This window comes from Onychomys torridus, chromosome X (assembly GCF_903995425.1).
Source record: "Onychomys torridus chromosome X, mOncTor1.1, whole genome shotgun sequence".
NCBI lineage: Eukaryota > Metazoa > Chordata > Mammalia > Rodentia > Cricetidae > Onychomys > Onychomys torridus.
Window position 1 is genome coordinate 52202712 of NC_050466.1, and position 127088 is coordinate 52329799.

Genomic DNA, 127088 nt, shown 5'->3' on the forward strand with positions numbered 1-127088 from the left:
GGCTCCAAATAGAATTTTTTGACTGCTTGTTGCAAACTCTGGCTCAGGCTAGGCCAAGCCAACCGAGCCTAGAGTTCTTAGCCATATGAGCCAACATTGACTACACAAGGATTAAGGGTAGTCATTCTCAGATACCCACATCTGTCCTTTGTGGGGCCTCCAACACAGTTATAAAACTCTGAGGTGTATCATTTCCAAGTATACATAGTTCACATGAAAGCATGCTTAGGGCTAGAGTCTTGCAGGACCAGGTTTCTCTTTCCACTGCTATGGATGAAAGAGAATGCACTATAGGCCAGATCCCGCTGTACACTGTACAAGGATACCTTACTTGGGAATGTGGGAACCCAAATATTTTTTTAAACCATTTTATTTTATGTGTGTGGGTGTTTTGCCTGTGTACGTCTAAATGCCACACAAGTACCTGGTGCCAGAGGAGGCCAGAAGAGAGGTTGGATCCCCTGGGACTAAAATTAGAATGTGAGCCACTATGTGGGTGCTGGGAATTGGACCTCGGTACTCAACAAGAGCAGCCAGTGCTCTTAACAACTGAGTCATCTCTCTAACTCTACCCTAAATCATGCCTCCACCTGGACTCTTTTGCTCAGAAGGCAGAATATGTCTTTAGCTAATTTATATGTATGCTTACAGGGACTCATGGGGACTCCTGAATCCTACACATGTCCCAGAAACGTTGCAGTCCCAGACAATGAAGAAAGGGGACTATCCTCCCCTCCCCCCCCCTGGCTGTCCTGGAATTCACTCTGTAGACCAGACTGGCCTCAAGCTCAGAGATCTACCTGCCTCTGCTTCTATCCTATTCCCACATCTGCTGGCTCTGCTTCTAAGGAAGACTGGCTCCTCTCTTTCCCATGCCTAGCTAAGAATCACCCTTGAATCTTTCCAATAAATGTCCCTTTCGACAAAAGTTAAGTCTTAATTAAGGTTTCTATTGCTGTGAAGAGACACCATGACCACAGAAATTCTTATAAAGAAAAGCATTTAATTGGGGCTGGCTTACAGTTCAGAGGTTTAGTCCATTATTGTTATAGTGGGAAGCATGTCAGCATGCAAGCAGGCATGGTGCTGAAGAGGTAACAGAATTCTACATCTGGATTTGCAGGCAGCAGGAAGAGACACTGGGCCTGGTTTGAGGTTTTGAAATATTAAAGCTCACCTCAGTGACATACTTCCTCCAACAAGACTGTAGAGGCCCATAAGTGCTCCCTAGTAAGACCTTACTCAGAGAATCTGGGCTTGCTTTACCCAGCAGGGCTGCATAATGGGGTGATTTGGCCATGGGCATGGTTACCAGGTGTTTTGAAGTCTCTACACTTGGCTATATGTTGTGCTTTGATCTTGAAAGGGGGAGGTCTTTTGCCTTGCCCCTTGGCATTGTATAAAAACCCTTTGCAATAACCCTGGAGGTGACTGGGTATTGACCCAGGGCCCTCCTGAAGCTACTCTGAGTCTCTGTCTTTCTTATCTCTTTCTATCTTTGTATCATTTCCTCATTCCTGTCTCCTCCTGCCAAGAATCCTTTGACAGGTTGGAGCTGGACTCCAACAGACTCCCACACAAGACTACACCTACTCTAACAAGGCCACAACTTCTAATAGTGCCACTCCATGTGACCCTATGGGGGCCATTTTCATTCAAACCACCACAAGATGTAAGTGGAGTTTTCCATTGTCACTCTCCTCATCTGAAATCCATGATTATCAACCGAGACCTGGTCGACAGCCCCACCCATAGCCACTATACTGGAAGGAGGAGCTCGATGATATCTCAACCTCAGAAACAACCTCCTAGAGGCAAGAAGCTATAACTACTGATGCTCTGAATAATCCATGAGGAGGGGAAGTGGAAGAGGCCACACTCTTCCCATCTCAACGACATCCAAGGTCTTCAGGAACAGAGCAATGCTGTGAGTACACCTCTTTTCACATTGTCACAGTCAAAGAGGCAAGGGATATAGGTGTCTCATGGCCTTAGTCAAGCTGATGTAGAAGATCACTTAAAAAAGAAAATTCCCAAGGATGACAGAAACCATCTGTAAGGTCATCTGGTAAGGGAACAGCATGTATGCTGGGTGTGAGAAGATACCCAGTGCATCCCACTGCAAGTGTTCTCTGAAGGTGGGTGGGGAAACTTCCCCATGAATAAGTGGAAATTTAGTGTGAATATGGCTGCTACAATAGTTGGGGGAGAGGATGTTGGGGAATATTAGTTTAACTATCGTTATATTTGTTTATACTAGAGAATATTTCTTTAACAGTGTAAAGGTGTGTTACTTTTGTTTATGCTGCATCTGTTTAATGATGTAAGGATGTGTGTTTAACTATGTAAATCTGTTTCTCCTTGCCTGCCTAAGGCACCTGATTGGTCTAATAAAAAGCTGAATGGCCAATAGCTAGGCAGGAGAGAGATAAGGCGGGGCTGCCAGGCACAGAGAATAAATAGGAGGAGAAATCTAGGCTCGAAAAGAGAGAAACAAGAGAAGGAGGAGAGAATGAGGAAGATGCCCTGGGCCAGAAGCCAGGCAGCCACCACCAGCCAGACATAGAGAAACAGTGAGAGTAAGATAGATAGATAGATAGGTAGGTAGATAGATGAAAGAAAGAAAGAAAGAAAGAAAGAAAGAAAGAAAGAAAGAAAGAAAGAAAGAAAGAAAGAAAGAAAGAAAGAAAAGGTAAAAAGCCCTGAGGCAAAAGGTAGATAAAAAGAAACAGGTTAATTTAAGTTAAAAAGAGCTAGCCAGAAATGAGCCTAAGCTAGGAGCGTTCATAACTAAGAAGTCTCCATTTCATGATTTGAGAGCTAGTTGGTGGCCCAAAAGAAAAAGCCTGGTACAGAAGGGCCTGGCTTATAAAACAAAGAATCAGAAGTCTGAGCATATAGGTCCATGACAGAGCTTCTACCTCCTACATGTAAGGCCCTGGATTTCATCCCCAACTCTTTAGCTCTTTAGTAGGAATGAAGTATAATAAATGTAATGAAGGGAACTGACTTGTGGAAAATAAGTGAGAGCCTATATTAGCCATTTTCATTAAGGCCAGCTGCTGAAATCCATGGATCTTGTGATCCCATTGATCTAGTCACAGGCAGAATTCACCAGTGGTTTTCTTCTAAGCCATTATTTCATGAGACGATTCAAGATTCAGACCACTTTGTGGCTCAGCTATCTAGAACCAAGGCCTTTCCTGAGGCTAGGAAAAAAAAGAGATGGGTGATCTTCAATGTGTTTAGAAAGTACCAAGTAACTTCCAGGAAACTTCTTTATGTGAAATAAAATCAAAATAGTGATACCTGGAGAGATGGCTCAGCTGTCAAGAGCATATACCAGAGGATTCCAATTTATTTTCCAGTATCTACATCAGGTAGCTCACCACTTCCTGTAACTCCAGCTCCAAGAAATCTGATGCTCTCTTCTGGCCTCTTTTTTTTTTTTTTTTTTTTTTTTGAGACAGGGTTTCTCTGTGTATCTTTGGAGCCTGTCCTGGAACTCACTCTGTAGACCAGGCTGGCCTCGAACTCATAGAGATCCACCTGCCTCTGCCTCCCCAGTGCTGGGATCACAGGCGTGCACCACCACCACCTGGCTCTCTTCTGGCCTCTTACAAGCACTTGTACTTATATGTACATGCCCACATGCAGACCCACAGAAACACAAACTCACATACATAATTAAAAATAAATTAAGTCTTTTAAAACATTTTTGAATTAAAAAAAAAAAAACGGTGAAACAGAGTTGAGTATAATCCCAGCACCTGAAAAGTAGGGGGAGGAGAATCAGAAATTCAAGGTCAGCATCAGCTACAAGGCTATTTTTAAGCCAGCCTGAGCTACATGAAACTTTGCCTCAAAAAAACAAAAAACAAACAAAAAAACCCAAAACAGAACCTGATAGGATGGTGTACATATGTAATTCCCACACTGTGGAAGCACAGAGATTGAGAGCTTGAGCCTAGCTTGGACTACATTGTGAGACCTGTCTCAAAAGTAAATAAATGAACAAACAAAAAGTAAAATTGTGAAAAGCAGAATCAAAACTCAGAAAATAATAGAAGAAAATGTAGAGACTCTTACTTCCAATCCCAAAAAGCTAAGTTTGATCCTCACAATCCAGATGATGAAAGGAGAGAAACAACTCTCATAGGTTGTCCTCTGACCTCTACATGGACATTGTGGCACACATGTACAAAATAAATGTTAAAAAGTAAAACAATATAGAATAGTGTGATGATATTTTGTGCTCTAACAAATGAAGCTTACCTGGAGGTCAGAGGGCAGAGCTAGCCACTAGTTAACCATAGATGCCAGGCAGTGGTAGCACACACCTTTAATCCCAGTACTTGGGAGGCACATGCCTTTAATCCTAACACTAGGGAGGAGGAAACAGGAAGTGCTATGGCTGGGCAGAGAGAGGAATATAAGGCAGGCAGAGAAAGGAGCCTTTTCACTTTTTCAGGCTGAGGAGTTGGTGAGGTGAGGGTTGGCTGTGGCTTGTTCCTTTGTCTCTCTGGTCTTTCAGGATTTACAACTATATCTGACTCTGGGTGTTTATTATTAAGACCAATTAGAATTCGAGCTACAGAACAGTGTCATAATGTGTGGTAGCACTATGATAAGATACATGACTCAGAAATCACACAACAATGATTTAGCAAATGTCTATATAAGACTGTATAACTTCTCAGGAGCTAAAAATAGCAGATTCATCTAGAAAAACAAAACAAGAAAAGATACAAGCAATGTTACACACCAGGATGAATAGCCATAGTGTACAGCAAACTTCCTCAGGGTGCAGCAGGTCTCAGATCCAGAAGCCCAAATGGCCAGATAAATTTAGGAGGAGGTCAGGGTGGAGAAGAGGAATGCAAAACCAAACAAACTGTAGTAGTATCTTACATTCTCCAAAACAGCAAAACTCAAAAACTGGACAACAGCAAGAGAAATTCTCCCCTGTTGCTGAGGCAGCAATGACTGTCATGTGGTTTATAAGCAGCCCAGGAGCTGAAGCAGTAAGAGTGTATAACACAGAATAGAAACAATCAAATGTGCCAGGTATATGTTACAAACAACTACAGCAACAAAAATTCAAGTAATTATGCCATTAGGGCCAGGGGAAAGAATTCAGAAACTGTTGATTAAGAAAAGCCTTGAGCAGATTGTGAATACAGCACACTAACATTTGGGGATAGAGAAAAACCATGCACACAAGGAAGAAAAAAGTCAATCTCCAAATTCCAAAAAGAATACACATACCTAAGGACAGAGGAAATCAGCACAGAACCTTTGGAAAGAAAGGGAGTGGGAGCAGGAACGCAGGAAGAAGGCAAACATATAAAGCTGTTCTCCAATCCTCCATTAAAGCCAGTTCTTTGCTGTTTCCCCACTGAGCAGAGGCAGCCTCCTTCCCTCCTATGTCTTTCCCAATAAATCTCTTGTGTGAGATTTGTTGTGCAATGTGACTTTGTTGTATTCCTTGGCTCCCAACTGCCAGGATACCTTTCCCTTCAGAACTGTAACACTTAACAGTCCAGTTCCCTGGAAACTCAAGTTACAGGCAGTGATGAGAGGCTATATGCTTTTAACCACCTAATCCATCATCCTAGCCCCTATTATTTAGTTTTTGAGATAGGATCTCAGAGCTCAGACTGGCCTAAAACTCACTATGTATCCGAGGCTGGCCTTGAACTCTTGATCCTCCAACTTTACATTCTGAGGGTTGAGATTACAGGCATGCAACACCACACCCATTTTAAATGTGCAGGTTTCCCCTGCTAATTCTGCTTAGAGCTAATTATTCCAGAGAGGTAGATACACCTTCAAGGCTGTCAATGCTGTTAGTTGTAATAAATAAGTTGTAATAGTAAATAATAGTGAAAAGGATATCATTTGAGGATTGTAAATTATAATTCAGGTATCCTACCAAACACCTTAAGACCAGAGGAAGCCGGGCAGTGGTGGCACACACCTGTAATCCCAGTACTCGGGAGGCAGAGGCAGGTGGATCTTTGTGAGTTTGAGGCCAGCCTGGTCTACAAAGCAAGTTCCAGGACAGGCTCCAAAGCTACAGAGAAACCCTGTCTTGAAAAACAAAAAACAAAAAAAAAAGACCAGAGGAAAATGAAAATGAATTAGGTGGTTTCTGTAGACATGGAAGATGCCAGTGATTTATTGCTGCACAGGAGGATCACAACAAAAATGAAATGGCATCTGTGTCGCTTTAAAGCTGTGTGAATACTATGTTCATAATCCCAAGCAAAAACAGAAGATAGAGAAAACACAATCTTTCTTAAAATATCCGTGTCTGCCAAATTTTTCAATGATTTGATCTAAAAATATGTATGCTGCTATGTAGGCAACTTGACAATTTCTATTCACATCCACTCCCACATGAAATAGCAACCACTGTCTTAAGCTTTAATTTAAGGAAGAAATGGAAATATGATTCTGCAAAAACCTATAGGTGAATGTTTAATCAAAGATTTTGTGTAATAGTTTAAAAGTGGGAATGAAGGGTTACAGATGTAGCTTAGTAGAGTGCTTGTCTAGCATGCATGAAACTCCTAGTTCAATCCTCTGCCCTGCATAAATAAGGTATGGTGGCCAGGCAAGTTCGTAAAATCCCAGCACTCCAGAGATGGATGAAGAAGGATCAGATGTTCTAGACCATGTTCAGTTCTATAGTGAGTTCTAGGCCAGACTTGGATACTTGATATCTTGTCTCAAAAATTTTGAAATACAAAACTCTGGTGATGTTTTAGCTTCAGCACAGTTGCTGTGCCTTAATTTACTGCTATTTCAGCCAGCAATTGCAACTCTGAAGTTACTTTCCTGGCAGAGACCTGTCTCCTCAGGCTGCAGACTGGCAAGAATTCTGTTCCCAAAGGCACCAGCTCTGTGGCTGTCAGTAAAGATAGCTTTAACTAAATCTCTATCGTTCTGTTTATAAATAAGACTCGAGATTCATGGAGGCAGAGCCAGGCAGATCAAGGCTAGCCTGGGCTACCAAGTAAGTTCCAGGAAAGGCACAAAGCTACACAAAGAAACCTTGTCTCGAAAAACTAAAAAACTAAAAAAAAAAAAAAGACTCAAGATTCAAAGGCTGGAGTGAAAACCTGCTAGCTCAGATAGGTTGGGTCACAACTAGCTAACCTCTTCTTGCCAGTGTCTCCGAAAGACACAAGCTTCTGCTTCTCCAAACCAGAAAAACCCGTGCCACTCAAAACCCCTCCCTACTACTTCCACTACATCTCTTTATCTCTTCTAGATGCCCTCTGAGGCTCCAAGATTACTTTCCTTTCAGCTAGTTGCTAACTCAGCCTCCTGACCCAAGGTCAATTTTATTTAATTAATGCAAATGCAAACTCAGAGTTCACAGTATGATCAAATATCCCCCAACACTCTGGTCCTTTAACTGGTCACTGCTCAAACAAACTGTAGTTCATCCAAATGTGATGTATTGTACAGCAGCGAAAATGAGAATTATTGGCAAAACTCAATGGTCTCTTTAAAGCATCAGACTGAATAAAAACAAGACTACTGTTAAAGGTTGCAGGCTAGTGGGTACACTAATGGCAACAGTCTTCCAGTGACCAAATTCAAGACCCTGAACAGGAAGCAGCTTACACAATAGGTTCTATAAATTTCCACCAAGAAGAGAATCTATAAAAAAAAAAATCATCAGGAGAGACCCTTGTGCTAAGGAGACCTATGTCCTGGCTGAGGGAGTGAAAAGGACCCATGTAGTTAATAAGCCCAGCACAAGCACAACAGTTGTTTTCTTTTTTTCTTCTTAAATTTTTAGAGACAGGGTTTCTCTGTGTAGCCCTGGAACTCACTCTGTAGACCAGGCTGGCCTCAAACTCACAACAGATCTGCCTGCCTCTGCCTCCTGTGTGCTGGGACTAAAGACTTCCACCACTACAGACCAACTAGGGTTGTTTTCAAAGGGATTGTTTTTTAAATTGCTATGGTTGGAACCCAAGATATTGTTAATACTATGCAAGTGCTCTAAAACTGACTACATCCCCAGTCTTTCTTAGAAAGTCTGAAGCTGCATTAAGGTCAGCTAAGAAGCCCAGAGCCAGGCCAATGCCAGAAGGAGCCACAGGTCTCTTAGATGCCTCCGGGAAACTTCCAGTTAGTCTGTGGCTTATACATGCAATCACCGCTACGTGAGTGGCTGAGGCATGAGAAATGCAAGTTTGGGACCTGCCTGATATAAACGACATGTTCAAGATGAGTCATGGGCAGGACCCTATCCAAAAATGGTGCTTGGGTGAAATTTGGGAGTTTTTGTTTTGTTGGTTTTAGCAGGGGATATAAACAGCACACTTGTATGCATCCCAGGTGCAACCCCCAGCACTAAACAAAATGGATGGGGAATATACTGAAGCCTCAGATGTGCAGAAAGCCACATCTGACTACTCAAACCTCAAACCATCAAAGGAAAGAAAACATTGATGATGGGAAGACAGCCACAGAAAATACAAGCAATGGGAGGGGCGGGACCTCCTTGGTGGTTGTGATTTCTCTTTGGCAGATTTGGTCATCCTCTGAGAAAGGCAGAGAACTTCCAGTACAAAGCACAACCACTGAGGTAAAGGTAGGGTGGTAGCAGGGTCTCTTTTGACAATGTCTTCTGTGTCACGAGATGTGGGCTTTTCCCTTTTTGGGGTATTCCTTCCCCAGCGAAAATACCAAGGGGAAACCTCTGTCGAGAGCCAAGACACAGGCAACCTTGTGGGTTGTGAGTTTGCCCATTCTCTTTCCCCACAAAACTCATTCTGAGAGACAGAGAGGCCTTAAAAGTCACAGAAAGAGTCATGCTTGCCAGGAAGTTTGGCCACATACCAAATCCAGGTAACCATGGAATACCATCACAATGCCTCAGGCCACAACCATAAACTGATCTCCAAACTCTCTTGCACCAACTCCCGTGCATCTCATATTCACTTGGCCCCTCGCCTTCCCATTGTATCCTGTTCTCCAAGTGTCCCTGAGCTTGAGTGGGAAAATTAACCAACATGAACCACTCTCCCAGGGAGAAGTAGGCACAGTTAGCTAGCCACCATGTTACAGCACTGGAGGCTGTTGTTAGAGGTGTTATTACATTCTTCTGGGGGAGGGGAGGAGTGAAGCAACAAAAGCCTAATAACATCATGAGAAGTGTGGCTCACTGGAAGGGTAATCCTGTTCTGCCCCTAGACCACTTGTAACTTGGCCTCATTCAGCTGGGGTTCTTTCAGTTCCTGACTCTAGTGTTTCCTGGGGCAGTCGAGGGAAGTCCTGTAGAGAAAGCTTGTGACTTTGTACGGGGTCTCATACACCAGGGTCTCCAGAAGCTGATTCCAGTATGTCCCTGCCCACAAGTAGGACCCTAGGGCCTTTTGTAGACAGTGTGGCCACTCTTGGCACCTACACGCAGAGCCTCTCCAGCTGTCTCAAATCAAGGGCTCTGCTTTGGCTACAAATCAAGTTCTACTGTCTGCACTTAATTTGGCCTGGAACTGCCTGTTGTGGGCTAGTGTTCTGCCCCTTGAGCCCTTCTCACTGACCGTGGCAGCTGGGCCTTGGCGTCCTCTCTAATCTGGGTGTGTGGAGAAAGGACACACACTGGTCCTCCACTGGGGGATGAGGAGAGGGCATGGAGGGTCACTGTCATACACTCCCTTGTCTGGTAGTCCTTGAGAGGTACCATGACTCAAACTGGTGCCCTCTGCCTGCCTTCACCTACCAGTCTTGGGACCCTGGTTGATCCCTCCTGCCGCCTACCTGAGTCTCCCTGCCTCTCTTTCAGGCCATGGCTGCCTGGCATATGCATGGGCATCTGCTCCTCCAGGGATGTCTGCAGCCCTCGCCCCCAGCCCCAACTGTCTGTGGCCTCTGTGGGGTAATTCCCATGATTACCTGCTGCTTGTCCCCTCTGCTCTATTCCCACCCTGCCACCTTGGCCTGGGCCAGCCCTCTAGAAGCCCATGGGATTACTGGTCAGTTCCTGGTGGGGTATGAGTGCTGTGGCCCCCCACTGCTGAGGGAAACCCTACTGAAGGCGTTGTCTCCCTTTCCTTATGGGGGTGGGGGGTTTGAGCAGAGTGTCTAGGCTGTCAGGCTAAGGGAAGAGGAATGGTCGGCTGGGCCTGCCCCGCGCCTCCCCCTGCCCTGAGTCCAGCCTGAAATTGCAGTCTCTGGACCCTGCTTTCGGCTGGAGCCAATCAGTCCCTGGTCCCCTTCTTGGTATCACTGAGTGGGAGGGAGGTCAGGCTGGGGAAGGCGTATGGCCATGTGGCCTTGACCTCTTGACTTCTGGTACCTGTTGGCCAATAGAGCCAGGGCATGGACTCTGTTGTGGTTGGGCATCTCCACCCCACTGCAGATTCTAGGCCATGTGGCCTGGCTGACTTGCAGAGTCAGTCAGCTGAGGTGGCCACAACTGTGTACCCTGCCTGCCTCTTGCTGCTAGCTTGTGGGACCTCCTGTATTTCCTGTGTGGCTGGGTCTGTCCAGAATGGTAGGCATGGGACTGGAGAGATGACTCAGCTGTTAAGAGAACTTGCTCCTCTTCCACAAGACCCAGAATCGATCGATTCCCAGCATCCATATTATAGTGGCTCACAACCATCTCTAACTCCAGACCAGGCAACAAAATGCTCTCTTCTGGCTTCTGTGGGCACCAGGCATGGATGTGGTACACAGACATACATGTAGGAAGACACTTATACACATAAAATAGTTAATCCTTTTTAAAAGGCTCCATTAAGGATGATAGGCATACTTGCTGGTATCATATGCCTGGCTCCTGGCCAGTATAGGACACCCATCTCTTTTCCTTTTGCCTCCCTTACCAGACATCTTCCAGTTCACTGCCTGAAGGGTCTCACCAGGTTTCCTCAGAAGCCTGTCCCATCCCCAATCAGGCATCTTCTGCCCTATCTACAGCCCCGGTGTCTCAGTCTCCTGTGTATGATGTAGAGGCAAGGAGACAGGGACCCCTGCTTAACCCAACTCAGCCCTGGGTGGGCAGTGGCTCCCTTGAGTAACTTTGTCAGGCCTTGGCTTGAGAAGAGGGTGTGAAGGTGGGCCTGTGTGGGCAGAACTGGTGCCAGGACTGGGTAAGAGGCTCTGGGTGATTAGGGAGCAGGGATTGTCCCAGGATACAGTCTTAGCTATGTAGAGGGGGAAGCTGCCTCATCTGCCTCTGTTAATGCTGTACCTCCTGGGACTTGCCTTTGATACTTTTTACCCCCTGTCCAGGTGGGAAGCTTCTGGAGGCTCCCAGAGTGTTGGGCCCTTCTCTCTATCCTGGCTGTTCAACAATAATACCAATGGGCCAAGGGAGGGATTTTTTGTTGTTGTTGTTTTTATTTTTTCAAGACAGGGTTTCTTTTGCGCCTTTCCTGGAACTTGCTCTGTAGACCAGGCTGGCCTCGAACTCACAGAGATCTGCCTGCCTCTGCCTCCTGAGTGCTGGGATTAAAGGTGTGTGCCACTACCACCCTGCGAGGGATTTTATCTAGTTGTGTCTACCTGTCCCTTGGGCAGTGTCTTCTGGGACTGGGCAGCCTCAGATGCACAAAAATGAGGATCCCAGGTATACCTGCTTCTACCTAGTGCCAGTGTAGAAATGGGGTGCAGAACCTTCCAGAGTCATGGGACTGTTTTGGCTCAGCAGTTCAGTCCTTTATCCCCTTTATGTTTCTTCTTGAATGACTAGCCTTTGGCCAAGTGCTCTGAAGTCCTGCCTGATGGGGTTCCAGGAGAGGTCATGCCAATGAGTCAAGTGCTAGGAGCTTAGAGAGGATATGATATGCAGTTTTCACTGGGAGCTAGGACTTAAGACGTTGTTTAATTTTAGTTCTAGGACACACAGGACAGCATCTACAGACAAAAGATGCAGAAAAGGGTTATGGAGCAGAGGGCAAAGAGATTTCCCCACTGTACTTGTGGCAAGGAGGCTCTATGACAGGTCCCATTTGAGGATTGATGAGAGAACCATCAAGAATACTTAGGACCAGAGCACTGTGCTTCCCTATCAATGGACAACCCCTTCCTTTAACTGATGGACAAGATACACACCCTGTTGTAGGAAGGAGACTCTTTATAATGATACCTTATTTAAAGGGTTCATAATAAGCTAAGCATGGTGGCTTACCCCTTTAATCCCAGCACTTGAGAGGACAGAGACCAGAGGATCTCTGTGAGTTTGAGGCCAGCCTAGTCTACATAATGAGTTCCAGGACAGCTAAGGTTACATAGTGAGACCCTATCTCCAAAAAATCAAAATAAGCCAGGCAGTGGTAGTACACACCTTTAATCCCAGCACTCAGGAGGCAGAGGCAGATGGATCTCTGAGTTGGAGGTCAGCTTGGTCTACAGAGTGAGTTCAGGACAGCCAAAGCTATACAAAGAAACCTGACTCAAAAAAAAAAACAAAAACAAAAACAAAAATAAAGAGCTGGTATTATTCTGTTCATGGTGTTTAAGAGATGGCTAGGCCCTGATGCTATTTCAAAGACTCTTTACCTGATCATCACTGCTAGGGATCACCAACTAGCTAGCAATGAATCTTAATGCCCCACATTTTGCCTACTTGATCCTATATGCCATTCTAGGTGCACCATATACCCATCTCCGTGAAGCAAGGAGCAAGTACAGACTGTGCTACCTAGAGATCCCACACACAATGCTTCTGCCTTCTTGGGCCCTTGCCAGTTTGGCCTTCATCACTCTTTCCATGAAAGCTACAGGCACTCACAGGACAATGAAAGCAAAATTTTATTCCTCCTGGCTGGAAAAGACAACTAGCAAGTGGTTGTACATAGAACTCCCACTCTCCCAGAACCAAAGGAGACAGGCACTGCCACCAAATGGCTCCCTCTGCCCAAGTGAAAGCCCAAAGAGGCAGGTGAGCACAGTGCAGGGCAGGGGTGACTGCAGTGACAGAGTGGCCAGAGTGATCTAGGGGAGGGAGGTCCCAGGGCTCAGGAAAGGAAAATGGGGCTTCTTGAGGGTGGGACAGGTGTAAGGATGCTCTTTGCCATGGGAGCTTCTGGCTGGCATAGGCACCAGGATCAGGGCACCATAATGCGGTACGGGCTGCCTGGGATATGCTCATCACCCCACTTGACCACCAGTGTGTACTCCCCTTTGTCTTTGAGCAGGTAGGAGACACTGTAGATGCGGCTGCCAATGTGTTTCACCAGGATCTCTTCACAGGGTGTCCTTGGGCCGTGCACTCCCACCAGCAGCATGTTGTTACCTGAGGTAGGAATAGGCCTCAATGACCAGCCTTAACCCCTTCCTTCAGCTGTTAATTGCTCTGAACCCTGTTCCTATTCCACATCCTGTCCCTTGTTTAGAACAGGCCACAAGCTTCTCATACCCCACCTAGGCTACCAGATGATAAATTCCAGGTACGTACACACACACACACACACACACACACACACACACACACACACACACACACATATTGAGGGGGTTTCAAGATGGGGTTTCATTGTATAACAGCCTTGGCTGTCCTGAAACTAGCTTTGGAGACCAGGCTGGCCTCAAACTCACAGAGATCTGCCTGCCTCTGCCTCCCATCACCACCACCCAGCAATTTATTTTATTTTATGTGCATTAGTGTTTTGCCTGCATGTATGTCTGTGTGAGGATGTTAGATCCCCTGGAACTGGAGTTACAGATAGTTATAAACTGCCATATGGGTACTGGGACTTGAACCCAGGTCCTCTGGAAGAATACCCAGTGTTCTTAACTGCTAAGCCACCTCTCCAAGAAGCCCAAATAAAAGGTAGCCCCATAAGCAACAACCATACTCATAAAGGCAGTTCCTGCACTTCCTACATGCTGACTGTCCCGTTTTTTCTGACTTTGTACTTCCAGAAGCTAGAAACAGGGCTACTTACCTGCTTTGCTGCAGTCTACTGTGAAGCTGCTCTTCTGGCCTACATAAGCCTTGCTCAGCCCCAGGCCTTTGGCTACTACTTTGCTGACATCAGCAGGACTTGGGCCTGAGGTTGCGAGCTGGGGAACAGTGGTAACTTTTGTCAGGGAGTCCACAAACACAGATGATGTCTCATGGAGGCTGTGGTTGCTAACAAGACGGGGACCTGCAGGACAGAATGGGTAAGGCTAAGAAGTAGCTGGAGTATCAACGAATTGAGTGGGCAACAACAGCTTAGCCTGAAGCTCACCTGTGACCTTGGCTTTGAAGGGGCTTCCCCCAATGTGATAGGGCCCACCATACTTGATAGAGATGAGGTAGCTGCCAGGTGCCATGGGGGTATAGGTGACACGGTAGCCCTCGGGGCACTCCTGGCAATCCATCTTCACCTTGGAGGGGCCGTCAATGGTAACCGAAAGGGCACCAGCTCCCGCATTGCTTGTGTTCACGATAAACTCAGCTGGGCTCCCTGGGAGCATGGAAGGTCAGGTAGAGTCTACCTTACTGGCTTCCCTGTCTTCAGCCACCTAGAACAACCTTGATACTTCCACATGCCTCCTATTGCTAAGAGCTGGGATGCAAGGCCCCGATAACTGCATCCACGTTCAGAGCTGTACCCATGAACCTACCTGTGACACCACCCTCTAGGCCTGCTCCATAGGCGGACACCAAGCCTGGGTCACCTCCATGCCCAGGCTCCCCAACTCGGATCTTGAAGGGACTTCCAGGGATGTGAGTACCATTGAACTTGACATCAATCAAGTAGATGCCATTCTCCCGTGGGATGAAACGTACAGCATACTTATCTGAGATGCAGAAGGACATATTATGAACTTGGGGTACTTTTCAGTATGTAACAAACAAATGGTATCTGAAAGGAATAGCCTTAGTACTAAGCATCACTTTCATTTCTCTTGCCACCAGCAAGAACCCAATTACTCCATGGAGACTCCTCTGCTTCCAGAACTGTGCTAGGTACCCACCCCAACAACATATACATCCTGAGGACTAAGGCTATAGATACCTAAGATGTCTACTGATGAGTCCTTTGGACTGGCAAGCAAAATGCCCACATAGCTGCCTCCTTAGACAATGTACTGTTAAAACCATACTGTCTACAGATTAGCAGGCTTAGCAAGGAATCTGCTTCAGGTCATGGGGGGAGGGGAAAACTAGCGTGCTTCAATAGAACAGCTATTCCTCTGGTCACAGGGATAGAGTGTCTCTCTTGCTCTCTGTGTCTGTCTTTGTCTCTCTCATGTATGGCATTGCTAAGGTTTTCTCCCTAGTAGCTATGCTGGAAAGCCTTATCTTCAATGGGTGCTTATCAATCTGGGAAGCTGAGGAGCCCAATTTTGATTGCTTATAGAATCATTACTTTCCTTGTGTACACTCATCCTGGTTCTCTCGGCAGATGGCTGGATGACTAGACAGGGATAGAGCCTTACCTTGGTCAATCTCTGTGACATAACACTCCTCCAGAGCTCCTGAGGGGCTGTGCACCTTGGCATCAATTGCCCCCTTGGCTCCATTCAGGCTGACTGCAAAAGAGGCTGGCTGGTTGACCTTTAACCCTGACTCCTGGAAGCATAGCAGATGTGGTTAGACAGGATGGCTAGAGCCAGGGCAAATGGAAGAACAGGAGACCCACAGGGTCACTTACCCATCTGGTGTCCAGTATGGTTTAAAGAGGGAGAGCCATTGATTTGTGAGGGCAGCAAGCCACAAGCACACCCCCAGCCTCCTATCCCCTAGACGTGTGCTCCACAATCACACACCCAGGCAGCAGAAAGGGAAGGTGGCCCCACCCTGTGGGCAGCACTCAGCTCTAGCAGGCTGTCCCTCTTTAAACCTTAGCCCTAGTGCTCAATGGGCACAGGCTTCTGTTCAAAGCCTTTAGACCTGAGACACGAGAAAAACGCCACGCAGTGGGCAGGGCACTTCCTGCCAACCCCAAGTGTGGGCTGTACCCGGCCAGAGCAAAAGCCTAGCACCCAGAGTTGTTTCTGGGTAGGCCACTCAGCTCAGGGCTGAGGCCTGCTCGCCAAGGTGACTATGGTCTGGCCGGGCCCAGGAGCCCCAGGTGGGCAGTTTCTCTCAGTGCCTCACCTGAAGACTAGAAACAGTAAGGCGGCAGGCATCACCAGACGGAGAAGCCACAGGTACCACGAAGGGGCTATCAGGTATGTGCTCCTCGTTGAACTTGACTGAGACCTCATAGTCACCTGGACAGGAAGAGAACATAAGGCTATATTGGGGATGCCACATATCTCCAAGGGCTAGCCTAGGAAAGGCCTATTGCCTTCCATAGCCAGCTTGGGTGTCCCTGGAACCTCAAGATGGAGAATAAGAGCCAAGTGGAGATTATGTAACACCTGGGGTCAACACACCCACACTCAGGTCCTACCTCCCCCTGCCCCAGCCAATTCCATTCCCAGTACCTGGCTCCTGAACTACATAGGCCACACCACAGGAGCCATCCTTGCGGTCCTCAAAGGAGATCTCAGCCTTGCTGGGGCCCTCAACAGCAATGGCCAGGCCTCCAGCACCAGCTTCCCTGGTCCAGATGCTGAACTCCGCTGTGGAAAAGCAGCATGTGCTCATGGAGCAGAGAATTGGTTCCCACCCTCAGCCAACTCCAAGCAAAGTCAAGATCAACATGACTGCTAGCTACTTCCTCCAAACACCCATCTAGGCCCACCTAGGATAGCAAGAATTAGAGAAGCACACCTACCTGGCACTCCAGCTTCAGCCCTCTCAAGGCCAGGGCCTCCAGCACGGACCTTGTGGGCGCCCCCTTCCCCCAGAGGCCCCACAGTGAACTGGAAGGGGCTCCCAGGCACATGCTGGCCCTTGTACTTGACGCTGACTGTATGCATTCCCATCTCAGCAGGCACAAATCGGATACAGTAAGTATGGTTCTCTCCTTCTACAATCTCTGCCTCGTGGGTCTTGCCTGATGGACTGGTCACCTGGGCTGTCATATCTTGGATGCTAATTTCTACAATTAGAAGACAGCTTACTGAGCAGGGCCCAGTCTCTACTTGTGCTTAGGGTTACCCTAGGAACCCTCCTGATCTTTCCCCTACCAGGAATCTTCAGGCTGAGGTCACAATGACTGCCAACATTGGCTACTGAAGGGGCGCGTCGCCTGCGTGTAATACTTTCTTTCACTCGGCCTTCACCTGTCACCTTCACAGAGAAGGGACTGCCTGTAGGAAAAAAAGTACAGTCCATGCCCTGCACAGATTACAGGTGGGCACTGGAGTGTCTAGGAAGGCTGTCAAACTACAAGGGTATGGCTGCCACACTCACCAGGCACATGCTGGTCAGCAAACTTGATGTTTATGATGTAATTTCCAGGCTCTGTGGGACAGTAAGTGACCCTGCATGTGCCATCCTCCAGGTCCTCTGTGTTGATGTCTACCTTGCTAGGGCCCTCAATGGACAGACTGAGCCCACCATAGCCTGGGAGATAGATAACAGCTATAAGCCAGAATGCCAAGTGAAGCTGTATTGCTCCATCTGGCAAGCCACGACTGCCTACCTGCATCTCTGGTGTCAATAATAAACTCTGCAGGCTCAAAGGTATGACCTTCATGGAGGCCTTGACCAGAGACCCGCACACGGCTGGCATCACCAATCTCCGACTGGCTGATCACTACTGGGATGGGACTGCTTGCCACATGCTGGCCATTCTTCTTCACATGTACCAGGTGCTCCCCTGTCTCCTTGGGCACGAAGGAAATCCCTGGGCACAGGGTAGGGCCATCAACAGGGTGTAGGCCCACAGCCTACCTCCTTCCCTCTTTTTTCCCCAACAGACCAGGATGGCTTTAACTCACTATGTGGCCAGCGACTGGTTCCCCTGATTGATTCTCCTGCCTCCACCTCCCAAGTATTGGGATTGTAGTTAATTACCACACCTGGCTCTCCCTTCTTCCCAAAAATGATTGTCCCCTCTTAACCTCTTACCCACATGGCCATTGCGCAACCGCTTCAGCAGACAGGGCTCCTCTCGGCCTGAGGGTGGCACCACAGTGGCTGTGAGTAGACTGAGGTCTGTTTCTGAGATATTGATGGGGATATCAGCAGCAGAACCCACCTTTAGGTGGGACATACGCATGGAATCGTCACCTGGTAAGAATGCAAGCCATCAGTCACTATGGGTCCAGCCCCAAGACACTGTGCCCACCCTGCCACCTATTTCTGTCATTATTCCTGATGCTCCCCACCTGTGACTCTGGCAGTGAAGGGGCTGCCTGGGATGTGCTGGTCATTGTACTTGACTAGGATGCTATAGTCACCAGGCAGCACAGGCAGGTAAGAAACACTGCATGTTCCATCCTGGTTGTCAGTGCAGCTGATTTCTGCTTTAGATGGACCCTCGATGGCCAAAGACAAGCCCCCTGAAAAGCATCACAGGTAAGAGTGGGAACTGTGCCCAGTAATGTGTTGCTGGGCCTTTGTGGATGAGTTGACTTGATAGCTCAGTAGAGGCATGAAGACAAGGTACAGAAATCCATTCAGGATCATCTCTCATATCCAGCCCTCAGCCAAGGGAGGACAACTTGGGCAGGTTAAGTCTAGAGCTTCTCCTTACCCTCTCCTGCATCCTTGGTGTTGACAGTGAAGGTGGCGGGTTTGTTGACCACTCCGTGGGTAAGGCCAGGGCCATAGGCAGTAACGTGGCCACAGTTAACATAATCCACATAGAATTGCAGAGGGCTTCCTGAGGCAGGAATAGAAGCCACATGGAATACCAGATTCATTCATGCACTAGTCTTTTTTTGTTTTTTGAAACAGGGTCTCATGTATCTGTGGATGGCTTTGAACTCACTATTAAGCTGAGAATGATCTTGACCTCCTGATCCTCCTGCCTCTACCCCCAGTACTAGGATTCTCAGGCATGTGCCATGATATCTAGTTTAGTCAGAGCCTCAAGCATGCTAGGCAAGCAGTCTACCAACTGATCTGTAACACCACTCCAGCCCTTTCTTTCTGAGATGGTAGTAATAGGGGCCAGGGATGGGGTGGGCAAGAGGCAGTGAGCCCACCTGGGATGTGCATATTGTCATAGCGGATATCCATCTCATGCAGGCCAGCTTCACTGGGTGAGTAGCGGACAGTAACAGTGCCATCTTTATTGTCAGTGATGGAAGGCTGGGCCACCTTGCCTGAGGGCATTCGAACTTCCCCTATAGGGCAGTAGTTTTAAGGTCAGGACAGGCAATTGGCACACCCTGGCATCATTGGTTTCCCAAGTTCCTTCCCAGCCCTTACTCACCTGTGATCTCTCCCTTCTTGATGGTAAAGGGGATGACAAGATCAAAGGGCCTCAGGCTGGTCACATCCAGCCCATTAACACCCACCATGGACCTGTCTGGAACCTGTAGTGGAGACAGAAGAATCAGGTGAGGGGCTACAAGAAGACCTGAGGTTTCTATGTACATATGGTAGAACAGGGCCACATGAGACACCCAGATGGCCAGCTCCAAGTGTCCCTATGGGTCAGGCAAATTGAATAATAAACCAGGCCAGGCCATACCCAGGTTTGCTGGCTACCCTGAGGATAGTTATACTGTGGAGCCAGCTGCTGAGGCCGTAGTGGGTTCTGTACTGTGGGTTGGTCTCCAGCCAAAGCCTGCAAGGCAAAGTGAGAGAGCTAGACACAGTTGTCACAGAGGAAAGATAAACTAGGACTTTCCCAGATCTCCCTGCCCACCCATCCTTGGCCCATTCTCACTGTAACTTGGAAAGGGCTGTTGGGCACATGTTCGCCACCGAAGCGCACACAGATGACGTATTTGCCTGGCTGGGGGGCTGTGTAGAAGATGTCAAAGGTGCCATCCTCATTCTCCACCACGTCCACATCTACCTCTGAGCCATCAGGTGTGCACACTGTGCAAGTCACCTTGCCTTTGCCTGCTGCTTTCGTGTCCACAGTAATCACTGTCTCTTCCCCAATCTGGATGGTGGGGCCAATGCCAGCACCTGGGAGGGCAGATTGGATCCCCAGAGGGGGAGCCAGCAGGTGAGCCAGGCATTTGGGATACTCCAATCAGCCTGACACCCATCCAGGTCTCTTAATGCTATGACCAAGCACAGCCAGCCCCAACCCCTAGCCCAACCCATACCCGAAGCTAGGATGGTGAGTGGTTTCTCAGAAGGCAGGAAGGATTCTCCTGACCACCTCAAGCCTCTTTATAAAAGAGGCCCAACAGGTGGTACCGAGATACCTGGGAGGAAAAGGGACCATCCCATCCCAGCACAAGCATTTACTGCCACCTCCTCTGCCAACTCAGCCTCAGCTGTACCACGGTCTATGCTGATAAATACCAGCACTCTGACTAGGCCCATGGCTACTTGTACCCCTGTGGCCTGGCCCCGGGCTCCAGTGCTATGTGTGGATGCAGTGAGGCAGAGTCCTGCTGCAGTGTGGGGAGTGTGACACTTTCCTCCCTACCCACCCCCAGGCCTGAAGGTGAAACTGGAGTTTCCTGACAACTGAGAACGCTTGCTCAACCACAGGCTTGTAGTGAGAAGCAGCCCAGCACAGACAAGAGCAAGTAGCAGGGAGGCAGCAGGATTAGCACCCATGCAATGCATCACAGCAGGCTTGGCAAAGCAGTGGCAGCACCCAAGGAACAGGGGATAAAAGGCCCAAGCCACCACTGCAGGGTTGCAAGGATAAAGCATCTAAGCAGCCTCTAGGGCCCCATAGTGGCCGAGGAAAGGGAAAGGACAGTGACGTTATGATCTGGGGCTTAGCTGTGGAGGCTTGGGAGCTGTGGGTTGTAAGGCCTGGCAGCAAGAGCATCCCTGCAGCCCAGCCTCCCAACAAGGAAAGCAGCTAGGAGCACCAAATCTACTTGGGGACCAAGTTTAAGCACTCCTCCCCCACTTACCAGCCTGCCATCAAGCCCCTCTATTGACCTTGGTCTCACACTGGCAACATGAGACTCAGAGAGCATGTTTAGCTATATCCCTGGCTACCTGCTACCCATGCTAACCTATAAGCTTCCTGCATGCCTGCCATCTATTATCTAGCTAATGATTTGGGCCCTCTCCTGACAGCTACTTGATTTGATTACTCATGTCTGTACCCAGGCTCAAGGTGATCAGCAGGTCTTAACCATAGCATCCTCAAAGTACACCTGTTAATCAGGCTACTGGTTAATGTCCCAACAGCCACTGACCTGGCCCAAGCCAACCTTCTGGCTTGCCCAAAGGTGATTAAGTTCCCTTAATGGAACTTAATCCATTCCATACATAATGGTCAGAAAAATTGAGGCCACTCCAAATCTCTAGCCTATTCTCCCCGCTCTTGCTTGCCCAATCTAGCCTATGTCACAAAAACCTAGCTATCTTATAATCCTGTCCTTGGCCACCTACCCAAGTGCCAGGCCTACAGCCTTTAGAGGCATGTAAATAATTGTAGCCTTGTATCAGTACCCCTGTGGTGTTTCTGTCTTGGGGCAGACAAACCTGTCTGATAGGAACTGTCTAATTAACGTCACTGCTGAGGGAATAGGAGGAGAGAAGGAAAGAAGGAGATGGGATGCAGAATGCACTTTGGGGCTCTGAGGCTGGGCCAGCCACCGCCATGCTGGCCACCCAAGCAATTGACACTGGCACTACTGCACCACCAGCCAGCCCCACCCACTCATGCACCTCCCTCAGCCCAGGACACAGATGCCCCTGGGAGGCAGGGATAGAAGTCTGTGGATCTGACAAGAGGGCTAAAGACTCCCACTGGGTGGAGGAAACCACCTTGTACCCTGAGCCCACACAGGAGCCCTTGTGAGAAGGAAGCACCTGCTGTCCATCCCCAGGGGTGCCAAGATCCCCAGACCCCAAAGTCCCCAGTAGGGTGCCTCCTAGGATACACTTCACCCCAAAGCTCTCAGCTGCAACCCAAGTTCTCAGATGGGGAAATGGAGGCCCAGAGAGGGGAGGACTAGAGCACTCATGCTTAGCTCCAGAAACCTCCCTGGGCCCTGACCCTCCAGCCCATGGCCTTGTCTACACAGCCTCCCCCATTCTGTCCTTGCCTAGAGCTGCAGCTGGAACTGTCCTGGGAATGAATTAGCAATGGAGAGGAAAGGAAACTGCCTCTCTGGGCAGCAGGGGCATTGGGAGTGGCCCCAGCAAGCAGCTTACCTAGCCCGTGACCTCCGATTGACACTGAGGTGAGAGGGCAGAGAGCAAGGAGAAAGGTCAGGTGAGTCACTCAAGGGGGTGGCCCCCAATCCCACACGCCGCCCCAAGCAGCGAGCCCTTGCACACAGGCACACCCAAGCCCCGTGCCGAGCGCCATGGTGGCTGATGGTGGGCTGGCTCACCTGTAACTGTGCACTTGCTGGCATCCCCAGTGGGCACAGCCCGGACACGGTATGGGGAGAAGGGGATCTCATCACCACCATACTTGATGAGGATTGTGTACCGGCCTGTCACATCTGGCACATAAGCCACTGTGTATGTGCCATCATGGTTGTCTTGGATGTGTGTTTTCTTGGGCTTGCCTTCAGGGTCCTGTGTAGCAAAGCACAGGGGAGGAGTCCTAGCAAGGCCTGGACTATCTCAGGCCTTCCAGAGAAACACCAAATACAGCTATAACAGTGAGAGTTTCTGGGTTCCTCTACCCCTATGGCCCCAATGGCTACATGTCTGTGGCAGAGTCAAGAACAGAAGCCATCAAACATCCAGCATTCCCTGACATGACAAGAGCACAGCTTGGTGCTCAGCCTCAGTCTTGGGCCTGTCATAGGGGCACTAGGAGCTTACATGAAAGATCTCAATGTTGTTAACATTATACCTGTGAGAATATTACATGTGAAGAAGCTGAAGCACTGTAGGCTTTTAGTACCATGCTCAATAACATGTGTATTTGAGGAAGCTTGTCCCTTTCAACAAAACTGCTACACATCCTAATGTAGTTTTATTAGCAAACCAGAAGCAGAGGCCCTTCCCTTACAGTACAGCTCCAAGCAGACTAGTTATCTAGACTGGGCTTCCTGCTCACCTGCAGCCCTACACTGCACCTGCCCAGGTCTTGTTCCTCGCCGCTCCTCCCTATGCCTGGAGTTGAAGTACAGCCCAGGAAGCCAGAAAGCTCACCGTAATCTGGACAGCCAACAGACCCTCCCCAGCATCCTTGGCATCAATGGTGAACTCCACAGGCAGGCTGGCAGGCACACCAGTGGTGTTGAGTCCAGGTCCACTGGCCTTCACCTTACTGGCATCATGTGTGGGCAGCACCTTGACCTTGAAGGGGCTGTGGGATCATGGTGTTATGAACCATCAGAAAATTTTCAGTACCCAGACTGTCCCCAGCATGCACAGTGAACCCTGCTTCTTACCTCCGTGGCACCTCTTCTTCCCCATATAGCACAGAAATGCTATAGGACCCTTCTCGGCTGGGCACGTAGTTGACAGTCTGAGTACCATCAGCATTGTCCACTACATCAACTGGCTCCACCAAACCTAGCCCCAGTCCCAAGGACAGATCTTTAGGTTGGCTCCTTGTACCCATTCCCAACCCCATCTCACTGGAGGACTAGGACTGGGCCCAAAGCCTGTCCTTAACTTCCCAATTCCAGGAATGACTCAAGACCTTGTAGTATAAAACATATATCTAAGTGCCTCCTTAGGCCCTCTCTCTTGCCACATCTATTCAGTGGCCAAGTCTTGTCCATTATAACTTCTCTAGAGTTCTGCCTGGTTCTGTGGTTGCCTGAAGCCCTTCCACCATCTGCCCTAGCCCCCACATGCTTGGTCTAAAAAGATGATACCTTCATAACTCCCTACTCCCAGATATGTAAACTCTCACCTTTAGGCCCCTGCACTTTGACTTGCAGTGGGGCAACTCCAGCCTTGCTTGTGTCCACCTTAAAGGACTGAGGAAGGTTGGCACGGACCATTCCTGGGCTTAGGCCAGGCCCAGAACACTTGACTTTAGATGCATCTGTCACATCATGCACAGGGACCTTGAAGGGACTACCTGGAGTTTAATGTAAAAGGATGGTAGCTATGTAAGAGACTGTGGATATTAGCAGACAGTCCTAGTTCCATACACATCATCATCTCCTCACCTGGCACTTGGTGACCACCATAAGTGACGTTAAGGCTATAGGTGCCAGCTTCATATGGTATGTATTCTACCGAGCAGCTGCCATCTTTATTATCCATGCAAGACATCTTGGCCTCGGAGGGGCCCTCAACAGCCAAGCCCAAGCCACCTGTGCCAGCTCCCCTAGTCCAAACAGATAGTCTGTCATTACCTGTGGTTCCCAAGCCCATTGGCTGCCCTTTCCTCTTCAGTGGCTCACTCACCTAGTTTCCACTGTGAACTTGTTGGGTTTGTTAGTAGTACCACTTTGGATGCCTGGCCCATGGACACGTACCCGGGAGGGGTCACAGCCCTCTGTTACAGGCACCTTGAAGGGGCTGCTAGGCACAGGGCTGCCATCATAAGTCACATCCACAGAGTGTACTCCTGGAAGGCAGGGCAGGTCAGTAAGTCCACTTACTCCCTGCCCTGCCTAAGGTACCGCCCAGCGTATTCATACCTTCCTCATAGGGAGTGTATTCCACTTTGTATGTGCCATCACCACAGTCTTGCACATAGGTTTCTGTCAGGTTGCCTGAGGGGTTGGCCACACGGGCCTTGACATGTGGCCCTCCTGTCTGTGTAAGGGCCCGGGCATCCACACTAAACTCAGTGGTTGCTTCTCGGAAGATACCTGGAAAAGGCCACAGTGAGGGGGCTATGGCTGTAGAACTCTTTGCACCCGGTAACTGCTACTCCCCTACAGTAGGCCTCCTTACCTTGACCCTCAATCCCAGGTCCATAGCACTGCACACCCGAGGTGTCCACAGCAGGCTCCACCTGCAGCTTGCTGGGGAAGTTGGGCACTGGCTGGCCACCATACTTGATTGTAACAGTGTAAGCCCCAGGACAGAGAGGAATGTAGGTGATTGTGTGTGTGCCATCACCATGGTCCTGAATGTATACTTCAGCTGGCAGTCCCGCCTCAGAGCAGATCTCAATAGTCAACTCAGCACTGCCAGCACTTGAGCAGTCCACTTGGAACTGCCCTACCTCACCAGCAGTAGCCCGCTCCAACCCAGGGCCTGAGCATTTCACCTTAGATGCATCAAAGCAAGGAACCACATGGGCCTTGAATGGGGATCCAGGAATGTGGGTGTCAGCAAAAAGGATGTTGATGTTGTAGTCCCCAGGCTCAGTGGGCACATAAGACACAGAGCATGTGCCATCCCCATTGTCCAGGCACTCAAGCTGTGCTTCGCAGGGGCCTTCCACTGTCAGGCCCAGGCCACCAGTGCCAGCTCCCTTTGTATCAATGGTGAAGCGGGCAGGGGAGCCTGCATTGCCTCCCTGTAGCCCTGGTCCAAATGCCTTCACCTGAGGAAAGGAGGAGGTCAGAAGCAGCTACCAGCCTAACATTTCATCTGCTTCCTTTTGCCATAGCTTTCCTCCCACCCAGAGACATGAAAGGCATAGGCTGCCTAATAGGTCATCTACCCACCAATCATAAAGGCAAAAATGACAAAGGGTCAAGACAAATCTAGAGAAGAAAGGGTGCTCTCAGAAAGGAAGATGGGAGCTGGGAGTGGTGGCACATGCCTTTAATCCCAGTACTCAGAAGGCAGAGGCAGGCGGATCTCTGAGTTTGAGGTCAGCCTGGTCTACAGATCCAGTTCCACGACAGCCAGGGCTATTACAGAGAGAAACCCTGTCTTGAAACCCTCCCCGATGAAAAAAGGAAGGAAGGAAGGGAGAAAGAAAAAGAAGAAAGAAAGGAAAAGAAAGGAAAGGAAAGGAAAGGAAAAGAAAGGGAAAGAAAGGGAAAGAAAGGGAAAGAAAGGGAAAGAAAGGGAAAGAAAGGGAAAGAAAGGGAAAGAAAGGGAAAGAAAGGGAAAGAAAGGGAAAGAAAGGGAAAGAAAGGGAAAGAAAGGGAAAGAAAGGGAAAGAAAGGGAAAGAAAGGGAAAGAAAGGGAAAGAAAGGGAAAGAAAGGGAAAGAAAGGGAAAGAAAGGGAAAGGCGGGCCCTCTCCCCATAGGCTCCCAAACCCAATTACCTTGCTAGGTTTGGTGGGAGCCACAGCTTCCAGTGGAAAGGGACTGCCAGGCACAGGCACACCATCATAGGTCACCTCCACCTCATAAGGCCCCTCTTCTCTGGGCACAAAACGTACCACACTGTTGTCAGCTCCTAGGCCTGGCTCCACCTTGCAGGGCACTGCTGTACCTGAGGGACTCACAATCTTGGATGCTACTTTTCCTTGACCACCTGCACCCTTTGACTTCACTGTGAACTCCTGATCTTTGCCAACATCCATTTCTGTTGCAATGATGAAAGTAGAAAGAAAAAAAAAATCAACCATTTATTTTTGCAGCCCCAGGCAAGACTCAGCTGGATAGGGTTGAGTGGTCCTCCATGGCAATGGCAAGTATAGCAACTACTTACTGTCACCAAGACCAGACACTTTGATCTTGCTGAGGTCCAAGCTTGGAGATACTCCCACTGAAAATGGACTCTTGGGGATGTGATCTCCTCCATAAGTGACACTGATACCTACTGGGCCCTGAAATAGGTACAGAAGGGCAGGGGTCACTTATCAGTCAGTACTCCAGTGTCTGGCCTACAGCTGCCCAGCTTGAGCAGGTGTAAAACACACAAGCTTTGCTTTCAGCCCCCTTCCCAGGTGAGAAATTAGAAACTTCTTGCAACAGCCAACCTAGCCCACCATATAAGAAATGGTATGGCTGCAGCAGGTGGAGATAGCTACCTGCTGCACAGGAGTGTACTTGACTGTGTAGGTATTATCATGGTGGTCAATGATGTCCACATCTCGCACTACATCTCCCTTAGCCATCCCTGAGAACTGGACATCCAGCTTGCCTTTGCCAGCAGTTTTAGCATTGACTGTGAAATGGGTAGGTTTGCCGAGCTCAACACCTGAGGAGACATAACAAAATTGAGGCACCCTACTGAGTTCCCTACCCTTGGTTCCACTCAAACTTCTACAGAATACTCATCCTTACCAGTGCGACTAAGGCCAGGACCTTCAGCCTTCACCTTGCTGGCATCATGAGAAGACTCCACTTTGACTCTGATGGGGCTGGTGGGTGTGGCCTACAAGTGATGGAAGGAAAACAGCTGAGGACAGCAGTACCCCAACACTTAGCAATCTAGGGACTAGGAGCAGTAACACCTACCTGGTCAGCAAAAAGGACCATGATGGTATAGCTGCCAGCCCCACGGGGTGTGTATTTCACAGTGAAGGTATCATTGTCATTGCGGATGATATCAAAGTCGATATCAGCCTCAGTGGGACCCACCACTCCAGGGGCACACTTGATACCAATGCTGACATCTCCTGTGGTTGACAAGTAGGGTAAGAAGAGGCTGGAACATTGTGGAGACAGCCTGTCCTCCCATTCAAGACTAGGTCTTACTTACCCTGGCCAGCCTCTGTACAATCCACAGTAAAGTAGGTGGGTTCATGTGCCTTGAGCCCAGTCTTGGCCACTCCTGGACCATATACTTTGACTTTGTTTGGGTGGCTGCCAGCTCCCACATTCACCTGTAGAGTACAGGGGCAAGTGAAAAACATGACAAGTCTATGGCAGGAGAGCTGAGAGGCTCCCTCAGCTATTGCTGGTAGACAGGTCAAATATTGCTGCTGCTTTGGGACAACTGGAATTTGCTCAAACAGGTAAAAGTGACCACATGATACTGTGATTCTACTCCTAGTGAAATAAACACCTAGGTCCACACACTTAACCAGATGTCCCTACCAGAGCTATTCACATAGCCCAAAAGTAACACATATCTACCAAATAGTGTTTCCCATCTATAGAATGTGATGTAAAAAGTATTTAGCCATAAAAAGATATGAAACACTGAAATGCTACAATGTGGAAAAACCTTCTGATGACACTTAGTGAAAGAAACCCAACAAAAAGTCACAGAGCAAATATGATGGCGCACGCCTTCAATCCCAGCACTTGGGAGGCAAAAGCAGGTGGATCTCTGTGAGTTCAAGGCCAGCCTGGTCTACAGAGCAAGTTCTAGGACTGCTTGGTCTTCACGGTGAAATCTAGTCTCAAAAAGAAAACACACATACACACCAAAAAAGTCACACTGTGTGTATAATATATGTAATTATAATGTTTATGTAATTGCATCTATATGAAAGGTCCAGAAAAGGCAAATCCATAGATCAGTGGTTGCCAAGGGCTAAAGAAAGGGATAGGAGTTTCTTAGGGGATGAAAGGATAAGAATGTCTTTGGGGATGATGAAAATGTCCTAAACTAGACTGTGGTGATGGCTCTAAAAGTCAAGTCCACTGAAAATGGGAAAACTGTGTTGGTATGCAAGCCTGATCTAGTTAAAAATTGCTATAGGAACAAAGGGATTCTGGGGAGATGGACTAATGGCCCATGGGCTGGCTTACCCGGAAGGGACTATTGGGGATGCTGACACCTCCCCAAGAAACCATGGCTGTGTGCTTCACTGGCTTTCTGGGCACGTAAGAACAGCTGTAAGTGCCATTGCCATTGTCCTTGACTGTCGCCTCCACAGGGCAGCCCTCATTGTCCTGTAAGGCAAGCAAAAGCAAACAGCCTGCTGGTCAGTACCCAGGCCTAGGGGCCTACCAATCCTGCCCCCAACATGGGTAGGCATCCCACCTGGACTTGAACTCGGAGAGGGGCCTTCCCAGCATGCTTGGCATCAACTATGAACTCTGCTGGCTTGTTGACAGCCACACCAGTCTTTTCCAATCCAGGCCCACGTGCCTTCACCTGGTAAGAAACTAATCTCAGACCAAGGTAAAGCCACCAAAGTCAGGCAGGGCAGTAAGTAACACACAGAGTGGCAGGACATGATTCTGGGAATACCAAGCCAGGGTCTGAGCTCTTGACCCCAGACTCACTGACAAGATGGGATAATGCCCACCCCCAGAAGCCTTTGCAAGCAAAAGTAGAAAGCCAAGGCTCAGGTCAGTATTGTGTGCCCTTTACCCTGTCTGGGTAAAAATCCTGGGGTGCCTCTCGGATGTCAGCCATGAAAGGACTGAGACGGATGTCCTCGCTGTTACATAGCACATGAACAGCATACTCGCCAACCTCCTGGGGCCAATAGCGCACGTCACAGGAGCCATCACCCTTGTCATCACATTCGATCTTGGCCTGTGATGGACCTTCCACAGAGAAACCTGACAACAGCCATCAGTCCTATTGGTACCCTGGAGCCTTGGGGTAGGCTGCCCTTGTTACCCTCTGCTTCGAATGCCCACCCTGAAGCCTCCAACTTACCCAAGGTGCCCACATCATCACCAATGGCCTCTACTACGAAGTCTGCTGACTTGCCAACAACGCCGCCCTCCAGCCCAGGACCCCAGGCCCGCACCTTCTGATTGCCACACTCAGTGCCCACCTTCACCTCGAAGGGACTGCAAGCAAGAGCACCATATAGGTAAGCACCAAGAGGCACTGCCCTGTGCCCAACAACTGTGAGCCAGGCAGAAAGATGCCACTGGTCCCTCACCAGGCAGGGAGATGGAAGGGCTCAGAAATAGTGAGTAGTGGAGGGAGCTCACCTGCGGCCAATGTTCTGGCCACCCCACGTGATAGTGACAGTGTGTGTGCCAGGTATTGTGGGGTAATATTCAAAGCCATACACGCCATCCCCTAGGTCCTTCTGCTTTACACGCTCCTCGCCCTCTGCAAAGACAAGGAAAAACTCAGGCCTGTCTATGACCTGAGGTCCATCACCCACCACCCCACCAGACAAACTTACTGGGGCCCTTTACAGTGACCTTTAGATCCCCACTGCCAGCACCCTTTGTGTACACCTTGAAGTCAGCTGTCTCCTTCACTCGAACACCTTTAGGCTGGAGGCCTCGACCAACAGCCCGGCAGGCAGCAGGGTTACAGGCTGTGGGCAAATAAGCCAGCTGAGTTGCTGGAAAACTGGGGTTGATTGTCCCTTCCCTTGCTACACACAGGGCCAGGCCATTGGGATTAGAGTTCCTTAGAGTTTGGCCCAACAAGATGGTAAAGCACATGCAAGAAAGAACTGAAATGGGCCATGACCCTGGAACCTGCACCCCAAGCAGGAACATGGCAGGCTTTCTCCCAACTATTTGACACCAGCCCCAATACCTCCACCCAGCCCTCCCCAACAAGAGGAAGATGGATCCAAGTACCGTTGACCTGTGGGCAGAGCAGAGAGCAGCAGGTTTCTAGACAGCTGGAGCGTGCTCTTCCGAAGGTAAAAGCATGGAAAGGAAAGACGAGAGGGGCAAGGAGAGGAAGAGGAACAAGAAGGGCCCCAGTATGGGAAAGGAAAGATAGTGCTTGTCCAGACAGTAGAAGCTCAGAGACTGGGGCTCCCAAACAGGGGATTCATTGGAACAGCCCCAATGGCCTACTCCTCCCTTGGGAGGCCCAGACCACAGCAACACCACAGTAGAGGAGCATCCATGGCCAGGCCTACCTTGGCCAACAGTGACAGTGTAGGGGCTGCGAGGGATGGGAACACCAGCGAAGGTGACGTGCACTGTGTGGACCCCCTCCATGGTGGGCTGGTAGTTACAGCGATAGGTGCTGTCACCCCTGTCCTCCAGCTGAGGCTCCACTGTGCCTTTCTGTCCTGTAGGGTCCTGGATGACAACTTCCACCTCACCTGTGCCAGCTCCTGTCCCAAGACACAGACTCAGCTCTGGGACTCCAGCACAGCTCTCCCCCACGGCTGGCTGGGCCACGGCTGCCTCCCCTCACCTGCAGTGAAGATCTCAAAGTAGGTAGTCTTGTTAGCGATGTTGCCGCTGGGCTCCAGACCAGGGCCCTGGGCAGTCACTTTGCTGGCATCACCCTGTGACTTGTCCACATATACCTCAAAGGGGCTCTTGGCAATATGTTGACCAGCAAAGAGTACAGTCACCTGTTCCCAGGAGGGGCAGGCTGTGAGGGTGAGATAAGGGGCCCTCTGCCAACTACCCATGGCCACCAGCCTCCTTCTCAGCCAAGGACTCACCTTATGAGTTCCTGTTACTTCAGGGACATACCAGACAGAGAAAGTACGGTTCTTGTCATTATTGGCAGTCACTTTTGCCTGTAGTGGGAAGGAGCCTATGAGTGTTAAGAACAGCCAACCTAAAAGAAGACACAGCAGGATCCTTCCCTGCCAATGGATAACCCTACCTCTTCCTGGTGTCCAGCTGGGTCCTCCACATATACCAGCACCTCTCCCTGGCCAGCACTTCGGGTCTCCACAGTGAATTCTGCTCTCTTCTTTACCATATTGCCCGTAGGCTCAATGCCTGCCAGGAGAGGGTGAGGAAGCCATGGACTAGCTGGTAGGGCCATACCCTCACCTCTATACCCTGGTTCCTAGACACTAAAGCAGTAACAGGGACACAGCATTAAAGACTCTATCCTTCTGCAGGTTCAGTGCCCCTCCCCAAGCTAGGCACAATCCAATCAGGCAGGCTTGTTCAATATAAGCCCAGTATATTGAGCCTGGCCTCAGAAACTAGCTGTGTGTGTTCTTGCCACCAGGTTAGGCCCATGCCCATTTGGTCTGATTTGCTGCACTGGTTTCCCAAACCCTTGCACTTGCATGATCCTGACTGCTTCATCTCCAATTATAGAATAGTAACACACTGGGTCCTCCCTCAACCAAGAAAATTCCCACAAGCCAGTATGACTTAAGGAACCTATTAGTATTCCCTTGTCAGGGCACCATTTCTGACCAACCCTGACCATTCATCCCCCTCAAGAGTGATCTGACCAGCTGCCATGACCCTAAACCTCTTAGGACCCAACGTGAGAGAGAATACTGTCCCCATGGCCAGATATAGGTGCTCAACCCCCTGGAATATCACTGACCAGGCCCCCTCACCTGGCCCATAGGCTCGGGCTTTCTTTGGGTTCAGTTTAGGCCGAAGAGGAGCCCCTGGCTTCAGCTTGGCCTTGGGGAACTGAGACAGGTAGGTCATGACAGAATGTTCATCTACGTTGGGGTCCACAATTTCCTCTGGGGTGATCACCTGTCACAGATAGAAGATAAGAGCCACTGGTCCTCTCCTCACCATGACCAAGCACCCTTTAGCTGCTGGGGCCATTCAGGGAGCATACCTGAGGAATGCCTAACCAGTCGTCAGCCTGCTGCATGGCTTCTCGTGCATTGTTCACAGGCTTACTAGCATCCCAGGAGTCCCAGTCAGGACATAAGCCTACAACACAGAAAAGGTCATGTTGTGAGTCTAGAGGCTATAGGACCAGACAGCCTTAGCCCAAGATTTCCCATCTCTGTGCCCCTCACCTGGGGCACAGCTATCAACAAGAGCACCCAGGGCCCGGCCACTCTGCCAGTCCCGACTGAAGTTGGTAATGGGCAGCTGTGGCAGCTTGTTCTGAATCCAGCCTAGGAGCCTCTGTTTGGGTGTTTGCTTCTTGGCCTCCTCATCTTCCTCCTCATCCCACATGGGCATCGAGATGGAATAGTGTAGGATCAGGGTCCAGATGAGCCCTAAGATCAGCTTCAGATTCCCATCCACAATGGCCTTGCTGTCTGTGGGAAGAAGGGTGGCAACACTGGGAAGTTAGGAATTTCTCTCACCAAGGCCAGCAAGGAGGGAACTGGGTGGACAGGCACAGCAAGTCAATTAGGTGACAGAGGCCCCTTCCAGCTAAGGGTGGAATGTGGATCAGGCACCCTCTCTGCCCAGGGCCTCTGAAGGGGTGCAAGGAAATATTTTTCGGGGGGAGGAATAGACCCATAGACACATGATGACAATACAATGCAATAAGGGGACATTGCCAAAAACCCCAAGGCCCAGAAGGAGGGTGGGAGAGCAAGTGAGATAAATGCTTTGTAACTGCTGAGATCAAGGCCTGCCCCCTACTTCTTGGGATATATGGGAACAGAGAGAAGTGACCTAACCCTAACTGGCCTAGAAACAGGGCCCCTGACCTCAAGCTGGGCTGGGACCAAAGAAGAGGAAGGCTAGGTTGGCAAAGAGTAGTTAGGAAATACAACTGCTGTTCCAGGGTGGGGGATAAGGCAAGGGAAGTGGAGGTGTTGGCAAGGATCCTTGTGTGAAGGGGCGTGAGCCCCACCCTTTGCTACTTCCTTGTTCCCCTCCCCCCCCAGCTAGGAGCCAGGAGGTGGCACAAGAGGACTGGTTTGGGGGAGGGGCTATAAGACATTTGGTCCTGACTCATTGAAGCCTATAGGGAACTTCTGGGGAAACAGCCCCCATTGCCCAATTGAAGGAGGAAGAAGATGAAGAGTAGGGAGGGGCTGGCTTTAGCCTGCCTCTGTTGACAAGGACCACTTGGGAGTCCCTGTAGCAGATGTCTTGGGTGGGGTCCTCAGGTCCTGCTGCTTCAGCATAATCTGCTTAACTATTATTACTCACCACCCATCCTACTTGCCACCTAACGGGCTAGGTCTGGGCAGCCACCAGGCTTACCACAAGGGAAGTGGTTAGGGCAGGCACACTGAACACCCATCACCATGGTAACCCCTCTGAGCCCCACCCAAAGCCACCTCTGACTCTTAACCTCCTCAAGGGTGTATGGCTTATGGTGGGTAGGGTTTTCTACAGCTCATCTTTGGAAACCTTACAGGCCTTTCCTGTAATCAGAGAATGTTTATCTAGTGAGTCAATGGGAGTGGGTCATGAAAACTAGAAGAACACCACTGGGAGGGCCATCTACAGCAGGTGGCATCCCAGTCCAGTGGGACAGCACCTGGAGCACTTGAGCCTCTCAAAGCAAAGTGATCTTTCCTATTCCCTAACAGGTTGGTTCTCGCCTCTTGTGGATGTTTTTCATTCTCCCAAAATGGTGAGAGGATGGGGAAAGGAAGTTTAAAGAAGATCAAAGACACAATGACCCTACCCCAAGTCACAGGTCCAGCACAAGAGCCCCCAAGGAAACCATAAGTCCTTAGTGGCCTCTAAGGGGAGGAGCAAAGACAGACCCACCGTCCCAGGAAGGACCCTCCCCTGGTCCAATTAGGCTGGCTATGACAGCTACTTCCCCCTCCTAAGAGAAGGAGAAGACCAGGGCCCAGGGTTGGGAGGCAGCCTAGTTAGATGGCCCCGCCCCATCCCACCCCCAGCCCCTGGGCCAGCCAGCCCCCTCCCTCTCCTAATCACTGCTGCTTTCCAACATTTTTTTGCCTTATATGGCAAAGCTCTGGGAACTAGGCCTGCTCCAGCCAGCTCACAAGAAGGAGGGAAGAAGGGAGGAGGGAGGAGACCCCCCCAAAGAGCTGGGGTGTGGCCTGACTCCCCACATCCGGTTCCCCCCCCCAAGACTCAGAAATGACTCAGCTGGCTAGACTGAGGCTGGGACTAGGGGTGGGCCTCCATACATCCACTGGCATGCCTCTACGGACATTCCAAGGAAAAAACTCAGCATTTGAAACCTGCTCTCTGAGGGGCCAGGAGAATCTTGGTCCCTCACTGATTTAGCATGTACCATCCCAAAGTCCTAAGTATAACAGAAAGCCCTTTCTATTATGAAGAAAAGGCCCATTCTCCTACTCTCCCTGTTCCACATTCCCAAGTTACCAATTCTGGTGCCTGTCCATAAGCAGCCCCTACTTTGAGAAAAGCATGGGATCCTTCAAAAGGCAATACCAATGCCAATCTCTCCAGTTCAGTGACATGGGCACTGAGCTGGCAGTAAACCCAGTGCACACTGGAGCACCTTTCAATCAATCTCTGCATTCTAGATGCAGAAAACCAAGGTTTACGTGGAAGTAAGAGTTTGATTTGTGATAGTAAAGCTGGCAACCAAGCACACTATGGCCAGATGCCCAGGTGCCTTCAGTCAACCACACCCAACACACCTGTGGTGCAGTTTTGCCAGCAATACATCTCTTTGCCCTCCTCCAAGTTCGCCAGAAAAGATATAAGCTGGAGATTTGAACCACCTCCGATGGGGGAGTAGGTTTCAGAGCAAGAAGTTGAGGGCATCCTACATAATAGGAGCCACGAGCTGCACCCTCCACTTTAGAACTACAAAGGCACCTAAAGGCTAGAAGGGTCCTTTCAAAATTGCTGTTGTAGAGGAAAAGCCTGGACATCCCACTGCCCAAGGATGGGGTGTGGCTCTCAGGGGCAGAAACCTAGTCTGTGCCTGTCCCACAACGGGTACAGCGTTGGGGGTGCGGCCTACAGAGGATGTGAGCTCAGCCTGGGAGTAGGCCAGAAGGGCGCAGCGGGCGGGGGCGCGTAGCGGTTCACATGCTCCACAGGCCAGCCTGCGTGCCTTTGTTCTCAAGGATCTCGAGGAGCTAGTCGGCTAAAAGGCCTAGGGGGTACTCTTGGTCGCGGGGCACCTAGGGAGGGGAACCGGGAGGGGGCCTGTAGGGGGAAGGGAGGGAGAATTGCGGTGACCCCGCCCGCGCAGTGCCCCAGTGTGGCCCGCGCCCTCACCTATGGACACGAGCTTGATGCTCTCACGGTCCAGGAACTCAAGCGCCACCGACACATTTTCGAGCTGCATCTGGCGGAAAGTGGGTCGTTGGTTGTGCTTTCGGTGCATCTTCTTCTGGCTGAGTACCTCGAGCAGCGCAATGAGCCGCAATCCATCGCTGAGGTCTGTCTGCAGATTGGCGATGCGCTTGCTCACACACTTAAGGTGCTCATTGCACCAGCGGGTGAATGTGTTCTGCTGGATCTTCTTCCATGGTGCATCCTCCGCTAGGTCTTTTTCGGTAGCCGGCATCTCCGCGTCGCGCGTATCGGTACCGCCTCCCGGAGCCGCGCCCGCTGCGCTCTGACTAGAGCGGGAGTGAGAGCTACTCATTTTGAGGCGCGAGGAGCAGAGGGGCGGTGCTGCAGCCTCAGCGAGGGGCCGGCCCTTTAATTAAAGCCGAAGGCACTTCCGCGCTCAAAAGTCAAGGCACAGAACAGAGGTTGCGCTGCGGAAAGAAGGAGCCCTTTAAATGCGGGCGAAGGGTGGAGCCAAAAGCAAGGTTTCCTAGGGGCGGGGACTCCGGGTGGGGTTTCTGGGCTGTGACCGCCCCTCCTCGCCCCGCCCGTTGGAATGCTCCCACAAAGCACCCCTCCCCTGCTGTGCCCAAGGCGACCAAGTTCTGCTTCAGGGAGGGTCATTGAGCCCCAAAGAGCACAAGGAGGTCTGGCAACATCTGCTTACAGTAATACAAGAAACGACTCCAGAGCTAGGAAAGGCTGAGCAATTCGGATTGCTCAACTCCAGCCGGCACACCCTTACAAGGGACTCTTTCGGCAGGGGGTGGAGCTAATAGGATCCCTGAATCCTTTGGACTCCGCCCCGATCCTGCATTCTCCTCCTCTATCTTCACTTCCCCCTTCTTCCTGAGCTAAGGGTCTTCAGCTGCAGTCTGTTCCACAGCAATGCAGAGTCCAGTCCTGAGAGCGAACCCTTCCAGAACGCCTGGTGCTGCTGCGAGCTCTTAGTGCGCACTAACGGCTGCCATTCAGGGCTCTCATCACTTGACATAGCCACCCACAGACCCTTGCCCACCCCACTCACCTCCGCTGGTCTTCCCAGTCTCCATGGCCCTGTTCACCTGCACTAGCCCATTCCCACCGTCTTCTCTGCCCGCTAAGTTCCATCCGGGAGGAAATGGGGCGAGCAACTGGGCCAGGAGGCTGCCAGCACTCCAGGACCAAGCAGTCTTCCAAAGGCCCAAGGCATGCCAATGGGCATAATCAGAGGGCGCCCACCTTGTGATGCATGTAGACGGGTACACCTTGTGCCTGCCAACTCACAGTTCCACCCACCTGGGGCCCTGAGGAATTCTGGGAGAGAGTTCTCACCTGGCTTTATGTGACCAAAGTTTGGTGTGGCCCTAGAGGTGTGGAGGGGCTCAGGGATAGGATCCCAGATTGCTGGAGGAGAATCACCAGATTACTAAGGAGCCTGGGTCGTGTTCCCCAAGCAGTGTGAAGCTATTCACTAATGGTTAATTTTATGATAGATAATTCTGGGGATAATGATGAGGATGCTGTATTGAGGCAGAGATGAGCAAAAGCAGAGACAAGAAACTGTAGCGGACACTCACTACCACCCTCTAGTGAAGGGAATTCAGCTTACCTTTCCCATGGTAGACTCTTTCCATCTACATTCTCTGTACTCCAAGCCTCTCCAAAATGTTCCTTTCTCATGTTTTTCCAGAAAGGCAGGCCTTTATCCCTACTTCTCAAATTCTAGCAATGATTTATCTTCTAAAAGACCCATGGCTGAAGGAGACCCTGGGTTGGCCAACATGGCATGCCCAAATATGGTTGGCTCTCCTATGGCCTGGGGTGTCTATATTGCCTGTGGTGGGGCTATGGTAAGGCTATGATCACAATGGGCACCACTTCTGTCTCAGCATGTTCATCTTGGGACTGTCTAGAATCTCACCAGTCAAATAACATTTTCAGTATAGAACTCCCCTATCCCCCCTCCAGTCACCTGCATATCCTCTCCTCTTCTGTTTTCATATACACAAGTAAGCCAAAGAGAATTGGGGGACAGGATGGCAGAACTGTAGCCAAAATGGTAACTCAAACAGAAACTTCCATAGGTGTCGTTCAAGACACGATTTGAGTTATCTTTCTGCCCTCCCCCACTTGCTGGAGAGCAAATCCCCAGGTATGGAATTGCATCAATAATTGATTTTCCACTAACTGCCATTTGTCTGGATCACTTGAGTCCATTAATTTGCAGAGAACAAGGAAAATAGAATCGTGGTAACAGACCACACAGAATTTGGGTGTCCCAGCTTCCAGCCCTATGGTTTGTCTTTTGAGGGAAAAAGAGGAATTGGAAAGAGGGGTGGAGACTTCTTGGCCTTAGAATGGACACAGTGCCACCACCAGATGTCGCTCCATCCCAGAGACCCAGATGGGGCAGCCCAGGAAGCCAAAATCCAGCTCTTTCATATTTTCCCTTATTTGGAGTAGATTCTTGGATGTTAGACACACCCCGCCCACCTCCACCACCCCCACCATCAGACCCCAATCCCACAGGCCCTCCCACAGGGAAACTATAGGCCCAAGCCCACCAGCTATACTAGGATCCTGACGAGCTGTTTCTAGACCTCTGTAGCCAGGGGGCGCCAGGAGGGAAGGAAGCAGAAAATCCCCGAAGTAAAACAGTGCCCATAAGGCAAATCCAGGTGTGACAGGAGAGAACGTTGATTTCCTGAACTCTCACCTTGGCCAGACTGCTTGGAGCTGCAAGATACTGCGGGTGGATTTCACCCACTTTTTCTGGCCCAGGTCTGGCATTGGGTTCTGGGAACGTTGGTGCTTATGTTCTGGCTGGCAATGACCATCATATTCAGAACCAATATGAGAGAGGACCCCAAGATCCAGGCTGGAAATCTAGCTGGCTAAACCTTGCCACAGCCCCAGGATCCGCTCCTTGTGCCCAAACCAGCAGGGAACTCATCATCTCTCATATCCACCCTTGGCATTGGCTAGAAAGCGTTTTTTCCAAGTTGCCACTCACCCTTATCTCAATCAAGGTACTAATCTCAAAAGACCGTTCTTTCCCAGATAGGCACGCAATCACCAGTTTATGGGTACCCACGCCTGTACCCATCCCCTGCCAAACGCTCAGATACCATCCCCTCTTTCAGGGACCCCCATGGTCTTGAGCTCCCAGATTCCTGAGCACAAACATAAGTTTGTGGTAAACTATGCAAGGCTACCTTTGGACACTAAGGCGATGCCTGGGACCTGAATCCACACCCAAGCTGCACCTGGCCTCGACCTCTCTGCCTGCTTTCCAGACGTCTACACAGCTCACAAGCGGCACACTCACTATCCAACCACTATCCGGCCTGGAGCTGGCCACGGAGCCCTCACCTGCTGTCCCTGCAACCGCGGGGTGGCGCCCAGCTCTCCACGATAGAGCCAGAAGCCTCAGAGTTCCGCTGGTGTCCACTGCGCGCGGCGCGCCTCCACGCGAATGTGCCGCTGCCGCCCGCCTTCTTGTTGGATGCATCCCCGCCCCACGTCCGCCCCGCGCGGGGCCGGCCAAGCCTGGCCCGGCAAGAAAGCCTTAATTGGTAAAATCGCCCGGGAGCGGGGGGGGGGGGGGGGGCGGTGGTGCGGGGGCGCGCCAGGAGCTCAAGTGCCCCTGCTGACTGGCGACGCCGCCCCCTAGAATGAGCTCACAGCTCCATGAGGGCCACCAGGCTTCCGTGACGGGGATTTACCTCCAGAACAGGGTCTGCAAAACCCATGTTTAGGCCCAACCTTAATAGGCTAGAGTATATGAGTACAGAGGAGCCAAGTGCTTACTGGCTGGAAAGGAGGCTCTAATCTAAGGCCACCTATTTTGGGGAGTTACCTACAGTCACAGCCTTCTGCCTTTGCCCAAGCCAGGGTTGGCCACACAGGTCAGGTCTTGTTCCATGGGAAGAGATGCAACAGGTAATTGTAGCGAGCACCAGCCATTCCTAAGGCCTTAATGGGTCCCTGAGCCCTGTAATGAACAAGCTCCCCTAGTTAAACTAACATTTGGTCCCTACTGGGTGCAGCTGTTGCCTGGGAGCAAACAGCAGAAATATGCTAAATTCTCAACGCAATCTGGTGCACTCTCAAAGCCTGGGAGTGTGCAGTGTGGTACAACGTGCCAAGTATCTATGAACTTGGTGGGCACAGCCATTACCTAATATTGTCAAGCTTTTTCTTCCTCTTCTATGTGCCCATTTCCTGGTAGCTTCATATTCAACTCAAATGTCACTTCCTAGGGAAAGGACACATAAAGCAATCCATTTTAACATTTTGGTGTTTTATCATTTTGCCTGCAAACCCAATATGAGCTACATTTGCATCATGCCAGTGCACACATACACACAAAACTGAAATAGATATTGCAAATGAGATTTTCCTTACCACCTACAATGTATTCTGGGGTGTTTGTGTGTATGTAGAGTAGATCTCACTCTGTAGCTTGGCTGATCTGGAAATCACTATGTAGCACCGAGACTGCACTTTGAAGTGGCAACCCCCCCCCCCAATTCTGCCTCCCAAGTGCTGGAATAACAGACCTATTTGATTTGTTTTCCTACTCTATATTATCAAAAAGAGAAGGTGGCACATGCTACATAGTAAAAGGGAGGAAGGGAAAAGTAGAAGGGAAGAAAGAAGGGGAGGAAGGAAGGAATAGGAAAAAACAGTGAGGGAGAGTTTGATCACATCTGCAGAGTCAATTCAGTAATCCATACTTTAACTTGAATAGCAAAGTGCTGGGCCCTCCTCCAGGCACTATGCTTCCATTGCTACCTTTGTTGGCTCTGCTGGCAATGGCACTTCACATTCTGGTTTCCCAATTAGGATCAAGGTCTCTCACTGTTCTGTCCAGCTGGAGACCTCTACTAGGGAAGCCAATGAATTCATCATTTACTAAATTAGTGGCTTGACTTAAGGTTCATGAGGTGGCTGAACTAGAGTTCATGGAAATGATTGTCTTTTCAGAGGAGAAACCCATTTACCCACAGGCAGGGTAATCAGATCAACAAGTAGGCAGATGGAAGGAGTATGGAGGAGGTAGTGTAGCTACATTTCACACACACACACTGCATTTGAACTCTATTGCTCCTCCCAGTACACACATACTCAAGAAGCACAAGAAGTTAAGGCCTCCAACTTCTTTCAGATCTATCAACTATTAAGATTAGTTAATTCAGGACTAATTGTGCTTTGGTAAAAAAGCATAATAAGTTAAAAAAAATTTTCTTGCCAGTCGGTGGTGGGACATGCCTTTAATCCCAGCACTTGGGAGGCAGAGCCAGGTGGATCTTTGTGAGTTTGAGGCCAGCCTGGTCTATAGAGTGAGTTCCCGGACAGTCAGGGCTACATAGAGAAACCCTGTCTCAAAAAACAAAAACAAAGAATTTTCTTCTTGTGTTGAATAAATGTTTTCATATAGTTTTTCCTTACAACTGGGGAGGGGGAGTTCTGGATTGAATCCAGAATTTAATACTTGTTGGCCAAGTACTTTACCACCAAGATAATTTTATCCCATGCCCCCATTTTTCTTTTGCTTTTGAGATTTTGAGACAGGGTCTCACTATGTTACCCAAGTGGCCTTGAATTCACCTTGTAGCTCATGCAGGCCTTGAACTTTCAATTCTTCTGCCTTAAAATCCTAAATGCTGAGTAGGGTTACAGGATCAACAATTTTTTTTATTCTTACAATGGGTCACTTCCAAGATTTTTCCCCATTAGCCATACCTGCCAAGGGCTACTCCTTCCAAGGAAGAACTTTCCAGAGACCCACAGAATGCCCTGAACACATCCTCCTAGCCCCTCTGACAAATACTGTCTGAGGTATAAATCCATACTTTTGCAGCACCTAGGTGACCAGGTACTTCCTGGGGAGACTATTTCCATGAATCATTCAACTTGGGGCTATTGCAAAAGCCTCTTTCGACTCTGGGATCTTGATTTGTCTGCTGAATGATAGAGAAGGAAGCTACACTGCAATGGGGCTAGACTTAAGCTCCAGGTATGTGCAAGAAAATCACAGTTCAGCTTCCTGGTAACAACTATGATAGAATTTTATAGTGAGATAGTGGGAGGATTAAGAGGCAGAGTGCTGAGGCAGGTGCAGAGGGTGCTCCTTAGGGAGAAGGCAAACCTAAAATTCCTTGACCTCATAAGGAAGCAGCTTGGTTCTGTATGGGGGGGGGCATAGGGGAGTACTGAGCAATCACTCTGTATGCAGAAGCCTCTGGGAGAGGGGCCAGCACAGGGGGAGGGGGATGCTTTTGCCAAAACTAAAAACATTTCATGAAGCAGCCTCTGAATGGGCAGAATGTCTCTCTGCCCTACCCTGTCTCTCACATACACTCCTGGCCAAGGTTTTCCTGTCTTTCCGTAAGACAGTATCTTTTCCAGGGATTCATACAACTCCATTTCCAGGGACAAATGAGGGCACTGTCTTTGAAATCCATCCAACAGCAACTCTTCATTAACGACTTTGTATGTGGTCAAAATGGGGCTCCATCTCCTCACCATTGCCTACTTTAAACTTCCATAGGGAATTGGCCTGTGACCTTCACCAAAGTACCATCAGGCCAGTCTAGAACTGACCAGAGTATTTGCTATCGCTAACATTTAAGACAGTGGTTCTCAACCTGTGGGTCTCGACCGCTGTGACAGTCTTTTTTTTCCAAAAATATTTACATTAAGGTTCATAACAATTGAAAACTTATAGTTGTGAAATAGCAACGAAAATAATTTTATAGTTGTGGGAGGTCATCACAACCCGAAGAACTGTCACAGCATTAGAAAGGTTGAGAACCACTGATTTAAGGAATCAGGCATCCCGGGCATCTTTTCTGCATGTACCCCTCCTTCTAGGTCTGTCCAATAAGGGGAAGCCTAGTCCCAGATGACTTTGTGTAGAATATAATGGTTATGGTCACTCTTCCAGAAATCCTTTGTCTGATACAGATGCTTAGTAAGCCTCAGCGATTCCCACAGGGGCTATTCTATTCTGCCAAGTGAGAACTCTCTCCCAGAATTCCTCAGGGCCCCAGGTGGATGGAACTGTGAGTTGGCAGGCACAAGGTGTACCCGTCTACATGCATCACAAGGTGGGCGCCCTCTGATTATGCCCATTGGCATGCCTTGGGCCTTTGGAAGACTGCTTGGTCCTGGAGTGCTGGCAGCCTCCTGGCCCAGTTGCTCGCCCCATTTCCTCCCGGATGGAACTTAGCGGGCAGAGAAGACGGTGGGAATGGGCTAGTGCAGGTGAACAGGGCCATGGAGACTGGGAAGACCAGCGGAGGTGAGTGGGGTGGGCAAGGGTCTGTGGGTGGCTATGTCAAGTGATGAGAGCCCTGAATGGCAGCCGTTAGTGCGCACTAAGAGCTCGCAGCAGCACCAGGCGTTCTGGAAGGGTTCGCTCTCAGGACTGGACTCTTTGCATTGCTGTGGAACAGACTGCGGCTGAAGACCCTAGGCGCTAGAGCACTAGGGAATAAAATCAATGTGAAGCCAGTGACAAAGGTATGTGAGATCTTACAGTCTCCCAACCACAGGCCGGTTTTAGCCAGCTGAGAACGAGCACTTCCCCGCCCCTCTAGTACGTTTAGCTCTAACACACCCTCTGGTAATGTCTAGCTAACTCCGCCCCTCACCAACCGGGCTCTCAGAGATAGTCTCCTTGCCTGCCCCTCGGCTCTCCTGCAGGCCCTGCCCTCTTCCTGTTCTAGCCAATACCACACAAGTGTGACATTTCCGTTCGCCAGCCCCGCCTGTTGCCACTGCCAGACCGGTTTGCACCGGCCGTTCAGGCAGGTTTGAGCCTGCCCTGAGGAGCGCGCGCAACCCACGTAGCCGCGGCTGTGACGCAAACATGACAGAGGCGTGACGCGACCACAGCAGCTTCTGAGGCGCTGGCACTTCCTCTGCCACGCTCGGAGCTGTCCGTTTCTTGGGCTGTGTCCATAAACCCGGGCTGCCCCTTACTTTCAACACCGCTTCCCGGTGCCGGACGTCTCTGACATGGACGACTATGCGATTTTGTCCGACACTGAGCTGGCCGCTGTGCTACGCCAGTACAACATACCTCATGGGCCTATCGTGGGTACGCCGCAGCCGGTGGCGCGCAGAATCTCTCTCGGGCCCCGCTTTCCCGCGCTCCTCCCTGAGCGTTCTCCCCACCTCTTCCTCCCCTCCCCGTGTATCCCGGCGCTCTTGGGGTGCTTAGCTGGCACCCCCTGACTGCCTCGCACCCTGTGTCTGGCCAGGCTCCACTCGCAAGCTCTACGAAAAGAAAATCTTCGAGTATGAGACCCAGAGACGGAGGCTCTCACCCCCCAACTCATCATCCTCTTCATTCTCTTATCGGTTCTCAGGTGAGGCCTCCGCCGCAGAGCCCGGCTGAGCTGCTTGGGGGCACAAGGCTTGGGGAGGGAGGGTGTGGCTGAAGCAACTGAGGGAGAAGGGGGAAGCCTGGAGAGCTAATGGTCTGTACCTTCCCCACTTAAATGCAGACTTGGATTCAGCCTCTGTGGATTCAGACATGTACGATCTGCCAAAAAAAGAGGACGCCTTACTTTACCAGAGCAAGGGTAAGACAGGTGTGGGGTGGGCACTGATATCTTTACCCCATGCTTCAGGGATTTGGGCACAGGGAAACCTCAGACCCCCCCCCCCCCATACCAGTTCCTCAGTGGCTCTAGAGTGGTGAAACTGGCACAGAATTTGGGGCCATGAAGCCAGGTAAGGGACACCACTGTCTCCTCTACCACTGTTTTCCTTCCCAAGACTATAATGACGACTACTATGAGGAGAGCTATTTAACTACCAGGACATATGGGGAGCCCGAGTCTGTGGGCATGTCCAAGAGCTTCCGCCAGCCGGGGATCTCACTTGCAGATACTCACACCTTTCATCACCAGGTGAGTTGGCTGGCAGGCATAGTGTAGTCTAGGGGGATCCTAGCTAGGTCTGGATAAGTGTAAGGAGATATTAGGAGCAGAGAGTGGTCCTTAGGCCTTCAAACAGGGTTAGGGTTGGCATACGGCTGTTGAATCAAAATTCTACTTTGGGGCCTCCAAAACTATTAGATTTGCAGGTGGACATGTAGCTCTGTAGAGTAACACTTACCTGTGGTTCCATCTCCAGCAGCACACAAAATGTTTTTAGGTTTTGGGCTTTTTTTTTTTTTTAAGATTTAATTACTTTGCTGGGTGGTGGTGGCACACATCTTTAATCCCAGCACTTGAGAGGCAGAGGTAGGCAGATCTCTGAGCTTGAGGCCAGCTTGGTCTACAGAGTAAGTTCTAGGACAGCCAGGGTTACAAAGAGAAACCCTGTGTCGAAAAACCAAAAAAATTCTAACTACTTTAATTATATGTATGTGTGTGTGGTAGTATGCATGAGTGCTGGCGCATGCAGAGGCCAAAGGTGTCAGATTCCCTTAGAACTGGAGCTACAGGCAGTTGTGAACTGCCCGATGAGTGCTGGACATTGAACTTAAGTACCCAGCCATCTCTCCAACCCACAAACTTTTGATCAGGGCACATGTAGCATTGCCTGCACTCTAGTCTGAGATCTAGGTTTAAGCCTTCTGAGAATACTGGGGGATAAAAGGATGCTGGGACAGAGTCAACAGGCATAGTCCCTGAGTGGCAAGGCCCCTCAGAAAAGAAAAGGCCATAGACCCAGAATGGTTCTGGAGGGAGAGGGCAATGGTCTGGCCTCTAGAATGTGATTAGAGTAGGCTGGCCAGAGACATTTGTAGGGAAACACCCTTCCCCAAGTACCTAACCCCTACTGTCCTGCAGGTGCGTGATGATATTTTCTCTTCTTCAGAAGAGGAGGGCAAGGATAGGTGAGTAGTGAACACACATAAGGACAGGGACAGATTTTGGGCTCAGGCTCTCCTGCCCACCTGTTCACTTCTTTTGCCACAGGGAACGCTCCATCTATGGCCGAGACAGTGCCTACCAGAGCATCGCACACTACCGCCCCATTTCCAATGTCTCCAGGAGCTCCCTGGGCTTATCCTATTATCCTACATCCTCCACCTCTTCTGTGTCCTCCTCTTCTTCTTCTCCCTCTTCCTGGCTTACCCGACGGGCCATCAGGCCAGAAAAGCAGGCCCCTGTTGCTGCTCTGGGCCAGGATCGACAGGTCCCACTCTGGGGCCAGCTATTGCTCTTCCTTGTCTTTGCTGCCTTTCTGCTCTTTGTTTACTATTCCATACAAGCTGAAGAAGGCAACCCTTTCTGGATGGATCCCTGAGGGTATTGGTTTCAGAGCAGCTCTTAACAGGAGTTTTGGCTGATTGCCTTAGCAGTGTTTGCTGGGGGTAGGGTGGGTGGGGGCTTTTTGTGTGTTCTAGTTAAAGGGGTTCAGGGCCTAGCCTAGGGCAGTGCTTATTTCCCACTTCCTCCTGCCAAGAAGGCAGCAAATGCTGGCCTTCCACAGCCCAGTGGGCCCACACTACCTTCCTCTGCAGCCTCCTAGCCCTATTGCCTCTGACCCTTAGGGCTCCAGGAGATAAGACCTCACTTCTTTAGAGGAAAACTTCGTGGTGGCAGTGGCAGTGGTAGTTGGTAGTTGTCATGCATGCCTGTTTGTTGTTACCTTTTCAAGGTGTATTAACCAAAGGCCACCCTGGCTTTGTTTTTGTGGACACAATAAAAAAAAAAAACTTGTTTATTTTTACTTTGTTGGCTTTTCCTACCTGGGTGGGAGTTGGGCTGCCATGGCATAGGTCTTGGGTCTCAAAAATCACTGTGGCTTTTTCCTTTGGTTGTGCATTTTACTTTGATCTTGGGGAAGGGATCAAATGCTACTCAAATATAAGTCTGATTTGGTTGTAGGTTTTATTTCTGGACTTGCTCCCTGAAGCACTTACAACTACTTACAAAAAGTAACTACCATGTAACCAAATGTGCCTATGGGAAATGCAGGCAAAACTGCTTGTATGATGACACATGCAGACACCTTAGCCAGGAGAGGCTCATGCCAACATCTGAGGTTACAAGGTCAGAAAAATGAGGCATCTTGCCAGTGGATTGTTGTTCAGCTCCTGAGATTAATGGTCATTTGAAGGCATGAAGGTAGATTTAAAAAATACAGTGTTCCCATGAGTATCCTAATTCTTTGCCTATTTATTCTTGCTCCGTTTCCAGGTTTTCTGTCCTGGATATATATTACATAATATTAAAAATGTTTTATCCAGGCATAGTGGTGCACACCTTTAATCCCAGCATTTGGGAGTCAGAAACAGGAGGATCTCTTTGAATTCGAGGCTGCCATGATCTATATATCACAGTTCCAGGACAGCATCTGGAATCTTTAAAAAAACAAGCTGGGCAGTGGTGGCACACGCCTTTAATCCCAGCACTCGGGAGGCAGAGGCAGGCGGATCTCTGAGTTCAAGGCCAGCCTGGTCTACAGGGCGAGATCCAGGAAAGGTGCAGAGCTCTACAGAAACCCTGTCTTGAAAAACCAAAAAAAAAAAAAACAAAAAACAAAAAACCCAAGATAAAGTTGCATGACATTTTAAAAAGTCCATTTGTCCCGTCATCCTTAATACAATTCTTATTTTATTTAATTTTTTACTGTTTTGCAAGATAGAGTTTGTGCAGCCCTATCTTGGAACGCTCACACTGTAGATCCAGCTGGTCTCAAAACTCAGAGACCCATCTGCCTCTGCCTCCTGAGTGTTGGGATTTAAAGCTGTGCACCATCACTGCCTGGCTTAACATAATATTTTTATTAATTGAGAATTTTTGTACACTTGTAGAACATTTTTATTATTTTCTCCCCAGGTAACCCTATTGAGTCCATTTAGAGTTGTTTGTATTTCATGTGTTTAGGGCTGACCAAGCTGATTTTGTGTATGTCAACTTGACACAAGCTAAAGTCATTAGAGAGGAAGGAGCCTCAGTTGAGGAAGTGCCTCCATGAGATCCAGCTGTAAGGCATTTTCTCAGTTAGTGACTGTAGCCTGAAGTTTCTCTATCCTGCCTGGGCAGCAGCTGTTTTTATAAAATAATCTCAGAGGCTTAATTACAAACTGTTTGGTCTATGGCTCAGGCTTATTGCTAGCTAGCTATTACATCTTAAATTAACCCATTTCTATTAATCTATATATTGCCTAGTGGCCATGGCATTACTGGTCTGCTGACAGCTTGCTCCTTGGGCGGCCGGCCGGATGACCTCTCTCTGATGCCACCCTTCTTCATCTCTGTCTTCAGTTTGAATGTACTGCCTAACCTTACTCTGCCTCACCATTAGCCAAACAGCTTTATTTATTAACCAATGAGAGCAACACATAGCATACAGCAAGACATCCCACAGCCAATGATACCAATGAGGGAGGGCCCGGCCCATGATAGGTGGTTCCATCCCTGGACTGGTAGTCATGGGTTCTATAAGAAAGGCTTAACAAGCCAGAGGAAGCAAGCCAGTAAGCAGCACCCCTCCATAGCCTCTGCATCAATCAGCCCCTGCTTCCAGGATCCTGCTCCTGAGTTCCAGTCCTGACTTCTTTGGTGATAAACAGCAATGCTGAAGTGTAAGACAAATAAACCCTTTCCTCCTCAACATGCTTTTTCTTCATGGTGTTTTGTTGTAGCAATAGAAACACTAAGACACCACTTGTGATTGAAAAACCTAATGCTTGTACCTAGAGAAAACTGATTTTTCCCTCTTGGCAGACATTGTTTGCCTATAGTTGTTTACCTATGGATGGGACCTAGTGAATTTTCCCTCATCCACATTGGTATGTCAAATGGAGTTGTCATTATACAGGTCTTATTTAAGCAACCATGTCTTTTATTTTTCTTCTTTCAGTTTTGTGCTTCATGTGTGTTTTGTTCATATTCTCTCCCTTTCCTCCAACTCTTCTCATACCCCCTTCCTGACCCACCCAACTTTATGTCTTTTAAAAAAAAAAGTTCGGGTTGGGGATTTAGCTCAGTGGTAGAGTGCTTGCCTAGCAAGCACAACAAGGCCCTGGGTTCGATCCTCAGCTCCAAAAAAAAAAGTTCCAGGCCAATTTATGCTGCTCAAATATTCTTGGATGTCTTCCATTGGAGCATGATCAGCTTAGGGAAAACTTAGAAAAATCTCTCCTAGAAGATAATTCCTATTCAATCCATGGCTAGGGGTGGGATTGTATGGCCAAATCCCCTCCATGCTGAGATTTGTTTTGTTCTTGGTTTTTGGTTTTGGTTTTACAAGACAGGGTTTCTCTGTATGGCCTTAGCTGTCCTGGAACTCTCTCAGTAGACCAGGTGGGCCTGGAACTCAGAGACCTGCCTGCCTCTGCCTCCCAAATGCTGGGGTTAAAGGTATGTGCCACCATCACCATGCTGAGATTTGGAAGGTGAAGACAGCATAAGGAGTTCAAGGCCAGCCTGGGCTACATGAAACCCTCTTCAAAAAAGGGGGGGGGGTGACTATCAGTTAAGAGCATTAGCTGCTTTTCCAGAGGACCCAGGTTCAATCCCCAGCACTCACATGGCAGCTCACAACTGTCTGTAACTCCAGTTCCCAGTGATCCGTACCTCACACAGACATAAATGCAAGCAAAACACCAAAGCACATAAAAATAAATTATTTAAGAAAAAAGGTGGACAAGATAGCTCAGAGGGTAAAAGTGCATTCAGTGAAAGCCAGACAACCTCAGTAAACACACAATAAAATTTAAATTAAAAAAAAAAAAAAACAGGGGCTGGAGAGATGGCTCAGCAGTTAAGAGCACTGGCTGTTCTTCCAGAGGTCCTGAGTTAAATTCCCAGCAACCACTTGTTGGCTCACAACCATCTGTAATGAGATCTTGTGCCCTCTTCTGGCCTGCAAGCATGAATGTAGGCAGAACACTGTATACATAATAAAAATAAATTAAATAAATAAAACAGCCAGAGGGTGGTAGTGCATACCTCCAGAACTCGGGAGGCAGAGTCAGGCAAATCTCTCTGAGTTCAAAACCAACCTGGTCTACAAAGCAAGTTCTAGACAGCAGGGCTACAAGGAAAAACTGTATCTAGAAAAAAAAAATCCAGAGTGGAACGCCATATACTGTCCTGCATGCCTGGCTCCATGCTGCCAACAGGGAAGAAAGGTGAATTGGCAGGCACACATTCCCCATAGGAAGCAGAAGCCCAGCCAAGGGTGGGGAAGTGGCTTCAGTTCTTGCCCAGCTTGTTCCTTGCTACAGGTAGTGGGAATTAGCCCAGCTTCTCATCTTGCATAGCAACCACACAGTATTTGTACTTTCATCCTGGGCTCCTGAGCACTCAGTCTCTTGGCTGTCTTGGGCCACAGGATGACCCTCACCACTTGTTCCTGGCAATTTCTTGGTTTGATCCTACATTTGTGTGATCTTAAAAATAATACATGGAGGGCTAGAGAGATTTCTCAGCATTTAAGAGCACTGGCTGCTTTTCCAGAAGACTCAAGTTCATATTTCCAGCATCTACATGATGGCTCACAGCTGACTGTAAGTCCAGTTTCAGGGACTCCAGCACTCTCTTTTGGTTTCTTTCAGCACCAGGCAGGCATGTGGTATACAAACAGAAATGAAGTCAAACCACTCTTAGCCATATTTTTTTTCTATTTATTTATTATGTATAGAGTGTTCTGTCTGCAACATGCCCGCAGGCCAGAAGAGGGCACCAGATCTCATTATAGATGGTTGTGAGCCACCATGTGGTTGTGGGAATTGAACTCAGGACCTCTGGAAGAGCAGCCAGTGCTCTTAACCTCTGAGCCATCTCTCCAGCCCCCATAATTTTTTTTATTAAAAAAATACTACATGAGGATGTCTCAGTATGTAAGGATAGTTGCCACCAATCCTAACAATGAGAATCAACTCCGCAAATTGTCCAACTCCTGCAAATTGTCCTCTGACCTCCACACACAAAAGCTTGACACACATGTGTGTCCATACACATGCATAAATAAATATTTTTTAGCCATGCAGTGGTAGTGCATGGCTTTAATCTCAGGACTCCGAAGGAAGAGGCAGGCAGATCTCTGAATTCAAGGCCACACAGTAAAACACTGCCTCAAAAAAAAAATAATAATAATAACATGGATTCTAGAGAAATGATTCAGAAGTTAAGAGCACTTGATCTTCCAGAAGACAGATTTAGTTCCCAACATCCATGTCTTACAGCTCCCAAATACTTATAACTCCAGTACCAGGGTATCTGTCACTCTTTTCTGGCCTCCATAGGTATCTGCATGCATGTGATGTGAATACACACAAACTATATAGGCTGGGTTGTTGTGGTGGCACATCTTTAAATCCCAGCACTCGGGAGGCAGAGGCAGGCAGATTTCTGTGAGTTCAAAGCCAGTCTGGTCTACAAAGCAAGTTCTAGGACAGCCAGAACTGTTAAACAGAAATCCTGTCTCAAAAAAAACAAAAACACAAAACAAAACAAACAAAAAAAGACAAGGTTAGTCTGAAGTATATAATGAGCTCCAGGCCAGCCAGAACTACAAAGCAAGACTACCTAAAAAATAACTTAAAAACTGGATAATGGTGCACAATTTTAATCCCAGCATTCCCAAGGGGACTAGACATCCTCTTCTGACCTCCTTGATCACTTAGTGCACATACATCCATGCAGGCAAAACAAACACATAAAACAAAAATAAATCTTTTAAAAAAAATAATTATTTTATGTGGATTGGTATTTTACCTGTGTGTACATCTGTGTGAGGGTGTAACATATTTGTGAGCTGCTATGTGGGTGCTAGAAACTGAACTGCTAAGCCAGCTCTCCAGCCCTAAATCTTTTCTATTTTAATGTGTTTATATTAAAAAAAAAATGGCAGGCTGGAGAGATGGCTCAGAGGTTAAGAGCGCCGCTTGCTCTTTCTAAAGGTCCTGAGTTCAATTCCCAGCAACCACATGGTGTCTCACAACCTTCTGTAATGAGATCTGGTGCCTTCTTCTGGCCTGTGGGGATATGTGCAGACAAAACACTGTGTACATAATAAATAAATAAATCTTTAATTCCACGTGCATGCCTTTAATCCTAGCACTTGGGAGGCAGAGGCAAGCAGATCTCTGTGAGTTCAAGGCCAGCCTGGTCTACAGATTGAGTTCCAAGACAGGCTCCAAAGAGAAACCCTGTTTCAAAGCCCTGTCCAAAGCTACACAGAGAAACTCTGTTCTGAAAAACAAAACAAAACAAAATGGCATGATGGCACATGCCTTTAATCCCAGCCAGCACTTGGGAGGCAGAGGCAGGCAGATCTCCGAGTTCCTTATCAGCCTGGTCAACAGAGTGAGTTCCAGAACAGCCAGAGCTACATAGGGAGACCCTCTTTCAAAAAGATTGTGTTTATGTATCTTTTATATGAGTGCTCTATATGCATGTATGTCAGCATACCATGAGAGAGTATCAGATCCCATTATAAATGGTGGTGAGTCACCATTCAGGTGCTGGGAATTGAACTCAGGACCTCTGGAAGAGAACCAGTGCTCTTAACCAAGGAGCCATCTCTCTTTAAAACAACAATTAAGTATGGGGCTAGGGATTTAGCTCAGTGGAAGAGCAGTTACCTAGCAAAGCACAAGGACCTGAGTTTGGTCCTCAGCTATGAATAAAAAAGTAGGATGGGGATGTAGTTGGTACAGGGCTTGCCTAGTATGCATGAAGCCCTAGTTTGGATCCCCAGCACTACATTAGCTGGGTGTAGTGGTTCACAGGGTAATCATAACACTCCAGAGATGAAAGCAGAAGAATCAGAAATGCAAAGTCATTCTTGGGTATATTAGTGAGTTCTAAGCCAGCCTGGGGAGTTCAGGAGACAGTCTCAAAAAAAGGCCAGGCGTTGGTGGCTCACACCTTTAATCCCAGCACTCAAGAGGCAGAGGCAGGCGGATCTCTGTGAGTTCGAGGCCAGCCTGGTCTACAGAGCAAGTTCCAGGAAAGGCGCAAAAGAAACCCTGTCTTGAAAAAATAAAAACAACAACAACAAAAAATCCCTCCCTTGGCCCATTGGTATTATTGTTGAACAGCCAGGATAGAGAGAAGGGCCCAACACTCTGGGAGCCTCCAGAAGCTTCCCACCTGGACAGGGGGTAAAAAGTATCAAAGGCAAGTCCCAGGAGGTACAGCATTAACAGAGGCAGATGAGGCAGCTTCCCCCTCTACATAGCTAAGACTGTATCCTGGGACAATCCCTGCTCCCTAATCACCCAGAGCCTCTTACCCAGTCCTGGCACCAGTTCTGCCCACACAGGCTCACCTTCACACCCTCTTCTCAAGCCAAGGCCTGACAAAGTTACTCAAGGGAGCCACTGCCCACCCAGGGCTGAGTTGGGTTAAGCAGGGGTCCCTGTCTCCTTGCCTCTACATCATACACAGGAGACTGAGACACCGGGGCTGTAGATAGGGCAGAAGATGCCTGATTGGGGATGGGACAGGCTTCTGAGGAAACCTGGTGAGACCCTTCAGGCAGTGAACTGGAAGATGTCTGGTAAGGGAGGCAAAAGGAAAAGAGATGGGTGTCCTATACTGGCCAGGAGCCAGGCATATGATACCAGCAAGTATGCCTATCATCCTTAATGGAGCCTTTTAAAAAGGATTAACTATTTTATGTGTATAAGTGTCTTCCTACATGTATGTCTGTGTACCACATCCATGCCTGGTGCCCACAGAAGCCAGAAGAGAGCATTTTGTTGCCTGGTCTGGAGTTAGAGATGGTTGTGAGCCACTATAATATGGATGCTGGGAATCGATCGATTCTGGGTCTTGTGGAAGAGGAGCAAGTTCTCTTAACAGCTGAGTCATCTCTCCAGTCCCATGCCTACCATTCTGGACAGACCCAGCCACACAGGAAATACAGGAGGTCCCACAAGCTAGCAGCAAGAGGCAGGCAGGGTACACAGTTGTGGCCACCTCAGCTGACTGACTCTGCAAGTCAGCCAGGCCACATGGCCTAGAATCTGCAGTGGGGTGGAGATGCCCAACCACAACAGAGTCCATGCCCTGGCTCTGTTGGCCAACAGGTACCAGAAGTCAAGAGGTCAAGGCCACATGGCCATACGCCTTCCCCAGCCTGACCTCCCTCCCACTCAGTGATACCAAGAAGGGGACCAGGGACTGATTGGCTCCAGCCGAAAGCAGGGTCCAGAGACTGCAATTTCAGGCTGGACTCAGGGCAGGGGGAGGCGCGGGGCAGGCCCAGCCGACCATTCCTCTTCCCTTAGCCTGACAGCCTAGACACTCTGCTCAAACCCCCCACCCCCATAAGGAAAGGGAGACAACGCCTTCAGTAGGGTTTCCCTCAGCAGTGGGGGGCCACAGCACTCATACCCCACCAGGAACTGACCAGTAATCCCGTGGGCTTCTAGAAGGCTGGCCCAGGCCAAGGTGGCAGGGTGGGAATAGAGCAGAGGGGACAAGCAGCAGGTAATCATGGGAATTACCCCACAGAGGCCACAGACAGTTGGGGCTGGGGGCGAGGGCTGCAGACATCCCTGGAGGAGCAGATGCCCATGCATATGCCAGGCAGCCATGGCCTGAAAGAGAGGCAGGGAGACTCAGGTAGGCGGCAGGAGGGATCAACCAGGGTCCCAAGACTGGTAGGTGAAGGCAGGCAGAGGGCACCAGTTTGAGTCATGGTACCTCTCAAGGACTACCAGACAAGGGAGTGTATGACAGTGACCCTCCATGCCCTCTCCTCATCCCCCAGTGGAGGACCAGTGTGTGTCCTTTCTCCACACACCCAGATTAGAGAGGACGCCAAGGCCCAGCTGCCACGGTCAGTGAGAAGGGCTCAAGGGGCAGAACACTAGCCCACAACAGGCAGTTCCAGGCCAAATTAAGTGCAGACAGTAGAACTTGATTTGTAGCCAAAGCAGAGCCCTTGATTTGAGACAGCTGGAGAGGCTCTGCGTGTAGGTGCCAAGAGTGGCCACACTGTCTACAAAAGGCCCTAGGGTCCTACTTGTGGGCAGGGACATACTGGAATCAGCTTCTGGAGACCCTGGTGTATGAGACCCTGGCCATAATGCTCCAATACAGCTCTACTGGGAACATAGAGAAAAACAGTGGGGTAGGAGGGAGCAGCTGCTAAGCCAGAATGGGTACATGGTTCAAGTTCCAGCTGGTGGCTGTCCTGACTGCATTTCTACAGAGAAGCCCATAAAGTAACCCCATGGCCAAGATGCCATGCAAATATTAGTGGGCAGACCTAGCCCCTCCCCTGGTTCTCTGATAATATCCCAGGCAAGGGAAGTCTGGCTCCTTGCTGTCACCCTGCTCCTTACCTTCCTATCAGAGAATGGGAAAGGTGGCTCATATCCACTAGGAAGACAGAGAGAACAGATAGCTCTGAATCTGTGTGTATTTTGAGCTTGGCTGTGTCTCAAAGAGCCCAAGGATACTCAGCTCAGCACCCTGGCTGAAAGAATATCTCATGTACCACAAACATATTCCTGCAAGGAAGGCCTGGGAGACTGTGCTCCTGGGGTTAAAGATTTGCCAGGCACTGTTAAACAAAACATTCATACACAAAAATAAATCTAAGAGCTAAAGAGTAAGGTCAGTTGAACCAAGCGCCTATCATGGTGCTCTTTGTGGGCTCTTCGGTGTAGGTATAAGCATTGTGGATGGATCTCCGGCTCCAACTTCCCTGCTGACAAAGGAACTCCGAGTTCCTAGCATAGCACTTCGGCGCCATTTCCTGTAGCTTTGAGGAAAACTTGAACCAATATTCTGGAGTCCCTTAAGCTAGAAAACACCTGCATGGCCACCCAGTTCCACTGAGAAAAGCTCCTCTTTACAAGTCTTAGGAAATTGTTAGAATATTAGTTACAGCAAACTCTGTCAACGGCTCCCCGCCCAAAATGGCCAGACGGAAGTTGGTGTCTCCTGCCTATGTGTCGAAACCTCATTCGCTAGCACTCGGCTCCGATTCCCGTGTCCCAGTCACCAAAGCGCTCTGCGCATGTTTCGGGCCAACCTAGTACACATGCGCAGAACGCCGCTGCATCTATGATCCTGGCGTCTGATAGAGCGTCGACATCACCCCATAGCTGGGACTCTATGGTTCCTACGCTGGAGGATAGGCCGCCTATATAAGGCATGCGCAGGCGTGGGAGCGTCTCTTTTCCTCCGGCGCGGTGAGTGTGTTCGTTTCCTTGGTGTTTTTCGGTGCTTTCATCCTTCTTTTTTGGGACTTTAACACTTAATCCGGGTCTGTATTCTTACTTTGACCATTTCATTACAGCCACCGACGATCCTAATTGTCATCATGGGTCGCCGCCCCGCCCGGTGGTAAGTGCTGAAGCCATACTATTTTTCTACTGTAAAAACGGAGGAATAATTGCATTTATCCCCAAAGAAAATCTTTTGAGGTGGACTTTCGGTCACTCAGCGACCCTGAACTGAAAACCCCAGGTTTTTGGGGTTTTTTTAATACTTTACTGGGAGCTTTGTTTTTTTTTTCAAGCTTGTGGGTGGGTTAGCCCAAGACTAGTTTAAAGCGCTTGTGTAGCGCAAGAAGCATGTGCGCGTATGCATCCAACCATCATTCTCGCAAGTAAACCTTGTCATAAAGATTCTCATGCTATTTCCGGACCCTTGTGCTTTGTGGTTTCAACCGGACACCAAGGGCCGGCCAAGCAGTTTTGGGCGCCACCTAGCTGCATGCCCTGCAGATGGCGCCATATTCTCTTCACGTGGCTGAGGCCGGTTTTACGTCCACATGCTCAGAGGTCTTGAAAAATTGTGCCATCTCACCCCATTCTTATTAGGGGGTGATACTAGTGCTTGGCTTTTGTTTCATGAGTTTTGTATGGCAGCCTGTTTAATTAGTTGCCTTAGAGTCAGTTTACGATAATGGAGACTGAATTCAGAGTTGGTCTTGCCCTCCCTTTGTCGCTGCTTAAAGCTTGCTGTGTTTAGTTGCTATACTTTACACACCTAACTTTCCTTCCTTTTATAGTTACCGGTATTGTAAGAACAAGCCGTACCCAAAGTCTCGCTTCTGCCGAGGTGTCCCTGGTAAGTAGTGACAAACTTGCAAACTGAGTCTTTGGTGCTGTCCGATTCTCACTCCGTGGGCATTTAACACTTTAATACTTAATGTTTTTCAGATGCTAAAATCCGCATCTTTGACTTGGGACGGAAGAAGGCAAAGGTTGATGAGTTCCCACTTTGTGGCCACATGGTGTCAGATGAATATGAGCAGCTCTCTTCTGAAGGTGAGATCCCCTTTGTTAATCAACATTTCTTCCTGTGTACACTGTATGTGGTAGTAGCTACTTCTGAGGTTTTCACTAACATGACCTCCATCCCAGTCCTTCCTCTGCACTATCCTGTTTTCACTGCTGTTTTTATTCCCACTCAGCTCTGGAGGCTGCCCGTATTTGTGCCAACAAATACATGGTAAAGAGTTGTGGCAAGGATGGCTTTCATATTCGAGTGAGGCTCCACCCTTTCCATGTCATCCGAATCAACAAGATGTTGTCCTGTGCTGGGGCTGACAGGTAAGCTGGCAATTCTTGCCTTTTCCCATAATTAGTGGCCTGTTATGTTGTATTTGTTTTACCAGTCAAGACAAATGGCTCAGCTCTGGCTAGGAGCACTTGGCTTTTGTAGAAGACCCATGTACAATTCTAAAGGGATCCAATGATGGGACACTAGTGTGGTGCATGGGCATACAACTAAGGCTTATCAGCTTCTGGTCCTGAAGTAAAGGGAAAAACTTGTGCTATTCATACTTTTTTTTTTTCTGACCATGACAATCATCTGTCTGGAGTACATAGTTGGATAGCTCTCAAAGAGCTAGTAATTCCTCCCAGATGATTATTTGGGGTTTTTTCCTTGATTGTTTTTGCAGCTAATTAAGCCGACCAGGTCTCTTTCCCCATGGGGGCCTGGTGTGCAATGGTTGCAAACAGCAGCTTCCTTGGTAGTGTATGCAGCCTGTTGCCTATATAGGTTGCCCTAAGGGACCTTGGAGACAATTTTCTGGCAGTTATTCAAGCCTCTGATCTCAATGTTGTCCCCAATCTAGGCTCCAGACAGGTATGCAGGGTCCCTTTGGAAAGCCCCAGGGCACAGTGGCCAGGGTTCACATTGGCCAGGTCATCATGTCCATCCGCACCAAGCTGCAGAATAAGGAACATGTGATTGAGGCTCTTCGTAGAGCCAAGTTCAAGTTCCCTGGCCGCCAGAAGGTGGGTGGTATTGTTATTAAGTTCCTTTCTGCTTTCTTGCTCTGATCCTCTTTACTGAGTTATTTTTCTTGTCTCCCTCTAGATCCACATCTCAAAGAAGTGGGGCTTCACCAAATATAATGTATAATGCAGATGAATTTGAAGACATGGTTGCTGAGAAGCGCCTTATTCCTGATGGCTGTGGGGTCAAGTATATCCCCAATCGTGGTCCCTTGGACAAATGGCGAGCCCTGCACTCCTGAGGGGTTCCACAGTGTTCTCCTGTACCCTACCAAATCATGTTCCGTAATAAATCTTACAGTCTGCTTAATGTATTTGTATCCGATTCTTAAGACCATGGGGTTTGTATAGTTTGGTAAAGCAGGGCAGTTTAATGAATTAAGCATACAAAGTTATTTTTAAATGGTGATTTTATTGAAATACTTTAAACCTGACATTCCTGGCAGAGCCATGTAGTACATGAGTACAGAGCAAGTTTATCACACCATGGATCTGTGGCCCAGAAACAAGACTAGCCCATATAGTTTAACCATTTGAGAAGCAGGATAACTTAGATCTAACTATTTTGAAGCAAACCTGGGGTGATGGTGCTATGAACATTTCTTAACATCTATCTACCAGAGTTTTTTGCAAGCTAGTAGTGAGTTCCTATCTCCAGGGTGGTTTTTTATTTTTCTTTTCATGTGAGTTCATTTTCAATAAGCTACTTGGCATATAATATCATTCCTGTCAGTTGTACAAGTCTCCCGCAGGTACATTCTAAATCCCTGAGCCCATTTCTAGCCCTGGAACTTCACTGTCTCTGCTTCCGACTACCTGGGGTAGAGTGGAATACATTGACAAGTCCTGTCTATTCCAAACAGGAATCAAACCCAGGGCTATTGGTGAAATTATTAAGGCCCCTCCATGTAGTTAAAGGGGAGGTTTATTTTGTGGGGTAACTTACAAATGAAGGGGTAGGTTGTAGGGTCTGGGAAAGGTATGGCGCAGTCTGGCGGTGTTCTCTGGAGAACTGCTCTTGATCCTGGGTCTTCAGTTTCCTCCCTCAGCCCCGCCTTGTGGGCGTGACCACTACCGAAGCCTCAATGGGGGTTGGAACTCCCAGGCCAATGCTGGGATGGCTACCCACTACACAAGGCATTGGATTTAATAGGCAAGAACACTGCCAGCCCTGTCTTCCTCTTTGAATAGCAGGCAGCAGAAAGCCTATGTGAAAAGGGAGGCTGTAATTGAAGTCCTTCAGGTCTTGCTTCAGCTCCAGGAGATGCCAGTGTCCCAGTCAAGTCAATGGCCATCAGGTATAAAAGGTGCCAAGCCACTTACCCAGCTGAGATAACAGAATGGCCAGACTAAGGGTTGGATACTTGGAGCTGCCCGGCTCAGCTCCACCTCCACAGGATAATGGTCACTGATGCTGAGAGCCTGGAGCAGGACAGCAAGATGAAATGTCAGTGCCTGGGGGGCTAAGGGGCTTTCCTGTCAACTCACCTCCACAACTCTGCCCTCAGCATTGTGTAGCCCTTGTGGCAACTTAGCTTCTTTACCTCTTCCTCAGTCAGCTGAAAACTCCTGGGGAAGTTGAAGGGAGCTGCAGCCCTCAGCAATGTCTGACAACCCTGCCCATGCATCACAATTCGGTCGTATGTACAGTTGGTGCTGGCCCGCACTGTAGTGTCTTCCCCATCAGGAATCACCCAGCGGAAAGCTGCCTCAGTCCGTAGTACCAGGCTGTTGAGACGCTTTTTAGTCAGTGATGCACAGTCAGCATTGAAGTCTCCAAGCAGGATCACATCCTAAAGATGAAACAAGTGGTTGGGTTTTGCCAGAGGGCCATCCCACCTTCCCCTCTCCTCTGCAAGCTATTACCTCATTTTGCCAGCGTTGGGAGACATCCAGAAACACATCATACAGGGCATTCAGCTCTTTCTCTACGTCCTTGGGAGTAGTATGGAGTGGAACCAGTACCACACTAGGAAGAACTGCGAGGCCCAAGAAGCTGAGGCTGCCACAGCTGTCAGCTCTTCTCACACACATCCACTTCTACTTCCCCTAGGAACCAACCCACAGGAGAGCCAGCTGCACCTCCCCTCCTATTTCCATGTACTAGGCCCACCTTTCTTCCCCTCTTACTTTTGCTGGGGAGAGTGAACTGGGCCACAAATGGTTCTCGGGCAAAAAGGTCATCTGTGTCATTGTATTGGTAGGCATTCAGGACCTGTGTCTTGTCAGACCTGGGAAAACCAAGGAGTGGAAAGCAGTGGACCCAAGTCTTATGTGAAAAGAGCAGAGCTAGTGCTCAAGAAGGAACATTCACAGTTCCTTGTTCTACCAGTTTCATATGGGCATATGAACTAGAACTTCCATTTTATTCTTTCTTCCTTTTTTTCTTTTCTTCCTTTTTTTCTTTTCTTTCTTTCTCTCTCTCTCTCTCTCTCTCTCTCTCTCTCTCTCTCTCTCTCTCTCTCTCTCTCTCTCTCTCTCTCTCTCTCTTTCTTTCTTTTTTTAGACAGGGTCTCTCTATTATATAGTCCTGGCTGTCCTGAAACTCTAGACCAGGCTGGCCTCGAATTCACAGAGATCCACCTGTCTCTGCCTCTAAGTGCTAGGATTAAAGGCATGGACCACCACTTCTAGCTTAAAAGAGTTTATCACTTGGGATACTCTGCCACTGAGTTATGCCTCTAGCCCTCTGGGACTATTTTTGTTTTTGTTTTAAGATTTTTTGTTTGTTTGTTTGTTTTTTGAGACAGGGTTTCTCTGTGTAGCTTTGCGCCTTTCCTGGAACTCACTTTGGAGACCAGGCTGGCCTCAACTTGTTTTAAGATTTATTTTTATTTTATGTGTATGAGTGTTTTGCTTGCATGTATGTCTCTGTACAACATGGAACTGCAGAGGTCAGAAGAGGCTGTCTGATCGCCTGGAACTGAAGTTAATGATAGTTGTATGCTATTGTGTGGGTGCTGGGAATAAAGCCCTAGTCCTCTGAAAGAGCAGCAAGTGCTTTTAAACCACTGAACCATCTTCCAGCTCTATCTAGAACTTTCATGAGTCTTTTTGAGATCCATTTCATTATTGCCCAGCTGGTCTTGAACTCATGGATTCAAGCAATTCTTCTACCTAATATAGCCTCTTGAATAGACTAGCTGTGTCTTCAGACCACCAAGATCAGCTAGAATTGTCTTTATGAGGATAGATTTCAAGCCCCATACTCACCGGTAGATATACACATACTTCTCCTTGTATGTGCTGCGCCCCAGCAGGGAGCTGTTTAGGAAGCTGTAACTCCTGGAACCATCAAATCTGCCAGTAAAAGAACCCAGAGTTAGGGCCCTTGAGGTGGAACCCAGATTAGATTGATAGAACCCTTCTTTACCTATTAAGTTCTCGAAGCAGAAAGGACACAGTTTTCTGGGAAGAATCCACCACCTCCTGAAGCACCATGATATCACATCGGGTCAGGATCTGCAGGGAATGAGGGATACCAGCTCAATTCAGAGCTGTCACTATTGAGGGGCTGACATATGTAAAGACTGACATCAGAGTGGCTGCAGATAGCAGTGGGACTAGGAGGAACCCAGAAAAATAAAGAGCATCATTCCACTATACCTTGCCCATTTTTTTTTAGAGGAAGAGGTTGGTAATTAAATGATAGTCAAAAGACACTTTGCATATCTGTGCACTCACATTTCCGGATGTCCCCCCTTTTTAGTGCATGTCCCTGGTCAGGCAAAGCTAAGGGTTTCTGGTCAAGGTCCTTAAGGGCACAGATAATTTGCAACAATGAACTTAACCTACCTGAATTAAGGTATCTATCACTGGCTCCTTCACCACCTTTGCCAGTGTCAGTCTCTGGGCATTGAAGGCACAGATACGAAAGGCTTCAGCCCCACCAGCCAGGAGGATGAGCAGGAGAGCCACAACAAGACCATGCATGGCCATATGTGGTGGCATCATGAGCCCTCCAAAGGAATCCAGGTTGTCCAGAGTGTACTGGCACTGCCGCTGATCTCAGCTAATTGGTGTGCTCCCTGCTGCTGGCCCTGAATGTTTCTTGCATCTCTTCCTGGGAAGTGTTTCAACTTCTGTACACTAGGCTTGACCACCTGATAAGATATAGGTGGCATGGCATAAAACTTTCTAGGCATGGTAGAGAAGCACCCTGCCATTGAGCAATTCCCCAGTCCTGAGACCCTGTCTTTCAAAAAACAAAAACAAGGCTAGGTGTGGTAGCATACTCCTATAATTCCAGCATCTGGGAGATGAAGGCAAGAAGAACACAAGTTTGAGGCCAGCTTGAGTTATATAATGATACTCTGCTTCAAAACACAAGCACAAGCCAGACAGTAGTGCACCTCTTTGATTCCAGCACTCAGGAGGCAGAAAGCAGTCGGATGGAATTATAGGAGTATGCTACCACACCTAGCCTTGTTTTTATTTTTTGAAAGACAGGGTCTCAGGACTGGGGAATTGCTCAATGGCAGGGTGCTTCTCTACCATGCCTAGAAAGATATAGAAAGATAAAGACTGGCCGGGCGGTGGTGGTGCACACCTGTAATCCCAGAACTCTGGAGGCAGAGGCAGGTGGATCTCTGTGAGTTTGAGGCCAGCCTGGTCTACAAAGTGAGTTCCAGGACAGCCTCCAAAGCTACAGAGAAACCCTGTCTCCAAAACAAACAAAAAAAGATAAAGACTGCGAGTTCAACCCTCAGTACTGAAAAGAAGGAGGGATGAGAGGAAGGAGGAGAGGGGAGAGGAGGGAGGGAAGAGGAGGAGGAGGAGGAGGAAAGAGGGAGAGAGAGAGGGAGAGAGAGAGAGAGAGAGAGAGAGAGAGAGAGAGAGAGAGAGAGGCTTTCCAGGTTTGGTGGCATATACTTACACTCCCAGTACTTGGATACTGCAGGGCTTTGATCCCTTATGAATCTTGAGACTGATGGATGTGATGAATGACAAGTAGTGAGCAGCAGAACAACAATGGAATGGTGGTCATATGAGGAAACCAGTATCATCTTAGAAAACTTGGAAAGCATCTAAACAATGGCTTTTTAGCAGAGAAGTCCACAACCCTCCCCAAAGGGTCTCTTTTGACTGTGATATAGAATTGGGTCATGCACATTTTCATATGAAACTTTTTGCTAAATAAACTTCTGTGATACCCAGGAAAAAAACCACAATCACAATGATTAAAAAAGATAGCGCAGGGAGGTATTGGCACATGCCTTTAATCCCAGCACTCGGGTGGCAGAGGAAGGTGAAACTGAGTTCAAAGCCAGCCTGGTCTACAGAGCAAGTTCCAGGACAGCCAGGGCTGTTACACAGAGAAACCCTGTCTCAAGAAATAACAAAATATTATTTTTAATTATGTATATGTTTATGGAGGTAAATGCACATGCAGATGCCTAACGAGGCCACAGAGAGTTGAATCTCCTGGAGCTGAAGTTAGAGGCAGTTGTGAGCTATTTCTGTTCTCTGCAAGAGCAGTATACACTATTAATTATTGAGCATCTCTCCTGCCCTGGTTTTATATTTATTTATTTGTTTGTTTGTTTGAGACAGGATTTCTCTGTGTAGCTCTGGCTGTCCTGGAACTCACTAAATAGACCAGGTTGGCCTTGAACTCATATATATATATATGTATGTATGTATGTATGTATGTATGTATGTATGTATGTATGTATGTATTTAGCTATTTTTGGTTTTTTGAGACAAGTTTTCACTATGTAGCCTTGGACCCCATTCTGTAGACCAGGCTGTCCTCCAACTCAAAGAGATTCCACTACCTCTGCTTCCTGAGTGCTGGGATTAAAGATGTGCACTACCACACCTGGCTCTAGATCTGGCTTTAATTTTTTTTAATTATTGTTATTGTGTGTGTTGGTTGGTGGGTATGTGCCATGGCTCATATGTGGTGGTCAGGAGACAACTTTGTGGAGTCATCACCTTTCTGCTACCTTTACTAGATTCTGGGGATCAAACTCAGGGTACCAGGCTTTCACAGCAGGTGCCTTTACCCACTAACACATCTTGTCAGCCAAGAAATTCTCTTCCATTTTAAAAAAAGGTATATTTCACTTTCAGTTATATGTATGTATCTGCATGTGGATACGTTCACATGCAGGTAACTTCAAAGTCCAGACACATCAGATCCCCCTTAAACTGGAGTTACAGGAGATTGTGAGCAACCTATAGGCACTTGGAACTAAACTCAGGTCCTCTGCAAAAACAGTAAACACATTTTTTTTTTTCCGGGATACAGTTTCTCTGTGTAACAGTCCTGGCTGTCCTGGAACTCACTTTGTAGACCAGGTTGGCCTCGAACTCGCAGAGATCTGCCTGCCTCTGCCTCCTGAGTGCTGGGATTAAAGTAAAGGCCGTGTACTACCACTGTCTGGCCCCATCTTCCTTATTAAAGATGATCAATATTCCAGTCTATGCTGACACATTTTGTCCATCAGCATTGGGGTACATCCACTACTTTGATTCTTTTATTTATTTATTTGTTTGTTTGTTTGTTTTTTTGAGAGAGTCTTTCTGTGTAGTCTTGGCTATCCTGAAACTTGTTTTGTAGACCAGGCTGGCCTCAAATTCATATAGATCAACTTGCCTCTGCCTCTTGAGTGCTAGGATTAAAGGCGTGCAAAACCACTGCCTGGCTCTTATTTAACATTTTATGTGGGTTACTGGGGATTGAAAACGGGACCTTACACATGCTAAGGAACTGCTTTGCCACTGAGCTATATCCATAACCCTGTAGTGTTTTGTTTGTTTGCTTGTTTTTTTGGGGTAACCTGACCTTGAACTTCTGATTTTCCTGCCTTTACCTCACCCACACTGGAATTACAGGTATATACCACCAAGCTTGGCTTATGCAGTGCTGGGGCTAGAACCCAGGGCCTCATATGTTGGCTATGTTGGGAAGCTATACTATGTAAGCTATATTAGGTAAGTCTCATAACTAGGCCAATACTGTATCATCTGAACCTCCAGCTCAGCCATTTTGAATAAAGCAAGCATCTCAATTTCCTAAGCAGAACTGCTGATTCATATGATAGTTTTATTTTTAATTTTTAAGGAACACCAAACTGCTTTCACAGCTGTTGTGCCATTTTACATTCCCACTAACAGTACATAAGGGTTTGACCTCATTCTTTTATTGGTTTTTCAAGACAGGGTTTCTCTGTGTAGCTTTGCGCCTTTCTTGGAACTCGCTTTGGATACCAGGTTGGCCTCGAACTCGACCTCATTCTTTTAACTTACTTCATCGAAATGTCAAGGAGTAGCTGGGTGGTGGTGGTAGTGGCGGCGGCGGCGGCACCTGCCTTTAATCTCAACACTCAGGAGGTAGAGGCAGGCAGATCTGAGTTCTAAGCCGGCCTAGTCTACAGAATGAGTTCTAGGCAGCCAGGGCTTCACAGAGAAACCCTGTCTTGAAAATAAATAAATAAATAAATAAATAAATAAATAAATAAATAAATAAGCTACTGTGTGCCATTTTCCATATAGGCCCACTTCCTGGGACAGAGATAGTCCCAGATTCAGGAAGGTTCAGTTTGTCCTATCCATATTAGAAAATAAAACATGAACCTCTTCAGGCATTTCTTTCTCCTTCTTAAACCTTTTTTCTTTTTTTAAACATATACTTGTGTGTGTTTGTGTATGTATGCACATGTGCATGCTTCTATGTGGAGTCTGTTTTTTTCTTCCACTATGTGAGTTCCAGGGATCAAACTCAGGCCATCAAATTTGACAGAAAATGTCCTTATCTGCTGAGCCATTATACCAGACCATCTCTCTCTTTCTATTTGTGACACGTTATGTGCTTTCCTTTCCCTCTTTTCCTTCTTTTTTCATTTTTGCTTGTTTCATATACAGGCCTCAATTTATAACCAAGGCTGGTCTGTAATTCACTATGTGGTCCCAGGCTGGCCTCAACTTTATTGGGTGCTCCTGGAACTCCTCTTTGAGCATCTGTATCAGGTTTATCATTGTCTCAGGCTCAGCTCTGCCTTAGCATATCTTTTGGGCTCAGCCCTTATATTGTACTCCCTGTTCATGTCACATTCTGAAGCATGAGGCCCTCTGCTTCTTTCTGCTTGCTTTCTCAGTCACCCTGTCACTTTCTCCTCTCTGTTAGTTTCTATTATCCCGGTTCTGCCCATCTCAGTGTTTCTGTTAGTATCTTCCTGGCCGGCTTTGATATTTGTTTCTCTCTGGCCATCTGCTCTGTCACTCATGCTTATTTTTGTCTCTTTGCACTGGTGCCTATTCTGGGATACATGTGAGCATTGGTGCAGCTCTGCACTGGCCAAACTACATTTGGAGACTGAGACCACTAGAACTCTGGGAAAGAGCCACAAAGAATGATGGTTCCTGGCCTCAGCTCAATGCCCATCCTAATCTTCCAAAGCCAGCCTTAGTTCTGGATCAAAGTTCCCTTCTCCTCTTTTTTTTTTTTTTTTTTTTTTTTTTTTTTGTTGTTGTTTGTTTGTTTTGTTTTTCGAGACAGGGTTTCTCTGTGTAGCTTTGAGGCTTTCCTGGAACTCACTTGGTAGCCCAGGCTGGCCTCGAACTCACAGAGATGCGCCTGGCTCTGCCTCCCGAGTGCTGGGATTTTTTTTTTTTTCGTTTATGGAGCTGAGGATCGAACCCAGGGCCTTGTGCTTGCTAGGCAAGCATTCTACCACTGAGCTAAATCCCCAACCCTCCGAGTGCTGGGATTAAAGGCGAGCGCCACTACCGCCCGGCTTCCCTTCTTCTCTTAAGCCTTTCCGCAGGTAGAGAGCAACCTCCTCCCTTTCCCTAGCCCTCAGGATTCTCCTACCTCGGCAGACCTACTTGACCGCACGCCTGCCTCAGCCTTGAACCGATTGAAACACTCCACAGAATCGCGGCGCCAGCCAGGGTAAGGACTTGGAGTGCAGAGAAGAGGAAGCCGGATTCCAGACCCACCCTAAGGGCCGGCCCCACAGCCAGCTCGCTTGTCCCAACAAGCAGGGCTGGGCTCCGCTCCTCCGCCCAGGAGGCGGCGCCTGGGAACTAGCCACCTGCCCGCCTTCCCCGCCCAAGATGGGTGGTGTCTCTTCAGAGCGGACAGCACTTTGGGGACCTGAGTAAGGTTGGTGCTACCCGCGCCGACAAGCATTGGCACATCATTGAGCAGTTACCTGGACCCAGGGACCAAGGTGAGTAGGTTTGCTCACTCACTCTCTGGCACCTTCCTCACAGCAGGAAGCGAAACAAAGACAGTCTTTTCTGCAGGTTCTCAGGCCCTCCTAGATTATGTTTGCCAACGTTACTGCTCAGAAAACCCAAAGCAATGGACCTTCTGCACAGGATAGGCAGCGCGACTGGCGACTGATTCCTTTCAGGTCCCCACTGGATGACTATGGAGTGGCAGCTTAGAAAAACGTCTCATGGGCAGAAATTTGTTACTTTTGCTATCACATGAATGCTAGGCAAGGACTTTATTGTGGAGATAACCCCCCTCACCCTCCACCCGCCAACTTACTGGGGGAAATACTACAGTACAATCAATAAAACTGAGTTTTAAAACAATACCAGGATGTGGTGGTGGCATATGCCTTTAATCTCAGCACTTGGAAGGCAGGTATCGCTGTGAGTTTGGGGCTAGCCTAGTCTATATATTAAGTTCCAGACTAGTCAGGGATCACAGAAAATCCCCCCTCCCTCAAAAAAAAAAAAAAGCCTCTGTGATGCCCACATAATACCAGCACTTGAGAGACGGAGGTAGGAGATTGCTGTGGCTTCCAGGCCAGCCTAGGTTCCATAGTGAGTTTGAGGTTAGTGTGGGCTGCATTAGACTATATTGTTTTAAATGGAGGGGGCAGATAAAAGATAATCTCTGAGGCTTCCTGGACGCCAACCCAGGCGAAAAAATGTAACCCCAGGCTCAATAATAGACCTTGCTTCTAAAGTAGTAAGGCACAGAATGATGGACGCAGACACACTCAATGCCCTTTTCTTGCCTCCACGTGCGCCTTCAGAAGCGTGTATGACCGGATTCACACTGGGTGGGGGAGGGAGGGGAGAGATAATAAGTAAAAGGGTTCCATCGGCCTAGGCCTTGAGTGGCTTCAGGTAATGGTGCTGCGTAGCTCACATCACCTATAGTCACTAGAATTAAGGAACCAAAGAGACATGTAGCTTCCGGCGGTCTCTAGCCAAGACCCAGACCGGAGGGAGGCGGGGCGAGGCTGGCGTAGACCTGCCCCCGGCAGCCGTCAAGCGACCTAGGCGTGTTTTGCGACATCAGGCGAGGAGCCTTTTCCGGCGGGTACGCGGACCCTGAGGCCGCCAAGGCAAGCTCTTTTAGTATGTATGGCTCCCCCCAGGAACCCTGGCTCCTGGCCATAGCGGCGCGCTTCTCTGTCTAGAGAGAGGTGCTAAGGAGGCTCTGAGCTACCCCACTAGGTGACCTTAGTCTAGCCCCCTGCTAGTGTGCCTGAGATCTCTCTCCTGAACGGTGGAGGACACGGGCTGGCCCGGGGCAGGAGGAGCTCCGGGCTGCAGGGTCAGGACCGGAGGAGATGCCCCTCCACGTGAAGTGGCCGTTTCCCGCGGTGCCCCGGCTCACCTGGACCATAGCCAGCAGCGTCGTCATGGGCCTGGTGGGCACCTACAGCTGCTTCTGGACCAGTGAGTGGCCAAAGGCCAAGACAGAGTCTGTCACAGGCCCCCAGCTTGGCCAGAGTTTGATTTTGGGTTGGGTACTGGGGGTGTGACAGGGTCTCTTTGGCACAGGAAGAATCCTCGGGCAGGTGGAGATGAGCAAGAGCTTGAGCCTGACTTCTCTTCCCAGAGTACATGAACCAACTTACCGTGCACAACAAAGAAGTGTTGTATGAGCTCATTGAGAACCGAGGCCCTGCCACACCCCTCATCACCGTCTCCAACCACCAATCCTGCATGGATGACCCTCATCTATGGGGTACTGTGCCAGTGTGCTTGGGTTCAGGGAGGCAAAACACGAACAGGCCCCAGCCAAAGACAGAGTAGATTCACTTCTCACCAGGCTCTTAGGAAAACCATAGCATTGTTTGTGGGATATACTGCCTAGCTGTTGGAAGTTTTGTGTTCCTCTTAGGATTCCTCCAGAGAATGTTATTTGAACAGGATATCAGAAATTTAGAAGGAATGTGGAAGTGGCCATGTCAAATCAAGGGCTTTCCTTTTTCCTAGGAATCCTGAAACTTCGCCACATCTGGAACCTGAAGTTGATGCGTTGGTGAGGAGCAATAGGCCCCTTGAAGTGGTCCACCCATTTCTGCCCAGATTTGCCCTTCCTCCTCTGTTCAGGAGGTGGCATCCAGCAGTTGAGGAAGGGCATGGGTGGGGCCCCATAGACCCTTCTCTTGAGCTTCATTCTGCATGACAATGATGGCAGGTGTTGCACTGGGTAGGGGGAGTTAGGGACAAGAACTAGGAAGTCTTGAAGGCAGGGATGACTGGGTCTGTTGCTGCTCTAGGACCCCAGCAGCTGCAGACATCTGCTTCACCAAGGAGCTGCACTCTCATTTCTTCAGCTTGGGCAAATGTGTGCCTGTGTGTCGAGGTGAGCTGCTCCTCTTGAGAGGCATGTCCAGGCCTCCCTTGGGGGTAAGGAAGCTGGTGGTCAGTGTCTCTGTCTTAGAAGGATTCAGGAGAGCCATGACATAACAGTATAGATGGCAGAGGGTAGGGAGAAGGATGGCCTCTTAGATCCTCTGCAGCTGCCTGAGGATTGTCCAGAACTCTAGCATGAGAATTCAAGAAAGCTTTATTTGCCATCCCTTCTGTATCTACTATTCCTCTCAGGGGGAGAAGTGTGGTACCATCACTTTATGGTGGCAGTGGGGTATATGTATAGAAGGCCAGAGGGTTTGTTTCTGTGAGAACAGACTGGTGGGGTGAGGAGCCTGGAATTGAATGATTACTCAGTACTTTTCACAAACCCATAGAAGTAGGGGCCATCTTGATCCACATTCTCTAGATAGGACTCAGATTCTCTAGACAGAGTTCAGATATTTAAGATCAGATGCACATTTCCCTTTCCCCTGGGGAAGCAGATTTCTTTTTAAGCAAAGAATGAAAGAAAAAGTCTAAAAATGGGCAAATAAGCTGGGTAGTAGAGGCACACACCTTTAATCCCAGCACTTAGGAGGCAGAGGCAATCGCATCTCTGTGAATTTGAGGCCAGCCTGGTCTACAAAAAGCAAGTTCCAGAACAGCCACAGCTACAGAAAAAGTTTGTCTCGAAAAACAAACAAACAAAAACATTCCAAAAGGGAGGGGGGCATGTGCTAGGTGCTAGAGAAGAGAAAGGTAGAAAATGTCTGCAGGATGGAAAGTTCTATTTCCATCTTTCTAAGCATTCATCATCTTGATGAATGACAGTGGCATTTTCTCTTAGGTCCTGCTCTGATATGTCAGCATTCTAATAATTTACACCTGTCTCTGACTCTAAGTGCCTCTCCTCAGCAAACTCAAGTCTTGTGTGTATGTGTCTATTTTTACTCTTTTTCTTTTGTTTTCAGTTCAGGGGACAGAACATAGAGACTTCTGCATTCTAGGTGTATACTGTACCTCTGAGTTATAGTCCCAGTTCTGTTCATTCTTTTTTTATCTGTACCTAGATTTTATTTCAGTTAAAAACAGGATCTGAGATGGGCATGTCTCTGAGTTTGAGACTATTCTGGTCTATAGCGCTAGTTCCAAGATAGCCAGGGCTACGAAGAGAAACCTTGTCTCAAAAGAAACAAAAACAAACAAACAAAAAGCTAGGTATGGTGGCTTGTGCCTATAGTCCTGTATTTGGGAGGTGAAAATAGGTGATTTACCATGAGTTTGAGGCCAACTTGGGCTGGAGACGGAGACCTGTCTCAAAAAAAGCTCATGTGTGTACACAAGTGTGTGCCCACATATACACATACAAAGAAATTGAGGGCTGGAGGTGTGGCTCAATGGTACAGTTTGTTCGTTGCTGGCACAGAGCCCTGAGTTCTATCTCCAGCATTGTAAAAATTATAGTGTCTGGCAGTGGTGGTACACGCCTTTAATCCCAGCACTCAGGAGGCAGAGCCAGGCGAATGAATCTCTTGAGTTCGAGACCAGCCTGGGCTACCAAGTGAGTTCCAGGAAAGGCGCAAACCTACACAGAGAAACCCTGTCTGGAAAAAAAGAAAGAAAAATTATAAAACAAAAACTAGATAATGGGGGTTGGGGATTTAGCTCAATGGTGGAGCACTTGCCAAGTAAGCGCAAGGCCCTGGGTTCGATCCTCAGCTCAAAAAAAAAAAAAAAAACTAGAAAATGAAACATTAATTTCAAGGACAGCTAAGATTTAATTACATGTGACCAAAACAGAGCTTGTGATACTGTTTCTGTGTTAAAACAAACAATTTTTCTCTAAGCCTAAGACTTTGTAGGTTGACCTTTAAGCACTGAAGTGATTTTTACACAATTAGAAATAGCATTTGCAAAAGCTAAAAAGTGTAAGCTGCTATTACCCTTTTGATTTCCCAGTTTCAAGTTCAGAGGGTATATACCAGTGGGTTTTGTTAGAGGAGCAAACACCTTTAATGACCACCCTTGCCAGGCTGGCCTTGAAATACTGATCGATCCTTCCAAGTTTCCCAGTCTCTTTTGTGTTTTCTGTTTACTGAAGTGTTCTCCCTTGGCCCAGAAACCTCAAGGAAGGTCAAAGCAGTGGCATCCAAAGAGTACAGAAGCTCTGGAGCTGATCTGGAGCCAGAAAATGGGTGTGTGTTGTGGGGGCAGGTTCTAGCAGGGCAAGCCATAGGAGCAGAGGGAGGTGGAGGACTTGCCATGGTTATCATTTCAGTAAGAGATACTGTCTAGCCAGATGTTTTGATGTATACCTGTAATTCCAGCACCAGGAAAGCTGAGGCAAGAGAATTGCCATAAGTTGGAGGCAAGCTTGGGTAACACAGGAATATCTGTCTCAAAAAAGAAAAGGAAGGTGCTATTTGTACATGAGAGCCACCAAGAGGTTGAGAGGACATTGTTTTGTTTTGATACAGGATTTTACTCTGTGGCCCATCCTGACCTCAAACTCACAGCAGCTCTCCTGCCTCAGCCTCTCAAGTGCTGGGATTATAGGCATGAGCCACCATGCCCATCTTGAGTGGAGGATGTGGTCAAACCAAAAATGTGAAGGGTGAGGTAGCAGTGAGGAACAGGCTCTGGAAATAGTTATTGGACATGTCTATGGATGATGCTATGAACTGTTGCCTAATGAGGATGTATCAGGAGTGGGCCTTAATGTGTGAATCTACTTCACTGAGGTTTGGAGAGCTTGATATGTTCCCCAGAGAATGAATCAAAGAGAACAGACCTTTCTCTGCAGGAGATGGTGTCTACCAGAAAGGGATGGACTTCATTTTGGAGAAGCTTAACCATGGGGACTGGGTACACATCTTTCCAGAAGGTCAGTTGGGTGCTTGGTCACGGTCCTCCAGCATGCATGTTTTCGGGTTCCAAGCCTTGTCTCTATTCTTTCACCAGGGAAAGTAAACATGAGTTCTGAGTTCCTGCGCTTCAAATGGGGTAAGTGTTGCTGGTCAAGCTGACACAGCCAAGTTCCCCATCCAAAGATGGCCCCGTGGATCCCTGGCTTCATTCCCCTCTCTGGTGGGTGAATCAGGAGCATTGGGAAGGGGACAGATGGTGAGTCAAGGACTAGTCTTTAACTGAGAGACAGTAGAAGTGACATTGGCCAGAGATTGGCACGGAAGCTTGGCCCAACTTGTGCCAATGTTTCTGCCTCTCTCCTAAGTAGGAATTGGACGGCTGATTGCTGAGTGTCATCTAAATCCCATCATCCTGCCACTATGGCATGTTGGTGAGCCAGGGGCTGGGGATAGGGAGGGATTTCCTTTGATGTTTTTAAGGGGATTGTGGGTTGGATGGCTGAGAGAAGTGCCTGGGGCTCTCTGGTACCCTGCTTCCCCCAATGGCTGGCTTTCTATCCACTGTGCTACAGGAATGAATGATGTCCTCCCTAATAGCCCACCCTACTTCCCCCGATTTGGACAGGTGGGTAGGCACTGCTGATTCTTATCTATCTACTTGCCTGCTATCTGCCCTGTGTTTCCTAGCCCATACTATAAAGGATTGGTTATTTGCTGAACATAAGCATGTAGTGGGGGGCTAGGTGGGGCTTTTCTGGAAGCAAGGCCTTTAGAATAGGAATTGAAAATCAGGTGGGGGACAAGGTGGGACAGGACAAGTCATTGATAGGATGGATCCTAGGATTAGGCTGTCTCTTGGATATCACCAAGCCCAAATGCCTGTTTTGAAGAAAGAGACAGTGGCTTTCAGGAGCACCAAGCCCATTGGGCAGGGCAGGGCTCTGACTCCTCACATTGTTTGAGCTGGAACTATAGACTCCTTGTCATCCTTACAGAAAATCACCGTGCTGATCGGGAAGCCCTTCAGTGCACTCCCTGTGCTTGAGCGGCTCCGGGCAGAAAACAAGTCAGCTGTGAGTTTTCACCCAAGGTCCTCTAGTTGTCCTTGGCCTTCCCAACCTCTCAGACTCCCAGAGTACCTCAGCCATGGTCCCTGGGGAGTGCAGGCCAACACCATCCTTGCTCTCAGGTGGAGATTCGGAAAGCCATCACAGACTTCATTCAAGAGGAATTCCAGCGGCTGAAGATGCAGGCGGAACAGCTCCACAACCATTTCCAGCCTGGAAGATAGGTTTTGCCTGCCCTGTCTGTGCCGTGAAATCCTTAGCCAAGGAAGCACTGGATCTTCCCTTGGGAGGGTTTGGGAAGTGGTGGTGCAGGACCCTGCCCAACCCTGCTTGGCTCTGTACTGCCTTTGAGATTCTTCCCTGCACAAAACTGAGGCTGGAAGATGAACTGATGCTTTTAACTCAGATAGATTGGCTCATAATCCCTGTTGTATACTCTTTCTTTTCTTTTTCTTTTTTTTTTTTTTTTTTGTTTTGTTTTGTTTTGTTTTGCTTTGAGACAGAGTTTCTCTATATAGCCCTGGCTCTCTCCTGGAACTTACTCTGTAGACCAGGTTGGCCTTGAACTCATAGCAATCCATCTGCCTCTGCCTCCCAAGTGCTGGGATTAAAGGTATGTGCCACCATTGCTTGGCCTGGATACCCTTTCTTATCCTCAAGCATCTGGCTCCTCTGGGTCTCCTGGGCTAAAAGAAGAGCCTTGGTTGTCCCTAACACTTGGCAGAGAAGGAAGGCTCTTAGGCAGGGGCTGGCCTCCTTCTCACATCTCTCAGGCTAGCATTGGAAGGGAGCAAAACAGGCGGTTGCACAACTAGTAGAATAGGTGTCCTGGCCATAGATGCAGAAAGAGGACCCAAATGGCCTCTTGGATGGCCTACCACTTGCCTACCTTTTCCCAGGAACTTCTCACAATCTCCTTAGGGATGGCTGTCAGCCAGGTCATTCTTCTACCTGAGCTTCTCTTGCTGCAAGGTTTGTCTTTGGGTGGCCTCCAGACAAGAACAAGTCTTGGCCAGGATTCAAGCCCAGCTAAACTTAACTAGATGTTTCTGCTAGATTGCAGAAAAAGGGCCCCCAAGACCTGACTGTGAACCCCCCCAATGTCAGGGCCTACTCACTTCTCTAACCTTTTTTGCCTTGACATTCCCTATGTCCTGAGGTCTGGGTTTTCGTGTTTTTAGAGTAATAAAATATTTGTGTTATGCCACTATACCTCTGTCTTCTGTGTAGGAATGCAGATGGGAAGTACCTTGTTGGACAAGAAAACAGGACCCTTGAGCCTGGATACAATGAGATCATTTAAGTAGATGGACATAGGGATTTCACTGTGCTTCCATTATTAACTTTAAGCCCCATAACAGTGTGGCAGGAATGGAGATTCATAATAGCAGCAAAACAAGACTAATAAACTAGCTTCAAAACCTCAAGTGAAGTCAAACATGGTAGTAGTACACACTTGTGATCCCAGCACTAGGGAGGCTGAAGTAGGAATATTGCCACGTGTTCAAGGTTGGCCTGGGATACTGAGTGAGAGACTAAAAAAAAAATAAAATAAAGTCAAGCATGGGAGGCAAAGGCAGGCAGATCTCTCTGAGCTACATAGTGAAATCCTGTCTCTATAGGAAAATTAGGTGTATATGGTGGTGCACTCTAATCTCAGCACTTGGGGTGGGCGTGTCTGATGGTTTCTGTTGCTGTAAAGAGACACCATGATCACAGCAACTCTTTTTTGGTTTTTCGAGACAGGGTTTCTCTGTGTAGCTCTTGAACTCACAGAGATCCGCCTGCCTCTGCCTCCTGAGTGCTAGGATTAAAGGCGTGTGCCACCACAGCTGGCCACAGAAACTCTTATAAAGGAAAACATTTAGTTGGGGTGGCTTATAGTTTCAGAAGTCTAGTCCATTATCATCATGGTGGCATGCAGGCAGACTTGGCTTAGTGCTGGAGAAAAAGCTGAGAGTTTTATGTCTTGATGTGCAGGCAGCAGGAGTCTGTGTCCACACTGCACATAGCTTGAACATAGAAGACCTCAAAGCCCACCCCCACAGTGACACACCAAACTATCACAAGGTGGGTCTCTGAATTTGAGGCTAGCCTGGTCTACATAGTGCGTTCCAGGCTAGCCAGGGCTACACAACGAGGGGGCTTGGGGTGGGGATACAATTACAAATTTAAAACATTTTTCAGAAGGGGAAAACATCACTTTGTGGGGATAGAATACAGGTAAAAGCCAACCATACAACTTAGGTCCAAGGGTAACATTGCCTTTTCATGTATTTTTTTTATATACATTTGAGAAATGCTAGCTACATTTCTTAAGGAGTTTTGAACTTATACCTATGTTACAATTCCATTTGTTCAAACACACAACCCTGGGGGAATGGTGATGCAAGCCTATAATCCCAGCAATTGTAAGGTGAAGTTCAAGGTCTTTAGCTATATAGTGAGTTCAGGACCAGCCTGGGCTATATAAGCCCTTTTATCAAAAAGAAAAAGTAGGGTCAGCAAGATGTCTGAGCAAGTAAAAGTACTCATTGCCAAGCCTGTCAACCTGAGTTAGATCCCCATAACCTGCATGATGGAAGGAAAGAAGGAACGGCTGAAAATTGTCTCTCATCTGACCAATACATACATGCCATGACACTCACATGCCCATATATGTGTGTACACACACAGATGCACACAGGTAGGGAGTGCTGAAGAAATGGTTCAGCAGTTAAGAGTGCTTATTGATTTTGTGGAGGACCCAGGTTCTATTCCTAGCATCCATGTCAGGGGACTCTACCACCTATAACTCCAGCTCCAGGGGACCCAGTGCCCTCTCTGGCCTCCATGGGCACCTACACACAAACATACCCATAAATAATCAAAATAAATCTTAATAAATAAAATACTGCCTCCTGTGTGCTAGGCAAGCAGTATACTACTGAACTATACCACGTGTTTTAAATACAGGCTGTTTTTGAGTATGGTCTTATAGTCACAACAAAATTGGTATATTGAACTCCTACCTACCCCATATACCGTGCACATATAGTTTACACTACCACCAAAATTCTGTGCTAGGGCGCATCTGTCACATGGATGAACTCACATGATATATCTCCCTGAGTCCATAGTTTACATAGGTACAGTCTATTATGTGCCCACCATTATTGTAACTTTACTACCATAAATACTATACTCTTTTTTGTTGTTTTGTTTGGTTTGGTTTTTGGAGACAGGGTTCCGCTATGTAGTTTTGGTGCCTGTCCTGGATCTCACTCTGTAGCCCAGGCTGGCCTTGAACTCACAGAGATCCACCTGGCTCTTGTCTCCCGAGTGCTGGGATTAAAGGCATGCGCCGCCAACACCTGGCAATACTATACTCCTCTTACTCATCTCCTCTCCCAACAAACCCCTGGCTACTGGTAGCCTTTTACTGTTCCACAGCTTTGCTTTAGGTAGAATGCAGCAAATTTGGAATCATAGTTGACAGTTTTATCAGATTGCTTGTATTTCACTTAGTGATAAGCATTTAAGTTTGCCCTGTCTTTTCATGGCATTATAGCTGCTTTCCTTTTACCACTGAATTATATTCTCTTGTATGAATGTGCCAGTTTATTTAGCCATTCACCTACTGAAAGACATTTTGGATACTTCCAAACTTTAGTAATTATGGCTTAAAATGCTCTAAGCATCTTTGTGCAGATTTTTTCATGAATATACACTTTTAACTTACTTGGGTAAGTTCCAAGGAATATGCTTGCTGGTTTATATGGCAAGAATATGTTGAATTTTTTGTTAGAAGCCGACATCTAGTCTTCTAAAGTAGCTATATTGTTTGTATTCCTACCAGCAATTAATGGGTTTCTGAGCTTTCCATTGCTGTGACAAAATACTTGAGAGAAGTCAACTTAAAGGAGGAACTATATTGGCTTCTGCTTTCAGTGTTTTAATCATGGTCACTTGATCCCATCACTGTGAGAGCATCATGATAGGGGTGGTCATAATGGAACAGAGCTGTGCACCCTTTGGCAGAGGGAAGCAAAGAGTAGGAAAGAGATGGGATAGAGGTAAGATAAGACCAAGTTTGTCATGGTGGTGCATACCTATAATTTTAGCCCTTAGGAGGATGACTCAAATTCAAGGCCAGCCTGAGCCACAAAACAAGAAACTGTTTTGAACAAATAGTAACCCAGGCATGATGATAAATACCAGTAATGCCTGAAATTTGGAGGTAGAGACAAGAAGAGTAGGGATTCAGATCATATAGCAAATTCAGAGCCTTTTTGGGCTACCTGAGACCTGTCTTTAAAAATTTATATAACCTTCAGCCAAGCACAAGCCTTTAATTGCAGAAATCTGGAAACAGGCAGGATCAGAAGAATTCAAAGTCATCCTCAACTGGATGGCCAGTTCCAGACCAATCAGGGATACCTAGCAAGCCCTTATCTCAAAACAACAATGGCAACCAAGGACTGTGGCTGGTATAGTGTGTGCCTAGCATGTGAGAAGTCCTGGGTTTGATCCCTAGCATGACAAAAAAAAAAGACCTCTAAAAGAAAGGAGGGGGTGTGGGAGAGGTGGCTCAACAGAACACTGGCTGCTCTTCCAGAGGACCCAAGTTTGTTTCTCATCACCCATGTGGTAACACACAACCATCTGTAACTCCAGTTACAGAAGATCCAAAGCTCTCTTGCCTCCACTGGTGCCAGGCATACATGTGGTGCACATACATACATGCAGACAAACACAGAAAATTTAAAAAATAGATCTTAGAAGGGGTTGGAGATGTGGGTCAATGGTAGAGCACTTAACTAGAATGTGTGAGGCCCTGAATGCCTGGGTTTAATTCCAGTCCTTAAAAAAAAAAAATCAAGAAATGGCCGGGCAGTAGTGGTGCACACCTTTAATCCCCTCACTTGGGTGGCAGAGCCAGGAGGATCTCTGTGAGTTCAAGGCCAGCCTGGTCTACAGAGTAAGATCCAGGACAGGCACCAAAACTACATAGAAAAACCCTGTCACAAAAAACTGAAAAAAAAATCAAGAAATGAAAGAAAAATGTTGAATAAAGAGAGGAATTCCCCCAACCCAGGAATGTGTCTGTTCTGTGTATATGCTGGTACAAGTGTGTCTGAACTCACTGTGTAGCCCAGGATGACCTTGATTGAACTCCTGATCCCCCTGCCTCCACCTCCAAATGCTGGAATTACATAGCTGTGCCACCATGCCTGGAAAGGTTCTAACTCTTTTTATGTGTATTTTATTTATTTATTTATTTATTTTTCTGAGACAGGGTTTCTCTGTGTAGCACTAGCTGTCCTGGAACTTGCTTTGTAGACCAAGCTAGCCTTGAAATCTCAGAGAGCTGCCTGCCTTTGCCTCCTGAGTGCTGGGATTAAAAGCATACACTACCACCGCCTAGCAAATTTCCCTCTTTTTATAATCAATCATCATACTGTGGTCCATCCTTACATATTCTGATTTTAGCAGTCAGTATCAGTTTATTATAATTTGATTACCCGTGCAAAGACCTTGTTTCCAAGGTCTTAAGATGCATTTACAATCTCTTGGGGGTTATGATCCACAGGTTGAGAACCACTGCCCTAGATTAATCACATATATTTGGAGAGTTCAAGGTTTGGTTTTACTCCTCCTTTCTCTTTCTTTTTTCTTTCTTTCTTTCTTTCTTTCTTTCTTTCTTTTTTCTTTCTTTCTTCCTTCCTTCCTTCCTTCCTTCCTTTCTTTTCTTTTCTTTTCTTTTCTTTTCTTTTTTTTTTTGTAGTGTGGGAATGAATTTCTTATATGTAAAGATAATCAACAGACCAAGAAATAAAAATGGCACAGAAATGTAGGCATGTTTGGTGGCTCACAGTTGTAATCCTAGCACTTGAAATGTTGAGGTTTGCATAGTGAATTTTGTTCATACCTGTTTTTAAAAAAAAAAAAAAAAAAAAACTGGCCGGATGGTGTTGGCGCATGCCTTTAATCCCAGCACTGGTGAGGCAGAGCCAGGCAGATCTCTGTGAGTTCGAGACCAGCCTGGGTTACCAAGTGAGTTCCAGAAAAGGCACAAAGCTACACAGAGAAACCCTGTCTCGAAAAAACAACAACACAAAAACAAACAAAAACCCCCAAAAACAGAAAAGTCAATTCGTTTGTGCCGGTGACTTCCATTTTCTGACTCTAGCTGTCAGTCCTTCCTCTAAGGCAAATCACAAGGATAATCCTCCCACGCGGAGTCTCCCCTAACTTACAGTGGGATCACCCTTGCCAAAGTTATCAAGTGTTGCTAAGTAAAAAGAAACAGTGTTCTGCTCTCATCATATTACCTGCCTTTTGGTGGGAAATGACATTGACATTGTTACTTAATGGTGTCCTTCAGACCCGGCTACCTTCAGGGTTTTCCCCTCTGAAGCTGCATCTGTTCTCTTTTCTAGATCCTCCTCCAACCTGCCCATTTTAAGTGCTGGCTGTTGTTCCCTTGATGGAATGGTGAACCCTTTCCTTATTTTACGGTATTGCAGTTTTTCATCTGTACCAGACAGAGGGTCTATCTTTAGAAAAAGATCCAGTCTTGCAATTTTTTTTGTTTGTTTTTCGAGACAGGGTTTCTCTGTGTAGCTTTGCGCCTTTCCTGGAATTCGCTTTGTAGCCTAGGCTGGCCTCGAACTCACAGAGATCCGCCTGCCTCTGCCTCCCGAGTGCTGGGACTAAAGGCGTGCGCCACCACCACCCGGCTCAGTCTTGCAATATTAAGACGAAAACAGAAAAAGGCAAATATTAGAGAATGGAACTCTATTGAACTACCCCACCCAGCTGAGCCAGGTAGCAGCCGGTAGCGCTCGGTCCCGCCTCCTTTCTCACAAGGAGCATGCGCGACTGGAGACACATACAGCCAACCAGTGAGAACGAGTGGTCATGAGTGCCACTATCTTGGCCCAATCACAGGAAAGTATGGGAAGGCCCCCCCCCTCCCAGCTCGATGGGGGCGGGGCTAGGGCGGAGGTGACGGTCATCTGATCTGCAGCGGCCTCGGAGGCCCAGGCACTGAAAGCTGAGGCTATGATGGCGGCAACAGTGGTATCTCGGATGCGGATGGGGACACGGCGGGCCCCGGTCCCGTGGCTGCCTCTGTCGTTGGTGGCGGTGGCGGCGGCAGTGGCCGCGGAGCAGCAGGTGCCACTGGTACTATGGTCGAGTGACCGGTGAGCTGGTCGGGCCAGGTCGGGTCGGACTGGGCTGGGCCGAGTTGAATCGGGCCAGGTGGGGTTTGTGAGGGACTTTCTGTGCGCCGCGGAGGATGAGTCGCCCTCGCTGAACTCCGGGACTGTCCTTGGCCAGGGTCTTCGAGGCGACTGTCTCTTACTCAGGGACTTGCTCCATGACGGCCAGTGTTCAGCTCTCAGGGCCCCACGTGAAGCCGGGCTCCCACGGGCATAGGATCTCAAGCCATGCAATCACATCTGGCAGTTTCTTTTCTGTCCACTTTTAGGGATCTGTGGTCTCCTGTGGCTGACACACATGAGGGCCATATAACCAGCGATATGCAGCTTTCTACCTACTTAGACCCTGCCCTGGAACTGGGCCCCCGCAATGTACTGCTGTTCCTGCAGGACAAGGTGAGCCTGCCCCAGTCTGCTCTGTCTTTGTCATCCGGGAAGCAGACCCTACCCTACCCTCACTTCCCCAGGTGAAGCTGTAGTGACCTTGTCCCACCTGTAGGCAAGTATGGTTAGATTTTTGTTAAGATTTGTAGGAGATGCTTCAGTGGGAACAGGAGACTCATGGAAATGGCAGGGACTTGATTTAAGGAAGCAAGGGGCCAAACATCAGATACCAACCTAGTATTAAGCATTATTTTCTGGTGTCCTGTAGCATGGTGAGAATTATCACTCAGTTTCACAGATGGAAGATTCACTTTTGGAAAGATCAGTGACTTGCCCAATAGCTAATGCTTGGCAAAATTGTAATTTTTAACTGTCACAATTGTAATAGGAGTAACTGGAAAATGACCCCTTATTTAGCCTGTTATATGTACTGTGTTCTACTGATATCATTTTATTGGTTTAACCACTAAGGAAAGTAATGTTGAAGAGGTAAAATGAGTTGTTGAAGCTCCAGATTTGGAGACAGCACAACACACTGCTTCCAGCTTGGAGGTATCAGACCTTTCCCCCCAGTTTTGTGCTGAGCTAGCATTCTATTTTCCTTTTTCCCCAGGTGTGTCCACCCAGAGCAGGAGTATGGGCTATGAGAAGGTTCTAGTGCAGCATAAGATTATTGTTCAGGGGCTGGAGAGATGGCTCAGAGGTTAAGAGCACTGACTGCTCTTCCAGAGGTCCTGAGTTCAATTCCCAGCAACCACAAGGTGGCTCACAACCATCTGTAATGAGATCTGGTGCCCTCTTCTGGCATGCAGGAATACATGCAAGCAGAACACTGTATACATAATAAATAAATAAATCTTTTTTAAAAAAAGATTATTGTTCAGGAGGATGTCAAGTCTCTGATTGTCCCTTCCTCTTTAGTGGCCTGGCTGGCTGGCTCATTCTGTTTGTGGCCTCCCTCTGTTGCTGTGTCTGCTGGTGGTGTTGGTCAATAGTCAGTAGTCCTTTTGAAAGGTGGTAAATAAGAAGTCAGACTGGAACTCAGTCCTACCACTTGTTTCAGCCTTGGGACACGTAGAATAATCTTTGTAAGCCACAGTTTCTACAAGTGTAAAATGAAGATATCTACCTATTCCAGGGGACTGAGAGAAGTAATCTATATAAATCCTTTAGCCACAGTCTCCCAGTCTTAGGGTATTTCCTTTTTTTTTTTTTTTTTTTGCCAATGATAGAATGCTTAGTATGTGTTAGGAAGTAGACATTCTTGTGAAGGCCATTAGTTAAGAGCTAAATTGGAGCCTGGTGGTGGTGGCACATGCCTTTAATCCTATCACTTGGGAGGCAAAGTCAGGTGGATCTCAGTGAGTTTGAGGCCAGCCTGGTCTACAGAGAAAGTTCCAGGACAGCCAGGACTGTTACACAGAGAAACCCAGTCTCTTAAAAAAAAAAAAAAAGAGCTAAGTTGGTACATGATATGATGTCAGTTCTTTATTCTAGAGAAAGAAGCAGGCTAAGGCAACACAATAACAGTATGATCAGGCCGGGTCTTAGGAGGTAACATCTTGTTAGCAGCAGGGAGTACATTACTGGCAGGAGAACATCAAGTGTAAAGGCCCTGGGCAAGGGAGTGCTCTTAGTAAGTTCAAGGGAGTGCTTGTGTGACCAGAGCCTAGTGAGTGATTGAAAGGGTAGGAGATGATCTGCTAGGTCACCTAGAGATGGAGCCACAAAGGGAAAGGTTGGTGGCAGTTTTGAGTATAACAAAATCTTGCCTATGTAGTACAGAGTATGAGAGTATAGCAGAAGAGGCTAGGAAAGGAGGCTGGGCTTATGTATACTAAACATAGTGAGTTTAGGGAAGCTGGTTAAGATTCCCTCTGGGCCTATCTGGGAAAAGCCAGAGGAAGCTAGCTGGGGGTTGAAGGGAGGAGGGCCGAGATACTTGTAGATTGTAGAGGGAAGGGAATGAGATTGGCCTTACTGAGGTCCTGGGAGCTCAGAAGTCCCAGCTTCCTCCATTGTTTTCCAATGTCTTCTTCTCTCCTAATTCCCACCAAAAATGGTGGGGCAAGGATTTCTTCCCTTGAAAAGGATCCTGTCCAGACTAGATATAGAGGTTCTTCTTTGCTCTGACTTCTACTTCCCTCTTAGGAGGCACACAATAAATGTTCTTTGCTGTCCTCTTCCTCTTTTCCAGCTTCCCTCCCCAGTTCTTGCTGGTTGACTCTTGCTTTGTAGGTTATCATAAGCCAGCTGTCCATAGATCTTCCAACCCTATGACCACCTTCAATGTCTTGTTACCTTGCCCTCAGAGTGCTGGGGAGGAATGAGTGAGCCTTCCACTCGTCCCCACAAGTGCTGGTGGTTCACTCTCCTCCCCCATGCCAAATCTGACTTGTAATGTTTTTTTATCCCTGAGAATCCCCATCCCTGCACACCCATCCTCCTTAGTCTTTGTTCTTTAACCAGCCTCCTGGGACATCTCTTCTGCTTCCCTTTTAGCTAAGCATTGAGGACTTCACAGCATACGGTGGTGTGTTTGGAAATAAGCAGGACAGTGCCTTTTCTAACCTGGAGGTAAGGGTCTGCTCACAACCCCAGCTAAGAGGACAGACAATATATTTTGTGTTCTCTCTTCCAGAGACAGGACCAGAGGCTTTCAGGGTAGAGGGCCTGGGATGTGTGAGTGTCAGATGTGGGACATTTACTTTCTGACCCATTGTGATATTCCTGTGGGGTATAGCTTTCCAGGCAAGATTTTTAGGGGTTAATAGGCACATTGTTCCCTGGCTTACTTTGCCTTCCACCTCTCCCCTACCATCAGAATGCCCTGGATTTGGCCCCCTCCTCACTGGTGCTTCCTGCCGTGGACTGGTATGCAATCAGCACTCTGACCACCTACCTGCAGGAGAAGCTTGGGGCTAGTCCCCTGCATGTGGATCTAGCTACCCTAAAGGAGCTGAAGCTCAATGCCAGCCTCCCTGCCCTGCTGCTCATCCGCCTGCCCTATACAGCCAGGTACAGCCTAGGTGGCACAGCCTCCAGCCTTGCACTTTAAGAGATGGGTAAGGTCCTGGGCTCTGAGCTTTGGTGGCAGAGTTGAGCCAAAGATGACAATATTCCCATGTTCACCACCTTGAGACTCTTCCAGAAAGTTCCTTGTATGCCCAGAAGAGACAGGAAGGACTTCCTTTCAGGCTGTGACTTACAAGTATCCATCACTGAGTTATGCCTATTGGGCCTCCAGAAATGAGGCAAACATGGCCTAGAAAACCTCTTCACTCACTGAGGCCCTCTTTATAGGACTGTGGACAGGGACTGTACCTGTAAAATGGCGAAAGGGGAATGGAATTCTAGGCAGGGGTACTGAAGCAAATAGAAGTACAGGGGCTAGCTGCGGCTGAGCTGGGCCTCTGCATGGCTGTCAGGGCGGCAGCTGAAGTGCACAGGCTTGGTGAGTGGGCCTAGCAGGGAAGGAGATGCTGGAAGGACTGAGAGAAAGGTAGTGAGCATCAGAGAACTGCTCCAGACAAGCTTTTTGGACTTGAGGAAAGATCAACCTGAGGGTCTCTCACTTTCTTATCCATAGCTCCGGTCTGATGGCGCCCAGGGAGGTCCTCACAGGCAACGGTGAGTGTGGTCCCAGAGAACTTATCTCCTCATCTTGCCTTTGAGCCAGGAAAATAGAACTGGTTTCTCAGTACAAGGGCCCCTGTTTCTCAGAGTAGCTGACAGCTGAGCAGGGACATAGTGGCTGGCTGCCTGGCCATGTTCTTCTATAGCCAGCTTCACCTGCAGAGGTGCCTTAGATGCCTTCTAAGATGCCTTAGAAGAGCCCCAGAATCTAGTTTCTGCACAGGTCTGACGAATCTATAGATTTAATAGACCAGAAACATTATGCGAAGCAATTGGAGGACTTGTCTTTGTAGTAAAGGACAGTCTATCTGCATGGAAAGGGAGTTGGATTGATATGGATTTCTTTATATCCACTATTTTCTTTCACTTAGGTTGGGCTTGGCATTAGAGAGTCAATGATTGAGGCCTGCCAGAGAGACTGGCAGGGGGTAGGAGGAGAAATAGCTGTTTTTAGGGGTCCTCAGTGGAAACTAACAGCACTGATTTTCTCAAGGTCTAGGTCTCTAAAGCAGACAGTGGGAAGTATTTATTTAAGCAGGATACCTGATGACTTGGCTCTCTGCTCTTGTGTCACTCTTCAGATGAGGTCATTGGACAGGTACTGAGCACACTCAAGTCTGAAGATGTCCCATACACCGCAGCTCTTACTGCAGTCCATCCTAGAGTACGTACTCTTCTAGCAGGGGCCCTGGGGCATGGGGTTGTGAGGTCATTGGTGAGTGTGCCTGGAGATAGAAGGGTATGTCATAGGCAGGGCCTCCCAGGAGTCCTCAGCTTAGGGGATTAGTGGGCAAAGGATTGCTTCCTTTATCCACAGGGCCTTTTTTTCCATCTTGCTTGTGAGCCACTTGGGTTCATGCACACTTGCTGCAAGTGATCATAACTTTATGGAGAGGGAATATCAGTGCTAGGGACTCTCAGATTGTGTATAGGGTACCCAGTAAGGAGGGAGACCATTATAGTGGATTAGGCTTTGTTTTTAGGACTGTTGAGAGAAGGCTTGTTGATATTTCTGCAGGTGGCCCGTGATGTACCCATGGTGGCTGGGGGTCTAGGTCGCCAGCTGCTTCAGACTCAGGTGGCATCACCTGCAATCCATCCTCCTGTGAGTTACAATGATACTGCCCCAAGGATCCTGTTCTGGGCACAAAACTTCTCTGTGGCATACAAAGACGAGTGGAAAGACTTGACTTCCCTCACCTTTGGTGTGGAGAATCTTAACTTGACTGGCTCCTTCTGGAACGACTCCTTTGCCATGTAAGGGTACTAGGCAGGGAAGGAAGGAATGTGTTATCACACATGACCTTGTTGCCTCTGTGAGCCCAGTACAGGGCAAGGATATAGGATCAGGTGTATATATGTTGGGGGTGAAGAAGGTCTTTGTATGGTATGTTCACCAAGGAGTTGGAGATAGTATCACAGGGTGATGTTGCTGGGAGGTTACTAGAGAGGGAGCCTCTCACAAGTTTTGCCTTCCCATGTTTTTTAGGCCTTGGTTGTTAGGTTCTGGCTTAGTACCATCACACAGTCCCTTGGGACCCTGGCCTGTCTTTGAGCTCAACCCCTGGGACTGCATGTGGGCAAATAGCCAAAACTAGTTCTAGGCTCCTACCCCTGAAACCTCAGCAGGAAGCTGAGTGACCTTAAGAAGGGGCTGAAAGAGGTCCAGGGGAGTCAGGAGAACCAGAGGAAGCAATTCTAAGCTGGAGGTGTGGGACCTAGGTGCTGACCCCCCCCAACTGCTCCTGATTTGGTTATGACTGGAGCCTTAGTTCTTCCACCTGCTAAATGAGGACACTGTATTGGCAGGTGACTGTAAAGCTGGACCTAAGGGCAGCTTAGGTTGGAGCCAACCTGAGGAGGACCTTGCTCAAGGTCCTTCTAGAACCTGACAGCACCCCTCTACCTTGTCTCACAGGCTTTCACTGACCTATGAACCACTCTTTGGTGCAACAGTGACATTCAAGTAAGTTCTGGTGACTGAAATGTGGCTGGGTTGGTATGTCTCCATTCTCTTCTGTTCATCTGACATCTCTGCTACCCTAACCTCCTAGGTTCATTCTGGCTAGTCGCTTTTACCCAGTGTCTGCCCGATACTGGTTTACCATGGAACGACTTGAAATCCACAGCAATGGCTCTGTTGCCCATTTCAATGTTTCCCAAGTCACGGGGCCCAGCATCTACTCTTTCCACTGTGAGTATGTCAGCAGTCTGAGCAAGAAAGGCAATCTCCTTGTGACCAATGTGCCCTCACTCTGGCAGATGACTCTTCACGACTTCCAGGTATTGAAAGGGGGATGGGCCCCAAGCTGGTTGCAGGAGGGGGAGGGAAGAAGAGCCCTGAGAATCTCCGTATGGCTTGGGCATGTAGCTAAGAGTTCCATCCTTGTGGTGTCTCTGAAAGTATAGACTGTTCACTGATTCCAGAACCCCAGCCCTTGCTGTCTGTAGAAACTTGTAGTCCCTTCTGATCCATGTCTATGTGTCTTCTAGATCCAGGCCTTCAATGTGACAGGTGAGCAGTTCTCCTATGCTAGCGACTGTGCTGGCTTCTTCTCCCCAGGCATCTGGATGGGGCTGCTCACCACCCTCTTCATGCTTTTCATCTTCACCTATGGCCTGCACATGATACTCAGCCTCAAGACCATGGATCGCTTTGATGACCACAAGGGCCCCACCATCACTTTGACACAGATTGTGTGACATGTGCCAGAGAGGGATTGAGGAAGTGTTGGTGTCTAGGTTGTCATGTTTCCATCTTGTGGCACAGTGAATGGAAGGGTTTGTCCTCTTCCTATTATAGCATGACCCTCAACCTTTTGCTTCCTCTTCAGTCTGCTTAGGGAATTCCCTGGGACTATCCCCCATCTCTACCAACAAAGTGTATATATTCTTCATAGATATTAGACAAATCTTCCAGGCTCCATCATCATGAGGGGAAGGGACATTAATTCTAGTGTTTCCTTTTTCCCCTTCCCCCTTATTTATTCTTGCCCCTCCACTACTATCCCTTGCTGTTTATAGTGCTTTTATGTAGTTAATGCTCATTCCCCAAGCTTTATGGAGCTTCCAGCAACAGCAGTGAACTTTTGAGGTTCCTTGATTTTCAGAGGTGTGGAAAGAATACTTAACTGTCTGTCCAGCTTGGCTGTTGTGTTTTTTGGGTGATATGTTAAGAATGAGCGGTACATTGGGGTTTATTTCTGTGTCCTGAGAAGGAAGAGACCTCCAGGAGGACTGGTGAGCAGAGTGTGCTTACTGGGTTTCTGGCTTGTTCCCACTAGGATTGCCTGTCAAGAGGTGGGGATAGGGGTCCTCTGTTTTTTTCCTTCCTAATAAAATAAAGATGTATTGCCATGTGTTGAGCTTCGGCTTCGTGTCACTCATTTCTGCACTTGACAGTAGATTTATTTGTTCTTGACCGAGGGGAAGAAGTTCCCGTGTGTAGTCCTATCAGGAGGGAGGTGAGAGGGGAAGCAAGCTGATACTCTAAGAGTTAGGGTAGAGGCCTGTTATTTCTCCTGGTCTTGGGAGGAGTCCTGACAATGGGAGCTTCTCAATGATACAGGCAGCTGCAAAGTCAAACCACAGGGCCTAGCTGTTTCTCCCAGGGGGGTGGTAACAGGAGCACGCTGGGCGGGGCGGGATGGGGCGGGGCACGCGGGGCTCCCGCGCACGGATCCTTCGCTGGACGCAGCACCTGCCGCGGACCAGCCCCGCCTCATATTTCTCTGGGCTCACGAAGATCGACGTTGCTCCCAGAGTCGTGCTGGTGCTGGGACTTAGGCGCCAGAAGCCCTTCCAGAAAACAAGCTGGGGAACGGTGGCTTCGGTTGAGCGTGGCAAGGCCCGAGGAGGTAGAGGGACTCTTTGACGGTGCGGAGGGATAGGGAGACGAGTAATAGCCGCCATCTTTGGTTCAGTGCGGCGCAACAGCAGCGGCAGTGGCTGCTGTGGTGAAGGAGGAGGAGGAGCCGAGTGGGCGCTGGTACCAAGGCCTGACCATGGACGAGGAATACGATGTGATTGTGCTGGGGACAGGTCTTACCGTAAGTGCCACCACAGGCGCTCATATCCCTGCATCATGCCTTTCCCATCCCCCTTGGTGATGCAGAGCCCCGGCCACCATCTCATTCTCCCATCATTGAGTTCCTGGCAAAGCCCATCCCACTACCTCACCCCAGGATGTTGACTCTACTGCTCTGCCATGTTCTCGACTCCCCATAGAGGGTCCTCTTTCAGCCTGTATCCCCGCACCTTAGGTCTTAAACTCAGACCCCTCTCATCTTCCTTATCTGGTTCACTGAGGTGGAAAACTCCCCCTCCCCCCACTGGACCGGTTGCAACCACCCCCCACCTTTCGCCTGCATTCATCACCTGCTTAGCATCCTTGATTAGCATCCCTTATTTTGTGGTGATCACATTAGGACATGGAGTATGAAGGTGTGGCTATGGGGGCTTTCCAAGGGTGGGCTCTCATCCTGCTTTTCTGCTTTTTGAGAGAGGACCGGAACCCAGGGAATGTTCCAGAAGCAGCAGCAATGGGGGTGGTTACCACATTCCTTCTACCCCAACCCTGTTTCCCATGGAGAGCTCAGTCTGAAGATATCCTCGGTCTTTGTCCTTGGGCTAGTGACAGTGACTGGTGAGGGTGGGGTGTTTGTCTTCCCCACTTCCTCTAAATCTTGTTGGTTTGCACCCTGAGTCTGGACCAGTAGATAGGCAAGAAGAGTCAGGGGCTTCTGCCTTTTGAAGGAGGAACCCAGGGTGGGGCCTGAGGTTTCAAGGACTGGCCTTCCCTTTCAAAGATCCTTTGAATTGGTTCTCCAGAATTCGTTGTCTTATCTTTTTGTGGGCTCAGAGCAGGTAGATACTTCCTTGGTGCTAAAAGACTGTCTTTGGGTCTGCTGGAAGGTCTGCCTCCATAAGCCTTCTTTAATGCTCTAGTAGTTCACCGTTTTGCCCAGCAGGGTTATAAAGGAAACATTACATGAAGCCATCTTCCCTCTCCCAAGTTTAAGTGCTACAAGAGCCAGGGTTTTACATTATGAAATTTGTGGCAGGATTGAGTCAGGGACAAATCAGGGATACAGGTCAGAAGGCAGATGGGAGTGTAGCTGCAAATACTACCCCTCCCCCAGGAATGCATTCTGTCTGGCATCATGTCTGTGAATGGAAAGAAGGTGCTGCACATGGACCGGAACCCCTACTATGGGGGTGAGAGCTCTTCCATCACACCTCTGGAGGAGGTAAGGCTTGGATCTGGGCTTAGACCCAGACTCCTCATTAGTCTCACATAGGGAAATGGGAGTAAAGTAGTTCCCAGGTGCTGGGCAGGAGAGTGGGAGAGGGATGGATGGTTCTTGACATTGTTCTTTCTTCCTGTCTTACAGCTATATAAGCGCTTTCAGTTGCTGGAAGGGCCCCCTGAGTCAATGGGCCGGGGCCGAGACTGGAATGTTGACTTGATCCCCAAATTCCTCATGGCCAATGGTGAGAGAGATTAAGAAGATAATGTATATGGTGACTGGGGGGTAGTGGTGATTGGGAAGACCAGAGGGAAGGGTTAAACTCCAGAATAAGGTCAGTCAGACAACTGAGACCTTTTGAAGGGAGTCACACTGATGTCCCTTACCCCCTTTGGACACAGGTCAGCTGGTAAAGATGCTACTGTATACAGAAGTGACTCGTTATCTGGACTTCAAGGTGGTAGAGGGCAGCTTTGTATACAAGGGAGGCAAGATCTACAAAGTACCATCCACTGAGACTGAGGCATTGGCTTCTAGTGAGTATAAGTCTCTGCAGAGAATAATGGGACAGGAGGAGGCAGGCTGTTCTCAAGATAGGCAAAAGGCTCCCATTTACGTAAGCCTAGTCTTAGCTCCATGTAGTACCAGAGGCCCCTGCTTTATAGTACCTTTATTGGATTGTGCTACCCATTCTGACAAGTTACCAGAAAGGATGCTCATGGGGGAGGATTTCTTTTTGGCAGAGAGCCCACTTGACCCCCATAACATCCCCAAGTGGAGCTAGGAGGGCCTCTTCCTACAAATAGGAAAACTGAGGCCAAGAAGGGTAGGGCAGGGTTACCATGACTAAGCTCTGGTGGGAGCCAGGACACCAACTTTCCTGGCCTGCTCTGGTGGAAAGAGGGGTTTTATGTCTCAGTAATACAATGGGTCTTCTCAAAACCCTTTCTTCAGATCTGATGGGCATGTTTGAAAAGCGACGCTTCCGAAAATTCTTGGTGTTTGTGGCAAACTTTGATGAGAATGACCCCAAAACCTTTGAGGGTGTCGATCCCCAGACCACCAGCATGCGTGATGTCTACCGGAAGTTTGATCTGGGCCAAGATGTCATTGATTTCACTGGCCACGCCTTGGCGCTCTACCGCACTGATGAGTGAGGGAAAGCTGACTGGTGGCAGGAGCCCCTTTGTCTGGCTCACACCTTACCCTCCCCTCATCTGCCTATTGTATCCACCACCCACCCTACATATCCCTTTTACTTGTCTACAAGCTCACCTGTTACATTTCCATACCTCTTCCATTTGACCTGTATCTTTGCCAGGTCACAAAATGGTGGTGGGAGGGCTGGATGGTGTCTTGGAAGGTGAGCAGGGGTGCTGCTGTCAAAGCATCTTCTCTTGTTCCCCAGCTACCTGGATCAGCCCTGTCTTGAGACTATTAACCGTATTAAGTTGTACAGCGAGTCCTTGGCCCGGTATGGCAAGAGCCCATATTTGTACCCACTCTATGGCCTGGGTGAGCTGCCCCAGGGTTTTGCAAGGTGAGGACCTGTTTTTTTTTCCTTCCAGCTGGCATTACTGGTAAGACTAAGGCCAATAAGCCAGGTGCTGGTGGTGCAAGCTTCCCAGCATTTGGGAGGCAGAGGTAGATGGATCTCTGAATTCTAGGCCAGGTTGGTCTACAGAGTGAGTTCTAGGACAATCAAGGCTACACAGAGAAACCTGTCTCAAAAAACCAAAATAAAATGAAATAAATAAAAGAGTAAGGCCAAAAATGGAAATTACCTCCTTGAGCATTTTTGTGGCATCCCCTACTTTCCCATCTAATCTTCATGTACATTGCTTCATCCCTTGGTAATGGGGGCACAGCCCTAAGTGCATTAAAATGCAGAGTAGAGGTTGGCTCAGGAGATAAGAGCCAACTTGTTTTTACAGGGGACCCAGGTTCAATTCTAACACCCATATGGTTGCTCACAACTGTCCTTAATTCCAGTTTTAGGAAATCCAACACCTTTGTCTGACCTCCATAGACACCAAGCATGCATATACAAACAAAATGCATACACATAAAATAGTGAATATAAAAAAATTTACTTAAAAAGTAAATGAAGGGTTGGGGATTTAGCTCAGTGGTAGAGCGCTTGCCTAGCAAGCGCAAGGCCCTGGGTTCAATCCTCGGCTCCAAAAAAAAGTAAATGAAATACAAAGTAAAGGACCAGATCACCATGAACATCAATTTCCCCATCTGGTAGCATTAGGACTATGTCTAGGACCCCAGAACCTTGAGTCTGGGCTTCCCTGGGAGCAGGCTCTTTTCCAGAGTCCTTTATTCTAGATTCCTAGGCCATTACTATGTGAAGCTACTCCTTCATTCTACACTCACTGTCCATTTGCAGAATAGAATATTCTTGATGGAAACTCCAGAGAGGAAGGAGTATACCAAGATGGGCCCCAAGTTCATAGGAGGGACACTTGAAACAATTGGAGTTAAACTCTGTATACCTGGGCAGTTTTCTCTGTCTCATTGCTAGGGTGGGGAGAGTAGAGTATATTTGATTCCTATTCTCCTAAGACTTACCCATCATTTTCCTTACTACAGATTGAGTGCCATCTATGGAGGAACATATATGCTGAACAAACCTGTGGATGACATCATCATGGAGAATGGCAAGGTGGTGGGTGTGAAATCTGAAGGAGAGGTAAGCATGCCCTGTGCATTTGTTACCATGGCTCTGGTAAGGTTTGGTCTTTTTTTTAGGGCTATGTTCATAGGGAGCCTTTTTGCTAGTAAGTTTGCTGTTGATTAACCCTGAGAGCCTCGTAGCTAGGAACTGGGTGGTCAATAAATTCTACATATCTATTCCTTTTGGCAAGAAGTATCCTTCAAATTGCCAGGTATGGTGGTACATGCCTGCAATCCCAGTACTCAGGAGGCATAGGCAGATGGATTTAAATCAATCCGGTGGTAGCACATGCCTTTAGTCCCAGCACTTGGATCTCTGGGGTTCGAGGCCTGCCTGGTCTACAGAGTGAGTTTCAGGATAGCCAGGACTGTTATACAGAGAAACCTTGCCTCGAAAAACCAACCAACCAACCAAATAAATAAATAAATAACCTTCAGAAGTCACATGCTGTGTCTGTGGTCCTTTTGAAAAGGGTGTCATATATCTCAGTTTGGCCTCAAATAGTTTATATAGCTGAAGATGAACTCTTAATCCTTTTGCTTCCACCTTCCTCATGCTGGGATTACAGGTGTGTATCAACATACCTGGTTTATGCAATGCTAGAAGGCATTGCATTCTACCAACTGAGACACATGCCTATCCATGCCCCCTATCCCCCAAAAAAATCCTTCAGCCTGTTGTGATGGGGCATGAGCACTGAGGTGACTGGGGGAGGAAGGTTCTGAGTTTGAGACTAGTTTGGGCCAAATAGACTCAAAACAAAAACCCCATCAACACCAAAAATATGTGTTTGTGATTTTGTTTCAGCATTAGGGTCATCTATCCCTGTATGCAAGGGTTTACCTCTCTGAGCTTCGAGGAAGGGGTTATGTGCTATAGTAGGGATGGTGATGACAACTCAGAGCTGCCTGGTTTTACTCTTAGCTCAGCTCACTATTACCCAGAGCAAGGGGGTGATCTGACAGGTGCAAAGCCTTCTGGTGCCTTCACAGGTGGCCCGTTGCAAGCAGCTGATTTGTGACCCTAGCTACATCCCAGACCGTGTACGGAAGGCTGGCCAGGTTATTCGCATCATCTGTATCCTCAGCCACCCCATCAAGAACACCAATGATGCCAATTCCTGCCAAATTATCATCCCTCAGAACCAGGTCAACAGGAAGTCAGGTAGGCCAGGCAATGAGGGACTACCTTCTGTTGCTGTGCCTCTCACAAGAATTCTTGTGGCTTCTTGTGACATTTTGTTACAGAATATACCTGGGATTGGATGGCCTTCCCTTCTTCATGAGAGTGACAGTTTGGATGCTGTCTGCATGTTGGGCTGGGGAGGGGCAGGTGGGCCAGATTCTTGTCCAGTTCCTAGGAACTACCTTTTTGTGTGGTCATTTCCCCTGGCACATGTTAACCGAGTGCTTTCTGTGGTCAGACATCTATGTGTGCATGATCTCCTATGCACACAACGTGGCAGCACAGGGCAAATATATCGCCATTGCCAGCACCACCGTGGAGACTGCAGAACCAGAAAAGGAGGTTGAGCCTGCATTGGAGCTGTTGGAACCCATTGACCAGAAGTGAGAGGCTGAGCCAAACTGGGTGGGCTTGGTTAAAGACCAGGAATGGGCAAGGCCCATTGGGAGACTTTAATCTACCTCTCTCCCTCATTTGCCCCTCAGGTTTGTGGCTATCAGTGATTTGTATGAGCCTATTGATGATGGTTCTGAGAGTCAGGTAAGAAACCTGTCCAGTCAGCCCTGGTTCTTGATGCCTATCCAAGATCCTCTGCCTGACTTCTCTGAGTCCTGGGGTTTTGCCTATTTACAGGTATTTTGTTCCTGTTCTTATGATGCCACCACACACTTTGAGACCACCTGCAATGACATCAAAGATATCTACAAACGCATGGCTGGGTCTGCCTTTGATTTTGAGAACATGAAGCGCAAACAGAATGATGTGTTTGGAGAGGCTGATCAGTGATTGCTGACTCCCCTCCTCCAGCCCCTGCTCCCCTCTCCCCAACCCGTATGTCCTCTGGGACAGGGAAGATGGTATGGCTGGGCATCCCTGTATCCAGCATCTTCTGCTTCCCCCACCACATTCCAGTGACCCACCTCATTGATTTGATTCACTGACCAAATCCTTAACCTTAGTGATGGTTTGGGAGATGGGGGTTGGATAGTATCCTCTTTCTTGGCCTACCCTTGTTCTAGGAAAAGAGGATTCTTTGTGTGTGTGTGTGTGTGTGTGTGTGTGTGTGTGTGTGTGTGTGTGTGTACACACGTGTACGTGTACACTCTAATTCTACTGTTTGGGAAGGAGTGGAGGAAAAGCTGACTCTGCACCCACTGTTCTTACTCCCAATGTAGTGGCCTTTGGAGATATTCCATCTCCTCCCCCCCAACTCTTATGTGTTGGAGAGAAGGGACCCTCCCAGCACAAAGTTGCATTCCTCCACCCCCTTATAATTTATTCTAATTTATTAACTTTGTCCTACCTATCTGAGGCCTCAGCCTTTCTGTGCAGCCTGGGGCTGTAGAGTGAGCTGCCCTGGCTTCTCCCAGCCCTGGCAAAGTCTGGGTTGGGTGAAGGTTTAGGTGTGGCCCCCTCTGGGGGTTGATCTGTTTTTAATTTCTTATCTTTGTGTTGTGTTCTCTGAGAAAAAGTAAATGTGAGCAAAGAAGAAGGAGGTGGAAAAGTGGACCCAAACCCCAGTGTGCCCCGCCCCAAGCCTTTTCCTTTAGTGGTGGGAACCCTTATCTTGCAAAGTGAATGTTTCCCCTTCCCCAACCTCTAGTGTATTTCACAGGAAACAAAAACCTCCCAATAAAACTGTTGAAACCTGAGTCTGGATCTTTAGGTTCTTTGCTCAAAGGTTGTTGAGTTGTTTTGCAGGACTGGACCAATTTAGCTTCTGGAATTAGAACTGTATATCCTCAAGGGTCAAGGCAGATGAAGTAGGTAGATCAACAGCTGGTGTTTGGTGGAGTCACCTTTGCACTTTTTTTTTTTCTTTTTTGGTATTTTGAGACAGGTTTTCTCTTTATATCCCTGGCTGTCCTGGAACTTATGGAACTCACTCTGTAGACCAGGCTGGCCTCTAACTCAGAGACCTGCCTGCCTCTGCCTTCCTAGTGCTGGGATTAAAGGTATGCCAACACTGCCCAGCTGCACTAGTGGTTTCCAAGAGAGAAGGCATCTAGGTGTAGAGACTGGATCAAAGCCATTCTGGGCTCTCTGAGGCAGGGAAGCACAGGTGAGATGGCTCAATGGGTAAAGGCACTTTCCAGGCAACCTTGAATTTGATCTTTGGAGCCCATGTTAAGGTAGGAGGAGAAAACCAACTCCATGGTTTATGCACAAACACATATATACACACATTTAACATTTTATGTGTATGGGTGTTTTGCCTAGATGAATATGCACCACTTGCATATCTGCTGCCTGCAAAGGCAGTAGAGGGTGTTGGATCTCCAGGAACTGGAGTTACAGTCGGTTGGTGCTGGGAATTGAACTTGGGTCCTCTGGAAGTACTTCCTCTAGTACCCATCACTGCCTGAACCAGCCTCAGTTCTGGGAAAGCAAAGGGACCCATACCTATCCTTGGATGATAGCAAAAAATCCAAGCAGCCAACTGAGAGGTGGTATGTAACACGAATTCTAAACTGTCTTTTAATAAAAAAAAAAAACCTAGAGCCAGATATTGAGGTAAATGCTGAAAGATCAGAGAGAAAAAGGAACAAGCCACTGCCACATCTTACCTCTACAACTCCTCAGCTGAAAAGCCTTCAGTTTCTGTCTCTTCATACCTTATATATCTTTCTCCACCCAACCATCACTTCCTAGTCCTGGGATCAAAGGTGTGTGCTGCCTCTGCCTGGCCTTTATGTTTACTCTAGTGGCTTGTTCTGGTATACAGTATATATCACCACAGTGGTGGCTCATGCTTTTTTTTTTTTTTTTTTTTTTGGTTTTTCGAGACAGGGTTTCTCTGTGTAGCTTTGCGCCTTTCCTGAAACTCACTTGGTAGCTCAGGCTGGCCTCGAACTCACAAAGATCACTGGCTCTGCCTCCCGAGTGCTGGGACTAAAGGTGTGCATCCAGCGGCTCACGCTTTTAATGCCAGCACTTCGAAAGCAAGGACAGGTGGATCTCTCTGAGTTCGAGGCCAGCTTGGTCTACAGTGTGAGTTCTAGGACAGACAAGGTTATGCAGAGAAACCCTGTCTTGGGGGAGTGGGGGTGGAATCCAAGCAGCCAAATAGTGTCAGTTTGTGACCAAGTAGGGGAAAGAGACTAAGCCTCAGAGTGAAGGGGGACACTTTAAGAGATGTAGCTGCTCAAAGAGCTTCATCAGCTAAGTCAGGGAAGCTCTGTGCTTAGCCTTGGGGCCAACTGGAAGAAGTAAGGGGACTGGAGGTCTAGCTTAAGACAGCAGTTAACTTTGAGGGCACTCAGGAAGCTAGGGGACACAGCTCTGTCACAAAAGAGCCAGCAGAATGAACTTGCAGTTTCTCTAAATGATGTGGAAAGGAGCCCAACCTCCTGTGGGGTGGGGCGGGGTGCGATCACGTGCCAGGACCGCGGGCGTAAGGCAGGGCCGGCGTCCGCACGTTCTCTAGTGGCTGACGTCAAGCATCAGCTGACTAAGCCGCTGCTGCCGCCAGGACTCCTTTCAGCCTAAGTCGGCACCGCTGTAGTCACCACCACTGCCGCTGCCACCGCCACAGCCATTATGGCTCAGTACAAGGGCGCCGCAAGCGAGGCGGGCCGCGCCATGCACCTGATGAAGAAAAGGGAGAAACAGCGTGAGCAAATGGAGCAGATGAAGCAGAGGATTGCAGAGGTGTGGGCCAGGCCAGGGCGCCTCAGAGCATGCGCTCCGCGCGGGACCCCGATGGGCTCATGCTATTTGGCTCTAGGAGACCCCTAGTCGGGCTAGAGTGCCCGGAGGGCGGGCCCCCCACACTGGGGGCGGGACTTGCTTGTGCATCTCTGGCTGGTAAGGGAAGCCAGCTGAATCAGTGTAATCTGTAAAATGGGCTCAGTGTTGGGCTATGTCAGAGATTGAGACCACTAGCTTGTGAAAACTTCAGCAGGAGGGAGCCACAGTCAGTGATTCTTGGTTGCATTGATGTTGGGCGACACTCGCTGGCACTCCTCCTGAACACAGAGCTTTCTAGTTCATGTTCCCAGCCTTCCAATGCATACAGGGGAGTGGAGAGCCACAGGGGTATGCCACTGAAGCTAGTTCCAGAGCCTTTAGCATCCCAAAGTACTAGCGTTTCCCTCAGGGCTTCTTCGTTGAGTGGTCACTGGATTCAGGGGCACGGTACCAAGGAGATCTGGGCTTGATCCTTTGGGCAAGACTCCTAAGAAGAGCAGGGCCTTAGCTCTCCAGGTGAGAGCAACTCCTATCTAGGGAAATGAGAAGCCAAACCCAAGAACCAGCCTTCAGATGGAGGTTATCATCAACCCTCAGTCATGTTTGTATTGACACCTAGTCCTCTAGCTCTGACCCCATTGCCTCAGTGGCAGCTGGAAGTACACCTCTGCTGGCCACTCATTGACAGGTCCTGATCAGAGAGGGACCTACTTAGCACCTATTATGATGGTGCTGGACTGAAGAACAGTGACCTAGGTAGCTGCTGATGATATCCTGGGCCAAAAAGAAGGAAAATTCTCACGTGGGGAGGAGGGCTGTACCTTTTTATCCCTCTTCTCATTTATCCTTTCCTGAAATCCCATGGTTTGGGTCTCAGGAGTTTCGGCTTAAAGACTGAGTAGGAAAAAGGCCAAAGGTGAGTATGGTGGTGGTTATAGGCTACCGAGGGAGTACTGATCCCCAGCAGGAGACCTGAAGGGGCCAGAGCAGTTCAGGGATGCCAAGGAAAGGATCTCCTTTGACTCCTTTAGTCCTCCTAGCTTCATGGACCCTTCCCCCCAGAAAAGGGAAGGGGTATGTGTCTTTTCTAAGATCATATCATAGTGTGTCTGGCTACAGATCTAGGACCCAAAGCCACTCTTTCACTTCCACAGTGGAGTGGTAGATGGCCTTCACTGATGTGTACCTCCCCTGCAGGAGAATATAATGAAATCTAACATTGACAAGAAGTTTTCTGCACACTATGATGCTGTGGAAGCAGAGCTCAAATCCAGTACTGTGGGTAAGCAGGACACATGTACCACCTTTTTCCAGACCCAGGGGCTACTCCTTCACTAGCCTTGGCTGACCCGCCTTTCCTCCCATGTCTCCTTGCCTCACAGGTCTTGTGACCTTGAATGACATGAAAGCCAAGCAGGAGGCACTGGTAAAGGAACGAGAGAAGCAGCTGGCAAAAAAGGAGCAATCAAAGGAGCTACAGCTGTGGGTCCCCCATCCTCTCTAAGGCAGTGGTCCCCTTCCAGTGCAGCTAGTGCTTAGGAACTCCTGGGGGTGGGTCAGGCTGTTCCCATTCCATAGGGAGACCCCATTTTTTGCTTTGGGAGCAGTTGTAGTATCTATTGAGCTCCACACTGGTTCTCACTTTCCAGGTTTATCTTTCTTTCTGTTCCTCTGTAAAGGTGGTGAGTCCTTTCTGAGCCCTTTCTTTTTACTGGGTGCCTGAACAGCCTGCATTGTTGCCATTCCTATCTGTCCCATGACCCCTGTGTCCTTTATGCTTGGTGTGTCATAATCTGAGCCCTGCCCTTGAGCTTGAAGTAAACTAGAGCATATAGAATCCCTCTGGGGTGCTGGGGAGATCCAGCTTGTGGTAAGTGGACTCCATGCTAGGTACACAGTGGCTCTGGGACAAAGAAGGGGCCCCAGGGCAGGAACATGGGGCATGATGACCACCCATGCTTTGGTAGGAAGCTAGAGAAGCTGCGAGAGAAGGAGCGCAAGAAGGAGGCCAAGCGGAAGATCTCTAGCCTGTCCTTCACCTTGGAGGAAGAAGAAGAGGGAGGTGAAGAGGAGGAAGAGGTGGCCATGTATGAGGAGGAACTGGAGAGGGAAGGTGAGGGCACTGCCCACCAGAGCTCTGTCTTGACATTTGGGCTGACATTTGGGCTGGCAAAAGAAGAAACACACTCATTTTTTAGCCTAAGTCACCTACTGTGCTTATGGTCCCCAGTTTCACAAAGGGTAGGAGAAGAAGACAGAACTGAGGCAGCATTATGTTTTTAAACCTAAAAGATAGAGTTGCTGTCAGCAGTAAACTGACTCAGAGCTAGACCAGTAGCTCCTGTATAGGAGCCATCAGTGTCAGAAGTTACCAGAGTACTACTAGTGCCTGGTCTAAAAGGATCCAAAAGCTGTCCTTTGAAGCACACAAGATAAACTGAGGAGAAGAGAAGATAGTCTGGACTAGGCTTGCCTGCTGAAACTTTCTGAAATAATTGGAGTGTTTGTGAATACATTGTCAGGTATTGTGGGTTTTTTTGTTTGTTTGTTTGTTTGGTTTGGTTTTGATTTTTCAAGATAGGGTTATCTGTGTAACACTCCTGGCTGTCTGGAACTCACTTTGTAGACAAGGCTGGCCTTGAACTCACAGAGATTCGCTTGCCTCTGCCTCCCTGAGTGCTGGGATTAAAGTATGCACCACCACGACTGGCCACTGCCAAGTGGTGTGACTGACTGCTCACCACAGGTGGCCACTGGCCACTTACTGTGATTGGTGAATTTGATCTATATATGCTTAAATCCAGTACCTCCAATGTACAGTCCTATGTATGTACATCAGTTCTGTGCCTGGCCAGGCTACACAGTCAGTGTGGGCTCAGGACACTTGGGAATGCTGCTTTCCCTAGAACCCAGGGAAAATTGCTAGATCAATGTGAGATAGTCATATGGGGATAGTTGGGTTGGGCATAAAGGATGAATATTTCATTAGTTGCAGAGATGGGAGGAGGTAGGAAGAGTAGATGATGAAGTGAAACAGTTGTAATGAAATAACAGGACAAAGGACATGTGAGGACTTGGAATAAGTTAGCTAATAGCTGTTATTTTAGCCATGTACCACCCCCCTCTGGTTGCTTCTTGCCACTGTAATTTCTTAAAATTTCTTTTATTGAGACAGGGTCTCATGTAGCTAAGGCTGGTCTTGAATTCTGGATCTTCCTGATTTTCCTCAATACTAAGATAGTAAGTGTGCACTACCACACTAGGCCCTTCTACTTTAATTTTAGCAGTATATTTAACCCAGAAATAATACCATTATAGCTTTTTGAACTAGATATACATTTAGTAGTGTTCAGAGCTCTATGTGGCAAGCAGTGTTGTTTTTTTGTTTTTGTTTTTTGTTTTTGTTTTTGTTTTTGTTTTGGCTTGATGTATTTTGAGACAGGGTCTTATGTAGCTCAGTCTGGCCTTGGTAATTATCTTGCATCCACCTTAGGAACTGTTCTAGATTACATAGGCTAGTGGAAATGTTGTCAACCTCTCACTGTGTATCAGTGGGATTTTTTTCTTTCAGATAGTTTCACTATATATCCTAGGCTGGCGTCCAAATTTCAATGCTCTTGCCTCAGCCTTCTGAGTGCTAAAATTACAAGTGTGTGCCACTACACCTAGTTCACTAGGGCTTTTAAAAAGCATAGGTGGTGGGCTTTCCCCTTCCATCCAGAGATTTCATTTTGGTGTTTTAGCAACAGGAACTGGTCATCCAGTGCCTTGGCATCTATTTTTCTTTTTAGTTTATGCTTGTTATTTATCTAGGTTTGTAGTTCTGTTTTTATTTTTTCATTTGTTTATTTATTTTGTTTTTTGTTTGTTTTGTTTTGTTTTGTTTTGTTTTGGAGACAGGGTTTTTCTGTGTAAGCCCTGGCTGTCCTGGAACTTGCTTTGTAGACCAGACTGGCCTTGAACTCACAGAGATCCGCCTGCCTCTGCCTCCTAAGTGCTGGGACTAAAGGCACGTGCTACCATCACCCAAATGGTTTTCTTTTTCTTGCTTTCTTTATTCTTTTTTGGCTTTTCAAGACAGGGTTTCAATTGGGGATTTAGCTCAGTGGTAGAGCGCTTGCCTAGCAAGCACGAGGCCCTGGGATCGGTCCTCAGCTCTGGAAAAAAAAAAAGACAGGGTTTCTTTGTATAGCTTTGGAGCCTGTCCAAGAACTCACTCCGTAGACCAGGCTGGCCTCGAACTCATAGAGATCTGCCTGGCTCTGCCTCCTGACTACTGGGATCAAAGGCGTGTGCCACCACCTACTGGCTGTTGGTAGTTCTTAAAACATGCTCTAGGGGCATGAGAGGTCCATAGAGATCAAAATCATTTTTAGGCCAGTCGTGGTGGCACAAGCCTTTAATCCCAGCACTTTGGGAGGCAGAGGCAGGCAGTTCTCTGAGTTTGAGCCCAGCCTGGTCTATATAAGAGACTTCCAGGCCACTCAGGGCTACATAAATGTGACTCTCTAAAAACAAACACGCAAAATCATTTTCTGAAAAATGATAAGATGGTCTTTGTCTCATTTGCTCTAGAGATCACCACAAAGAAAAGGAAACTGGGGAAGAACCCTGATGTGGACACAAGCTTCTTGCCTGACCGGGACCGAGAGGTAAAAACTGCCTGGCCCTGGTGTTGACTTTGATGTTGATTATGAAGTTGGCCTTGGTGGAGACTCTAGCCCAGGAAGCAGCCCTGAACCTCATCCTTTGTCCATTTCCTCTCAGGAGGAGGAGAATCGGCTTCGAGAAGAGCTGCGTCAGGAGTGGGAAGCCAAGCAGGAGAAAATCAAGAGTGAGTACTATATAGCTAGATATAGTGGCTTAGGCCTGTTATCTCAGCACTCAAGAGACTAAGGCAAAAGGATCTGAAGTTCAAGGTCATCTTTAGCTACATGGCTAGTTTGAAGCCAGCCTTGGCTACATTAGATCTAGTCTCAGAAAGTCAAAAACAAAACAGACACTAAAACAACCCATAGGGGCTGGAGAGATGGCTCAGTGGTTAAGAGCACTGACTGCTCTTCCAGAGGACCCAGGTTTAGTTTCCGGCACCCACATGGCAGCTCACAACTGTCTGTGACTCCAGTTCCAGGGGACCCGACACCCTCACACAGACATATATGGAAGTAAAACAGCAATGCACATAAAATAAAAATAAAAATAAATTATTAAAAAAACAATAAGTTCTAGTAGAGCATGTGTGGTCTAGAGAGAACAGGGCCAAGGCCCAAACAGTTCTCTTGCAAATATTCACCTTGGTTATGTATATCAAGGGAACTCTGAGCACTTGGGTCTGAAGACCAAGAGGCAACTCTTCTTTGTAGGTGAAGAAATTGAAATCACATTTAGTTACTGGGATGGCTCTGGACACCGGCGCACAGTTAAGGTAAGAAGTGGAAGGGCTCCTTTGTCTTGAGTTCAGTGGAAAGTAGCTGACAGTCTTGGCTTGGGAAACCTCTGTGGATAGCAGGATGGGTCTTTGCCTTCTTGGAGGTATTTCTTTGGGCTGTTGTTTTACTTCCCAATTCACTGGTATACCTGCTTCTGCAGATGAAAAAGGGCAACACAATGCAGCAGTTCCTGCAGAAAGCACTTGAGATCTTGCGTAAAGACTTCAGTGAGCTCAGGTGAGCAAACTACACAATGTGTGTGCCTATGTTGTGCATCTGTGAAGAGCCTGCCTTCCTGGCCAGGGTATCAGATAACCCTGCTGACTGTTCCACATCTGGGAAGATATTATTCTGGGCACTGTGCTCCTCAAAGAGGAAAGCTGTGCTCTTTTTTCTTAACTTCCAGAAGTAGAGGACACTGGGGTTCCCATCCCAGGTTCACTAAACTACACAGCTTCCCTTAAATTATAAGGCTTAAAGCATTGTGCCAACTCTGCTGACTTCCAGCTGTTCATCCCCTCCTCTCTCTCTCACAGGTCAGCAGGGGTGGAGCAGCTCATGTATATCAAGGAGGACTTAATCATCCCCCATGTGAGTCCCTTCAACCCAGGGTCATGTACACTGGTTTCATAGAGTCACCATACTGCTGTGCACTCTTCCAGGGCTGGTGAGCACAGTGGTGCCTGCTCCCACCCTGTAGGTAGGGGTGTGGGGAATAGTGGGTGACAGAGGCCTAGATGGATCATCAAGCTTGCCTTTCTCACCCTCTGCTCCTAGCATCACAGCTTCTACGATTTCATCGTCACCAAGGCACGAGGAAAGAGTGGTGAGTGATTCTAGCTTAGTTTATCCTGTAGCTTGTTCTAATATGTTGGGAAGGGCAGTAGTATGGCCTTGGGATTACTGCTTCTCCCCTCCAGGGCCACTCTTCAACTTTGATGTTCATGATGATGTACGACTGCTCAGTGATGCCACTGTGGAGAAGGATGAGGTATGATAGTGCTAGGGTACTGGTCAGGCAACTGAGCCTGACACGGGGTTGTCCTTGGGAAGATGTCACAGGAAGGCAAGGTCAGGTAGTATGGCCCTGAATTACAGCCTTCATTCCTCAGTCACATGCAGGCAAAGTGGTGCTGAGGAGCTGGTATGAGAAGAACAAGCACATCTTTCCTGCCAGTCGCTGGGAGCCCTATGACCCAGAGAAGAAATGGGACAAGTACACGGTGAGGAGTCAGGGACGACAGGCAGGAAGGTTAGGTCCTGGGAAGCCACTTCTTAGTGGTTCCACTGCTGGACTAGGCAGATCAAAGTCAGGGGGTGAGTCATCTTGGCTTTCAGTGACCTGCAATCATCCTGCTGGGAAACAAGAGATAGCTAATATGACATGGTAACACATACCTATAATCCCTCCAATAGGGAAATTGAGGCAAGAGGGGCATAAGTTCCCAGCTGCCCCAGGCTACATAGTAAGACCACTTTTAACACATACACACACACACACATACACACACACACACACACACACACACACACAGAAAGGGAGGGAGGGAGGGAGGGAGGGAGGGAGGGAGAGAAAGGAAGATGGGGAGGGGGGGGGGGAGAGAGAGAGAGAGGAGAATTATAAGTGACATGCTAGCCTGCCCCTATTTATTTCCTGGCTTCCTTTCCTTGTTTCATGTGTCCCCATTTTCTCATACCAGATCCGGTGAGCATCCAGAAGTGGGCATGACCTTGGCTGTCCCCAGCGTGCCCTCCATATCTCTAGGGCTCCAGGTGCCTAGATTCCCTGGGATCATGTCAGAGCACTCTGGGAGGATGTTAGTTGCTATTCTCTGGCCCTGATATTGTCATTACTGCTTTTCTCTTTTACAATAAAAAAGTGCACATGTGGGAGCCAGAGTGCCTGCATTATAAGAAGCTGTGCTTTATTTTTAGAGAGAGAGAGAGAGAGAGAGAGAGAGAGAGAGGTGTGTGTGTGTGTGTGTGTGTGTGTGTGTGTGTGTGTGTGTACACGCTCAAATGCCAGAAGGCAACCCTGGGTGTCATTTTTGTTCTCCAACTTTTTTTTGGAGATGGGATCTCTCACTGGCCTGGAACTTGCCAAGTACACTAGGCTGGCATGTCGGTGAGCCCCAGGGAGCTACCTGTCTCTATCTCTCCAGGGTTGAAATTGCACATGTATATCTATCATCAATATTGGGCTTTTAAAAATATGGATTCTAGGGATTAAACTGATAATCTCATGTTTGCAATGCAAAGACTTTACCAACTGTTATCTCTCTAGACCTAAACATTTTTGTTGAAATAACATTTATATAATATTTTGGTCATTTTACCTGGTGTGTGATGCACACCTATAATCCTAGCACTAGGGAAGTAGAAGCAGAGGGAGCATGAGTTTTGAGATTAGCCTGGGTTGCGCAGCAAGTTCCAGGCCAACATGAGCTGCAGAGTAAGATCCTGTGTCAACCTCTTCTACAGACCACACCAAAGGATTCTTCTTTTCACCCATTCCTTTTTAATTTATTTTTTTAGACAGGTTCACTCTACATAGCCATAGCTGTCCTAAGAACTCACTCTGTAGACCGGTCTGGCCTTGAACTCAGAGATCCATCTGCCTCTGCCTCCCAAGTACTGAGATTAAAGGTGTGTGCCATCATATCACCCATTCATTTTTAAACCATATAATTAAGTGAATAAATTAGTTTGTTCACAATGCATGCAACCATCCCCTACATATACATCAATAACATTTGCATCATTATTCCAAGGACTTCCTGGCTTTTTAGCAGTCACTCCTCATATCCCCAGGCCTAGACACTAGCAACCTTTAATCTTTCTGTAGATTGGCCTCTTCTAAATATTTCACTTGTCTGGAAACAGAAAGGTATGCCATGGGAACAAATCTGAAAGCAAAAGGAGGGCTTTCTAAGGGAAGGCCCAGCTGTTGCCATGACCCTGCCTTCCCTTCCCCAGTTCTTGAATGTGGGGACATAGCCTCACACTTGGACAAAGCTCTGGAGTGAAAAGGGAATACCTCCTTAAGCCTCCTTCCCAGGTTCTTGTGTCTTCTTAGCTGCCTCTGCCATGGGGTCTTGGCCAAGCAACCTCTCCTAGCTCCTGTCCCTAGTCCCAGCACTCATGGCTGCTGTAGGTGCCTTGAAGTCACTGTTCACTTGCCACATCTGTGTCTACCCTGCTCAGTCTGCATGGGGACTAGTCACTGTTATAGCCCTAGGGGCGGGATCCACCTGAGGGTGGACAGTGCCTCAGCCTCCAGTACCAGTGGCTCTGCCATCTCAATGGCAGCTCTATCAGTTCCTCTTGGGTTAAGCTGAGACATAGTGATCCAGCTTGGAGAGTAGAAAAGGTGAGTTGAGAGTCCCTTCCCTGTTTGAGGCCAGGTGCTTGTCTGCACCTTGTCACTGGCAAGCATGAATATCTGATGATACTATGTAGTGAGCTTTGCTATGGCTGGAGGAGGCCTGGTCCTTGAATCTGTGCCTATGGTAGAGATATATGAGATCACTTTGAGGATGGAGAGGGTAAAGTAGGTCAGGATATCTTGGGAGCACATTGTAGTAGGTAGTTAGACCTCATCTACTCCAGATGTATACTGCTGGGAGTCTTGGATGTGAATTGTCTAGTTCCCTGTGACAATCCCAATCTGCCTTTTGAGAAGCCATCAGAAAAAGAAGCCACCATGGAGAAAAAGTTCACTCTCGGCTATCTTATCCACATATTAGTGCCTCAAATTTCCTCTTTAGTCCCCAAGCTCTCTCAACTCTATATTTATATGGATCTGAGGCCCAAGGGACTCTGAGCCTGGATAGATCATACCTAGACAGGAACTACTTCAATCCTTCATCTTATGGAAAAGGAAATCCTTTGAAGTTCACTCATGAGTCTTCATGGGGAAGGATCTATGTTGTTGGTTATTTTTATTTTTGGCTCCTTTGGGGCCCTACCACCCAGCTCCCAAATAAATCCACAGGGAATCTTATTATAACTTATAAATGTTCGGCCTTAGCTTGGCTTATTTCTAGCCAGCTTTCCTTAGCTGAAATTATCCCAGCTTCCTTTTGCTTCTGGGTTTTTTTCCTTTTTTTTAAAAAATAATTCATTTAACTTTATTTTATTGGTGTGAGGGTGTCAGATGCCCTGGAACTGGAGCTCCAGACAGTTGAGAGCTGCCATGTGGGTGCTGGGAACTGAACCTGGCTCTTCTGGAAAAGCAGCCAGTGCTCTTAACCTCTGAACCATCTCTCCAGCCCCCTTTTTTTAATCTACATGCCTTACTTTCACTCTTACTCCATGGCTGGGTGGCTGGCCCCTAGCATCCTCCTCTCCTAGTTCTTTCTCTTTGATCTCTCTTGCTCTATTTATTCTCTCTGTCTGCCAGCCCTATCAATCCTTTCTCCTGCCTTGTTATTGGCCATTCAGCTCTTTATTAGAACAATTGGGTGTTTTAGACAAGAAAAGTAACATAAATGCAACAGATCTATTTTCTGAAAACAACGCCAAGTACTTGGGAGTCCTTATGGTCAAGACTAAGAGGATAAAGGTCTGTCAGGGAAAGAGATGTCAGGTTTTTTTTGTTTTTGTTTTTGTTTTTTTGTTTTGTTTTGTTTTGTTTTGTTTTTTGAGACAGTCTTTTTGTGTAGCCCTGGCTATCCTGGGACTCCCTATGTAGACTAGGCTGGCCTCAAACTCATAGAGCCATCTGTCTCTGCCTCCTGAGTGCTGGGTTTAAAGATTTATCAATATGCCTGGCTAGACAGGCCACATTCTTATTGTGGCCAATGGAGAGACGGAAGGCTATACCATGGTGGATCCAGGATCCCTTTGAAGTGTTGAGCTGTATTAGCTATGTTCCTTGTTGCAATAAAATAGCTGACAGAAGCTACTTAAGGAAGAAGGGGAAGTGGGGCTGGAAAGGTGGCTCAACAGTTAAGAGCACTGGCTATTCTTGCAGAGGACTTGGGTTCAGTTCTCAGCACCCACATGGCAGCTCACAACTGTAACTTTAGTTCCAGAGGATCTGATACCCTCACACAAACATACATGCAGGCAAAATACCAATGCACATAAAATAAATTTTTTTAAAGAGGGAGAAAGGGTTTATTTTGGCTCACGGTTTGATGGTACAATCCATCATGGCAGAGAAAGCATGGTGGCAGAAGCTTGAGGCAACTGGTCGTCACATTGCATCTACAGTCAGGAAGCAGAGAGGTGAAGCAGGTGCTCAGCTCAGTTCCTTCTTTTATTTATTCTAACACTCTGGCCCATAGGATGGTGCTACCTATACCCACTGAGAGGATCATCCTACTTCAATTAACTCAATATAGAAACTCCTACACAGACACAACCAGAGGCTGGTCGTCTTGTGAGTCTAGAATCTATACTCTAGATCCTGTCACAAGTTGACAATATTAACCATCATGGGGCCAAGCTTGAAGAGCAGAACTAGAGGGTCCAGTTCCTAAGATTCCTGTGTGGCCACTGGGGTTCAACTGTCTATGTATGAACCTCATTATTGGAAGCCCGTGCTGGCCTGAGGAGGGTTAATTAGGTGTGACTCAAGTTCAGTAGGCCATTTGAAAGTTCTCTGAGATGAATATAGAGTTCAGAAGAGAAAATAGGACTGCAGAAAGAAGTAGAGGAGCTGCCAGCAGATGCCATTCAATGTTCTGGAAATTCATGCCATCACAAAGGAACAGATGTGCTAGGTATGGGCCATGCACAGAGATAGTATGGTGAGAAGGAAGGCTATTGGTGTAAGACAGATTTCTAAATGGTCTTATTAATAAACCTGGAGCCAGATACTGGGAGTAACTGAAAGAACAGGGAATAGGACAAGCCACAGACAACCTCACCTCACCGACACCTCAGTCTCCAAAGAGACCTACTTCCTGTATACCCACACCTATATGCCTTTCTGTTCTGCCATCTCATTTCCTCTCTCTGCCCAGCTAGATCACAGACCTACAGACCTCTATGGTTAACTAGTGTAGGAATTAAAGGCGTGTGTCACCATGCCTGACTCTGTTCCCAGTGTGGTCTTGAACTCACAGAAACCCAGATGGACCTCTGCCTCCAAATACCATTGCCTGACTTCTATGTTTAATATAGTAGCTGGCTTTTCCCTCTGAACTTCAGATAAGATTTATTAGGCTGCACAATATTTTGGAAGACACAATATATCACCACATTTCCCTTTTTTGTCTAAAATAAAAATTATAAGGAAAATATAGACAATAAGTACAATAACTATATACAATATATACAGGCAATAAATACATCAACAATGTCTAGTCCATTTGCATTTGACAAATTCAGAGAAAATATTCCATTATCTATTTTTGTGAATCCAAAGGATGTATTTAATTCACCTACTATCCTAATTTGCATTACCCAAACTATCTTTTGATGTCTTTCAAACTTATACACTTTACACCTCTTTAGCGAGTTTCTTTTCTGAACTTCTTTTTCTTTCTTTCTTTTTTTTTTTTTCTAAGACAGGGTTTCTCTGTGTAGCTTTGTGCCTTTCCTGGAACTCACTTGGTAGTCCAGGCTGGCCTCGAACTCACAGAAATCTGCCTGGCTCTGCCTCCCAAGTGCTGGGATTAAAGGCGTGCACCACCACCACCTAGCTTTTTTTTGTTTGTTTGTTTTTCAAGACAGGGTTTCTCTGTGTAGTTTCAGTGCCTGTCCTGGATCTTGCTCTGTAGCCCAGGCTGACCTTGAACTCACAGAGATCCGACTGCCTCTGACTCCTGCGTGCTGGAATTAAAGGTGTGTGCCACCACCGCCTGGCTTTTTCTGAAATTGTTAACAAGGAAAACTATCTAATCTTCAACTCTCTCAGAGATCCAAGAAGGAAATAATATTACCTAGTAAAACAGGGAGTGCAAACAAGGGACTTCCAAAAAAGTGTGAGTTATGACAGAAACAGCCAGCTGCCTGGAGAGCCACCCAAGGTTTCTCTGCAACACTGGGGCATCATCTTCGGCCTACAGGCTTAGCATGTCTGACAGACTCATCTGTGAGGCAGGATTTTCTAAAGAGCCTTCCTACTTTGTCTTGGCAAGGATCAGCAGTCCTTTGTTTTGTGGCCTGCTTGTCCATTTTGGACAGCATACTGTCAGTAGTTGATGTGAGGGCACTTTCTTGCCCAATGGCTAACTTTTGATGTGATGAAAGTTAACTACATGTGGAGTTTCTTCAGTGCCAATCATCTCTGAAGTAGATTGCTGCTGCTAGGAGTAGACATGTCTCATTATCATAAAAAAAGAAAAAAAATCTGTGTTATTAAAACATCTTAAATGTCATATTCTACAGATCTCTGAAGTGTTTGAAGATGACCTGTCTATCTAAAATATATCTCTGCTTGACCTTGAAAACATACCTAATATGACTACAGGTTTGATTGTAATGATTAACTACTAACTTTCATTTATTTATATTTGAATTAGTTGGTAATAATAACTTTCAAGGAGGGCAGGAGAGATGGCTCAGAGGTTAAGAGCACTGAATGCTCTTCCAGAGGTCCTGAGTTCAATTCCCAGCAACCACATGGTGGCTCACAACCATCAGTAATGAGATCTGGTGCCCTCTTCTGGCATGCAGGAATACATGCTGTATACATAAATAAATAAATCTTAAAAAAATAACTTTCAAGGATTAGCAAGTTGCATTACATTGTTAAATGAACTGTATAGGTACAATACCTTGGAACAAGATTAGAAATATATGTGCAGTATTTTCTAACAAAATTAATCTCAAATTTATATCAATGTCCATAATTTGTTGTTTTGTTTATTTTATTTTATGTGCATTGGTGCTTTGCCATGGGTGTAAGGTCCCCTAGAACTGGAGTTACAGACAGTTGTGAGCTGCCATTTAGGTGCTGGGAATTGAATCTGGGTCCTTTGGAATAGCAGTCAGTGCTCTTAATGACTGAGCCATTTCTCCAGCCTCAATATACATAATTTATATACAATATACAAAAATCCAATCCAGTGTAAAATATCTAAAACTAGTACTTGCCTTCTAAAAGTAGATTCAATAATTTACCTTTTTATCTTATCAAATCTATATCCTCTCTTTTTTATTTTCAGAGTAGATTCAATAAGCTACCTCTTACCTATATCCTCTTTTTCTTTCAAACAAGAACCCTGAATCTAATTTCCTTTGTTTAACTTATTTCCTAACCATTAACAAATAACAACTTGTAACCAACCATCCTAAACAATGACAATTATCCAAAACCCATTGAAGACCCAAAACCACCTACCCTACCTCTTGGGAAACTGGATGTGGTTTTCTTAAAATTACTTCCTGTTGTCTGAGGGCAAAGGGCATCATTAGGGAATCCTGAAAAAAAATTTGGGTTAATTGTCAAGTCCTGGGAGAGGGAGCTGTATCATTTGTTGTGCAATCTCTTCATAATGAGAAAGTGCAGGGCTTGTCTCAAGTCCTTACTCAAGTAGTCTGTGAGGCTGGATCATCTCAGTTAGCCATCTCAAAATTGTCCTGAGCAGTTTGTAGTTGAAAGCTGATCTTTGGGTGATGTTTGTCAATTTAGTGGAATTATTATTGTCCATGTGGAATCATACTTGTGGGGCCCCATCATGTTTTTGGAGGCTTCAAATTTGCTGTTAGGCCTGGTCATGATTTCCTGCATAAAAATGATGGAGACTCAAACACAAAAACATGTACAGGCAGCTAGATTAAACCTTTTTCTTTCTAGAATTAGTTAGTACTCTATATGACCATTAATGTCATGACAAAAGTTTAAATATATATATATATATATATATATATATATATATATCTTATAAATTTTGACATAAAATTCATGCCTTAAGAAAAGTTTAAAGAATCAAAATAGAACCAAAGAAATGAGATTACTGGCAATAGAATAGTCCCTTAATTTTGGTTTTCTTCTGTCCCATATCAGGTGGATCTTCTGAAATGATACAGAGATTTTGCATTTTCTTTTTAACAACATACTTGGGTTTAGAGGAGAGAGCCATACTCCAACTTCAAAGCCAGATTTAATTTTTAATTGAACTGGGACTACAAAAAGACCATTTGTGTTAGGTGTCTGTAGAGAACAGAAACAAACATTTAGAAAGACTTATGAAATGTTATCCTGTTAGATATATGATATATCAATAGGCCAATTTACTCTTTTTCTTGGGACATTTTTTTCTGGGTGATTTGTCCTTTTTCTTCAGATGTTTCATTTGTCCAGTGTTCTTCAGATTCCTTATCCTTCATTCTCATGAAGGAAAAAACAAAAATCCTTCCCCAACCCTAACTTTGGGGAGGTTCCCTTTTGGCAAGTTATATCTGATTAAATGAAAAGGCATATGATAATTGTATAAGTTAGTTAGTTTGTTTGTTTATTTATTTATTTATTTTATTTTGGTTTTTCAAGACAGGGTTTCTCTGTAGCTTTGGAGTCTGTCCTGGACTAGCTCTGTAGACCAGGCTGGCCTTGAACTCACAGAGATCCACTTGCCTCTGCCTCCCAAGTGCTGGGATTACAGGCGTGCACCACCACTGCCCGGCTTTTTTTTTTTTTTGAGACAGGGTTTCTCTGTGTAGCTTTGCACCTTTCCTGGAACTCACTCTGTAGCCCAGGATGGCCTCGAACTCACAAAGATCCACCTGGCTCTGCCTCCCTAGTGCTGGGATTAAAGGCTTGTGCCACCACCATCTGGCCGGAATAAGTTAGTTTAAATAGGATGGTCATGTTGGTTGATGAACTATAACCTCTTCTAATTAAGAGGTCTCTCTTGTTCAAATTTTGATGGTATCCACAGCTTATCTTTTCCTGTAGAAACAAAAGCAAAACCTTGTCCCCAACGTAACACATATCCTGGTCTCCATTCTGAGGTTGGCATGTCCTTAAAGTATATAGGTTGATTTAATTCTGTAGTTTTTTTCTATTATTCAGTGTCTTTCCACAGCCATTGTTCCTTTCTCATTAGCATTGAGAAAATTCAAAGTTAATAGAGCATTATGTAATCTATTTCTGAGGGATTTTGTTACCCCTTTCTGGTTATTTAGCATATCCTTTGGAGTTTGATTTGATCTTTCTATGACTGCTTGGCCTAGAGGATTCATGGTATAATTGTAATATGCTTTATATTGTAATAAGCAAAAAACTGTTTCATTTTACTAGAAGCATATGCTGAGCTTTCAGTTTTAATTTGAGCAGGTATACCCATGATGGTCATAACTTCTAGCAAATGAGCGATTACAGAATCAGCTTTTTCAGAACTCAAAGCAGTCAACCATTGAAATCCTGAATAAGTATCAATGGCATGCTGTACATATTTTCCAAATTCTGCAAAGTGAAACACATCCATCTGCCAGATTTCATTACTCTAAGTACCCTTTGGGTTACATCCTGCTGGTAGTTGAGTCTGATTGTAAAAAGAACAAGTAGGACATTTCCTTATAATTTCCTTGGCTTGTTGCCAGGTTATGGAAAAATCCTTTTTTAAACCCTTACTATTGACATGACATTTTTAATGAAATTCTGAGACCTCCAGCACATTTCCTATCAATAATTTATCAATCTCATCATTACCTTGTGCCAGAGGGCCTGGCAGCTCCATATGGGATCAGGATGTGAGTTATATATAAGGGGTGCTTCCTATTCCTGATTATATCTTGTAACTGAATAAATAACAAAGTTAATTCTGATTCATCAGGGATAAATTCTGCTGTTTCAATATGTAATATCATTCTTTCTGTATACTGAGAGTCAGTAACTATGTTGAGAAGTTCTGAAAAATCCATTATTACCATCAGAATAGCATATAATTCTGATTTTTGAATCAAATTATAAGGACTTTGAACCACTTTATTTAAATTTTCTGATTTGTAATCTGCCTTTTCTTTTTGGTTTGCATCTGTATAAAATGCAGGGGCTCCAGATACTGTAGTTTCCCCTACAATGCAAGGCAGTATCCAATCAGCTGTCTTTATTTGGGATATTTGCTGTTAATCTCTCCCAAAAAATTACTGCAAGCTCTTTGCCAAGGTTCACTTTCTGCCCATAATTTGTCAATGTCATCCTTAGTTAAAGGTACAATTTCTGATGGGTCTATTCCTGCTAATTGATGAAGTATTAATTTTCCTTTTAAAATCAACTCAGAGATCTTTTCCACATAAGTTTTTAATTTTTTACTGTTTATTTGGTAAAAATATCCATTCCAATATAATATCTTCCCTCTTCATTAAAATTCCTATAGGAGAATGCTTAGAGAGTACAATAACCAGAATGCAATCAAGCTTTGGATCCACGCAATCCACATGTCCTTCTTGTACTTTCTTTTCCACCAAGGCTAATTCTTTCTCAGCTTCAGGTGATAATTCTCTTGAACTATTTTATTTTATTTGTTTAGTTTTTGAGACAGGGTTTCTCTGTGTAGCTTTGCACCTTTCCTGGATCTCACTCTGTAGCCCAGGCTGGCCTCGAACTCACAGAGATCTGCCTGCCTCTGCCTCCCCGAGTGCTGGGATTAAAGACATGCGCCATCACCACCCGGTTCTCTTGAACTATTTAAGTCCTTGTCGCCATCTAAGGTTTTGAACAAATTACTCAGGTCATCATTTTTTACCCCAACAATAGTCTGTAGATGGTAAATGTCTGAATAATCTTTGAAAAGTCATTAAGAGTCCGTAACTGATCTCTTGTAATTTGCAACTTTTGTGGCCTAACTTGTAAACTTAATTTATATCCTAAATAACTAATAGAATCTTCTCTTTGTATCTTTTCAGGAGCAATTTTGTAATACCCAACAAGGCAAAATTTCTTTACTTCTTCAAACATTCTTTCTAAAGTATCTGCTTTTGAATCAGATAGTAAAATGTTGTCCATGTAATGATAAATTATAGACTTAGGAAATTGTTTGCATATTACTTCCAATGGCTGTCATACAAAATGTTGGTATAGGGTTGGGCTATTTAACATTCCCTGTGGGAGAACCCTCCATTGACATCTCTGAACAAGCTGAGAATTATTATAAGTAGGCAGTGTGAAGGCAAGCAAATCTTTCTCTGTCTTTTTCTTGTAAGGTTATTGAAAAGAAACAGTCTTTTAAATTGATAACTATAAGAGGCCATCCTTTAGATAACAGAGTAGGCAAAGGAATTCCAGATTGTAGAGAGCCCTTTGGCTAAATTACCTTGTTAATTGGTCTTAGGTCTGTTACCATTCTCCACTTACCAGATTTCTTTTTAATAACAAATACAGGAGAATTCCAAGGGCTGGTTGATTCTTCAATATGCTGAGTATTTATCTGCTCTTGTACCAGCTCTTCTAAAGCCTGCAGTTTCTCTGTTGTTAAAGGCCATTGTTGAACCCGTACAGGCTTGTCTGTTAACCATTTTAAAGGGAGAGCTGTTGGTGTCCTTGGAAGATCAGCAGCTGTTGTACTCTGTTCTTGTACAATCTGGATGGTTGGTGACTTGTTCTTTATAATACCTTGTAATATTTTTCTCAGTAACATGTGTTAGTTTATGGTTTGTTTCTGATATTGGAGGAATGTTAATCTGGGTATTTCACTGTTGTAATAATTCACAGCCCTATAGATTCAAAACTATATTAGCCACATATGGCTTTGATTTTCATCTCTGTCCTTCTGGCCCTATACATTTGATCCATCTTGCACTCTGTTTCACTTGGGACAATGTTCCAATCCCTAAAAGCTGAACATTTACCTCCTGATGAGGTCAATTTGAATGCCAAGATTCTGGAGCAATTATTGTTATGATCACACCTGTGTCTACAAGACCTTCAATGAAAACATTATTTATTCATATTTTTAATTTGGGTCTTTGTTCATTTATAGAAGTTTGCCAAAAAATTTACTTTATGGTTTCTCCTGAATTTTTTGTTTTCTGTGCTATGGCTGTTCTATCTTCTGAGCAGACTAAGTTATTCCAATAGGTATTTGGTTATTTAATTGCTTTGAGAAGGGGTTTCTTCTATGATGTCAGGAAAGGCCTAAACTGAATTTGCCATGGGGTCCTGTGAAAGGCCCCTCAGCGAGTTTCCCATGGCAAAGGCAAAGGATTACATTGTCTGTCCATTGTTGATCTACATTTGTTAGTCCAATGTTTCCCTTTACCACACCTTCTGCATAATCCAGAAGGGAAGGGCATTCTGTTGCCATTGTTCCTTGAAGGAGCATTGTTCTTAGGAATGCCTTGTTTATAGTCCCTTTTTAGATGGCCTTGTTTACCATAATTAAAGCATCTGACATTACTATTTTTCTTTTTCTTTCTTTTTTTTTTTTTTGGAGCCCTCATAACTGTTGATGGGATTGAAAGTGGTTCAGCTACTTTGTAGAATAGTTTAGCAGATTATTATTATTATTATTATTAATACAGTGTTCTGCCTGCATATATGTCTGCACACCAGAAGAGGGCTCCAGATCTCATTATAGATGGTTGTGAGCCACCACCATGTGGGTGCTGGGAATTGAACTCAGGACTTCTGGAAGAGCAGCCAGTGCTCTTAACCGCTAAGCCATCTATCCAGCCTTTTTTTGATTTTTTGAGACATGATTTTTCTGTGTAGTTTGTGGTGCCTGTCCTGGTGCCTCTGTAGCCCAGGCTGGCCTCGAACTCACAGAGATCTGCTTGGCTCTGCCTCCCGAGTGGTGGGATTAAAGGTGTGCGCCACCACCGCCCGGGCACTATTTTTCTTCAAACCTCTTGAAATCACCTCTCCTATTCACATACTTTCATAGTCATGAGATTCAATATTAATTGTATCTCTGATTCAATCCTCCAAGGGTGCTGATCTTGCCTTTAATGGCTTAATTACTCCTTTGCATGCTGCATTGGCATTCTCAAAAGCCAGGGATTCAATTATTATCTGTCTCACTTCTGAATATGGTATCATTCTATTTACTGCTGAAGAAGCCTTTGTAAGAAATCCATGAATTTTTCTTTGGGGCCCTTTATAACTTTTGTAAATGACTCAATTTTCTTTCCTACTTCTTCAATTCTGTCCCAAGTATTCAAGGCTGCCACTTGGCATAAAGCCAGGGTATTGTCGTCATATAAACATTGTCTTTGTATATCAGCATAATTGTCTTCTTCAAGAAGTTGATCTTGGGAAATGTCCACACCTCTAGCTCTACTTGATTGTTCTATAGTTTTAGCTTCCTCTTTCCACCAGGTTCTTCACTGTAACTTTGACCCAGTGTCTAGGACTGCTGTAACCAAAATTTCCAGTCCTGAGGGACAATTCTCTTACAAGTTAACCCCAAGTTTAACATCTGCTTTACAAATGGAGAATGTGCCATGCGGTGGTGGCGCATGCCTTTAATCCCAGCACTTGGGAAGCAGAGCCAGGCAGATCTCTGTGAGTTCAAAGCCAGCCTGGTCTACAAAGCGAGTTCTAGGAAAGGTGCAAAGCTACACAGAGAAACCCTATCTCAAAAAACCAAAACCAAAACCAAAACCAAGAAAACAAATGGAGAATGCATACCATATGATACTATAGCTCTTTAAATCTCCTGAAATCTAACACTTCAATTGGAGTCCAGTTAGCTTGTACATACCCTTGAGCATTTGGCTATTCCTATAAGGTTACTGGGTAGATTAATGTTTGCTGTCTGGTAACCTGAGGCTGTTTCTCTGTAACATATAATTCAATGCTGGGATAGGTTCACCTTTAAATTCTTCTGTCTAGGTCTGAATTTATCTATAAATCATTTTAACTGGTTTTTCTAAAGCTTTTATCTTGGCACTCAAATTGACCAACCTTTTAATGCTAAAATAAAAATGATCAAACAAATAGTATTCATAATTGATGTTACGTACATCCTGTCAACATTAATTATCCTCTCATTTAATTGTTCCATTTTCAGACTTCCTGATGTGTTGTCAAACAGAGACCAAATTCCATTCATAGTAAACATGTTTCCCATTTTTTTTTTTTTGAGCTGAGGATCGAACCCAGGGCCTTGCACTTGCTAGGCAAGTGCTCTACCACTGAGCTAAATCCCCAACCCTCCCATTTTTTAATGTGGGGAAAAAAGAATTCTCTTTTAACTAATTTCACCCTTTAAGATATCTTAATTGACTCACCAACTCTGCCGACTGCATAGAACATTAGGAGTCTGAGGGAGTTTCAAAGCAGCTACCTAGTGTGGTAACAGTCCAAGATGGGAATCCAGAGAGAGCCCACCACCCACTGGAGAGAAAAAGACAAACAAACTGGCCTACATGGGGTGGAGGCCCCAGCCGCATGTAACTTGGGCCTGCAAGGCCACAATCAGTGTTTTAGTGAATTCTTGCCACAAATGTTGGGCTGCCAAATGTAACACAAATTACTAAATGATTTTATTAATTAAAAAACCTGGAGCCAGATATTGGGGTGAAAACCTGAGATATCGGCGGAATAGAACAAGCCACAGTTTATCTCACCTTAAAGATGCCTCAGTCTCCAAAGAAAACTACTTCCTGTATACCCACGCCTATATGCCTTTCTGTTCTGTTCTCTCATATCCTCTCTCTGCCCAGCTACATCACTTCCTGTCTGTTTGTACAGACCTTCAGATCTCTATGGCTAGTGCTGGGATTAAAGGCGTGTGCCACCATGCCTGGCTCTGTTCCCAGTGTGGCCTTGAACTCACAGAGACCCAGATGGATTTCTGCCTCTGAATACTAGGATAAAAGGCATGTGCTACCATTGCCTGACTTCTATGTTTAATATAGTGGCTGGCTTTTTCCTCTGATTCTCAGATAAGCTTTATTAGGGTACATAACATTTTGAGAGACACAATATATCACCACATATTGGTCTCTTGCTTGCCCAGGCTTCATTCCTGTGTTTCTTTTTGTTTGTTGTTTTGTCTGAGACAACATTTCTCTGTGTAACAGTCCTGGCTGCCCTGGAACTCGTTTTGTAGACCATCTTGTCAGTGAACCCTGTGTTTTTTTTCCTTTCCTTTTATTATTTTTTTTTCTGGGACAGAGTTTCTCTGTATAGCTCTGGCTGTGCTGGAACTCGCTTGTAAACCAGGATGGCCTCAAACTCACAGAGATCTGCTTGCCTCTGCCTCCCGAGTGCTGGGATTGAAGGTGTGCACCACCACCACATGGCTTCTTTTTCTATTTTCTCTTCCTGTACTGGAGGTGCTTTGAAAGTCCTCAGCCACTAAGCTACACCTTTATCGCTCATTCTTCTGTCATTTTGTGGTATGTGTGTGTGCAACAAAGAAACAAAATATGAAGTGCAATGACTTTCTGGCATAATGACATCACTGACATCTACCAGGATATGAGATTATAGGAAAGTGTGGACAGAAGAATTATGCATTTGAGGCTAGCATGGGCTGCAGAGCAGAGAGAAGGAAGAAAGGTCAGGAAAATGGGATGGTATTCAAATGATAAGAAACCACCAGGCAGACTTAGTGGTACACACAAAATTCCAGAACTAGGCAGAGAGAGGCAGGAGGATCAGAATTTTATGGTCATCCTCAGTCATGTGGTGAGCTTGAGGCTAGCCTGAGCTACAAGAAACCCTGTCTCAAAACCAAAATGAAACAACAAATTGAAACCCATAATCATGTACGTGTGTCTGTGACTGTGTTTTCAGAGAGGTTTAACTCAGGAGGGAAGGCCCGGAATGTGTGCTTAAGTTCCAGACTGAATGAAAAAAGAAAAAGAGAAAGTGAGTTGAGCACCAGCATGCATCCTTCTCTGTTTCAGTGTGATCAGATACCTTATCACCAGGTCTTCTTGGCATGCTATTAAGTACTCTCAAACTGATCCAAAATAAAGTCTTCATTTGTTGAGTTTTTGGGGGGGTATTATGTCATAGTAATGAGAAGAATAACTAGTACAATACTCTCCTCCCCCCATTTACCTTGAATGTTCAACCAGAAGCCAGTATGTGTAGCTGGAGAGTTTTCTCCAGGTCCTGCCAAGCCCAGGCAGTTTGACAGCCTGCTTATAAAATAAACACACTGACGCTTATATTATTTAAACTGTTTGGCCTAATGGCTCAGGCTTCTTGTTATCTACTTCTTCTATCTTAAATTAACCCATTTCTATTAATCTATACTTTGCCACGTGGCTCATGGCTTACTGGTACCTTACATCTCACTTGTCATGGTGGCAGCTGGCAGGTCTCTCCTCCTCAGCCTTCCACTTCCCCAAATCCTCTCCTCTGCTTGTCCCGCCTATACTTCCTACCTGGCTACTGGCCAATCAGTGTTTTATTTACTAACCAATCAGAGCAACACATTGGACATACAGAACATCCCACAGCAAGTATGGATGGCAGATACAAGGTATTTCATTCATTCCCAGCAGCAAGGTCCTGGGCCAGTCTTGTTCCCACAATTGCCTACACACCCCTCTCCTCCTGCCCCCATAGTAGAGTTACTTGATACCTGAACATCTACATGTCTATTCATATCATGTACACATAGCCTTGTCATTTGTTGTTATGCCCCATAGTGAATATTGCAGATATTGGCAGTTTCCACCCAAAGCTTGTCCTATTTTGCAACCCCAACAGCAGTATGAGAGCACTGAGCAAGCTCTGCACCTATTAGCTAACCTCAGATGAGAGACAAAGAGACAATGTCTCTCAGGTATTATATATGTTATTTGTTTTGAAGATTTGTTTTAATTTTTATGTGTATGAGTGTTTTGCCTGCATGTGTATTTATGCATCATGTGCAGTGCATGTAGAGGTTAGAAGAGGTCTGGAACTGGAGTTATAAATGATCATGTGCCACAGTGTGGGTGCTGGGAACTGAACCCAAGACCTCTGCAAGAGCAGCAAGTGCTCTTAATTTCTGAGCCACCTCTCCAGATTCTGTTTTTTTGTTTGTTTGTTTGTTTGTTGTTTTGTTTTGTTTTTTTTGAGACAGGGTTTCTCTGTGTAGCTTTGCGCCTTTTCCTGGAACTCACTTGGTAGACCAGGCTGGCCTTGAACTCACAGAGATCCTTCTGCCTCTGTCTCCCGAGTGCTGGGATTAAAGGCATGAGCCACCACCGCCCGGCTTCTGGTTGTTTTAAAATGAGGTTTTATGTAACCCAGGCTAGCCCTGATGTCATTTATGTAGCTGAGGATGTTCTTCAACACCTGATCCTTCTGCCTCTACTGCCCTTGTGTTGGGACTATAGACATGTACTAGCATGCCCAGCTTTGGTGATCTTTTTGTTTGTTATGTTTCTGTATCTGTGTTTGAGTGTATATGTGTGTGGGTATGAACATTGACATAATGTGTATGTAGGCCAGAGGACAACTTGCAAGAGTCAGTTCTTTCTTTCTGTAATATGGGTTCTAAGAATCAAACTCAGGACCTCTGACTTGGCAGCAAATGCCTTTACCCATTGAGCCATTTTGCCAGCTTCTCTAAAATTTGTTTTAGATTTATTTGTTTTATATGTATTTACATGTTTTGTTTGCATGCAGATAGGTATCCATGGAGGCCAGAAGAGGTTTTATTGGATCCCTTGGAACTGGAGTTACAGATGGTTTTGAGTCATCATGTGGGTACTCAGAACCAAACCCAGGTCCTCTGCAAGAACAAGTGTTATAAACCACTGAATCACCACTCTAACCCTCCACCTTTTGTTTTGTTTTGGTTTTGTTTGTTTTTTTTTTCAAGACAGGGTTTCTCTGTGTAGCCCTGGCTGTCCTGGAACTCACTCTGTAGACCAGGCTGGCCTCGAACTCAGAGATTCACCTGCTTCTGCCTCCTGAGTCCTGGAATTTAAGGCATGCAGCACCACTCCCTGGCTCTAGCCCTCTACCTTAAAAAAATCCAGAATCGGGTTGGGGATTTATCTCAGTGGTAGAGCACTTACTTAGCAAGCACAAGGCCCTGGGTTTGATCCTCAGCTTAAAAAAAAAAAAAAAAATCCAGAATCTAGGTACCTTCCATGTATGAGGGAGAATAGCCTTTGTGCCATCTAGTATAAGCATATAAACATTTTCCTGTTTTTTTCACATATCTTAGAGTGTTGTTCTCCACCTTATTCATTGAGGCAGTGTATGTCCATTGAACTTGGGACTCACCGGTACGACTGACTAGTCTAGCTAGCTAACTTGCTCTGGGATTCCCTGTCTCCTTGCTTTCTGAGTGCTAGAATTACAGGAGAACCACATCCATGCAGCATTTACATGGGTGCTGGGGATCTGAACTCTGTACCTCTTGCTTATACAGCAAACCCTTTATTCACTGATCCAGTTCCTCAACCCAGAAAACTAAAAAATAAATAAATAAATAAATAAATAAATAAATAAATAAATAAATAAAAAAGATTTTCTGATTGTCCTTTTGATCTCATGGTTTCTGCATTAGAAAGATCTTCTGCAATCCAGTATTGCAAAGGAAGTGATTGATGTGCTAGTGGATTAGGCAGGCTTGGAGAGGGTGGTTTCTTAGGGGAGAGATGATAAGATTTGATAATGGGCAGGAAGTGGCATTGAGAGAGAGAAATGAAGGACAACACCAAGATGTTAAAAAGATTATTTTTAATGTGCATGTATGTGTGTCTGTGTTTGTGCACATGCATGCAGGTGCCTATAGAGGCAAAAGGAAGGCATTAGGTTTCATGGATCTGGAGTTACAGGCATCTGTGAACTTCTTGACATGGGTGCTGGAACCTAACTCAGTCCTCTACTAGAGTAGTATTCACACTTAACTGCTGAGCCATCTTGTAAGCCCTAATACCTATGCTGAACTTTAATATCTGTACTAAGATGGACTCATGGTGAGAAGCAACATGTTTACTATTTGTGGACATGTTTTGTAGAGATTCCTGCTAGGTAGTCCAGTGGGGCTGCCAAGCTGAGATGTGGATCTATGAACTAGCAGTTCTGAGGAGATATTATAAAGCTGGGGAGAGAAATCATAGTGATTTCAAGAAAGACCTTATTTGATGCTGTTGAACTAGAGGTCATCATGAGGACTAAAGGTTGACACTTAGGCTTCCTGTGTAAGCAAATAACATGCGAACGATGGGCCAGGCCATGGTGGTGCACACCTTTAATCCCAGCACTCAGGATACAGAGGCAGGTGGATCTCTGTGAGTTCGAGGTCAGCCTGGGCTACAGAGTTCTAGGAAAGGTGACAAAACTACACAGAGAAACCCTGTCTTGAAAAACTAAAACCCTCCCCCCCCCAAAAAAAAATGGGAACGATGGGACTGAGAAACAGATGTGACAGGGTGAGGAGAAGTCTTTGGAGCTTGTGATATTACATGAGAATGCTGAGTAATCACAGGAAATGGTCTTGAATCCCTCTCCCCTGTAATAACCCAAAAATAACCTCTGCAGATTCATCCCCCCCCTTTCTCCTTCTCTCCTCCCTCTTCCCTCTTCTCTCCTTCTCTGTGAACCTAGGTGTAATACAGTGGGGCAAGCATTCTGTAGCTCAGCCTAGCCCACCCCTGCCTATCCCCCTTGGGTTTCAGAGGTTTGTTTCTGTTGTCTTGCTTTTTGTTTTTGAGCTGGCCTAAGCTGGCCTAGATTCCAGGCTTGAGCCACCAAACCTGGCATTAGTTCAGGTTGAATATTCAACTACATGTACACAGGGTGAAGATCAAGGAAGTGAATCAGTGAAAACCCAGAAGGGTCACACTTTAGGAATGGCTAAACTGACTGTTAGTAAAAGCTTCCTAGACTTGCCCTACCAAAGCTTAGTAACAGACCTTAAGACAGGATCATGTGCATCTATCACTGTCTGCCAAAGTCCAATATTCTTCAGGAAGACAACAAATCCAGACATTCAAACCACAGAAAAAGTCATGAATGTCCAGAATGTAATAAAGAACTACCATATATTCAAAGATCCTTAGCTAGAAGAAATACAGGCTAAGTGAGAGAAAGAATTTCAAAATATAAAATTAAAAGAATATGGAGTGTCAGTATAGAGCCACACACCTTTAATCCCAGCACTCAGAAGGTAACAAGGTAAGAGAATCAGGAGTTCAAGGCAGCCTTGGCCACATAGTGGGTTCAAGGCTAGCCAGGTCTTCAAGAAACCATGCCTTAAAACCCCCAAATGAGCTGGGTATTGGTGGCCCACACCTTTAATCCCAGCACTCAGGAGGCAGAGCCAGGCAGATCTCTGTGAGTTTGAGGCCAGCCTGGTCTACTGAGTGAGTTCCAGGACAGACACCAAAACTACACAGAGAAACCCTGTCTCGAAAAACAAAACAAAACAAACAAACAAACAAACAAACAAAGACGCTGGCCACCAAGCCTGATAATTTCACAGGACTCACATGGTAGAAGGAAAGAACTGACTCATGCAAACTAAATTATCCTCTGGCATTCATATATGTATATGGTGGCACACAAGCACACACACACACACACACACACACACACACACACACACACACACATGCTAATAAAGGACCTAAATAAATATATAGGCAAAATAAAATAAAAGGGATGTAAGATGAATTGCTAAACGGTCTTATTAATTAAAAAACAAAACAAAACAACAACAACAACAACAACAACAAAAACCAGAGCCAGATATTGGGGATCAGAGGAACAGAACAAGCCACAGCTACAAGTTCTTACCCTAGGAAATCCTCAGCCCAAGAGAGAACTACTTCCTGTATACCTTTCTCTGCCCTGCCATCTTACTTCCTCTCTCCACCCAGCTACATCAGGAGCTGAGTGTGATGGTGCATACTGGAAGTCAGAAATTAAAATTCTTTTAAAAGGATTTCTTGGAAGCTGGGCAATGGTGGCATATGCCTTTAATCCCAACATTTGGGAGGCAGAGGCAGGCAGATCTCCGTGAGTTCAAGGCTGGCCTGGTACAGAGAGAGTTCCAGGACAGCCAAGGCTACACACAGAGAAACTCTGTCTTGAAAAAAAAAAAAAAACAAGAGCCTGGTGTAATGATGCACATCTTTAATCCCAGTACTCAGGAGGCAGAGGCAGGTGGATCATTGTGTGTTTGAGGTCAGTCTGGTCTACATGTTGAGTTCCAAGATAGCCAGAGCTACATAGTGAGACCCTGTCTGTAGTTTTTTTTTTTTTAACTCTTTGGGGCCTGCCACCCAGCTCCCAAGTAAATACATGGAGACTTATTCTTACTTATGAATGCCAGGCCTTAGCTTGGCTTGTCTCTAGCCAACTTTTCTAACAAATTATCCCATTTCTCTTTAACTACGTCTTACCTCTGGGCTTTTATCTTTCTCTATTTCTGTATACTTTTCTTTACTTCTTATTCTATGGCTTGCTGTGTAGCTGGGTGGCTGGCCCTTGGAGTCCTCCTCCTCTCACTCCTTGATCTCCCTCTCCCCAGATTTCTCTTCCTATTTTATTCTGTCTGCCTGCCAGCCTCACCTATCCCCCTTTCCTACCTAGCTACTGGCCATTCAGCTCTTTATTAGATGAATCAGGTGTTTTAGACAGGCAAAGTAACACAGCTTCACAGAGTTAAATAAATGCAACATAAAAGAATGCAACACATCTTTGCATCATTAAGCAAATGCTCCACAGCGCAAACAAATGTAACACATCTTAAACTAATATTCCACAACACCTGTTTCAAAAAAATTATATGTGTTTGTGATTGTCTTTGGGTATCTGCATGTGTATGCAGGTCCTCATTGAGGACAGAAGCATCCTATGAATCTGGAATTACAAGCATTTGTGAGCTACCAGATGTGAGTGCTGGGAACTGAATTTGGGTTCCCTGCAAGAGCAGTATACTCTATTAACTGCTGAACCATCTCCTTAACACCCAGTATAAAATTCATTCTTAGGACTGGAGTGTTGGTTCAGTGGTTAAGAGGACCTGGGTTTGAGTCTGAGCACTCATATGGTGGCTAATTACTATCTATAACTCCAGTTCCAGGGGAATCTGGTGCCCTCCTCAGGCCTCTGAGGGCACTGAATGCCCATGGTGCATCGATATTCATTGCAGGCAAATTACCCATATATATAAAATAAATTTTTTAAAGTTTAAAAAATAAAATTTATTCTTTCTGGGTGGTGAAGCATGCCTATGATTCTAGAAGTTGGGAGGCTGAGGCAGGGGAATAAAGAGTTTGAGACCAGGTCTGGAGAGTTGTTCCAGCAGTTAAGAGCATTTGTTCATCCCCTAGCACCCACATGACAGTGTGTAACTCCAGTCCCACAAGATGTGATGCCCTCTTCTGACCTCCAAGATTACCAGGCTTGTATGTGGTACACATATCTAAATGCAGAAAAACCAATCATGTACATAAAATAATAAAACAAGGTGGACGGTTGTGGCACACAACTTTAATCCTAGCACTCAGGAGGCAGAGGCAGGTAATCTCAGTGAGTTCGAGGCCAGCCTGGGCTACAGAGCAAGTTCCAGGACAGCCAGAGCTGTTATACAGAGACTCTGTCTCAAAAAACTAAACTAAAACAAAACAAAAATTTAAAAAGCTGGTATAATGATGCACACTTTAATCCCAGCACTTGGGAGGCAGAAGTAGGTGGATCTCTGTGAGTTCAAGGCCAGCCTGGTCTACAAAGTGAGTTCTAGGACAGCCAGGGCTATATAGTTAAGACCCTCTATCAAAACAAGACTAAACAAAAACACAAGAATAAATAAGTAAGAAAGGCTAAAAGGGATGGAGAGATTGCTCAGTGCATAAAGCACTTTCTGTGCAAGTGTGATGACTGGAGTTTGGATCCTCAGAATCCACAGGATGCCTGTCAGACATTGCAGCCCAACTAGAATCCTAGTGCAAAGATGGGATCCTTGGGGCAAGTTGGTTAGCTAGACTAGGTGAATTGGCAAGTTCTCTGTTCAAATAAGAAACTCTGTCTCAATATATAAGGTGGAACATGCTTGAGGAAGACACCTGATGTTGGAGCCCATTTTTCCTAGTGGCTTTACCCAGCAGGTCTGAATAAAGAGTTCCTAGCACTCACATCTAATGGCTCCCAACCACCTTTAACTCCAGCTCCATAGGCTCTAATGCTCTCAGCTGGCCTTCTTGGGCTCCTGCACACATGAGGCTCATACACACACACACACACACACACACACACACACACACACACTAATTAAATAAACAAACAAATAAATAAATAACAGCTGGACCTGTTGACAAACCCCTGTAATTCCAGAAGATGGGACTGTGCAGCTGGAGGATCACTGGAAGTTCAAGGCCAGCCTGAGATACAGTATGAGGCAACGTGGGAAAAAAAGCCAGTTGTGGTGGCGCAAGCCCATAATAATTCCAATGAGGTAGGTAGAAGGGTGGTCAGTTCGAGGTCACACTGTACTAAAGGGGAAAGAAAGGCAAAAAAAAAAAAAAAAAAGAGGAAAAAGAAAACAAGGGAATTAGAATCCCAGATTCAGGGTCAGAACTAGGCGAAAATGGCTATAAATTGCAGTACTCCAAGCTTTGTGCTGGGTATTTGTTC

General features: G+C 46.9%; 8 protein-coding genes and 1 non-coding gene across 15 annotated transcripts; 7 read left to right on the top strand and 2 right to left on the bottom strand.

The window, feature by feature from the left end:
• Positions 1-12762: 12762 nt before the first annotated feature.
• Flna (filamin A) lies at positions 12763-38952 on the bottom strand. Of its 2 annotated transcripts, XM_036173926.1 has the most exons (48): positions 38864-38952; positions 35453-35940; positions 32323-32571; positions 32136-32233; positions 31900-32047; positions 31200-31318; positions 31033-31110; positions 30777-30939; positions 30493-30693; positions 29794-29931; positions 29594-29717; positions 29310-29446; positions 29016-29209; positions 28683-28796; positions 28448-28591; positions 27450-27573; positions 27206-27366; positions 27032-27122; positions 26776-26945; positions 26454-26571; positions 26065-26327; positions 24791-25388; positions 24532-24705; positions 24296-24458; positions 24055-24215; positions 23793-23963; positions 23323-23446; positions 23081-23237; positions 22306-22495; positions 22124-22147; positions 19707-19954; positions 19509-19604; positions 19248-19350; positions 19018-19158; positions 18564-18692; positions 18196-18369; positions 17936-18097; positions 17508-17711; positions 17276-17428; positions 17050-17172; positions 16695-16961; positions 16402-16539; positions 16070-16185; positions 15409-15541; positions 14590-14766; positions 14211-14429; positions 13923-14126; positions 12763-13270 (listed from the first exon to the last, which is right to left on the bottom strand). In XM_036173926.1, the coding sequence occupies exons 2-48, from the start codon at positions 35823-35825 to the stop codon at positions 13083-13085; spliced, it is 7944 nt and encodes a 2647-aa protein (XP_036029819.1). In that variant the 5' UTR covers positions 35826-35940; positions 38864-38952; the 3' UTR covers positions 12763-13082. The 2 variants fall into 2 exon arrangements, with proteins under 2 accessions (XP_036029819.1, XP_036029820.1); XM_036173927.1 differs by lacking the exon at positions 22124-22147.
• Positions 38953-43259: 4307 nt separating this feature from the next.
• Positions 43260-46337, top strand: Emd (emerin). The gene is made up of 6 exons (XM_036174765.1): positions 43260-43601; positions 43765-43872; positions 44011-44088; positions 44285-44418; positions 45307-45353; positions 45436-46337. Exons 1-6 carry the CDS (start codon positions 43520-43522, stop codon positions 45764-45766), a joined length of 780 nt encoding a protein of 259 aa, XP_036030658.1. The 5' UTR covers positions 43260-43519; the 3' UTR covers positions 45767-46337.
• Positions 46338-55707: 9370 nt separating this feature from the next.
• On the top strand, positions 55708-58002 carry Rpl10 (ribosomal protein L10). Its single transcript, XM_036174777.1, is given in 7 exon segments — positions 55708-55785; positions 56456-56514; positions 56607-56714; positions 56861-56999; positions 57530-57692; positions 57775-57807; positions 57809-58002. Coding segments are annotated over 7 exon segments (651 nt in total). The 5' UTR covers positions 55708-55762; the 3' UTR covers positions 57935-58002.
• LOC118574890 lies at positions 57347-57481 on the top strand. The gene has a single exon (XR_004943772.1). It is a non-coding gene; the product is annotated as a small nucleolar RNA SNORA70 (small nucleolar RNA).
• A 776-nt stretch (positions 58003-58778) lies between the features above and the next one.
• Positions 58779-66695, bottom strand: Dnase1l1 (deoxyribonuclease 1 like 1). Of its 2 annotated transcripts, XM_036175021.1 has the most exons (9): positions 66511-66695; positions 62569-62619; positions 61488-61795; positions 61066-61154; positions 60906-60992; positions 59823-59923; positions 59559-59671; positions 59237-59485; positions 58779-59114 (listed from the first exon to the last, which is right to left on the bottom strand). In XM_036175021.1, the coding sequence occupies exons 3-9, from the start codon at positions 61644-61646 to the stop codon at positions 58977-58979; spliced, it is 936 nt and encodes a 311-aa protein (XP_036030914.1). In that variant the 5' UTR covers positions 61647-61795; positions 62569-62619; positions 66511-66695; the 3' UTR covers positions 58779-58976. The 2 variants fall into 2 exon arrangements, with proteins under 2 accessions (XP_036030914.1, XP_036030915.1); XM_036175022.1 differs by lacking the exon at positions 62569-62619.
• Taz (tafazzin) lies at positions 66477-73630 on the top strand. Of its 5 annotated transcripts, none has more exons than XM_036175027.1 (10): positions 66477-66871; positions 68509-68637; positions 68889-68934; positions 69176-69261; positions 72055-72135; positions 72213-72254; positions 72484-72549; positions 72691-72743; positions 73114-73191; positions 73308-73630. In XM_036175027.1, the coding sequence occupies exons 2-10, from the start codon at positions 68514-68516 to the stop codon at positions 73407-73409; spliced, it is 678 nt and encodes a 225-aa protein (XP_036030920.1). In that variant the 5' UTR covers positions 66477-66871; positions 68509-68513; the 3' UTR covers positions 73410-73630. The 5 variants fall into 5 exon arrangements, with proteins under 5 accessions (XP_036030920.1, XP_036030916.1, XP_036030918.1 ...); XM_036175023.1 differs by lacking the exon at positions 66477-66871 and adding an exon at positions 67797-68345; XM_036175024.1 differs by lacking the exon at positions 66477-66871 and adding an exon at positions 67798-68345 and having other exon boundaries at positions 72487-72549.
• A 6523-nt stretch (positions 73631-80153) lies between these two features.
• Positions 80154-87778, top strand: Atp6ap1 (ATPase H+ transporting accessory protein 1). The gene is made up of 10 exons (XM_036175204.1): positions 80154-80375; positions 80663-80789; positions 83280-83354; positions 83602-83795; positions 84367-84407; positions 84995-85077; positions 85432-85670; positions 86332-86379; positions 86468-86696; positions 86907-87778. Exons 1-10 carry the CDS (start codon positions 80233-80235, stop codon positions 87114-87116), a joined length of 1389 nt encoding a protein of 462 aa, XP_036031097.1. The 5' UTR covers positions 80154-80232; the 3' UTR covers positions 87117-87778.
• Positions 87779-88093: 315 nt separating this feature from the next.
• Gdi1 (GDP dissociation inhibitor 1) lies at positions 88094-95182 on the top strand. Its single transcript, XM_036175031.1, has 11 exons — positions 88094-88462; positions 89555-89662; positions 89807-89906; positions 90064-90198; positions 90617-90815; positions 91071-91202; positions 92261-92360; positions 93338-93509; positions 93769-93913; positions 94016-94070; positions 94164-95182. The coding sequence occupies exons 1-11, from the start codon at positions 88418-88420 to the stop codon at positions 94314-94316; spliced, it is 1344 nt and encodes a 447-aa protein (XP_036030924.1). The 5' UTR covers positions 88094-88417; the 3' UTR covers positions 94317-95182.
• A 1788-nt stretch (positions 95183-96970) lies between these two features.
• On the top strand, positions 96971-104563 carry Fam50a (family with sequence similarity 50 member A). The gene is made up of 13 exons (XM_036174685.1): positions 96971-97181; positions 98418-98502; positions 98603-98702; positions 99188-99333; positions 101796-101872; positions 101988-102054; positions 102584-102645; positions 102810-102886; positions 103186-103240; positions 103427-103475; positions 103570-103640; positions 103762-103872; positions 104350-104563. Exons 1-13 carry the CDS (start codon positions 97071-97073, stop codon positions 104356-104358), a joined length of 1020 nt encoding a protein of 339 aa, XP_036030578.1. The 5' UTR covers positions 96971-97070; the 3' UTR covers positions 104359-104563.
• Positions 104564-127088: the final 22525 nt, after the last annotated feature.

Bases quoted from the DNA above. Each gene is read 5' to 3' on its own strand.
- Flna (XM_036173926.1), bottom strand. From the start codon at position 35,825: ATGAGTAGCTCTCACTCCCGCTCTAGTCAGAGCGCAGCGGGCGCGGCT. The intron at 22,148-22,305 runs GTGAGCCAGCCC...CTCTCACCTCAG, and splicing joins CAGCAAGTGCACAGTTACAG to TGTCAATCGGAGGTCACGGG. The intron at 14,127-14,210 runs GTGAGCTTCAGG...TCTGTCCTGCAG, and splicing joins CTTCAAAGCCAAGGTCACAG to GTCCCCGTCTTGTTAGCAAC.
- Emd (XM_036174765.1), top strand. From the start codon at position 43,520: ATGGACGACTATGCGATTTTGTCCGACACTGAGCTGGCCGCTGTGCTA. The intron at 43,602-43,764 runs GTACGCCGCAGC...GTGTCTGGCCAG, and splicing joins ACCTCATGGGCCTATCGTGG to GCTCCACTCGCAAGCTCTAC. The intron at 44,419-45,306 runs GTGAGTTGGCTG...ACTGTCCTGCAG, and splicing joins CTCACACCTTTCATCACCAG to GTGCGTGATGATATTTTCTC.
- Dnase1l1 (XM_036175022.1), bottom strand. From the start codon at position 61,646: ATGATGCCACCACATATGGCCATGCATGGTCTTGTTGTGGCTCTCCTG. The intron at 60,993-61,065 runs GTAAAGAAGGGT...TTTTACTGGCAG, and splicing joins CTGCTTCGAGAACTTAATAG to ATTTGATGGTTCCAGGAGTT. The intron at 59,924-60,905 runs GTGAGTATGGGG...TGGTTTTCCCAG, and splicing joins AAGTATGTGTATATCTACCG to GTCTGACAAGACACAGGTCC.
- Taz (XM_036175023.1), top strand. From the start codon at position 68,237: ATGCCCCTCCACGTGAAGTGGCCGTTTCCCGCGGTGCCCCGGCTCACC. The intron at 68,638-68,888 runs GTACTGTGCCAG...CCTTTTTCCTAG, and splicing joins GGATGACCCTCATCTATGGG to GAATCCTGAAACTTCGCCAC. The intron at 68,935-69,175 runs GTGAGGAGCAAT...TTGCTGCTCTAG, and splicing joins AACCTGAAGTTGATGCGTTG to GACCCCAGCAGCTGCAGACA.
- Atp6ap1 (XM_036175204.1), top strand. From the start codon at position 80,233: ATGATGGCGGCAACAGTGGTATCTCGGATGCGGATGGGGACACGGCGG. The intron at 80,790-83,279 runs GTGAGCCTGCCC...CTTCCCTTTTAG, and splicing joins TGCTGTTCCTGCAGGACAAG to CTAAGCATTGAGGACTTCAC. The intron at 85,078-85,431 runs GTACGTACTCTT...ATATTTCTGCAG, and splicing joins TTACTGCAGTCCATCCTAGA to GTGGCCCGTGATGTACCCAT.
- Gdi1 (XM_036175031.1), top strand. From the start codon at position 88,418: ATGGACGAGGAATACGATGTGATTGTGCTGGGGACAGGTCTTACC. The intron at 90,199-90,616 runs GTGAGTATAAGT...CCCTTTCTTCAG, and splicing joins GACTGAGGCATTGGCTTCTA to ATCTGATGGGCATGTTTGAA. The intron at 93,914-94,015 runs GTGAGAGGCTGA...TTTGCCCCTCAG, and splicing joins TTGGAACCCATTGACCAGAA to GTTTGTGGCTATCAGTGATT.
- Fam50a (XM_036174685.1), top strand. From the start codon at position 97,071: ATGGCTCAGTACAAGGGCGCCGCAAGCGAGGCGGGCCGCGCCATGCAC. The intron at 98,703-99,187 runs GTGGGTCCCCCA...ATGCTTTGGTAG, and splicing joins CAATCAAAGGAGCTACAGCT to GAAGCTAGAGAAGCTGCGAG. The intron at 103,476-103,569 runs GTGAGTGATTCT...TCTCCCCTCCAG, and splicing joins CAAGGCACGAGGAAAGAGTG to GGCCACTCTTCAACTTTGAT.